The 132,800-nt window shown below is 38.3% G+C and overlaps 8 protein-coding genes across 10 annotated transcripts; 3 read left to right on the top strand and 5 right to left on the bottom strand.

Moving 5' to 3' along the window:
* Nucleotides 1–10,344: 10,344 nt before the first annotated feature.
* On the bottom strand, nucleotides 10,345–10,815 carry LOC120289105 (cytosolic sulfotransferase 6-like). Its single transcript, XM_039303633.1, has one exon. The coding sequence runs from the start codon at nucleotides 10,813–10,815 to the stop codon at nucleotides 10,345–10,347; it is 471 nt and encodes a 156-aa protein (XP_039159567.1).
* A 5-nt stretch (nucleotides 10,816–10,820) lies between these two features.
* On the bottom strand, nucleotides 10,821–11,333 carry LOC104420945 (cytosolic sulfotransferase 15). Its single transcript, XM_010032722.3, has one exon. The coding sequence runs from the start codon at nucleotides 11,331–11,333 to the stop codon at nucleotides 10,821–10,823; it is 513 nt and encodes a 170-aa protein (XP_010031024.2).
* Nucleotides 11,334–26,406: 15,073 nt separating this feature from the next.
* On the bottom strand, nucleotides 26,407–27,440 carry LOC104420946 (cytosolic sulfotransferase 15). The gene has a single exon (XM_039303632.1). The coding sequence runs from the start codon at nucleotides 27,438–27,440 to the stop codon at nucleotides 26,451–26,453; it is 990 nt and encodes a 329-aa protein (XP_039159566.1). The 3' UTR covers nucleotides 26,407–26,450.
* A 7,284-nt stretch (nucleotides 27,441–34,724) lies between these two features.
* On the bottom strand, nucleotides 34,725–36,149 carry LOC104420943 (cytosolic sulfotransferase 15). The gene has a single exon (XM_010032720.3). It carries the CDS (start codon nucleotides 36,046–36,048, stop codon nucleotides 35,023–35,025), a length of 1,026 nt encoding a protein of 341 aa, XP_010031022.1. The 5' UTR covers nucleotides 36,049–36,149; the 3' UTR covers nucleotides 34,725–35,022.
* Nucleotides 36,150–38,971: 2,822 nt separating this feature from the next.
* On the bottom strand, nucleotides 38,972–42,461 carry LOC104420941 (protein LNK3). 3 transcript variants are annotated; one of them, XM_039303147.1, is made up of 6 exons: nucleotides 42,283–42,461; nucleotides 41,201–41,568; nucleotides 40,521–40,755; nucleotides 40,288–40,413; nucleotides 40,055–40,203; nucleotides 38,972–39,613 (listed from the first exon to the last, which is right to left on the bottom strand). In XM_039303147.1, the coding sequence occupies exons 2-6, from the start codon at nucleotides 41,557–41,559 to the stop codon at nucleotides 39,409–39,411; spliced, it is 1,074 nt and encodes a 357-aa protein (XP_039159081.1). In that variant the 5' UTR covers nucleotides 41,560–41,568; nucleotides 42,283–42,461; the 3' UTR covers nucleotides 38,972–39,408. The 3 variants fall into 3 exon arrangements, with proteins under 3 accessions (XP_039159081.1, XP_010031020.1, XP_010031021.1); XM_010032718.3 differs by having other exon boundaries at nucleotides 41,207–41,568; nucleotides 42,283–42,460; XM_010032719.3 differs by lacking the exon at nucleotides 42,283–42,461 and having other exon boundaries at nucleotides 41,163–41,554.
* A 5,732-nt stretch (nucleotides 42,462–48,193) lies between these two features.
* On the top strand, nucleotides 48,194–63,059 carry LOC104420940 (protein unc-13 homolog). The gene is made up of 27 exons (XM_010032717.3): nucleotides 48,194–48,486; nucleotides 49,093–49,150; nucleotides 49,274–49,449; nucleotides 49,527–49,591; nucleotides 49,976–50,336; nucleotides 51,020–51,086; nucleotides 51,225–51,378; nucleotides 51,523–51,690; nucleotides 51,848–51,958; nucleotides 52,475–52,684; nucleotides 53,174–53,275; nucleotides 53,968–54,198; nucleotides 55,156–55,230; nucleotides 55,897–55,977; nucleotides 57,107–57,289; nucleotides 57,379–57,534; nucleotides 57,741–57,833; nucleotides 58,189–58,260; nucleotides 59,286–59,403; nucleotides 59,694–59,875; nucleotides 60,495–60,573; nucleotides 61,145–61,234; nucleotides 61,307–61,413; nucleotides 61,649–61,726; nucleotides 61,808–61,903; nucleotides 62,021–62,116; nucleotides 62,529–63,059. The coding sequence occupies exons 2-27, from the start codon at nucleotides 49,143–49,145 to the stop codon at nucleotides 62,619–62,621; spliced, it is 3,252 nt and encodes a 1,083-aa protein (XP_010031019.2). The 5' UTR covers nucleotides 48,194–48,486; nucleotides 49,093–49,142; the 3' UTR covers nucleotides 62,622–63,059.
* Nucleotides 63,060–77,407: 14,348 nt separating this feature from the next.
* On the top strand, nucleotides 77,408–85,741 carry LOC104420939 (protein-tyrosine-phosphatase MKP1). Its single transcript, XM_010032716.3, has 3 exons — nucleotides 77,408–80,445; nucleotides 83,480–83,664; nucleotides 85,220–85,741. The coding sequence occupies exons 1-2, from the start codon at nucleotides 77,950–77,952 to the stop codon at nucleotides 83,576–83,578; spliced, it is 2,595 nt and encodes an 864-aa protein (XP_010031018.2). The 5' UTR covers nucleotides 77,408–77,949; the 3' UTR covers nucleotides 83,579–83,664; nucleotides 85,220–85,741.
* A 4,823-nt stretch (nucleotides 85,742–90,564) lies between these two features.
* On the top strand, nucleotides 90,565–91,598 carry LOC104423315. The gene is made up of 3 exons (XM_010035823.2): nucleotides 90,565–90,904; nucleotides 91,052–91,233; nucleotides 91,527–91,598. Exons 1-3 carry the CDS (start codon nucleotides 90,565–90,567, stop codon nucleotides 91,596–91,598), a joined length of 594 nt encoding a protein of 197 aa, XP_010034125.1.
* Nucleotides 91,599–132,800: the final 41,202 nt, after the last annotated feature.

Below are 132,800 nucleotides of genomic sequence, written 5' to 3'. Positions count from 1 at the left end.
ATATTGATATTCGGGCCCTTTTGGGTATGTTGGATTGGGTTGGGCAGGCTCGCTGTCGTGCCCATGAATTGCTTGGCATCTGTCCACCTCCGTCCGCTCCCCTCGATGGCAACTCTCCATCTCTGTAGCGCCAGCGCGCGCTCCAAGCTATAAGTGCACCGTAGCTTCGAATTTCAACAAAAACAAAGGAATAGCTCGCGCATGGCTTAGATAGAATCAAGTCGATGCCTCTCTTCCCCAGACCGCTCGTGATATTCGCCGTATCACGTGTGCTCAGGTAATCTAGAAGTACGAGTACTTCTCGCCTTTCTTCAACCTCGCCTTATGAAAATGTCGGTGTCCCGAGCACTGAGCATTTGTGCTTGTTCCGTTCCGGGCAAGAGGGCATAGTGCTCTAGGGTGTCTTTCATGAGCTTGCAAGATTTTGGTCTGAATCAGAGTCGTTCATGTCTGTAACAAGTAACAAGTAAATAGCGACGAGATAGTTATGCATTTCATGGCGATTCGTGGAGGAAAGCTTTGAGATGTGGTACATATAGCTTTAGAGTAGACATTTGTGCAAGAAGACAAAGGGAAGTTATGGCAGGGAAGAAATCGACATGAGGGATTACAACCTTATTGTCTAGTATGGTGCTTGATGTGACCCGGTCGAACCGGATGGTTTGCCTTAATTAGCAGATGAGTAAGCCGGATAGGACCCCTGCGATATTGCTTCTTCTCATAGGAGCACTCAAAGAGGGTCACAACCGTTCACCAATCCAACCAAATGGTTAAGCGAAGCACGGCATCGGCAGCAATAGGCATTATTACTAACAAACAACAAACGATTATCCATACAAACAAAAACCACATCGAACGCTCGACACCTCGCGCAAAACCCCGCCGGCACGCCGCAATGTTGAACCCACGGCAAACAAATCAAGAAGGGCAGAGACGGGAAAACCTGCCGAACAAGATTCAATGCCCACCACCGAATCAATATCCGGGTCACAGGCAAAACGGGTAATCTCGAAAAAAAGAATTCACAGTAACTCCCCAGAAAGACGAGAACGACACGCAACCAACGAGAGACCTCCGAGGACGAGCTATACGGCACAGGAACGCGCGCGAGCAAGAAAACGAGAGCCGTCTTGTTGGTGAAAGACTAGATCTCGCGCCCAAGCAAGGAAACGGGAAAGAAGGGAATGAAGACGGGCAGGGCGGCGAGAGAGAAAGCAAAGCAGCTCGTTGGTGATCCGAGTGAGCTCGAGAGAGAGCCCGAGAGAGAGAGGGAAGGAGGGAGATGTAAAGGGGGTGGTTGCTTAAAGAGCAGAGAAAGAAGGAAAGGAGCTGCTGGTGTCGGAAGAAAAACCACAGGACACTACAAAAGATGCTCGGAGGAAGAAACGGGAAGGAGGAGGCCTTTTTTTTTTTTTTTTTTTTTTTACTTTCTCCTTTTTGCGTATTTCGGGTTTTGATTTGATAGGATGATTTCGAGAGCTCTCTTTTTCTTTTCCCCCCATGTGTTTATTTATTTTTCTTTTAAGTGATTATTATTTTTTTGTTAACCGAGGAACCACCAGAGACTCTATTTCGCTTACGCTAACCAGGGTCACACCGCCCTTCGATGCCCAACGTCGTCACAAGTCATTATTTAGACGTAAAACCTCGAGGGCTGGCCTGTAATCCACCCTAAGATCCCCACTTAAGTCACGGAATGCAAGGAGAGAGTTCAAACTCTCGACTTTGGCAATGAAGGAGAGTACTCACAACATCTACACTGCCCATGGGTGGGTTCTTTTGAGTTATTGATTGCTGTTGTTATGCACATGTGTCTCGTTTTACGAATTCTATAGTTGTGATTATTGCCTGGGTTTATGGCTTCATTTGTTTAGTAGAAATTTAATAATTTAAAAATATTTTCTAAAGGAAATCGATTATAGTTGATGAAAAGCATCTTTCGTCATCAATAATAATTCATGCCTTAAGTATTTTCGTAGATAGTAAGGATATTTTTCTTTCGTTTATTTTTGCAAAATGAACAAGTGAATAATCTATTTTCCACAAAATAAAAAGAGTCAAGTGATTTACATTTTTTTCTCCATTGATTATAAGTAGGAGTAATCGATTCTAAAGTAAATTGATTCCCACTTTGAAAGGGGAACAAGCAATGGGACTAGAAGGGCCGACCCACCTGGATCGATTATCAAGTGTGTCTTAGAACCGACGGTATCTCTCTTTTTTTTTTCTTTTTCTTTTTCCTATTCCCTACACAAGTTTTGTCAATAAAACAAGCTCATGATAAGCTAAAAGTGAGTGACTAGTGTAATTGAGTTGCAAGAAAAGAATGGGAATTAGGCTTTTAGAATAATGATATTTAGAATATATATCGGTATAGTTCGAGTGGATGGATCCATGTGAATTGGACTAATAATTACCAGTTCTGGATTTTAGGAATTGGGAACGGCTCAATATTGACCGTTTCAAATCGGTTCAGCTCAATTCAATTCTCTTCTTGGTTCAATTTGATTCTACAATTCACACTTAGTTATAAAAGAAGACTTGGGAATAGGTGATTGCATCTATATAAATATTGGGCTTCTATTCGAGCCTTAATCACTTCACATTCAAGTAAATTATAACCCCACTAAACGAGAGTTGATTTGGAGCCAGAATGATCTTACACTCGCCTCCAGCGCATCAAGATTCTTCAACGTGAATGGGCAATTGAGACCTAAACTTGTGTCTAAGTAGACTACTAACCGCACGAGAGTAAATATTCAACTAACTCGTCTATTTACTTTTGTGGTAAAAAGTCGGGGGATTTAGAATGAGAGTAAGTTTGTTTTGGGGGATTCTAACACGTGACAAGATTCACGATCAAAATGGTCAATTTGGAGAAGTGATGTTTGAGATGAATGAAGATCCTAGATTATAATTTATATGTAACATATAGGTAATTAATTTGAGAAAAAAATCATAAAAAAATCTCAAATTATACTCATTATAACACATATACTCTAATTTTTTTTATGACATCAAAAACCTTAAATTCGTTTATCTCAACCTTTTTTTTTTTTTCTACGAGATCAAAAACCTCAAAATTGTATCAATATAATATATTTATCCTACATCAAAAATCCAAAATATGTACTTGCGTGATGCATTTACCGTAATTTTTTAAAGAATTATCAAAAAAATTCTTAAGCTTATTTCAAATGTGTCAATTCAATCCTAAATCATTCTTTATATTTTGTTGCTAATTGAGTCATAAACCTTTTGCATTTGTTAAGTTAATCCATTTGCCCAATTTTGACTAATCGATGTTAATGTAGCACAATCAATGCCCGCATGGACAATTCTTATTATATATTCCTTCTTCTAGCTAGTTGTTCTTGTTGATCAGTGACTAGCCAAAGGCAAAGGCAGGTGAGACTGCTCTAAAGGCTGACCTAGCCATCTTTAGGTGAGGTTGAGCCCATCAAGCCCTCACCATCAATGGGCAATGCTTGACCTTGTCATGACTGATTTGTGACAGATGTATCGGTGTAGAGTTTTAGTGGTTAAAAAATTAGTTAGGAGTGAATTTGCCATAAATATACTAGTTTTAACTAAATTTATCATAGGTAGAAAGAAATATGTATATTTTTAGTGTAGAAAATTCGCCCATTAATCCATCCAATTTAGTGAGAGCAAAATTGTCAAAATTTTGGATGGTTTTACGGATTTGATCGAACCATGGAGAGTTCGACCACGATGATACACATTACACGTTGGATTACAGATTAGGAACTTATAGTAAAAAAAAAAAAAAAGATTGCACCAAAACGACGACGCCTCTCCACTCTCACGCATCGACCTCCACCTCCACCACATCTCCCGCAGTCTCTGCAATGGCGAAAGTCTTGCAAACCCTAAACCGCTACTTCAAGAAGCCGTGGGACGTAACCGGCCTGTGCGCTTCGCCGGAGTACAAACTGGCCATCCCCATGGCAATGGAGTGCCGCGTCCCAAGCCCCGCCACATTCCCAATAGTACTTCGTCCAGGACCAGCACTGCAACCGGCCCCCGATCCGGAAGACCGTGCTGAGGGAGCCGGACGTGGAGAAGATGATGAAGGAGAGGCCGGGCTTCTCCCCCGAGGAGTTCCCCCCGGTCTACCTGACCGCCAAGGTCGAGGAGGATATGGACACGATCGGCGGTGGTTACCAGAAATAGGCACGTCATTCGAGCTTGGAAATTCGAATCTTGCGAGGTTTTAGTGGATTTGGGTGTTGCGAAATGAAGATGGGATCGGAATATGACGAAGGAATGTTGGATTGAATGGGCGAATTGCTTCTCTCCGATGTGCGCTAATTTGGACCTAACAATGAGATAATGTTGGGGATCGGAAACTGATATGGAGGGGCGTTGGAATCGCATTCGTGCGTGAGCGGGCTTTGTGGTTCATGATGACGATCAGCAAGGTCAGGCTCTTATTTGAAAAAATCAAGATTATTTCAAGCCCTTATTTGAAATAACTAATGCCATTTTGGGTTTTTAATTAAAATAAAATTCATTTCAGGTCTTTATTTGAGAAAATGAGGAGACTTCGTATCCTTTATTGAAATTTTTTCTTTTTCTTTTAGTAAGTAGAAATATCTTAGTTGATTACAAGCAATTGTTGTATTTCACAATTAGAAGTATCGTTAAGCGATGTTAGGACTAGATCGTTTGCCTTAATTAGCAAATCAGTAGGTCGGATGGGACCTCTCTGATGTTAGTTGAATGGGACCTCGCGTAGTTGCGCGCTGCGAAGGTGGTTGGCATGCACCGCCACGCGCAGGCACGAGTCGCTGCCTTTGTGCATGCGTGACTTGTCTCACGCCTTTGTGCATACATGACACGTGTCCTTGTGGAGGAGCATATACCAGATGCAAAATCTGACCATTGATCATTGTTCTCATGGAATTTCATTTTTGCCGAACATATCCACGGTTACCAAACATGTCTTAAAACTCATACATGCCTCTACATGTCCATGGAAAACTTAGCACATCCTTTACCTTCAGCTCTCCATATATGTGAGCTAAAATCCCTCATTCACATGGCATTTGCAGACGTCGTTGGCTTCTCATAAGATCCATGTGATCTAATAATTGATAAAAGGTGGGCACAAATGTACCAAGTTCATGCAAATCATGTTCATTGTGTTGGCTCCCAAGACCACCTAACATTAGTATCTAAATCATATTAACAATATGTCTGGACTTGGCCTCAATCTAAGCCTGATGTATGAGAGGGAGATTATTTGAGTTTATCCAACATTGGTTATAAAATGGACTGATGGTTGATTTATAAGTGTGATGGAAAGTCTCATCGTAAAAGCTAGCTCAAAGGATGTCCCTCACATTCGGGGCATGTTTGGTAACTGACCAAAATGCATCTAATTATGTTCTTTTATTCCCCGAAGCAAAGAAAAAAATAGAAATCTGTTTGGTAAAATTTTTGCTCTTAAGAATAAATTTGTTCATGGAAATAGGTTTGGAATAAATTCAAGAAGTAGAAAAAAAAAATTACTTCTTTATTCTTGAGAACAACTCAAGAATCAAACCCAAAATGTTTTTTTTTTATTATTTCTCTCTTTTCTCTTCTTTCTTTTTTTCTTCCTCTTCTTCTTCCTCTAGTTGGTCATCAGTTACAACGATGGTTGGCGATCAGCTAGACGAGGTCCAACAACCTGGTCGGAGCCTTGTGAGCTCGCAGCGAAACTCAACCTCACGTACCTAGCCACAATGATCACTAGTGACTAACCTCGCCTGGCCATTGCGAGGTTGACCTCACACGGATTGGGCAAGGCCAACCCTTATTAGTGGCTGGGCGTGCTCGGCCTCACCAGATATAAGCGAGGTCGAGCCTCACCCAACCAACGAGGCTCCCCCGAGGCTAGCAACTAACCAGAGATAAAAGATGAAGAAGAAAAAAGAGAAACATGTAATAAAATTATTAAGGCTCGACCTTGCCTAGTCAGCGAGGCTCCTCTGAGCTTGGCGATCGACTAGAGGGAAAAAAAGAAGAAGAAAAGAAAATAAAGGATAAAAGAATTAAATTATCAAAAAATTAAAAGAATCTTAAGTCATAAAAAATTTGAGGGTCATATCAAAAGTATTCTATTCCAGAAATAAAAATTTTGTACAATTACCAAATGTTTTGAAATGCTTAGAAACTCGTCTGGAATAGATTAGGAAAAATTATTTTTGAGTAGAAATTGTTCTAAAAAATAAAATGGTTACCAAATCCTTGAAACCAACCACAAACCCCTTCTATAATCGATGTAGGATAAACCACAAAATATCTCCTATGTACCGGCCATAATATCCAAGGAATTGTGTACCTGATTGGATTTTTTTTTTAGTTGGCATTCAACATTCCACGTCTTAGTAACAACACCACACAGTTGGCGCATTGGTGACCTTCTCGCTAATTCCAAGCAAATCTCAAACGTGCATAAACCTAGGCACGTAATGGTGTTTCTCTCATTTCTCGATTCTCATAATGAGAAGCCACCATTCATTGGAGCTAGCCACCTACAAAAATCTGGGTCATTTATGGCCTATTTGTTAAAAACAATTTATGTTCCCCCATACAAAAATTTATATTCTTTTATTCCAGGGAACGAAAAGAGAATAGAAACGTGTTTGGTAAAACTTTTGTTCCTGGGAATAGATTTGGAACAAAAAATGAGAAGTAGAAAAAGTAGCTTTTTTCTTCCAGGGAACAATTTTCAGAATCAATTTTCTATCTCTTCTTTTTTTCTTCTCTTTTCTTCTTCCTTTTGCCGATCGCCAGCCTTGGCCATGGCCGGCGTCGGCGATCGACTAGATGAGGGCCAACAACCAGCCAAAGAGAAAAAGAAAAAGGAAAAAGAAAAAAGAAAAAAAGGAAAAAATAATAAAAAAATTAAAAAATTAAAAGAAATAAAAATTTTAAAGAATTTTACCAAACGTATTTTATATCCCAAAAATAGAAATTTTGGTAAGTTACCAAACGCGTTTTTTTCTCAGAAATTGTTCCCGAGAATAGAAACAGAAAAAATCATTTCTCAGAAAAAATTGTTTCCTGAAATAGAATGGTTACTAAACGCGCCCTTATTAAAATTGGAGGATCGAATTACCAACTAATTTTGTATTACTACTTCTTATTTAAATTACTTACGAGCGTGTACTTTTATTTTATTTATCACATTTTATTTGCCGGGTCAACAATCCATTAAATTTGTTATTGGTTTTTAGAAATGATCAATTTATTTGATGTATTTGTTTTTTTTTTTAATTTGACAACTTTTCTATTGGGAAAACTTAACAAAAAAATAAAGGTTTAACTAACTCGTATAAATAAGAAATGTGCAACAGGTTGTGACAGATAATCTGGTAGTCGAATTGCTTGACAATCTCCGACATTGATAAGTAAGGAATGTGCGCCACAAAGAGTCTGGCGACTTCATTGCTTTCTAGGCATTGCATACCCTCGAAACACATGTGAAAAATGATGAACCCCTAATACATTCCTTATAAGTTATTTCTATTAATTTCTTGTGTGCGCATCTTCATCAATTTTAATATAGTGCTAGGTAAAACTCTTATTGCAGATAGCACCAAACACATAATTCGCACATTGTATTAATTTGGAAGGCCTTTTTTAGGGGACTTGCGGTGCTTCATGAGAAAGGTTTAGTCGAAATTGGCATATCCATAATTTAGATTTTTTGGTCGTAAAGAAACTTTTTTTGTTTTTGTTTTTTGTGGGGGGGGGTCGACGGTGTTTGTCTTCTTCAGGCATAAACTCCCGTCGCTCTCAATTTCTGGTTTTACATAATAAGAGGTGACCACATGTCGAGCTACCAAGATTTGAGTTTCTATTAAGAGATAATATATTTTCATGGTATATTTCTAATTTTTCCCCTGCTTCTGCACCCACTTTATATCCTTCAAGACTCACATTTTGGTTTCTCATGATTAATAAAATTTATGATATATAATGGAATTTGATTGAAACCCCTGAATTTCCGATCATATTGTTGATTGATGGAGCGGTACAAATCATGAGCTACCTTTCTTGCATCGAAGTTAGTCCACGTCTGACATATGATCAAAGCATGCCATCCTCATTAGGTTAGGAAATTCGCAAGAAATCAATTAATTATTAAATAACTTTCCTTCCATGATTTTGCAACATTTGGTTCAGATTGTAATCATTTTATGTCGAGAAAATTATCCAAAAAGTCATAATAAACCTAGTATATAGTGGTTACTTCAGTTATAAACTTTTCATTTGATAACTATTCTGTTCTCAGGAATAATTTCTAATTAAAAATGATTTTTTTATTCTGTTCCCAAAAGCAAATTCTAAAGCATTTTAAGGCATTTGGTAACTGTCCAAAATTTTTACTCTCAAGCTAGAATTGCGTTTGGTACCATTCTCAAAATTTCTAATCCAAATCATTTTCTTTTAATTTTTAAATAATTTTATTAATTTTTTCTCTTTCTCTTCTTCTTCAAGCTTTAGCCGATCGGCAGCTAGGGGATGGCTGGTTGTTTGCCCCCAACAAGGCCACGCCTCATCGGCTAAGCCTCGCCGATAACTAGGCAAGGCTCGACCTCACTAGATCTAGGCTAGGTTGCTTGCCCAACCAAGGCTTAGTTGAGCCTCGCCCAACTACCGGCGGGGCTCGACCTTGCTGGGCTACCGCGAGGTCGGCTTGGCCTTAGCCGAGCGAAGCCAACCTCGTAGTGGTTCGTCAAGGTCGAGCCCCGTCGGTGGCTAGGCGAGCTCGACCTAGCTAGATATGGACCTTGCCTCGCCCAACCATGGTTTAGGCGAGCCTCGCCGGTGGGCAGGCGAGCCTCACCTCGGCCGGTGGCCGGGTGAGCCTCCGGCGAGCTCGCCAAATCTCGCCCAATGGTCACCGGCAATCAGCGGTGGTGGCGGCAGCTAATGGTGGGGGCAGTGGAAGAAGAAGAGAGAGGGAAGAAGAACAGAAGAAAGAAGAGGAGAAAAAAATAGGTCGGCTTTGCTTTTGGAATTGTCCCCGAGAACAAAGAATTAATTTTTCTACTCTTTGATTCTATTCCAAATCTATTCGAGGAAAAAAATTTATTCTTGGGAACAAAAATTTTACCAAACGGATTTATGTTCTAAATCTATTTTTAGAAACAAAAGAATAGAAATTTTCTTGTTTGGCTAATTGTCAAACGTGTCCTTAGTCATAAACTTTTTGATAACTTGTCAATTTAGTCTTATAATTTTTAATTGTGTTAATTTAGTCATAAACTTTTGAAAGATTTGCCAATTTTATCATTCCGATTAATTTTAGTTAAAAATCGCCGATGTCAACAATTTTTGCGATTTTTTTTGAATTTTTTTCTTTTTATCATTTTCTTTCCTTTTTCTTTTTAAGCAATTAACTACAATAAAAATTAATATTCTCATATAATAGTTGCACGTGCTGGTGAAAATGGTAAATAGAAATTTATAAATGATAAGAGATTTTTTTTGTAAAAAATAAAGAAAAAAAATGATAATTTGAACAAACCAAACAAGTGTTGGTAAATAACATGAATAAGACCTAATAATGCAAAACTTATCAGTCACTTAATCGGAATAAAAGTTGGTAATAACTCTTTCAAATATCAACAATTCTAAAGAGAGTTGCTAAATTTAATGATTTGGAAAGTCAGACAAATAAAAGTCGATATCTCTAGTAAGGTGAAAAAACCCTAATAAAAGTACAAACAGTTGAATTCTATCAAAGAACCATCTTTTTGCATGCATAAGATAGAGAAAGAGAGTATGCAATGATCATGGAAGCACATGTTGTGGAGTCATGTAAAATGTGAGGTGTGAATGTAAAACATTACGATGAAATTGCAAAGCAATAGCGCACAATCATTAATTTTGTCATTGAAGTGTCGTCTCCTTTGTTGAAAGAAGGGATCAATATAATTCAAACTTGAGATCTCAAGTGAAATGAGGGGGAGTTGTCCGATCCTTTGCTTGTGAATTATGAGAAAATGAATTAATCCAAGATTAAGCAGAAACAGAAAGATGCATTCATAGGTACACATGAGAAATCATACGAATAATTTAGGATTACTTTTTGAAAATTTGATGAATTAACAGTAAATTTATGAATACATGATCTCTAATTGACTAAACACGTAGACAACACATGTGACTAGCATAAGATAGTAGTAGTTTACAGTATCAGAGAAGTCAAGGATTCTTGAGTTCTCTGCACTGCACCAATAAGGAGGACTGCGGATCCTTCCATTATTAATTTAACTTATTTCTAATGACACACGTGGAGAAAGTGAATGGATTTAATGCTCAACACATTTTGAATTCCAACCCAAAGGGCCTCATCTTTTCTTGCATGATGCTATTGAGGCGATCCACCATGGAAGGAGTGAGATGGTTGACCCAATCACCCACCTCCCCTTTCCTAAAAAAGCTTCTCTTCTCAGCGGTTGTGTCCCCTACTTTGCCGGATTTATTGACCTCCAGGTCCTTCAGGGTCTTCAAGCTACACAAGTTAGCTATCTCTTCTATCACACCTCCCTCTTCTTCCTCCTTAGTGAAGGGAAGCCCCACAAACTCGGCCACCTTCTTCAGCTGTCCTCCAATGTCTTCCTTCAAGTCCTCATACTTGAGGAACAACACCTTGCGTGGCCTCTCCAAGCTCTCTTTCCAGTACCCCGTGATGTGATCCCAAAAGGGCCCGAACATGATTTGCCCTTGGCAAAAGGTCTCAAAATGCTCTTCCAAGGACCAATTTGGCTGGTCCTCCGACTGTGCCATCTTGACTAAGAAGTGCCAAGAGGAAACCACGATGTCCAATGGGTTTCGACAGATGTAAATGATTCGGCAATCCGACCGCTTGACACTCTCCGGCAAGGATGGGTAAGGGATGTGCGTCGCAAGAGCCTTGGCTCCGCCAGGCCATCAAGGTTGGGCCACAGCTTATGCTCAATGAAAGGAACGACTTCATGGGGGTTAGAAGTGAGCAAGGGCGTGTTGGAGATGTCGAAGTGGGAGCGATTAATGACGGAGAACGCTAAGGCCTTTAGCCAGGTGGTTCCCGCTTTGGGCTGGGAGACCAGAACAATGTCCTTGTCTTTGGCTTTGAAGTGCCGCTGGAATGCGATCACGTTGGGAAGCATAAATGGCGGGCACCAAAAGTTTTGGTAAAGGCGATGGACAGGACGAACTAAGCCATTCCCTGTGGGAAGCGAAGCAATTAGTTCATCAATGGCCTCCTGGTCATGTTCATCGCTACCTACGATGGCGGGCTGCAAAGAAAGTTGCTGGTGCGCCATCATGGTGGTATCGCAGGGCTTGGTGTCTGTGTAAGAATAGAAGCAAGCACGCGGAAGTGAAGCACTAATATTTTTGCTGCTAGCAAGGGTCGGCTTTTCATTGTTTTTATAGCGACTTGATCTGCACGGGCTCATTATTTGACTCCAATCAATGTTCTGCCCCTTACAGGTATGATAAATGCCAAGTCTTTGTCAATTCCTTGAAAGGTTGCATATATCCATGTGGCTAGGGTAGGACGGTTGGACAGCTGGTTGGCATTTAATGGCCGGCGCGATGATTCCCTTCTCATGGCCTCCTGGTCATGTTCATCGCTACCTACGATGGCGGGCTGCAAAGAAAGTTGCTGGTGCGCCATCATGGTGGTACCGCAGGGCTTGGTGTCTGTGTAAGAATAGAAGCAAGCATGCGGAAGTGAAGCACTAATATTTTTGCTGCTAGCGAGGGTTGGCTTTTCATTGTTTTTATAGCGACTTAATCTGCACGGGCTCATTATTTGACTCCAATCAATGTTCTGCCCCTTACAGGTATGATAAATGCCAAGTCTTTGTCAATTCCTTGAAAGGTTGCATATATCCATGTGGCTAGGGTAGGACGGTTGGACAGCTGGTTGGCATTTAATGGCCGGCGCGATGATTCCCTTCTCATGGACTCCAGGTACATCTTAATCTGATATACTCGAGCAGGTTCCATGATTGCATGCACCTTCTGATTCGGATTAAGTACGGCTGGATCAGGCATATTCGTGCTCGGCCTGGCTTTCGAGTAAATTTCATATCTCTGACCCGCCCATATTGATATTGGGGCTCTTTTGGGTCTGTTGGATTGGGTTGGGCAGGCTCGCTGTCGTGCCCATGAATTGCTTGGCATCTGTCCACCTCGGTCCGCTCCCCTCGATGGCAACTCTCCATCTCTCTAGCGCTAGCGCGCGCGCTCCAAGCTATAAGTGCACCGTAGCTTCGAATTCCAGCAAAAACAAAGGAATAGCCCGCGCGTGGCTTAGATAGAATCAAGTCAATGCCTCTCTTCCCCAGACCAGGACAATGTCATTGTACTTGGCTTGGAAGTGCCGCTGAAACGCGATCACGTTGGGAAGCACGTTGTCCGGGCACCAAAAATTTTGGTAGAGGGACTGGAAACGACTAACCACGCCTTTGCTTTGGGGAAGTGAAGCAATTAGTTCATCAATGTCCTCCTGCTCATGTTTTTCGCTACCTAAGATGGCGGACTGCGAAGGAAGTTGCTGGCGTGCCATCGATGTCTGAGCAAGAATCGATACAAGCAGATGAACGTGAAGCGCTAATCTTTTTGTAGCTAGTTGAGTGGTAGTTTTTCAATTTTTGTTTTGGTCACTGCTTTTTACATGCGAAGGATGATCACGAACGCCCAATTAATCCCAATTCATTTATTACACGCTGATAAGTAAAACACTTGTCGGCTTAGTTGACGTCAAAGAGCGCACCAAACTCATGATTGACATTGTAGTGCACATTTCTAACGTCGGGTTTGCCACAAAACAGAAATTTGTTCCATGCAAGGTAAATTTGAATAACCGATAGTGAATTTGACATATCGTTAATAAGGGAAAAAAAACGATTGATAACTTATTAGTCCAGTCAATCATATGTAAGTTAATAAAGAAAATTAATTTTAACTCACATAATTCCATTATTAATATTGCAGATGTAAGTGATCAAACAGTAAAATAGAAAAAAACAAGAAGAAAAATCAAATATTAGATTTATATGGTTCAATCAGTATGATCTATATTTATGGGGATAGTAACAAATTATTCCACTATAGATCAAGTGATATAATGAATCACACTCGATTGAGCACATTTTTATTACAAGCAATCGTTATTTTCACAAGTAGAAGTATTATTAATCTGGAATTTTCTTTCTTGAGCTTTGCCACATCTTGTTTTTTGCTTCAATTGTATCTTGAGAGATTTTACTTCAGCCTTCAGGGAATAATTTTTTCTTTGACATTACTCCATAGAAGATTTTTTAACGCAATCTTTAGTGACTGAGTGATTTTTGCATCAATCCAACTAATAAAATCCGCATTATGCTCCAAATTTATATTTTCGACGTTCATGATATCTTCTATCCCGATTCTGTAGTAATATTAGGCCACAATATCAAAACACAGATTTATCATTGTCAATTGGAGGGACCGTGAGCGAGATTGCCACAACTTAGCTGATCTTTGCATGGGTCTCGATGGCCAAGACTGGAATTGGGATCCATCACCTGTCAATAAGCTAACCAGTGGGTAGGACTGGACGATTAAAAGCCAGCTGATATTGCGCTTTCATGTCTTCGCAAGGGGACTACACAGTTGGCGCATTAAAGCCTTGTCGCAGATCCAAGTAGAAGTGCATTAAACGTGGGCACGTTCCATGGGTGGGTCCATATCAAAATGCGACCATAGCCATTCACCACATCCAACAGTAGAAGTATTGTTAATCTATGGTAGGACCGGATTGTTTGCCTTAATTAGCACATCAGTAAGCCAGATGGGACCACTCAGATGTTACCTGTTCTTTTGGGAGCGCTTGAAGAAGATTCTAGACCCATTTGATGGTCACATTTGCTTAAACTTTTAAGTTCAATTTTAGTTCCTATTGAAGGTTAGGAGAATGTGCAAGTTTGTACTTATTAAATTGAACTTTCACTTGTTTGTTGGTTCTTTAGTTATTCATACCAATCCTTCTGTACACTTAGAGGCCACAACAATTTCCTTGTCTCTAGCCTCAAAATGCCTCTAGAATGCGACCACGTAAGGAAGCACAACAATCTGGCACCAAAAGTTTTGGTAAAGGCAATGAGGAGGAAGATTCAGAACTTTCCCTTGGGCAAGTGAAGCAATCAGCTCATCAATGGCCTCTTGCTCACCTTCCCTCGTTCACATGGCATTTGCAGACGTCGCTGGCTTCTCATGAGATCCATGTGATCTAATAACTGATGTAGGGTGGGCACAAATGTACCAAGTTCGTGCAAATCATTCATTGTGTTGGCTCCCAAGACCACCTAACACTAGTATCAAAATCATATTACCAATATGTCTGGACTTGGCCTCAATCTAAGCCCGATGTATGAGAGGGAGATTATTTGAGTTTATCCTACATTGGTTATAAAATGGACTGATGGTTGATTTATAAGTGTAAGGGAAGTCTCATCATAAAAGCTAGCTCGAAGGATGTTCCTCACATTTAGGGCATGTTTGGTAACTGACCAAACTGCATCTAATTATGTTCTTTTATTCCCCCCCAAAAAAAATAGAAATCCATTTGGTAAAATTTTTGTTCTTAAGAATAATTTTGTTCATGGAAATAGGTTTGGAATAAATTCAAGAAGTAGAAAAAAAGTTACTTTTTTATTCTTGAGAACAACTCAAAAATCAAACTCAAAATATTTTTTTTTCTCTCTTTTCTTTTCTTTCTTTTTTTCTTCCTCTTCTTCCTCTAGTTGGTCGTTAGCTGCAACAATGGTTGGTGATCAACTAGACGAGGTCCGGTGACCTTGCCAGAGCCTTGTGAGCTTGCGGTGAGACTCGACCTCACGTACCTAGCCACAATGATGATTGGTTACAGACCTCGCCTAGCCATTGCGAGGTTGACCTCGTGTGAATTGGGCGAGGCCAACCCTTATTGGTGGCTAGGCAACGCTCGGCCTCACTAGATCTAGGCGAGGTCGAGCCTCACCCAACCAACAAGGCTCCCCTAAGGCTGGCAACTAACTAGAGGTAAAAGATGAAGAAGAAAAGGAAAAAAGAAGAAAAAAAGTGAAACGTCTAATAAAATTATTAAGGCTCGACCTTGCCTAGTCGGCGAGGCTCCTCTGAGCCTGGCGATCGGCTAGAGGGAAAAAAAGAAGAATAAAAGAATAAAAAGAATAAAATAATAAAAGAATAAAATTATCAAAAAATTAAAAGAATCTTAAATCATAAAAAATTTGAGGATCATATCAAAACATTCTATTTCAGAAATAGAAATTTGGTGCAATTACCAAATACTTTCGAATACTCGGAAACTCGTTTGGGAATAGATCAGGAAAAACTATTTTTGAGTAAAAATTGTTTTAAAAAATAAAATGGTTACCAAATCCTTGGAAGCCAACCACCAACCCCTTCTATAATTGATGTGGGATAAATCGCAACATATTAATCTCTTGTGTACCGGGCATAATATCCAAGGAATTGAGTACTTGATTGGATTTTTTTTGAGTTGGCATTCAACATTCCACGTCTTAGTAACAACACCACACAGTTGGTGCATCGGTGACCTTCTCGCTAATTCCAAGCAAATCTCAAACGTGCATAAACCTAGGCACGTAATGGTGTTTCTCTCATTTCTTGATTCTCATAATGAGAAGCCACCATTCATTGGAGCTAGCCAGCTACAAAAATCTGGGTCATTTATAAAAATTGGAGGATCGAATTACCAACTAATTTTGTATTACTACTTCTTATTTAAATTACTTACGAGAGTGTACTTTTATTTTATTTAACAACTTTTTTTCTATTGATTTATCACATTTTATTTGCTGGGTTAGCAATCCATTAAATTTGTTATTGGTTTTTAGAAATGATCAATTTATTTGATGTATTTGTTTTTTTTCTTTTTAATTTGACAACTTTTCTATTGGGAAAACTTAACAAGAAAATAAAGGTGTAACTAACTCGTATAAATAAGGAATGTGCAATAGGTTGTGACAGATAATCTGGTAGTGCAATTGCTTGACACTCTCCGACATTGATAAGTAAGGAATGTGCGCCACAAAGAGTCTGGCGACTTCATTGCTTTCTAGGCATTGCATACCCTCGAAACACATGTGAAAAATGACGAACCCCTAATACATTCCTTATAAGTTATTTCTATTAATTTCTTGTGTTCGCATCTTCATCAATTTTAATATAGTGCTAGGTAAAACTCTTTATTGCAGATAGCACCAAACACATAATTCGCACATTGTATTAATTTGGAAGACCTTTTTGTAGGGGACTCGCGGTGCTTCATGAGAAAGATTTAGTCGAAATTGGCATATCCATAATTTAGATTTTTTTGGTCGTAAAGAAACTTTGGGGGGGGTGGGGGGCGGTGTTTGTCTTCTTTAGGCATAAACTCCCGTCGCTCTCAATTTCTGGTTTTACATAATAAGAGGTGACCACATGTCGAGCTACCAAGATTTGAGTTTCCATCCAGAACTAGAGGTGGGAAGGATTCTAAATCAGTTTTGTAGGCCTACTTTTAAGAGATAATATATTTTCATGGTATATTTCTAATTTTTCCCCTGTTTCTGCACCCACTTTATATCCTACAAGACTTGCATTTTGGTTTCTCTTGATTAATAAAATTTATGATATATAATGGAATTTGATTGAAACCCCTGAATTTCCGATCATATTGTATATTGATGGAGGGGTACAAATCATGAGCTACCTTTCTTGCATCGAAGTTAGTCCACGTCTGACATATGATCAAAGCATGTGATCCTCATTAGGTTAGGGAATTCGCAAGAAATCAATTAATTATTAAATAACTTTCCTTCCAAGATTTTGCAACATTTGGTTGGGATTGTAATCATTTTATGTTGAGAAAATTATCTAAAAAGTCATAAACCTATTATATAGTGGCTAATTCAATCCTAAACTTTTTAGTTGTGCCAATTTAGGGTACGTTTGGTAACTATTCTTTCCCAGAACAATTTCGATTAGAAATGATTTTTTTTTATTATGTTATCAAGAACAATTTCTAAAACATTTTAAGGCATTTGGTAACTGTCCAAAATTTTTACTCTCGGGCTAGAATAGTGTTTGGTACCACACTCAAAATTTCTAATCCAAATCATTTTATTTTAATTTTTAAATAATTTTATTACTTTTTATTCTTTTCTTTTTCTTCTTCTTCAAGCTTTGGCCGGTCGCCGGCCATGAGATGGCTGGTCGCCGACCCCGGCAAGGCCACGCCTCATCGGCTAAGCCTCGCCAGCAGTTGGGTGAGGCTCGATCTCGCTAGATCTAGGCTAGGCCACTCACCCAACCAAGGCTCGGTCAAGCCTCGCCCAACCATGGCTCGGCCGAGCCTCACTAGGCCAAGCAAGGCTCGCCGGTGGTTGAGCAAGGCTCGCCCGGCCAAGCGATTAGGTAATTATCTTTTTGCAGAATTAGGTAATTATCTTATCTAAATTTGATTTGGATATTTTATTGCCTAATATATGCTTTTCAATATCTTACGTGCATATCCGAATGATAAGCGTATTTCCAGTTAGGATTTACCGTCTAATTTGCAACTGCACACCGATTTTTTACTCTATCTATAAGGCTTTAGATGGAATAATTCATCACGCGGGAATAAAATTGATATTTTGATCTTTAAGGTCTAAGATCAATTTATTGATTTTATTAGCGAAATAATCAAGTTTGATTTAGATATTATTCTTTGATTTGAAAGATATATGGTATCTTTGATGATTCTGAATGGCTTGGTGCTTGTCTCGTCTCGACTGCTTTATTTATCGTGAATTATGGTTGGGTTAGAATATTGCATGCTTTATGGTTATTTGTATATTTAGATTAAGCATTTTATTTATCATGAATTTTCGAAATTAAAATAAATAAAAAAACATAAATTTAGGATGTTAGATTTTGTTTCATTAGCTTAAATTGCTTGTTTAATTATTTGACATTTTTTTTTTCGAAATTAATTAAAAAAATAAAAATCATCATGCATATGTTATGTAGAATTAAGGCATCCTTTGTACGTCATTACATTAGGATAAAATTGCATATTTCATTTTAAGTTTAGATTGATTTAGATAGACTGTATCTTAGATTAGAGATTGCTAAGTTAAGATAATATCTTGGTTTAAATTAAGGTTTAGCCTGACCTAATCCCTAAAACAAGTTGGATAGAATCTTAATTTAGCTAGATAATTTTCACATTTTTCTAATTTCGAATTTCATAAAAAATACAAAAATGTATTAGGATAAATTAATTCCATTCTCTAGGATAGATTGTGCATTTATTAAGAAAACACAAAAAATATTATGTGCATGTCATCTAGAATTAGATTCATGAAATGCATGCTATTTAGTGATTGTTGCTAGGTCCATTTAATTATAAATTGCATGTCATTAGAATTAGGTCATTTAGTTATATTACATTGCATAAAGCATGATTCTCATTAATTAAATAAAAATAAAAAGAAATTGCGTGTTAATTAGAAATTATATCTAGGATTGTTGATGTAACTTCTGATCTATGGTAAGTCCTATAATTTATTCATTGCTTTCTTGGATGTTAAATTGGTGGTTTGTGCACCCGTATGATCACCTCACATGTTAATGAAATAGATTTAAAATCAATCAAAGCTGCCTACAAAAACATTTTTGAAAATAAAAAGAAATTGTACCAAAAGGGCATTAGAGAAGTCTAGTGTAACTAAGTCTCCGTACCCAAAGTCTCTAGTTCGTAAGAGTAAAGTAATTCTCCTATTATTTTACTTAGGTGTCCAATCGACCCACCATAAACTAATTAATGGCGACTCATAGATAAAATCCATTTAAAAAAAATACTTGAATCTAAATCGCGAATTGGTATGGGCTTGAGAGAGCCCGAGCTAAATCTATGCTTAACAATCCATTAGCCAAATCTAGGTGGTTCACACCCGAAATTTTGGTCGCGACAATCGACCTCACCGGATCTAGGCAAGGTCGAGCCTCACCCAACCAAGGCGAAGTCAAACCTTGCCCAGCCGGCGAGGCTCCTCTAAGGCTAGCGACTAACTAGAAGAAAAAGATAAAGAAGAAAAGTAAAAAAGAAAAGAAAAAGAAGAAAAAAAGAGAAATATGTAATAAAATTATTAACGCTCAACCTTGCCTAGTTGGCGAGGCTCCTCTAGCTCCGGCGGTCGGCTAGAGGAAAAAAAAAGAAAAAAAGAAAAGAAAAGTAAAAGAAGAAAAAATTAAAAATGTAATAAAATTATCAAAAAATTAAAGGAATCTTAAGTTATAAAAAAAATTGAGGGTCATATCAAATGCATTCTATTTCAGAAATAGAAATTTTGTACAGTTATCAAATACCTTCGAATGCTCAAAAACTCGCTTGGGAATAGATCATATAAACTATTTTTGAGTATAAATTATTCTCAAGAGTAAAATGGTTACTAGATCCTTGGAAACCGCCCACCAAACCCTTCTATAACGGATGTGGGATAAACCGCAACATTTTTATCTCGTGTGTAATATCCAAGGAATTGAGTGTTTGGATTTTTTTGAGTTGGCATTCAACATTCCACGTCTTAGTAACAACACCACACAGCTGGCGCATCGATGACCTTCTCGCAAATTCCAAGCAAATCTCAAACGTGCATAAACCTAGGCACGTAATGGTGTTTCTCTCATTTCTTGATTCTCATAATGAGAAGTTACCATTTATTGGAGCTAGCTAGCTACAAAAATCTGGGTCGTTTATTAAAATTGGAGGATCGAATTACCAACTAATTTTGTATTACTAATTCTTATTTAAATTACTTACGAGCGTGTACTTTTATTTTATTTAACAACTTTTTTTCTATTGATTTATCACATTTTATTTGCTGGGTTAGCAATCCATTAAATTTGTTATTGGTTTTTAGAAATGATCAATTATTTGATGTATTTCTTTTGCTTTTTTTCTTCTTCTTTTTTTTCAATTTGACAACTTTTCTATTGGGAAAACTTAACAGAAAAATAAAGGTGTAACTAACTCGTATAAATAAGCAATGCGCAACGGGTTGTGACAGATAATCTGATAGTCCAATTGCTTGACACTCTCCGACATTGATAAGTAAGGATGTGCTCCACAAAGAGTCTGGCGACTTCATTGCTTTCTAGGCATTGCATACCCTCGAAAAACATGTGAAAAATGACGAACCCCCTAAAAGATTCCTTACAAGTTATTTCTATTAATTTCTTGTGTGTGCACCTTCATCAATTTTAATTTAGTGCTAGGTAAAACTCTTATTGCAGATAGCACCAAACACATAATTCGCACATTGTATTAATTTGGAAGGCCTTTCTTTGGGGGACTCGCGGTGCTTCATGAGAAAGGTTTAGTCAAAATTGGCATATCCATAATTCAGATTTTTTTGGTCGTAAAGAAACTTTTTTTTGTTGGGGGGTGTTTGTCTTCTTCAGGCATAAAGTCCCGTCGCTCTCAATTTCTGGTTTTATATAATAAGAGGTGACCACATATGTCGAGCTACCAAGATTTGAGTTTCTATCCAGAAATAGAGGTGGGAAGGATTCTAAATCAGTTTTCTAGGTCTACTTTTAAGAGATAATACATTTTCATGGTATATTTCTAATTTTTCCTCCACTTCTGCCCACTTTATGTCCTACAAGACTCGCATTTTGGTTTCTCATGATTAATAAAACTCATGATGTATAATGAAATTTCATTGAAACCCCAGAATTTCCAATCATATTGTATATTGATGGAGCGTTACAAATCATGAGCTACCTTTCTTGCATCGAAGTTAGTCCACGTCTGACATATGATCAGAGCATGCCATCCTCATTAGGTAAGGGAATTCGCAAGAAATCAATTAATTATTAAATAACTTTCCTTCCATGATTTTGCAACATTTGGTTGGGATTGTAATCGTTTTACGTCGAGAAAATTATCTAAAAAGTCATAAACCTATTATATAATGGCTAATTCAATTCCAAACTTTTAGTTGTGCCAATTTAGGGTACATTTGGTAACTATTTTGTTCTCGGAAACAATCTTTGATTAGAAATGATTTTTTATTTATTTTGTTCTCAAGAACAATTTTTAAAACATTTTAAGGCATTTCGTAACTGTCCAAAATTTTTACTCCCGAGCTAGAATTGCGTTTGGTACCAAAACTGAAAATTTCTAATCAAACTATTTTCTTTTATTTTAAAATAATTTTATTACTTTTTTATTCTTTTCTTTTTCTTCTTCTTCAAGCTTTGGCCGGTCGCCGACCCCCAAGAAGGCCACACCTTATCAGCTAATGTCGCGACCAAAATTTCGAGTGTGAACCATCTAACGTTTGGCTAATGGATTACTAAACCTAGACTTAGCTCGGGCTTTCCTAAGCCCATACCAATTCATGACTTAAGATTCAAATATTTAACATGCAAATGATTATTATCTAGGAGTTGCTACTAATCAGTTTACGGTAGGTCGATTAGACACCTAAGTAAAATAATGGGAGGATTATTTTGCTCCTACAAACCAGAGATTATGAGTTTGGGGACTTGGTTACACTAGATTTCTCTAACGCCCTTTCGGTACCTTTCTTTTTTATTTTGAAAAAATGTTTTGTAGGCAGTTTGAATTGATTTTAATTCCCCAACATGTGAAGTGATCATGCGGGTGCGCAAACCATCAATTTAACACCCAACAAAGCAAATAAAAAAAATGCAGGGCTTACCTTGTAACAACGAAAGCATATGTATTATTAGATCAAAATTTACATCGACGGTCCTAGATATGATTTCTAATTAACACGCAATTTCTTTTTATTTTTACTTAATTAATGAGAATCATGCTTTATGCAATGTAATATAACTAAATGACCTAATTCTAATGACAGGCAAATTCTAATTAAATGGACCTAGCAATAATGACTAACATGAATCTAATTCTATATGACATGCACATGATATTTTTGCATTTCTTATAAAAAAATTAATTAAAAATTACTAACAATAAAAATCTAACTAAAGTGAGATATTATCTATTTTAAGTTAGGAAATAGACTAATCTGAATCCTATCTTAACTTAGAAATTTATCTCGACATGTAATTTAATTCCAAGATATTATCTAACTTAGATATCATCTAAACATGCATTCTAATATAATTAAAAAGGTATCTAACTATTCTATCATGCAATTCTACATAGGAAATCAAATATAATCTACATCATATGCAAATGCAATCTTTTTGTATTTTTGGGATAAATAAAGCAATTAAAAGATAAGCACAAAATCATTCATAATCATCAAAGATATCACACATCGTCCGAATCAGAAAACAATATCTAAATCAAACTTGATTATTTTGCTAATAAAATCGATAAATTGATCTTAAGCCTTAAAGATCGAGATATCAGTTTTATTCTCGCGTAATTAATTATTACATCTAAAGCCTTATAGATGGAATAAAAAATCGGTATGCGGTTGCGAACTAGAAAATAAATCATAATTGAAAGTTATGTCTATCACTCATGGATATGAAACTAAATATAAATAGACATATATTAGGCAATACAATATCCAAACATACTAGAGATGTGCATCTTACCTAATTTGATGATATTTTTCCCAAATTTGGACGAAGTGCAATCGGACCGGCATCGAGACCAGCTTCTCGACGGCGAACGGCGGCAAGCATTACGTGCATGGCGATAAATAAGTTCTTTCTTTTTCTGTTTTAGCAAAAACTCTCCCGCGGACACAATGCTCGGGATTCCGCGGCGTGGCTACATGCGACTGGAGTTGTCCAGAGATGGGTTTGCCGAAGTCAAGCACACAGTAAAGGTTGACCCTCAATGAGTTGCTCACGGTGGGATTATGTGTGCACGTTTTCCTTGGACAACGTTCAGAACTTTCCTGTGAATGCTTCTTCGTGGAGTGCTCCTTTATTCAATATTCGTGGCCTTTATTTTCCTTTCAAGTGATGGTAGCCCAGAACTCTCCAAGTAATCCAAGTGATGACAGAAAAAGTGAGGCCGGTTCAGACGTAAAAGAAACTTCGAACTGAGGACCCTCCACTTTGACAGGCCAAGCGTTGCAGATTGACTGCACCAACCTATTTGCCGATGGATGGGATTCGTCGTCGTCGTCGTCGACTGCCTCTTCGTTCAGAGCTTTGCATCTCCCGTAGGCATGGCCGGGCTTGTGAATTTCTGGGGCTCCTGAAGTCACGACGGCCGAAGCAGCAACTTCTCGGTGTGATTGTCACAAGGCTATTGGTTGGTACGGGTGCCGCTCGTAGTTGGGGGATCAGCGGCCTGGACTCACGGTGGATCAACAATGGATCGGCAGCCGCTTTGAGGACTTGAGGAGTCCCAAGAACTTGTTCCTTCTTGTGTCTTTTCGTAAAGTGCACTACGAGATGGACTGAGCGGGGCTAGACCGAGAATGGTCTTCTTCTTTGCGTGCGTCTATGGCAAGTGCCAAGTTTGTGCTGTCCAATGTGCCGAATGTTGATCCCAGAGAAGTCCTCCAAGTGCTGCCGCTCAAGACCTTGAAGACCCCCCTTTCCCTCTCTCTCTCCCTCTCTCTCGGCTCTCACTCACAATTTTTATATTGTGGCTGACCTAGATTTTGTCGCAGTATGTTTTCAATTGTATGGCCTCCCCAAAACGCTATGCGAATAAATCTATATATAGGCCACCGATTAAGGTTTCAATTTTTCCAAATCGATATCCCAGAAAATTTCAAATTCCTATTTTCACAAGATGATCTTTGATATATATATATATATATAAAGGGGGGGGTGGGGGGCTTCGACCAATTTGTTCGCTTGTGGGCTTAGTCCAACCAGTCAAGTTAAAACTCGAACCACTAATTTAAACCCATCTATCACCGGTCCAATGCAAATGTAAAAAATGCAAAATTAAAAAATAAATGCACCTAAACTTATATGCTATGCAATTAATATTTTTTCAGGGATAAAATTAACCCATAATTTTCTATGCAATAAATAAATGAACAGATCGCCAAAATTTAGGTGTCAACGGCTAAGCCTCGCCGGCGGTTGGGTGAGGCTCGACCTCGCTAGATCTAGGCTAGGCTGCTCACCCAACCAAGGCTTTGTCAAGCCTTGCCTAACCATGGCTCGACTAAGCCTCATTAGGCTGGCAAGGGTCGCCGGTGGTCGGGAGCGAGCCTCACCGGTGGTGGGGGGAGGCTCGGGGAGCCTTGTCTCGCTGGTAGCTAGGCGAGCCTCCACGAGCTCGCCGAAGCTTAGGTACCAGAAGACGCAAGCCAGGCACTCGTTAGGGAGATTAGAGATGGAGATGGAGATGGAGAGATCGGGCGGTGCACTCGTCAACGGCTAATTCAATCCTAAACTTTTTAGTTGTGCCAATTTAGGATACGTTTGGTAACCATTACATTTCAGGAATAATTTTTTATTAGAAATGATTTTTATTTAATTTGTTCTCAAGAACAATTTCTAAAACATTTTAAGGTATTTTGGTAAGCTGTTCAAAATTTTTACTCCCGAGCTAAAACTGCGTTTGGTACCAAACTCAAAATTTCTAATCCAAACCATTTTCTTTTAATTTTTAAATAATTTTATTACTTTTTATTCTTTTCTTTTTTTCTTCTTCAAGCTTTGGCCGATTGCCAGCCATGAGATGGCCGGTCGCCGACCCCCAACAAGGCAACACCTCATCGGCTAAGCCTCACCAGCAGTTGGGTGAGGCTCGACCTCGCTAGATCTAGGCTAGGCCGCTCACCCAACCAAGGCTTTATCAAGCCTTGCCCAACCATGGCTTGGGCGAGCCTCGCTAGGCCGAGGCAAGGGTCGCCGGTGGCGAGCAAGGCTCACCCGGCCAAGCGAGCCTCACTAGTGGTGGGGGAGGCTCGGGGAGCCTTGCCTCGTGATGGCTAGGCGAGCCTCCAACAAGCTCGCCAAATCTCACCTAACTAGTGGTTGGCAGGCGGCGGCGGTGACGGCGGCGGTAGTGGAAGAAGAAGAGAGAGGGAAGAAGAACAAGAAGAAAGAAGATAAGAAAAAATGAATTGGCTTTGATTCTAGAATTGTCCTAAAAAATAAAGAATTAAATTTTTATACTCCTTAATTCTGTTCCAAATCTATTTGAGGATATGTTTAGAACAAAAATTTACCAAATGGATTTTGTTCCAAATTTATTCCTAGGAAAGTTTTTTCTTTGTTTAGGCTGATTGCCAAGCGCATCCTTAGTCATAAAATTTTTGATAACTTGTTAATTTAGTATTATACTTTTCAATTATGTTAATTTAGTATAAACATTTGAAAAATTGGCAATTTTATCATTCCGATTAATTTTAGTTAGAAATCGCTGATGTTGACAATTTTTGTGATTTTTAAATTTTTTGAATTTTTTTCTTTTTATCATTCTCTTTTTCTTTTTCTTTTTGTTAAGTTTTCTATCATTCTCTTTTCTTTTTCCTTTTAAGGAATTAACTACAATACAAATTAATATTCTCATATAATAGTTGCATGTGCCGGTGAAAATGGTAAATATAAATTTATAAATGATAAGAGATTTTTTTTGACAAAAATAAGAAAAAAATGATAATTCGAACAAACCAAACAAATGTTGGTAAATAACATGAATAAGAACTAATAATGCAAAACTTATCGGTCACTTAATCGGAATAAAAGTTGGCAATAGCTCTATCAAATATCAACAATTCTAAAGAACGTTGCTAAATTTAATGATTTGGAAAGTCAGACAAATAAAAGTTGATATCCCTAGTAAGGTGAAAAACCCTAATAAAAGTACGAACAGTTGAATTCTATTAGAGAACCATCTTTTTGCGCGCATGAGATAGAGAAAGAGAGTACACAATGATCATGGAAGCACATGTTGTGGAGTCAAGTAAAATGTGAGGTGTGAATGTAAGACATTATGATGAAATTGCAAAGCAATAGCGCACAATTATTAATTGTCATTGAAGTGTCGTCTCCTTTGTTGAAAGAAGGGACTCAATATAATTCAAACTTTTGATCTCAAGTGAAATGAGGGGGAGTTGTCTGATCCTTTGCTTGTGAATTAGGAGAAAATGAATTGATCCAAGATTAAGGAGAAATAGAAAGACGCATTCATAGGTACACATATGAGAAATCATATGAATAATTTAGGATTACTTTTTGAAAATTTGATGAATTAACAATAAATTTATGAATACATGATCTCTAATTGACTGAACACGTAGACAACACATGTGACTAGTATTGGATAGTAGTAGTTTACAGTATCAGAGAAGTCAAGGATTCCTGAGCTCTCTGCACTGCACCGATAAGGAGAACTGTAGATCTTTCCGCTACTAATTTCACTTATTTCTAATGACACACGTAGAGAAAGTGAATGAATTTAACACTCAACACATTTTGAATTCCAACCCAAAGGGCCTCATCTTTTCTTGGATGATGCTATTGAGGCGATCCACCATGGAAGGAGTGAGATGGTTGACCCAATCACCCACCTCCCCTTTCCTAAAAAAGCTTCTCTTCTCAACTATTTTGCCCAATAATTTGCCGGATTTATTGACCTCCAGGTCCTTCAGGGTCTTCAAGCTACACAAGTTAGCTATCTCTTCTATCACACCTCCCTCTTCTTCCTCCTCAGTGAAGGGAAGCCCCACAAACTCGGCCACCTTCTTCAGCTGTCCTCCAATATCTTCCTTCAAGTCCTCATACTTGAGGAACAACACCTTGCGTGGCCTCTCCAAGCTCTCTTTCCAATACCTCGTGATGTGATCCCAAAAGGGCCCGAACAAGATTTGCCCTTGGCAAAAGGTCTCGAAATGCTCTTCCAAGGACCAATCTAGCTGGTCCTCTAACCGCGCCGTCTTGACCAAGAAGTGCCAAGAGGAAACCACGGTGTCCAGTGGGTTTCGACAGATGTAAATGATCCGGCAATCCGACTGCTTGACGCTCTCCGGCAAGGATGGGTAAGGGATGTGTGTCGCGAAGACCCTCGGGTCTGCCAGGCCATCAAGGTCGGGCCACAACTTATGCTCGATGAAAGGAACGACTTCATGGGGGTTAGAAGTGAGCAAGGGCGTGTTGGAGATGTTGAAGCGGGAGCGATTAATGACGGAGAACGCTAAGGCCTTTAGCCAGGTGGTTCCCGATTTGGGCTGAGAGACCAGGACAGTGTCCTTGTCTTTGGCTTTGAAGTGCCGCCGGAAGGCGATCACGTTGGGAAGCACGGTGATCGGGCACCAAAAGTTTTGGTAAAGGCGATGGGCTGGACGAACCAAGCCTTTGGTTATGGGAAGTGAAGCAATTAGTTCATCAATGGCCTCCTGGTCATGTTCATCAGTGCCTACGATGGCGGGCTGCGAAGAAAGTTGCTGGTGCGCCATGGTGGTGTATCGCAGGGCTTGGTGTCGAGTACGAATCGAAGCAAGCACAAGTGGAGCACTAATATTTTTGTCGCTAGCGATGGTCGATTTTTCATTGTCGCGACTTGATCTCCCTGGGCTCATTATCTGACTCCAATCAATGTTCTGCCCCTTAAAGGTATGACAAATGCCAAATCTTTGTCAATTCCTTGAAAAGTTGCATATATCCACGTGGCTAGGGTAGGACGATTGGGCAGCTGGTTGTCATTTAATGGCTGTCGCGGTGATTCCCTTCTCATGGACTCCAGGTACCTCTCAAGTCTGATATCCCCGAGCAGGTTCCATGGTTGCACGCACCTTCTGACTCGGATTAAGTAAGGCTGGATCAGGCATATTCGTGCTTGGCCAGGCTTTCAAGTAAATTTCAGATCTCAGACCCGGCCATATTGATTTTCGGGCCCTTTTGGGTCAGTTGGATTGGGTTGGGCAGGCTCGCTGTCGTGCCCATGAATTGCTTGGCATCTGTCCACCTCCGTCCGCTCGCCTCGATGGCAACTCTCCATCTCTCTAGCGCTAGCGCGCGCGCGCGCTCCAAGCTATAAGTGCACCGTAGCTTCGAACTCCAGCAAAAACAAAAGAACAGCTCGCGCGTGGCTTAGATAGAATCAAGTCGATGCCTCTCTTCCCCACACCGCTCGTGAAATTCGCCGTATCACGTGTGTTCAGGTAATCCAGAAGTACGAGTAAGTGCTTCTCGCCTTTCTTCAACCTCGCCTTATGAAAATCTCGGTGTCCCGAGCACTGAGCATTTGTGCTTGTTCTGTTCCGGGCAAGAGAGCATAGTGCTCTAGGGTGTCTTTATGAGCTTGCAAGATGACTGTATCAGAGCCGTTCATGTCTGTACCAAGTAAATAACGACAAGATTGTTATGCATTTCATGGCGATTTGTGGAGGAAAGCTTCGGGATGTGGTACATATAGGTTTGGAGTAGACAGTTGTGCAAGTAGACAAATGGAAGTTATGGCCGGGAAGAAATCGACATGAGGGATTACAACCTTATTGTCCAATATGGTGCTTGATGTGACCCGGTCGAACCGGATGGTTTGCCTTAATTAGCAAATGAGTAAGCCGGATAGGACCCCTACGATATTGCTTCTTCTCATAGGAGCGCTCAAACGAATTCTAGATTGGCATGATGAACATATTTGCTTAAACGTTAAGGTTCATTTGACTTCCTATAGGAGGCGAGCAAGGGCTTTTGATTGGAAGGATGGTTGATTGGGAACCAAAAGTTGTAGTGAAGGCAAAGAAGAGGAGCCAGGAACCCTCTCGCTTTGCGAGGTGAAGCAATTACTTCATCTACTTCCTCAGATAGTGTTCCATGGCGGTAGAACATAGAAAAGTGGAACGTCAACTGTTGTTCATAAGCGCCGGTTATCACTTTCTACTATTTTGAGTAGCTGGTGCTTTATCTCCACGATTGACAATTCCTGGAAAGACATCAAAAAAAGAAAAAAAAAGGTGTTCATCTTTTCATCTGTTTCCAGTTTACAAAAATAAATACTCTCCTTTTGAACTCGTATCAAGTCCATCCCAAGGCTGGATCCCTTCAAAAACTATAATCTGTCTACCCTTTTTGCAATTTTCGATATCGTGAATTCGAAAAAGCTTCTAATATTTAATCTTGCTTGGTATGATGTGAAGCCAATTAAATATAATCGGATTTGTAATCTAAATAAAGGAGGGAGAGAAGATCCCACAAACAAACAAAAAGTAGAAGTAGAAGCGAATTTGAAATTTGGAAAGAAATCTAGTGGAACGTTCCCTCTCCCACATGGTGTCAAAGGATCTGGGATAGATGGAATATAAAATTGTAAGGTTGGTGTTCTTTTTTTATAGGATTAAAAGGTTGATGTGGTATTGAAAATTCTTGGAAAGTTGGGACTTGCTCTGCCATTTGGACATCCATTAAATTCTGCATATATCTTCTACATATTCTTATACATTTGGAGTATATGATGCTGGGTAACAACTCCTTCGTGGGCTCAATTGATTTGCCAACTACACGAATCACATGATTCACGTTGTATGAAAAGCAGGTTTAGTCAGAATTATCATCCGATTCCTTTCCATTTTCTGACACATCCATAATTTAGTAGTCAAGTAGCAATAGTTTATCTTAATCAAACTTAAGTTATGTCTCCCTAATTTTTCATTTCGTTTACTTAACAGGAGTTGGTTGCCGAATCTCTTTCAAGTATTTATAGGTATAGCTACTACGTTTTGAGTGTTCATCAAGAAATAGCGGCAGAGGATCAGAGTAAGTCCTGAAATTGCTTCAAGGTATTCTCCCGTCAGCTCTTATGCCTTAAGACTCATGGCTGGTTAATAATAATTAAGAGAGTTATGTTACGATGGGACTTGTCATGATACTTGAAGGCATAATGCAGCAAACAGAAACTTTAGACATAGAAGCTGTACTAATCATTATCGGCTAACAATTCATCAACTAAGTAGAAGATTTAGCGCTCAAATGCCAATGCGATGCAGGCATCGTGTGATTGGATTTCGATGCCAATGAGTCATCAGTTGGTTTGCTTATAAAGACGCACGCATGTGTGAGAGATAGATAGAGAGAGGAGGAGGGAGGAGTAAGGGTGAGCAGCATGGACAGAGTAAACTAGAAATCATCCGAATTGGACCGAATCAGCCGATTTTAGATGTTTCTAGGGGCACCGATCTAGTTCCCAATTCCATAAAATTGGAACTGGTGATCTTTAATCTGGTTCCTGGTTCCAAGAGGGAACTAGACGGCGTGGACCGAATCGAATATTTTTCTTATTTCTTAAATGTAACCTTAATAATCTCTTTTACTCAAGCTTCACGCCCCCTCTTCCCTATTCGCCCCTCATGCATCACGCACGCCTCCTCTTTCCCTCTTCTCGCTTGAATTAGCAGCTCATCGGATGTAAACCCTAATTGCCTCTCGCCTCTCAAGGCTCGTTTGACTGTGAGTGCCTTTTTCCCTCTCTTGCCTCAGACAGCGAGTTACATCCCTCTCATTTGACTCTTAGTTGTTGGTAAATTTTTTTTTTTTTTTTTTTTTTTTGGGAAAACAAATGAAGCCTCCCTGCATGCGGGGATTCGAACCTTGGCCTCTCCGGGAGGTCAAGGCCTTTGTCGGTGGTACTTGTTGGTAAATTGTTTATAAAACAAATGTCCCACATCAAAAAGATGTGAGTGCATACATGGATAAGATTTGGTACTAAGCGACGATCATTATTTTTATTTATTGAAAATTCGGATTTATTTCTATAAAAATTAACTATAAATCTTGTTGAAACAGTGTGATTATTCACTAAAAATTACGATTATTTTTTATTTTTTATTTATTTAATTCCGAATTTTTCATGTATTTTCAACGTAATTTTTGAGACGTACTTGTTCATTTTACAACATTTACCAAAAAGTTGCATTTGTTCTTTTTTGCAACCTTTTGAAGAGTTGTCTCTATTTGAAAGATAAAGATAAATACGTTTGTTTTGAAATCAAATTAACTTCTTCTTTCATTTTTTTTTCTGTTTTCTTTCAAAAGAAACTACAACCATTGTTTATAATTATTTCCCATAAGAGACCCTAGAGAAATATTAGAATTGCTATCTAGTATTCTCATTTGAGATTTTGTTGCATCTTGGAAGAAATTTGCCGGTGATCATTAGCAACATTGTGAGGCAAATAAATCATTAAAGAAAGTGATATCACGCCTCAAAGTCCGACTTGATTAAGTATCCGAATTCATTGTTTTACTCAATTCGAAGTCACATTTTCCTAACAATTTTAAGGATTTATTTTGCAACAATGGAGTCAAGTGGATGAAAGTTATGAATCAAGCGCCGGTTGTCAACGCAAGCCTTCATCGTCTGATCCGCGCGTTCTTTGTCCATTCACAAAATCAATTGGATCTTCTGGTGGAGTTACTAAGGATCAAGAAAATCCGGAGGATCCGTGAGTCTTTTCTTTTCTTTCCTTCACTTTTTGTTATTTGTGCACATGGTGATTGGGGGACTCGATGACAAGAGAGATTTCGGCAAGAGCGATCTGCAACGAATTTGGCGCACCGTGTGGGGTTCGATTTTATCGAATCCTGACATGGATCGTGGGTTGCCATGAGGAATGTGCCAAAATGCTAATATGAGAGTTCCTTCTTCTTCTACTTCTTCGTTCTCTCTTGTATGTTTCGATGTTTCGTTGTTTTGTTATTGCAATTGGGTGTTTGCGATTCGATTGCTCTTCGTCTGGTAGACAGTGCTTCCCTTTAACTATGAATGCTTGGCTCGCTTTTGGAGATTCTTAGTCGGGGATCCTTCAATTTGAGAGAATCATTTCGGGATGGGACCGGGGTTGGTTAAATCCGATCCCCGTGCATTTGACTTAATTTTGCTTACGTTTCTTTGTTGTTAAGACCGAAAATCTGAGCACATATTTTTATTTTTCTTTAGATTTGGTCTCTGATCTGGGTTCATCAATGCGAAGTTTTATCCATCGGTTGACGTACACAAATTATATGCTGAAGTTATTATTCTGCTCCGACTTTTACATTGGATTATCATCTCTTTAAGAAGGGTGGTTATTCCCCTGGGGTTGCGTTGCTTTCTAAAGTGCATGCATGTCGAGAAGTTGCAAATATTTAAAGAATGTCTTCTTATGGTCTCGTGAAATCATAAATCTATTGGAGAGTGGTAATGGTGATTGTAGTGGTATCGAATTTTACGGCACTAGAACTTGGCAATTTCCGCATGAACATTTGTTGAAATTTGGTGTAGCAGATTTGACATAATTCTGTGATCAGTGAAGAACATCAAAACTAATGTAGTCAACCCGGGACACTTTAGGATGTCTACATTGACTCCATGCTATGGCGAAATGATGCAGTCTTGCATGCCAAATTCTTTAGGTATTAAATGTGTCGTCATCAATGGTTAATAGCTTGCTGGAAATTAACCATCTGAACATCTTGTTTATAAGTTTGCACTCATTTTGAATGGGTTAAATCTTTTGCTGTGAATTTTCATTGAAGATCGACTTGTCTCCATTCTTCTTCGCGTCTTGGGGTGCATCATGGGGTGCTTCATCCCCAATGGGAAAGATAGAGTCGATATAGGTCTCTTGGATGCCTCTTAAAATAATCTTGAAGTCGGGGTATTTGAAGGGGACTTTGGAGCCAATGTGATTGGAGTCATTGAGACAAAAAAAAAAAAAGTATTTAACTTTCATTTTGAAAATCTAGACAATGAAGATGACTCTAGCTTCTCTATCTCTTCTATCTCTCTAGTCTTAAGATCTGGCGATCTAGTCCCTGATTTTAGAAATTGGGAACTGGTCCTTTTGGTCCGGTTCCTGATTCTTGGATGGGATCGAATCGGACTAGGAAGTAGGAAGGAGGAAGAAGAGGAGGAGGTGGAGGAGTAATTGGTCCTCTATTAGGGTCAAAGCAAGAGGTATCTATCATGGTGGCATAAGACAAGAGACCACATTAAAGGATCTTAAAAGGAATTGATTGATCTTCGCTTACCTGTCTTTGTACATCCTAACAAAGAAAGCCCGCACACAAGAAAAAGCAACCATTTAAAGCGGAGCTACCTTCCGTCTTAGGATATTAAAAGGTCTCATCCTAGATTTTGTACCGATCCCAACGATGTAAGGTGAAAAGAGAGTATTTTCGGTTGCAGAGTGAAAAAAAAAAAATGGTATCAATTGGGGACACGGGACTTGCAAACAGCGTCATGTTAAAATGAAAAACGTATCCTTGAAACACACTTTCACTATATTTCAAACAGACAAGTCACAGAGGCCCCAGTAGGAGTTTTGACTCCATTGGAGTATATACAATAGCCACCTTTCTTGCAACGGTAAGAGTGACGGGTCAGTCAGTTTCATTTGATAAATTAGTGGTCAGATTCATGTACGCCGGGATCGGCCAATACCTCAGAAGAAGGCAAATATAATAACGAGGGGTGCAGACACAGGCAAGAATGAGCTTTCCAGCCGCAACCTGTAACCAATGCTACTTCTTATGTTCTCACCTAATTCCCATCTGCCTTTCCACAATAGTTATTGCGGTCCCAATTTGCGCATATTGGAATTAATCCACCTCCTCGGTTTATAGCAAATCATGGGCAATATAAGATGGGAGATTTGATGAAAGGATCATCCATTTTTTTTTGGTCAGATGCTGAGAACCACATATTACCCCACTTAAAGATATAACGAGTCCTCACATTATTGGCGAAGTGATTGTTTTACTTGCCGCGTCAACTGTAGAGAATATTCGTACAAGTCGGCATTCTTTCGCCATCTGTGCATCAAGCGTGTGTTTCGCATTTTATGTACAGAATTCCTTATGCAAACCCCCGACTTCCCAGGAACGAGGGAAATTTGCTGAAAGGATCATCCATTCTTCTGTATACAGTATCTTGCAATTTACCCTGAAGGACAACCCTCGATTCTTACCCTTCTCATTCTATGGTCATCCTCCGTACATCTACCACTGGATGTCATAGATTGAGAATGATGGGTGTCTCGGAACCGCCTTTCCTTGGAGGTGATACATCTCTCTTCATATTGATGATGACAGAAGAAGGGACTAACTAGCTAGGTTTTTTTTCAGTCCACGCGACGAACATCAACTCACGTTTTATCTTTGGTTGCAGACAGGCAATTTGAAGTGATCGCCAATGCTATGGGTCGGCTTAATTTGTGTGGGACAATTGCAAATTCTAATCGCATGGAGCCAACGTAGTACGTGCTATACAGTAAGTGCGACAGAACCACCCCTTTATCTCATATTATCAATGCTTTGAAGGACTTTTTTTTACAAGTAGAAGATAGTGTGAAGAGCAGTTCTGTTTCCATTTCAGGAAGCTGCAAGAGATCATTTCGTTTTGTAAGATCAATGAGGACATGCAGATATATGGTGGAGAAGGCTAGCTATTAATTATTTCACCGCCGGTAATCCTATCAAAATGACAAAGGCTGATCAATGTGATTCATGATTTTAGTATTTTACTCTTGAAATAGTGGCCTAGACATCCACGTTAGGTTAGTAGAGTATTTATTTAGTAGACATATCATTGAGCAGGTATACTAACTCTCTTATCTAATGATTCACGGGAGCCATGCAATATCAGTCTGTGCATGAGAGAGAGAGAGAGAGAGAGAGAGAGAGAGATTGAAACAAAATCTAAATATATAAAATCATTGATGTAAAACCAGGCTAATGATCACTGGTTTCTTTTTCCAAGAAAATTAAAACAATGAACCTATAGATGCTGCTCATTTTATTATATAACCCAAGAGCCAGATTATCATAATATGATGCCCTTAACAGTGATGCCTGGACGACTCAAGTGGAAAACCCAGCAGATGGCCGAGGAAAAGAAACTAGAAAACCTAGCATATCAGATTCACGCTTCCGGTGCCATCGGCTGAACGGATGCGTCATCTTGATATATCTTCTTCTCTTGCCATGACAAAAGGCAATCCACCTTGACAAAATAAAAAGAAAATACAAGCACAAAGTGAACTGTTGGATGACCAGTTTGATTCATGGCCTTTTTGCCGCCTTGAAAGTTAAGCCAGAAGCACTCAGCTTCTCCTCCAAAACCTTTGACAGCTGCTCCTCCATTGGTGGGGACAAGTAATTGACCCAGTCTCCTATCTCAGCCTTCCTGAACAAGTTCTTGTTCTCAAAGTTCATGATCGATTTCCCAGATCTGTTCACTTCAAGATCCTTCATCTTCTCAAAGCTACACAGCTCAGATAAATCTTCAACCACACCATCCCTCTCTTCCTGGACTGAAAACGGGTACCCAAGAAAGATGGCCAACTTCTTCACGTGTGACACGATGTCTTCCTTCATCTCTTCATACTTCAAGAACAGGACCTTGTCGGGCCTCTTTAAACTCTCATTCCAGTACCCCAACATGTGGTTCCAGAACGGACCGTAGCCCATGGTGCCGTTGCAGTACATCTCGAAAGCTTCCTCCAGCTGGACCATGGGCATTGAGTCCGGCTTCACTTTGTTTAGGTACATCCAGGAAGAAACAAAAGTGTCAAATGGGTTCCTGCAAATATAAACAATCTTGCATTGGGAGTTTTTTATGGGCTCAGCCAGTGCCGGAAATGGGATGTGGGTACCGAAGATTCTAGGTTCAGGGAATTTTGAGAGATCAGGGAGGTCACTACTTGCATAGACCTTATACTCAAAGAAAGGCACAAGATCATGTGGATTTGAAGTGAGCAAAGGATGGCTCTTCTTCTTTGAGATCGGGTATTTCTCGCGGTTTGCGATGGCAAACGCGAGCGCCTTCAACCATGTGGTGCCCGATTTTGGGATGGTGGAGAGGACTATGTCACTGTCCTGTGCTTGGAAATGTCTCTGGAATGATAATATAGATTGGATTTCCTTGGGTTGGCACCAAAACCCTTGGAAGAGATAGATATGTTTTGTTCTCCATCCCTTTTCTTTGGGGAGAGAAAGAAGCAAGTCCTTGCACTCATTGCTCAGACCTTGATCGTCTTCAACTCCTTCAGCTGTGGATTGCTTCTGTGGGGACTGCGTGATGGCCATTTTTGTCGGTGTTGGTGGTGGTGGTGAATGGCATGCAGAAATGGTCGAATTGATATGTATTTATATGGAAACGATTCCTCTGTTGTGTTACTGTTGAACTTGACTCCAAACAGTACCATGATCTCTCTCTCGGTCGTCTCCACGTGGATCATGCGCTGCACTCATTTATCAAGGTTTCATCTTGAGATACTGCACACATTTCAAATTTCCACGACGTGCTTATGAACGTGAAACATAACAAATGCCTTGATAGCACTGTCAACTTTCACTATTTTATTAGCATACTCAATGACGTGTCAATTGCAATGAACCTTAATCTAGAAATAGGTTTTTAATCATCCGCAGGCATTGTTGACCACATAACGCGCATAGAACTTCGATAACTAGATTATTTTAACCTCTCCCGCATTCGAGAATCCTTGTTACAAATCTCGCCCCTAGATCATTCAGAGAGAGTTCGTAATTTGTCCGCACTTGGAAATAAAGATGCGCAAAGCCTTTTTAGTCATTAGTCGATGTCCCGTTGCCCTAAGTTGACTTTTCTTCCCCGTCTTACGATACAAACACGACTTGGAAAGAAGATGCTCCGCGACCTGAATGGATCTGTACTAAGGCAGATTTCTTTTCCGTACTCGTTTCTGTAAATGTCTTTTGTCTATCAACCTTAACACGTAACAAGCAAATGATGACGTATCTTCTTTTTTTCACCCACTTTTTTCCTGGGTAAAAGCATAGTTACCAAAAAAAAGAAAAAAAGAAGGAGATGTCAAACTCAAAGATGTTACAACACACGCATAGCAAATGAATCTTATGTCCGCTAAAAGAAGTTGATCCAGTGAAGAGACAGCAAGAGGTCGCCAAAAGGAAATAGTATTATTTTGTTGCTATTTCATGCCAAAATCTACAATGGATATCACAATATAAACGATACGTGAAGACCATAACAGTGAAATAGAATATTGCATTGGATATGTACCCCGAATCTGAGATGTTACTAATGCATCGGAGTCGGCCGATGCATCACATGCATTATACTCACTCTTACCGAAGCAAACAGAGATCATCATGCTTCCCGTTTGGCCGAAAAATCGGGGATCATCGCCCGAGCCTCATTTTCCCATTTGTTTTTACAAATACTATATTGAGGGTCTTCCGACTCTTGTTGATCAAACATTTCATAGACAACTACTAGACAACTACGACTCTCCTAAAATCATTCTTATCTTATTAACAATAATAAAGTTTGTATGATCATTGATAGTGTTACTCAGTGATGGTCGATTTTTCTATAGCGTTCAGTACAAATTTGTTGTATCAATAATTATAGGTGGGTGCAACTAATTAATGACCCACACACGTCACAAGAATAATCAATATGGGTTCTCTCTTTTATTTTTTATTTTTTTCTTTTTTAAATTTGAGTGAAGTGGAGTATTTTTCTATTTACTTTTTATCGTTTTGGCGAAGATCATGAGTAAGTTGAATAGCAGTTGGGTTGCAAATTCGCGCAGATTCTGCTTACCAAACAAATGAGTTGACGTTTAGAAGAAGGGCAGATATCACTGGTCCCATTGGGACTGAAATCTGCCGTTATGAACATGTACAGACAACCCCACTACGATATTGAATGCCTCATAAAATCTCGTTGTCAGATAGTGTCTACTACAACACAGAAAAAAACAGGTTCGACAGGATTCTTTTTCCATCAAGAAAGCAGAGAAATCGAGAATGCACTTTTGTTTTGTAGTCCACAAAACTGAGGATGTAACACCAGCGGAGAACACTACAATCGCAAGCTCGTTCCCATGACTCAAGATGATCAACAAGAACATACCGCACAAGTTGCCAAACCATTGCCAAACCAGTAACTATGCGCCATTGTCAAAAAGTTGATTGCGTGAAAGTATGCTTTTGATATCCATGATAGTTTGTGATTTGAATATGTGTAGGTGTGTGCATGGTGTAGTTTGTAGAGTATGCATGGGGGAACAAGATAGCCGATAGCATGTGTGTGGTGGCTAGCACGTGTCGCCCCTAGTGGTTTATCTCTGGCTGCCGGCCGTGCGGGGTTTCCTGGGTCACCAAAAAAAAAAAGATAGGATAATCTAATTTCAAAGGTATAGGTTATGGGATAAAGGGAGATATAATTTCACTAGCTGAACAACATAGTTTTTCAAATATAGTTGATGGAGGAGTAATGGAGGAGGAGCTAAGGATGTGGATTTATGAGCTTGGTCCCCACGCCCCAGACATGAATATTGCAAGCCTTTTTATACGTAATTATGACCGAGTCTAGTGACATTATTCACCGCCTTCGACCAAATTATCTGACTTGTTTAGAGATTTTTTTTTTTTCTTTTGGCTTCTTACATGCTGGACTTTTTCGAGCCACAATCTCTAAGTACCCAACATTTCCTCCGGTGGATTCTAGATTGTAGTTTAGTTAATCCAGGAAATTCTAGAAAAATGGATCACAAATTTCCAACGTCCCTTCTTGTGGAGCACATCATCATTTGCATAGCAAGATCTAAGGAAGTTTCACTCACCCAATCAACGAATTTACTGTTTCTTGTCATTTCTGAGGTTATCATCTTATGAGCCGAGAAAAAACTCGAGTACTAATAAGACTCAACATAAGCAGATAGCCAAAAGGTCAAGCAGAAACCATACTTACAGACACTAATGATAAATAAAATAATAGCAGGCGATGGGCAAATCCGTCGTTAAAAGATGAAAAGACCGTCCCCATTCATCCTAGACTGTTATGAACAATGACTGATGCGATTTGAAGTTGGGCTTTCACTTGACTTGTTTCTGTTAGATGGGTAACCCAATAAGGACGGGCCAGTAAACTTTCAAACATGTCCACTCAATTTAATAACTAGCTAGTGTCCGGCTGACTAGAGAAGGGTGCTCCTTGTGCTGCTGAAAAATGACTTTTAGGGATCGCATTGGCTGACCATCCCTAAAAAGTTCGTCTTTATTGATCCAATTTCTAGTAGCGAGAGGAGCACCGGATACCAAAAGGAATTATGATACCCCTTCAGCCTGAGATCTACTGTACAATCAAACATAAAAGACATGCTGAAAAATCTGCAGGAACTCGTCTCATCCGGGAACATACTTGCTAGTCCCAGTAAAGCCTGTAGCAAGACTCGGTAGTTTATTGTACCTCGACATATACAGTTCCAAAAAAGCAAAAAGCAACTTGCTGTCCCGCTGTTAGCTATTACCAGTCCCTAACTATCTGCCATCATTGAAACTATGAATAAACCAATTTCATATCTGGCATACACGATTTCACCAGGTTATTTGCAGCATCCGAGAAGAGCTCAGGCCAGTCTACTGTTGGTTGAACGGTTACTCCTTTCCAAAGACTGGAACCTCAAAGTCATCCGACCATTTTGTGGTGTAAGGATCACAAGCTCCAATGATGTCATGCTTGAATCTGTCTGCTGCCATGGTGGTAGAATCTTGTAGATCGAAGTCCATCTTGTTAAACATTATATTTGCAATAGCTCGGTCGATGACATTCGTCTCTGATTCCTTTGCAACGTTCCTTGAACTGCAATTATCGGAGTCCTAGTTAGAAATTACTGCCACATGGAATATCAACATAACAGTGCCATCATTTTTCTTGACAAAAGTTTCCACATAACAGGGGACATTGAAAGTCAAGATATTGAATATCATCCTACTGGCTAATTACAATGGAAATCAGCACTTCAAGAAGTATTGCTCCTATTAAAGTCATATGAACTAAGCCAGGTACTATGTCACAATGGCAAAAAGACCAGAGCTCAAAACTCCGCAGAAATCATGCCTTTGACAACCTTACTCAGTTTGTGAGAATGGGTTATTGACATATCCTTAGAGGCTTCTCTGGTCAAAGATATGTGCTGAACAGATTTCATCTACTCACCTCGGGTAACAAGAAAAAGAAACAGTTTCCTTCTAAAAGAAAGACAACAACTCATGTAAGAGCATTCGAGAGGAAAAAGAATACCTTCTACTTTTAGCACTGAGTGTCCACGGTGGGGACCTTTCTGCACTGGAGTTTCCACCATGACTTTCTGCTTCAACAGGGTGCTGCTTGGAATTATCAGCAAGGCGATACAGGGCATCTCGAAAGCATATCCGCATTTTCTCACTTAACTGTCCATATTTTTGTCATAAAATCAATAGACTATTATACAGACAGAGATCACAATTAAAAAATTTTAGCTTCGGAGTATGCACCTGTGCCATCACCGTTTCAAGCTCCCACAAAACATACTCTTCGGTTGACATTGTGTCCTCCACCGTAGGTTGATACACTCCACATTGTTCAGAAGGGCATGGAATTTTCACCAGCTGAGCCAGAGCCTTCCAGAGAAAAGTTGTAATTTATTAAACTTAGAAATTCAGAAGCAAGAAATGCAAGTCTTGGACTTTGCCATAGCTTCCAAGTGATAAAATGAGGACAATCTCACCTTTGTTGATTGAAAATTGTCGTCATCCATGTTGCACCAGTCAAACTGTGGCGTGGTAACTCCTTGATCAATTTCGAAAGATATTGAAGGGGAACTGTTCCTTGAGATACTCTGAGAATCCATCACCTTTAAGTGTGAATCATCAGCAGGAAACATGCCATGATTGTATGAAGGACACCAGCTATATGCTCTGTCAAGAGTTTCATTCCCTGGGGAGTCTACCAGTAAGGAGTTTCTGCATAAAAGAATTAACAACATTAGGAGATGCTATTCAAGGCCCGCATAAGTAAAAATCACCTATAAAGAGATTTAAGTAGTTTTAAATGCCTTATGCTCTGTACAGGTCAACAGTAAATTACACGAGAAGGTTCCAATTTTTATTTCATGATTGTGTATTAGCTTGTTCTCTGTCTATAGAAGTACAATCTAGTCAACAGTAAATTACACGAGAAGGTTCCAATTTTTATTTCGTGATTGTGTATTGGCTTGTTCTCTGTCTGTAGAAGTACAATCTAGTGTCAACCAAAGTACAACTACTGTCCAATGTTTCTACATGGCCACATCTCTAACTTCTAAAGATTGATAAAATCAACAGCAATTGACTCGACCAGGCAGAATTTGAAGAGCTACATGGTTTCCTACATGCATCGAATCAAGTATCTTAATCCCATAAGTAGTGCCTGTACAAGAAAATGTCTTCTGTCTGATCTGCTTTGGCTAAGTCAAGCTGGCACTCTGGCATGCCGACTGAAAGAACGTTCCGATGAAAAGCCCCGCTAGACAAGCCCTCACTTGTGCTGGATGCGCTAGAATGGCGCCGATTGCAAGGCGAAAGCTGCATCTCCGCTTCGCTGCAACTCATCATATTCAATTTGATTTCTTCCTCATCAGTGATGGGGAATTTGTTTGGGGACCCAAAAGTCGGGTGGCTATATAATCCCCAATGATGCCAACTGTTCGGTGATGGGAGCCGATCTGAGAATTCCTGATCCTTAGGGACCACAAGAACGTTGGTGCCGTTCCCATAATGCCAGTCCATCAGTTTTGTCTGGACGAAATTGCAGAGTGAAGTTCATAATTGAAAAGGTCTCTAAATTTGAGACACATGTTAACTACCGCACAGAAGAAAACAGGATGCAAGCAACTTTTCATTCTCTTACCAATACAATTTTTAGTTGATGGAAGCCATCATAGCTCATTTGACGAAAATGTAATAATAAAAACGAGCTATTTCAAACTCGTTGTGTGCCTAAAGTTTTCACATTTTCACCATGTCAAAATTGAAGCGTTGCGTATCAATTATGCGCAACCGCAACCGCAACTGCAACTTTTACTTTTCTCCCTCGACCATCCATTATCACCACCATGGTTCTGACTATATGCAGCCATCAAGCTAAAGATGTTTCTTGAAAGATTGAATGACATGAACAGTCGAACCTCGCTGAAGAACAAAAACTTTGCACAGATACATGACAGGTTACGCAAAGCAATAAGCATGAGAAATGGTGGGTACTCCTAGGATCAGAATTCAGTTGCTTTTGCAGGATCTCCATAAAACTGGTTGGCCAAAACCCTCATAACTAATCTAAACAACCCTCAAAAGCTCAGGTCAATGTTCTCCATTAAAATTCCTCCTCCTTTAAAACAACCACGAGGTCAAAGGCACGCACAAACAATTGGCACAACCACAAACAACACGACCTTAGCCGTTCCTTCAACAACGGAAAAAAAGGAACGAGAAACAAAGAAAACCAAAGCTTACCTTGTAGAGGAGAAACACAGAGAGCAGCAAGACGCTCGGTTCCTGAACTAGAGAAGCTTAATCGAGCCAGACGGAAAGCGGAAGGCGATGGAAGATGGAGATCCACGAATGAAGCTCTGCTCTTCTCTCTCTGTTTAAGCTGAGGAGAAGCAGAGGGGGCGGCTACTTGTAGTACTCAGCTTCCGCACTTTATAATTTCCCCTCTTTTCTTTCTTTTTCTCTTAATATTATTTTTCTCATTTGTGAATATTTCCAATAACTAAATTTGCCAATCGTTTTGCATTCTTTATGCTATTCGACCACCCCGCGACATCTAATTCACGGACACACGGGACTCTGCATGAACTTGTGGCTAAGTATCTCTCTTACCGTAAAGTAAATAAATAAATTAGTTTATGCGATGAGGAATATTTAAATGAATAATCCTAGTTTCCATAGCATCTTATGAGGAGGTAAGTGGGGAAGGGAAGCCTTTAGATTTTCCAGCTTTATGTGACTGAGATAAACACGGAAAAGTCCAGTCAAAATTAATAAGAATATCTTGGATTTGCGCGGCGGAGAAGAGGTGGTGGAGACTCGTGGCTGAGAGGACTCCATCTAAAACTGCCATCTGATTGGCTGACGGCGGCCCCACCCCTCATGTGGGCAGATTTGGGGCCCACCTGTGGGAAAGAGGGGGGAGAGGTTCTGCGGTTCCAGTGGACGGAGGTGAAGCGCACGGAAAGCCCCCCCCCACCCCCACGCGAGTCACTAGACGACAACGCCTGCTCGGACTGAACACGTGGCGCTCAACCCGATCGTTCTAGGTTTCCAGAGGGCGGCACGTGGCAGCGGCCGAGCCGCCCTTGTTTTGCTACGTGGCGCGCGCGCAGGGGTCGGCGGTATTTTCTCGTCCCGGGGAAAAGGTCAAAATCGGTTGGGCTTTGACTTGGGAGGCCCGAGGTTCAGTCGTTCGAAGCCCGGATACGGAGTGTGAGACCTTGCTTTTGGTGAACGCATGAATTAGGCTGGGCTGGCGACCCGCTACAGAGAATGGGAAAGAAGAAATTAGATGATTTAGATTTGGCTTTGTTCCTCAGTTGGCAAAGCAAATTGATAGATGATTTACTGTTGGATTCAAACTCTGAAATGAATCCTTTTGTAATTTCCGTTGCTTGGTATAGGAGTTCAGGTAAGACCACTTTGGCTCAACTCGCATACAAGGAAAAAAATATTCACAAAACTATTTTGAATGACGGTAGATGGTGTGTGGAATGAGAATGGTTAGAACTCGAGACCACCATCACGAAACGTGAAAATGTTGTTAAAACTATGAATTCAACACCATACACTTTGCGAGGCCTCCTGAAGATTGAGGCACCGTTGCTATTAATGTGACAGCATGTAAACAGGAGCAAGAGCAGAAAAAAGAGAAATTGTGAAGAAACGTGCCTAAGTTCCCCTCACCATGGAAACACTATGGTAGCTCTTGTTTTCTTCGAGCAACATGGAGTGAGATCGGTTGCATTTCCAAGATGAAGAGCTGTCGAAAATAAGCTGGCAACAAATCGATATCATGCTGACATTACGGGTGAGCTGCACTTGCTGCATCTCAGCCTTTCTGGGGGCTATAGACCCGAGGCTCTTGCTGATTCGATAAGCAGAGCTATGCATTCTGCAGGGTCTCGGTGAAACAGACTAAAATCCTCTCCCTGCTTCAATTCAGAGAGAGGCTGAATTTAAAGGGGTTGCCAAGATAATTTGGACTTCCTTTCCCAATCGACATCTTCTACGTTTCATATTCGTTGGTTCCCCGCATTATCAGCAATCACGCTTTATTTACTTGCTGCGAGGGATGAAATTGGACCTCACCAAGCTCATTTTTCTACTTTCCAGACAACTTGGCTTGTGGAGCTTGGCTGTATTGAACCGATGAAAGCGAAGTTCTTTCATCCACAGAAATCCCTAATTTCAATGAGTACAAAAACATCGATGATTTGCTTTCGCATTCCGTGTTCAGTCTAACTTCTTTTACTGATGCTGTCAACGGGTTTGTCTCCACCATTCAAATACACTCTGCTGCAGTTTCATCCCTCTGCTGCAGCACGTCCATCTGGAAAAATAGTAAAGTTCGTGGTGCCCGTGATTTCCAAGCAATTCGTGTTTCGCATCCGGCTTCGCCTGCAAATTTAGGATGTTGGTTGCTCGGCGGCACTCCTGTTTGATGAAATTGACGAGACTTGTTGCACAACTTTCTTGTTATATCCCAACACTAAGATTATAGAATTGCAAAAGGTGGAGGAGAAGACAACGCAAGCAGAATACTTCACTCCTCTGTATCATCTGCGGAGCTCCCACAGAAGTGCGAAGTCTCACCTGAATGTCAACCCACTCGATATTCAATTTTTATGAACATTTACTGGCTAGTATTTCAGGTGAATGCACTCGCTAAATTTTCTGGGCAATAAATTTGACTGCAATACAATTTAACAAATCCAGAAAAAAAGATTGCCTGTGTAAACTCACTCAAAATATTTCAATATCTCATCAAAAAAACCAAGAAAAGAAAACGGGCAATCAAGATGACTATTTTTATTTATTTAATATCATATATGCAATATATCGAGTTAATTACACTTGATACAAAGGATTCATCATTATGCAAATAATGTAATTGTTAATTATTTGATGAATTATAACAGTGAAATCAATATCCTTTGTAAATTCCTGGTGCATGAGTGAATAACCCTACCAGAGAGAAAGAAAATAAGACCCCATCATGAACATTAGTGAGAATTCAATGTGACGTGGATGTACTAATTTTGGAGTTTTTGTCAATAAAATTTAGTTTAAAGTAAATATGACACGTGTGTATCAATTTAGAATTTCTTTTACGGTATTAGCCCATTTGATGGTCCGTTTTCCTCATTTACGTGAATGGTCCTGCAGTAAACGGGAAGCATTACATGAAATGGAAAAAAAAAAAAAAATTTGCTTGTTAGATTAGCTTTAAAAAGTGTAACCGATCACTTGTAATACCGGCTTTGGGTAGTACCGTACAAAATTTAAGGAAAGTTACTGACTATAATATTATCAACTTTACGATGATCAGGGATCACGATTGCACCCATTTACGGAGTACAAAGAAAAGTTATAATTAATACAGTAGTTCACCAAAAATAGGTGAAAAGAAATTTACTATTAATTGAGCATTATGTTACGAGTAAGTACAAATCTTGAGGACAGCTAAGAACGAGCTCGGGGATGGAAGGGGGACGGATATAATAATAGGTTATTTGACCCGTCCAAACCTAATGGAACATAAACGGGCAGCCGGTTCATATCAAAACATGAAATCCAAATGGTAATTATGTATTTAACAAATGATAATTAGTACGTAACAATTAATTATATTAATGAGAAATAAAAGTCACTTAACAAATTACTTAAAGTACATAGCTTGAATTAAACTAAACCTCTTACGGACAAAACACCATTTAACGTGATTGTCATTGCTTCAATACTGTATTTAAGCCTGTTGACTAATAGTTCAAGAATGCTTGAATCTCAGAGCCAAGTAGTGATAACCCTGTGCGAATTGAACACCCTGTAAATCCATGCGGAATCAGATTCAATCATCAGCTTGATGGTATGGATATAGACCTCTTGAGTTTATCTGTGTAGTAGCCTGCTGTAAAGTTAGATTGATTGTTGATTACATATTCATTATCTGGAGAAAGTCCAAAGAGAATCAAAGCGGCGGAGTTGTTCTTACGGACGTCAAAGAGGATGGTGGGGAAACGTTGGGTAATGCCATTTGCACGATGTGATGCACGACCTTGCATATGCTGTAGCACAGTGAGGAGCAGATGCTCGAAGTACTGATGAAAGCAACCCTCGTGTGTCAACAGATCATAACATGGACGAAGAAGGACCAAGGAAAACTCTTTGCATTGCAGATGGCATAAAGGGGCTCATGCCTCGACTGAACTCGAGTCATTTTGTTCATGAAGATGCAGTACGCTTGATCGGGGAACGACTAAAGTTACCAGTGCTCATGCTCACATTCTGCCTTGTGGCCAGATTTATGCTGTTTTGCTGGGCAACTCTGCTACTACAGGACGAAATTGCTGACGCTTTTGTCACTTATATCGTTGAAATGAAAAGGCTCAGTGAGTAGCTTCAGGCTCATTGCCGATGTATATCTCATCTCTAGTTATTTTTTTCCTTAACTATCATTCTGCTAAAAATCCCGATATCATTTCTCAGAACATTTACATATGATAATATACAAAATCAAGATGAATATCCTAAGTCTTTGCATTGGTTGACTGCATACATCCCAATGGTCAACCATAAATAATATTAGACTAACCTAGTTAGTTCTATTCATAATAAGTTTTGCATCGAAAAACTTGCCTCAGAAAATGAAATCACAATACCACAATTTGTTTTATAATCCAAATTAGGGGTGTGAGGCCCCCGACAACCTAAAAGTCTTATGACCCAATTATGTCTAGATTTTTGTTTTATATAGGTGACTCTAACTTAAAGTAGTTTGCACGCAATTGATGAGATTTAAAAGAGTGATCACTAAATTCCGAGCTAGAAATCCTTAACACTCTAAACAACCGTGTCAACAACCCCAGAGTTTTTCAAAGCTAGATCAACATGTAGGTAGCTCTAACTTAGAGTAGTTTACATGTGATTGATAGGATTCAAAATGGTGATCACTAGACTCAACACTTAACCAATTGTGTCAACCCCAGAGTTTATGATTTACATGACTTTTCACTAAATCAACATATAGGTGGCTCCGACTTAAAATAGTTTGCATGCGGTTGATGGGATTCAAAAAAATGATCACCAGATTTTGAGCTAGAAATCCTGACACTCTTACCAACAGTGTCAACCCTAGAGTTTATGACTTGTTTGACTTTTCACTAAATCAACATGTAAGTGGCTCTGGCTTAGAGTAGTTTACATACCGTTAATAAGATTTAAAAGGATGATCACTAAATTCTAAACTAGAAATCCTTAACACTTTAACTAACAGTGCCAAACCTAGAGTTTATGATTCACATTCACTAAATTAACCAAATCATATAATTTTGTGGCAATATTTCTAAATTCGAGCAGCAAATTGTATTTTTTATTTTTTAAGAAGTTGTTGCAAACTTCTCCAATAAAATAGTAATGTGTTCATGAATCATCTCTGATTTTCTTGTAATGTAATATTTATAAGCTATTGATGACGTGTGAGTCATGGCCCATAGGTCACCTGATATCTATAAAACTTGTAATCTAGAGTCAATATACTAAAGAGAAACATTAAAAGTTTTTGATTGGATTTTGCCCTTTGGCAAACTATTGAAGATGCAATAATGCATCAGTAATTGAGAAAAGGGAAAAAAATAGGGTATTCAATGTAAAAAAGAAGAGGAAAGAGAAGACAAAAAAATCCATTACATCCAAGAGCAAAAGACAAAATAACAATTCCAAATTTAAGATAAAAACTTTATTTTTATGTAGTCCTCCCTATATAATTCAAATTCATTGTGCTAAATTGATATCATAACGAATATCAATTTGAAATGGGTATTGTCACAAGCTATTAAAATACATAACAGTAACGTGTATAAAATATCCTGTTCAATAGATAAACTAAATGGATATAATGCCGTGTAATACTTTTGAGTTGCATATACTTTTAAAACTTGTCATTGGGTGACTTAATTGAGATACAATCATTAAGGTGATATTATCAACAAATCCAATTATTTTCATTAATGATTGCACAAGCATCAATGCATCATACGGATACCATGCACGGGAATTGCAAGGCAATATTTTGGTAAAACATAAAAATTATATATAAGAAGAAAACTTCATCCCCCAAAAATAAAAGAAAGAGAAGAAAGAAAAGAAAAGAAAAGAGAAGAAAACCAGCAATGTGAGATCTGCAGTCTCTTCTCGGATTTGACTTCCCTCATCAACCTCCATGAAATTTCCTCCTCAGAGAAGCAACCCGATTCAGCGCTCTCCGATGTGAAGTGAAGCGCAGCTTCTTCTTCTTCTTCCTACGTTCGCATGCCCATCTCTCTCTGTAGCACAGAGTTCTCAGCTTCTTCACCGCAGAAAAAGTTCGCCTCGCTCTGAAGCCTCTCCCCCCGCCCACTCTCGTCTTCGCTTGGATCTTCTCTCGCGGATTCAGCCTCCGCAACGGTACGTGAACCGATCCCTTTTGCTTTCGCATCGTCCGGTCTTCAGTCCAGTGTTGGTTAGCTGCTCAATGCGAGTGGGGATGTGCCAGATTCGTGATGGGCTTTACTTGATTTCTCGCGTGGCTGCGTCGATTTCACTGCTTCTTTGCGGAACTCGGTTTCTGGGACCGGCTTTAGACTCGAGGGAGCGGGAGCTCTGTTGGGTTCTTAGCGAAGTTAGGTAGAGGAGAGTAAATGGAGTTCCTTTAGCAGTTCGGTTGCTGAGACGGCACCCGTTTGTGATGAGTTTGGGATGTTTTGTGGATCGCTAGTGCATTGAAGGGACAGGAGTGGGCTGGTTGGTCGTATCGTTCGGCAAGCACCGACTGGGCAGAATCTTTCGGGCAAAAAGGGGTTTGTTTGTTGCGTCTGGGCCGATGCCATGTTCGTCGTGATTGTTTCCTTCCTTGCTCATGTGATTACGACGTGCTTCGTTGTGGTTCTTGACAAGTCTGCCGGCATACCGTCTTTATCATTCTTGCAGAGGGATAATGATATTTAATTGGGTGTAGATGGATGTAAGATGTTAGCAGCATATTCTTGATCTGATCGTGCATTTATTTTACAGCGACGGTCAAATTCGGCGGAATTCGAATTTAAATTACTGTTGCAACTGCCATGGAAGAGTATGTATCCCTATATCTTCGCCATGTCTTTTTTTATCTGGTTCCTTTTAAGTGGATGCCAAATTTATCATTTTACCCAAAATTTGGACTTCTAAGACATTGTCGCTCGTTTGGTTGATCTAGGGAAAATGCACTGGAGCTTCTTCAACGGTATCGACGAGACAGGCGTATTCTTCTCAGCTTCATACTTTCTGGAAGCTTAATCAAGAAAGTTACAATGCCTCCTGGTGCTGTTTCATTAGATGATGTGGATCTTGACCAAGTCAGTGTCGATTATGTTCTCAATTGTGCTAAAAGAGGTGCTCAACTTTCTAGGTCATTGCAGTTCATTGTTCCCTGATAGTGTTCTTATCTGCATTGCGCTTTGTTGATGCAGGCGAAATGCTTGAACTATCCGAAGCTATCAGAGACTATCACGATCATACTGCTTTACCACATATGGTAAGCTATGGCCTGCGGTTCATTTGTCATTATGTTGCTCAACTTATTAGAAATTGCTTTTGCTGCAGTTAGTTGGGTAATTGGCAACTGCATACTGTCAAACATGTGATTTATCAATGGCATCCTGCTTTGACGTACTTTGCCATTCAATTCATGAAGCTTTATTTTGTATCCACTTCTATTCAATAATTATTTTTTGTTACAATGTACCTTTCCAAAGAGATGCCTGCTTGAGGGTGATTCTAACCCATATTCATCTTCACACCTCTCTCTCTCTCTCTCTCTCTCTCTCTCAGTATGTTTATGTGAAGCTTTATCTTGTCATCATGATTTCGTTATGCTGATCTGGTTTTGAAGCTTTATCCTTTTTTTCCCCTTTTGTAGAATAACACAGGTTCCAGTGATGAGTTCTTTCTGGTTACAAATCCTGAGTCTTCAGGTTCACCTCCGAGAAAGGTGCCTCCACCCGTTCCTGCTTTTACAGCACCGGCTATCTCTCCCTTCATGCCATCACCCATTCCTTCTGCACCATCTCCCATTCCTGATTTTGCTCCGTCACCGGTTGTATCAAGTGTATCAAGAGCAGAGTCTTTCAACTCTCCACGAGTACGAGAACTCACTGTAGATGACATTGATGACTTTGAGGACGATGAAGAGATTGAGGAAGTTGACAGTCGTAGAATGTCGCGACGGGGTATCAATGATGCAGCAGATCTTGTACCAGTGTTGCCTCCATTTGCAACGGGTAACTCAAATAGCATATGTCTCTAGTTTACTTGCCTTGAAATTTCATAATTTGTGTGGGTTTAGATAACTCTGATGAGCAAGATGCATAATTTCCATAGGAGTATCTGATAGGCTCTCAAGGCACATTTTATTGAGATTTTCTGGATGAAAGATGGGTCATGTTAGATAGAAGCATGACTGAGTTTGTTTGTCTCTTCTTCTTCTTGTCCTTGCGGATCTGCACTTTCGCGGTGTGGTTTCCTCACTGTTGGGTTGTGAGAAAGGGTTAATAGCTTGGCGGAGCTTCTTTTCAAGTGCAGAGGTATCATGTTTACAAAGTGAAAAGCTTCTTAGGAGTTTCAATTTCTGTCTATGCTCTCAAGGCTTTACATTTTTCACTATGCACATAGATGAAAATATTCCGGTTCCCTTGCAATGTTAAGTTGCATGCCCATTTTAGTTGTAAATTATGCTTCTTTGCATAGTTTGTTACCATTCTGGTGCTCTTGGAGTGATGCTTCTTTTGACTTATCCAAAATGGAAATTATTTAATGTTGCATGCATAATGGTATGCTATAATCTATTGCTTAAAATCTTAGACATTGACTGATATTATCAGGACTGGAAGGCATTATTGTACTAAATTTGCCAGAAACCAAATGCATTGAATGATATAGCTGAACTTTAATTTCTCATTGTTAGGTATCACTGATGATGATCTCCGTGAAAGTGCTTATGAAATCCTTCTGGCTTGTGCTGGGGCAGCAGGGTATATTTTAATAATCTTGTTTCTTTTGCAATAACTTTTCCTCTCATGGTAATATAGCTCAATTTCAATTGGCACATTGATTGAAGCCCACCTAAAATCATGCCTTTTTTGCCCACGTCTATAATGTTACCAAAACAGAGGCCTTATTGTTCCATCTAAAGAGAAAAAGAAGGATAAGAGGTCCAAGTTGATGAGGAAGCTTGGACGCAGTAGAAGTGAAAATTTGGTGTCCCAATCTCAAAGAGCGCCAGGATTGGTTGGTTTGTTGGAGTCCATGCGTGTACAGATGGAGGTACTTTGACAGATTCATAACTTCTCTCTCTTTTGACACATTTGTTTTTTTATTTTTTATTTTACCATCTACCTTTTTGTTGCTTTGTCATTACTTAAGAGTGAAACAAAATATCTGTTGTTAAACTCTTTACTGTGAGGGCAGATCTCTGAGGCAATGGACATCAGAACAAGACAAGGGCTGTTAAATGCACTTGCGGGAAAGGTTGGAAAGAGAATGGACACCCTGCTAATTCCACTGGAATTGCTATGCTGTATTTCCCGTACAGAATTTTCTGACAAGAAGGCATATATAAAATGGCAAAAAAGGCAGGTAAGCTCTGTCCCTTTCCCATGCCTTGCTGAAGTTCTTGCTTGGAATATATCTATGTTGGTACCATTGTTTATCCATGTGTCTGGGTATAAGTTAATCTGATGCAATAGCATTATTGTATTCAACATTTCAACATATAAGTTTTGTATCAGTGCAGTTAAACATGTTGGAAGAGGGGCTTCTTAATCATGCCGCTGTTGGATTTAGTGAATCTGGACGCAAAGCGAGTGAGCTTAGGATGCTTCTGGCGAAGATTGAAGAATCTGAGGTTCACTTTTTGTCGGTTCCACATTCACTTGCTGATACCATTGCATTCTGCCATCATCATTCATTTTCCAAAGCATATAATGGTCTTTACCTTATTTCCTTATGGAATCTCTTATGTTAACTTTCTCACTTTGCTAGTTCTAGTATTGACTTTTCAGTTCAGGGAGATTTTGTTCATGCATGTTGTGTTGCTTTCACCAACGTGCAATGGGAATTTACTTCTGAACTATTGTCATTCTCAATTGGGTCTGAATGTACTAGAGCCTCATGGGCCTAACAGCAATAGCTAATAGATTCTGATAATTCTAACTTTGATAGTTGCAATCTTCTTTTACTGCATGCTGCTAACACTCTTCCTTTTAAGAGTGTAGATGACTGTTTTGACATTATGATATTGATGAGAAGTAGTTTTCCCTAACAGCTTCTTGAGTTGCACTTTAGCAAACTAGGCTTCTTGATCCTCATTTGCAGCTTTCATGTCTCTGATATTGCCTATGTCCATTTTAATTTGTTTCAGTCTCTCGCGACTTCAGCGGGTGAAATACAGCGGACGGAATGTTTGAGGTCCCTTAAGGAGATTGCTATTCCACTTGCTGAAAGGCCTGCGCGTGGTGACTTGACTGGTGAAATTTCCCACTGGGCAGATGGGTATCATCTAAATGTCAGGCTATATGAGAAACTGCTTCTCAGTGTCTTTGACATTTTGGATGAGGGAAAGCTGACAGAAGTTAGTGCTTATTGTCCTTTTCTAAGAGATTTATATGTCCTAATGTGTGTTGTAGTGAGGTCAAACTGTTCAAAAGTTTAAGTGTTTCGGGGGCTTTGCCTTCCTTATGTTGGCTTCGAATAAAAGCCAAAAGGCAAACGTCATATGATTGTTGGGATCTCCAAATAAAATATGTATGACTCCTTCAAATATAAATATGTGACTTTAGAGATTTGTGGTGTTGAATTATACTATAACTCATAGCAAGCTAGAACTAAAAGTCAAAGCTAATGTTGCAGATATCCTAAACACACGTCATCTGATTTTAGGTTATCCGGTGAGGATTACTTCATGCTTTGGTTTCCGTTTCATAGTAGATATTAAAAAATGAATTGAACTTTTCATATTCTGAACTGAAATTTTGATTCCTCCCTTGGGAGAAGTAGCATAAGTTATAGCCTATTATCTTGTTTACTCCGCTTGTAGTTATGCACACTTACTCTTTTGCAGGAAGTTGAAGAAATACTTGAACTTTTGAAGTCCACATGGCGTGTTTTAGGAATCACAGAGACCATGCACTACACGTGCTATGCATGGATACTATTCCGTCAGGTAATGTTATGGTAGTTGGTGATGGTTATTAGGTATCTAGAATGCACTTTTGAGGATTTCTCAAATTGATGTTTTTAAAAGTGTTAACACTTTTTAGCCCTCATATAGCAGAAAATGCTGGTAAGTGCTGCCCTATATATTCTTGCCTGTTACTTTGCAGGCTTTCAGTTCCTTCCCTTTGTCATCACTGTTTTTCTTCCTTTCCTGTGCCTTTTTTTAAATAAAAAAACCTTACTTAACATGCTCCTAGAGGCCATCCTGGCAAAAGGGGCCATGAGCTGATGGATTTGAGCCAAGTCTCGCAAAAGAATTGCGACCTTCTCTGAATTGCCCATTTGCAGCCTTTTCGATAGCGCAAATATTAAGACTTTCTTGTAGATAACTTCTGCTTTCACTGCGCCTGCCATTGTTCTACTGGTAAACTGGAACTGGCATTGGTTGAGTTTGAAACCTTGCTTTTGCTGGATGCATTGGCATTGTTCCGGGAGGCTTGGGTCAATATGATCTCTGTCATAGTTTTGTGTACGTGTAAAATCATCATTTGTGAATTTATATCTGGCCTAAGTATGAATTGTCTGGTGTAGCTTGCTTTCTGGCAGCATATACTGGGCCTCATAGCATTACAATCTTGGTCAAGATATCCCACTACTCATGTAATGAAGTCTTTATTAATTTGCTGCATCTATTCACAGTATGTTATGACCAATGAACAAGGAATGCTTCAACATGCCATTCATCAGCTCAAGAAAATTCCTTTAAAGGAGCAGAGAGGTCCACAAGAGAGGTCACACTTAAGAAGCTTGCATTCCAAAGTCGATGTTGGTGATGGATTTCATGAGATGTCCTTATTACAGTCCTTCCTACTGCCTGTTCAGAGATGGGCTGATAAACGGCTAGAAGACTACCATATGCACTTTGCAGAGGTCTGATATATGTGTTGGGATCACTGTCCAATCTTGTTAGTGCTATTTTTGTTTTTTGGCTTACAAGGGAATGGTAGCTTTTTCCAATAAAAAAGCTGGTACAATGGGTATAAATGTGTTTATGACATGCATGCTGGGCCTGTGACATCATTCACCTATGTCGTTAAAGTGTAATGAATGTAATGCTAAATGAAACATTACTTTGAGCATCCTTATTCTGAAGAGTCAAACATATGTCTATCACTAAGACTGTTGAGCACATCTTGGAAGTGGAATTAGTCATGTAATGGATGTTTAGTTTCATGTGCATTGTATCCACATTGTCATAATTCACACTTAGTCACACTTCAGGAGTGTCATACCTAAATATTTTCACATAGAAGGTCTAATTGATGTGCTAGAACTGAGTACGTAGATGCAGGTTCACAGTTATAATAGTGTTGAACTGGGGCTACACTATCATGTATGAGACAGAGCAGCATCATATTTGGTTTCACTTGGGATATGGTAATAGGCCTTTGGTTTCTTGGCTGCAGTCTGAGAAACTACATGCATGTTATTGTTACCGTCAAACTTTTTTTGATACCATTATAAAGTTCACCTTTAGGAGATCTTGATGTCCAGCATGTCCACTGGTAAGTCTTTAGGGTATTTGATGAATGATCATGCCATATGATATCTTATGTTTGCTTATCCAGTCATGATGCGCATGGTGGATTTACTTGCAATTATCCTTTAATTGATCAAATTTTGCATCTGCTGTTACCAGTGAAAGATCAAAATTTTAAGCTTCTATAGGTACTGTTGTGTTATTTATGGACATCTTGGTGGTCCATCAAACTAATATACTTTGTTCTCCTCCTTGAGGCCCTAAGACTAAATTATTTCTGAGGGTCATTCTTCTCTATCTTACCTTGAAATGATATATATTTAGTGAAAATCTCATGTACCTGCCAGGGATCAGTCTTGATGGAGAATGTGGTGAAAGTTGCAATGGTTTCTCGGAGGCTTCTTTTGGAAGAACCTGAACATGTATGGATGCTGGTATTCCACACTTGATTTAGCAATAAAGTGTGTTGCATGGTGATAACAGATAAAAGCTGGGCTAATGATGTAGCTGTAAAAATGGTGTGATAAACAAACTGGGTCCTGTCATCTAAATACATGCAGTTAAGAGGATCAGTTATTTTCTGGCACTTCATCTCCTTTCAGATTCTCACAGATCCATATATATGTGGCATATCATTATATACAAGAAAAATTATTATTTCATGTATTCAGCATGATCCAGTCTTACAAGCTCCTCTATGATTTTTAGCCAATTAAGCCTCTCTCATGGCTTTGTACTTGAACTCACCATAAAGGTGCATTTACCTGATTGACAATCTTCACTTTGTGTTTCTCATGTCTGGGCCAACCTATTTAGTTATTTATTCAATCCTCCGCTGAGACAGGGCTCTCAGTTTATCCAGAATGCAGCAATGAAGTGTATTTCCATTAATGCAAACATCCATAAAAAACTGCATCTTATTGACACACCGCATTTGTGAATGTTAATTTAATCACCCAAGTCTCAATTTCATAACACATGCATGTGTTAATCTTGAACAAAGTCAATTCATACCTATATATTGTTAGCAATAAATGCGTGGCTTCATTGGGATGTAAAGTTTTGCCACAATTTTCGTGTCAACACAGGCAATCCAATCTGGGTCTGTCAGTGATAGAGATCAGATAGAGTCATACGTATCATCCTCCATCAAGAATGCCTTTGCAAGAGTAAGTTGCTCATTATTTTCTTCTTGCAATTTTCATATTTACAAAGATTTTGAATTTGCTTACAGTGGCAGCTTTCAATTCCAATTCTCTATTAATTTTGTTTGGCCACCAGCTAACCCTGATGTCTAGAGAATTATGAATTCTATATTGTTTCTGAAATTGTTTTGGAGAATTCATGTTATGATAGTGATGGGCATGAGTTTTTCCAGACTGCTTATTCTTCATCTGGACACAGATGCGGTCCGTCATTTAAAATATTATTTTGATGCTGTCTTCTTTTCATGTTTTCTTCTCAATAGCAATATAAAATAGAAGGATCTAAGCAGCTTTATAGTTATTTATCTATAATCTATAGCTTGATGATTGAGCTTGCATATGCTGGTGCGTCTAGATCATTTGGATTTAGATAGATCATCTTATAATAATTTTCTTATAGGCCATACACTTATCTATGTCCTTAGATCTGCACTTTGAGAGCGACTACATTGATGAAACCCATCTCAACATTCTTGTTCAAACTCATTAAGGCAACTAAGTCCAGAGGTCAACTGAAACTTCTACAAAGATGAACTATAGGAGTTTTTGATCCATGTAGATGTCCTTGCTTTCTCCTGAGTTCACTACTTTGAAAGTGGGATGGAATAGAAGTTTTTGAGCATAGGGAATCTATATGAAGACTATTAAGTGGGATGCTCTTCTTTTACTAGTAATGCCATTGTTATTGAACGGTTCTTGTTTTAAAAAGGTCCATGCATTACAGGGTAAGAAGAGTGTAGTAAAGGAAATTGAGTTTTTATAAATATGAGTAGCTTGTTTCTTGAATGGCTAAAAGTTATTACTTTTGTTTTTTTTGTATCACTAGGATGAAACATGATATATTAATTATGAATATTGTTTTTCTTTGTTAATATGTGACATAATAATCTGCCTTTTGTAAATATCTGGCTTAGACAACCTATGATGTTACTGATGTGGCATCTTACATGGACCTGAGTTCTGGGGATTCCACTTCTTGAATAGCTGAGCTTTCTTTTGAGGGTCCTGGAAGTGGAGACAGAAAACTCTTAAAGGGCAAATCTTCCTTTTAGTTCATGTAGGGCTATTATTTCACACTTCTTTCTCCATGCAGATATTGCTAGCGGTTGACAAATTAGAGGCAACTCATGAGCATCCTTTGGCATTGCTTGCCAATGAGTCCAAGAAACTTCTGAAAACAGATTCAAGCACCTTCATGCCCATTTTACGTCAATGGCATCCACAGGCTACTATTGTTTCGGCTTCACTTACACACAAGTTTTATGGTCAGAAGTTGGTAAGCTTATGTCCTGGTGGTTGGTTGCTCAGTTTATCGTTCAAAATTATGGTCTTCTCAGTTGATTTTAATCTTTTCAAAATCTCCAGAAACCTTTCCTTGATCATGCTGAGCATTTGACTGAGGATGTTGCATCTGTTTTTCCGGCGGCGGATAGCCTTGAGCAGTATATAAAGTCTCTTATATCATCTACATGTGGGGATGAGAATGCCGATTTCTACAACAAGAAACTCATTCCATACCAGGTGAAATAATTGACATAATGCTTCTAGGTTTCGATTGTCGTTGGGCTCTGCTTTCAGTCCTCGATGAGTATGTGTGTGAGAACTACTAGTGGGAAAAGGATATGTTCTTCTTTAGCATTGACATGTATATCTGCATGTGCATGTGTATTTGCTTGTTTTTTTCTGCTGTCTATCTGTTCTTCAATTGTGCCATTTCCTTTTTTCAGATTGAATCAATATCTGGAACATTGGTTTTGCGTTGGGTCAATTCACAGCTTGCCAGAATTCTCAGCTGGGTTGAGCGTGCTATTCAGCAAGAGGTATATGCGGCATTTCTTTTTCTAGGCTTTGTAAGTGGACTCTGATGGAGTCCTTTGATGAAGTTTTCTTGTCAAAATTATATGTAGACTGTGACACCATATGCTGGTCATATTGTACTGCGTGCTCATGAAAAGCCTGTGTTTTGGCTGCTGTCCCATTAAAAAAAATTATCAACTCAAGGTTTGCATGTGGAATTGAACTCATGAGTGTTTTTAGTACTTTCAGTCTAGCTTAATCTTTCTTTCCTTCACAACATCTATGTGGAAAGTGGAGCATAAATTGTTTGTCCCTGTGAACGATAGAATAATGCTCTGTATATTACTTATCTTCTTATTGTTTTGAACACTTTTGTAGCGGTGGGATCCAATATCACCTCAGCAGCGACATGGGAGTTCCATTGTTGAAGTATATAGGATCATTGAGGAGGTTGTTATCCACTTCTTTTCATTTGTCATAAAACTTCCTAAGTGGTGGATTGCTTAGGGTGGATATGGTTCTTGAAGTTAAGGGGACTGGTTGCTTTTAGCAAATGCATTCCATTTTGAAGAAAATGAAAACAACAAGACAAATTTATATATTCAATTTTTTTGAAAACATGTTTGGTTCACAGAGAAGAGAGAGAGAGAGTGTGAACAGAGGATCATAGTTGTAAAAGGTTCTTTGGCATTGTGGGCGTCCATGTTTCCAATTGGAAGAAGACATATAGAACATTACAAAATTATTTTCAAGAGTTAGGCCACAAAATCTAAAACCGGGATAAGTGTATTGGAAGTGCTATTGTCATGAAAGTGTAATTGAGTATTAAAACTTTCAAAAAGTGCAATTAAGTTTTAAAACTTGTCAAGAAAGTGCTGTTGAGTCCTAAAATAAAATACAATCAAATTCTAAAACTTGTCAAATTGGTCCAATTAGGTCCATTTGTTGATTACACCTTTTTCAAAGTTTTAGGACCCAATTAGAATTCCAGGACAAGTTTTAAAGTTTGATTGCACTTTTAAAAGTTTTACGACTTGATTTTACTTTCTTGACAAATTTTAGGACTTGATTACACTTCCTAAAAGTTTTAGGAGTCAATTGTATTTTTTGATAAGTTTTAGGATTCCCAGTGCACTTATCCCATCTAAAAACTATTCTTCATGGTTTCTTGGGAAAAAAGTTTTGACAACCCTTGAAAACTCACACAGAGCAAGTTTTTATCTAGATTTATAAAAGTTGAAAACAAAAACTTGGGAAATTCCTCAAGAAAACTTACTTAAGTGTTCGATATGAGAGTTGGCTAATGGATTTTTGTTTGCACTCTGAACTTTATCAGAATTCACGTTTTTATATTTTTGACTACTTTAATGAATGAGACAGATGCTTGACTGTTCTATCCTTTCAGGTCTTGCAGAAAATGCATGCGTATACTATGTTAACTGACTTATTCCATCTGTGCATATTGCTTATTGCAGACTGTTGATCAATTCTTCACTTTTACCATTCCAATGAGGTCTACGGAATTAAATAGCATGCTCCGTGGTATTGACAATGCGTTTCAAGTATATGCTAATCGAGTCACTGATAACTTGGGTATGTTTTTCCTGAATGTCCTCTGTTTCAAATGGTTTTCTCTTATTAAGAAAAAAAGCAACGTGCCTCTTATGGGTTTGCATGCTTGATTCTCTCTCTCTCTCTCTCTCTCTCTCTCTCTCTCTCATAAAAAATTAAGACTTCAAGCCTCTACGTTCTTTCTTAGATGTCAAACCAGTTTGGTTGTTTGAAATTTGTTCTCGTGCATAGTTGTTGTTTCCTTTATGTTCTGTTAGGAAAATAACATTCTTCTTGTGAAGTACTCAATGCGTTATGTTTGATATGTGCAGCTGGCAAAGAGGAGCTAATTCCACCAGAGCCAGTCCTTACACGATTCAAAAAGGAAGCTGGGATAAAGGCCTTTGTGAAGAAGGAGCTTTTCGATACTCCTAGGATTCCTGATGAGCGAAGATCAGTTGAAATTAACATTCGAACAACACCAACACTGTGTGTGCAGTTAAATACTCTATATGTGAGTGTTGCTTTCCTCTTTGCATGTGTATGGGAAGATATCCACTTTCATATTGTCCCTGGAAATTGCGAACACACTAGATGTCAACCCTCTGTTTAGTGAAAATGCATCACAGAATAATGGTGCCTGACGTTGCTTTAGAAGGAAAAAATGGTTAAGAGTTGTATAAAAAGCTAGAATGCTGAGAAAAAGAGCAGCTTTGAGTTTCTAAATCATTGAAGCACACACAGATATTAATGACGTATTTTGCTAGATCTTCCCTGCTTGTTTAATTCTTGTAGGCAGGGACACAAATAATCACTAGGAATTCAGTCTTGCATGCTCGGTGAAATGACATGGCTTGCAAACATATATTCCAGCAGAAGAAGTGAGAAGTGCTAGTGAAAAGAAATAAATAAAATCCATATCAGATATAATCGATGGCGGTTGGTCTTCATGAACTGTTGAAATTAACTTAGCAAAGTTTCTGAGCTGTGGAGAGGGAGGGAGGGAGGAAGGGAGGGAGGAAGACAGCAACAGAGCTTACACTGTGCAGGCCTTGACAGTAGTTTGGTGCCACTGCCAATTCTGGTTAAGTCATTGTTGACTAACCAATATGTATGTTTTTATTTCCTGACAGTATGCAATTAGTCAACTTAATAAGTTGGAAGATAGCATATATGAGCGATGGAGCAGGCGGCAACGTGACAACTTGAGTAGTAAGTTCTTTTTTCCCCCCTTAAAATTTTATCGAAGCAGGAAGTTCTCTTTTTTTAACAGTGACAAGACTTCGGCTATCACTTCATAAGCTTCAAATGAACCACCCTCGTCTCCCATAGAAACTATCTTGCCACTATGTCCATGAAAGTTTAAACTCAAGCTTACATGAATTGCTTTAGATTATTTTTATATCTTTGTCCATTGAAGAATGCTTATTGAGACATACCTTTAACATCCTGAACTCATCGAGAAAATTTTCACTCAACGTAGACCCTGGCTTCATCATTGGAATTGGTTCTTCATGCTTTCTTCAATGTCTCTCTTTCCTGAAGTACATTAATCTTCTCATCTCTGTGATTTCATTTATTTCAGCTGATTCTTTGGGCTTGAAAGATGTTAAGCTTCTTCTCGAACTAATGCTCTGCATACTTCCAATGTTGTGGGTTTTGCGTTCTGAGATTTAATATAGGATTGTTCCTTATGAAAATAAGTTTATTTATACAAGCATTTTGAATGGAGGTTTTACCTTAATCTTATTGTTATCTTTATTAAACCGACCATATTCTTTAGATGGAAAGTCAAAAAGCTTGATGCAAAAAGCATTTGATGGGAGCAGAAAAGATTTGAATGCATCCATTGATCGCATATGCGAGTTTACTGGTAAGAGTTGCTCATTTTCTTGCTCTTTTCCTTCTGACACCTTGCCGAAGTGTTTAATTACCTCAACTTCAGGAACCAAGATTGTCTTCTGGGATTTAAGGGAGTCATTCATCGAGAATCTGTATAAACCAAGCGTTTCTCAGTCAAGATTAGAGTCATTGGTTGAACCACTTGATGTGGTAGGTTTTTCCTGTAAACCTTTCATTTAAGTCTGTTTCATCTTCTCACAGCTGCTTAAAAAGAGAGATAATTTCCTGCACTGGAATAGGTTCTAAGATTTTGAGGCATTTGCATAGTTGACTAATGTTGATCTGAATAATATTAATCTTGTCTGATTATGTGCTCATATATGTGTGATGGTATAATTAGCCCCAGAAATGTAACAGTGAGTCTTTTTAATTTGGAATGTTGCAGGAACTGAATCAGTTGTGTCACATTATTGTTGAACCCCTCAGGGATCGTGTTGTGACCAGTCTTCTTCAAGCATCACTGGTATCACTTTACTTACATAGGGGGATAAAAACCTAAAGCTATTGTCACTCTTTTATGGTACTTATACTATTCTTCTTGCAGGATGGTTTACTTCGAGTTATTCTGAATGGAGGCCCGTTGCGAGTTTTCTACCCTGGAGATGCAAAACTATTGGAGGAGGATTTGGAAATACTGAAGGTAAGTGGATGTGGATACAAGTTAGACCTGATATATCTGCAAGAGACTTTTGATCATTGATGTTTATTGTACTTTTGGACAATGACAACTCATCATATGTGTGTGTTTACATTACAGGAGTTCTTCATCTCTGGAGGAGATGGGCTTCCACGGGGTGTAGTCGAAAATCAAGTGGCCCGAATCCGTCATGTTGTAAAGTTGCATGGTTATGAGGTTAGCTGTTTTGCTGTATAGTTTACTTCTTCTTCCATTGAAGAAAGGATCACAATCTCAAGTAATTTTGTAACTTAAGCTTTATATGTGTCCTAGCTTGGTTATCTTTTTCGGCTATGGATAATAGACAAGAAAAAGGCTTTTTGAATAAGTGGTGTCGCAACAAAACTAGATGGCCCAAGTCATCACTTTATATCAACACGAGTCCCTGAATTAAGATATTGAGCTATCACATGGATGTCTTTTTTACCTCTATGGATTCTGTTAGGAGTATAGGTTATAAATCAAGTATAGATGAAAGTTCTATCTATTGGCAACATCCATAAATTTCCCATCTTTGTATCTAGATATGCAATTTGTCCTTGGTTATTTGATTACTATAAATAGTTATTTGCTAAATCATCTCTTGCAGACGCGAGAACTGATCGAGGACTTAAAATCTGCGAGTAGCATGGAAATGCAAGGTGGCAGAAGCAAGCTTGGGGCTGATTCAACACGCTTTTGAGAATATTATGCCACAGGAGTGACTCAGAGGCATCGCAATTCCTTAAAAAGCAGTATAAATTGCCCAAATCTTCCGCCTAGGTTGGCATTTACGTAACCTAGGGATGGTCACCATCAAGCCATTTAAATAGTGTGATGGTTCTGCCCAACTGAAACTGGTATCTCCATAACATTCATTGTGCTCTACCTTTTTTCATTGCTTCTCCCTTGTAATTATGAAAATTCTTGAACAGATGCCGTTGTAATTTTTGTATTTACCTGAAATAATTTTTCTTTCGTTTTAGACAGCTCTGAATGTCATATTATTTAATCATAGTTGTGCAAATCCATGACTAATAGCTTGAAGCCAAGCGTAGGAATTTGAACAATTTGTATTTGCCCTTGTTTGCGGTGAAAAAGGGAAGCTGATGCTTGTGCATGAGATTAATCAAGGTCTGCACTTTGGCTTTTCTGGCTTTTGTGGATTCTCTCGAGCTCCCTTTGTTTTGCGAAAAGTGATTGATTTCAAAAATGTTTTCTTTGTTTTCTCTTGAAATATAGTAGTTAATGATTTTTTTAATTATTGCATAAATACTTTCATACACGATGAAAATATTTTTGTTAATTCATTTTTGTAAGTAATATATGCAATGAAAATTTTTCAAATCATTTATGTGATTGATTTCAAAAATGTTTTTCTTAAATGATCGTTTGCATCTCTTGAAATATAGTAGTTAATGATTTTTTTGCATTAAAACCTGCCACATTATTGCATAAATAAAACTTTCATATTCAACTAGATGAAAATGGGAACTTTTTGGTGTTAATTCATTTTTGTAAGTAATATATGCAATGAAATATTTTTCAAATCATTTATGCATCCTTAATTTTCTTGAGGAGTTACCTCTTAATGAACCCTTTTAGGAATCCGGCAACAATAAGAAAATCAATTACTTCGTTTAGATTGTGCGAGTCCGCATAGTATTGACCTTACCATTAGAATTAAACTTCCTAGTAATAGCATGGCCCTGCAGTAAGTATTGCTACAAGCCTTGGATGACCAACACCCCATCAGTGCTAGGTCATTGGTCATCTCTTGAATATGCCTTTTAAATAAACCATGCCCTTCTCACGAGCTGAAACTCCTTCCTCATCTGCTCAACTTGGCTGATCAATCCCACCGAACAATGATCTTTGATAGCGTCTAGTCTTCCGCCACTATCATCTTTACCTTAATTAGCTCCTTCCTCATTGCTCGCCTCCATATCAAGGGTTTAGCATATTCACACATGACTTCCGCTCTTCCAAGATGAGGAACACTAGAACTCGAACTCTTCAATGGAAAACAATCTTCAATTACGCTAAGGGCCTCAATGCAGTGATCCAAAACCAGTTTTTACGAATGTCTAGAACAGTTATTGTAGGAACCAGGCCAACGCTAGCAAGGTCAATGCAAGAGCAAAATGTCAGCAATGCTGCTTGCCCTTGGCTTAGAGTCATGATCCCTTCAAACCTTTAAACAAGAACATGAAGCACATCATGCGTGGTTTGCTTTCATTTGCGGTAACAATGGTGGCAAAAACTCATAAGCGGACACGCTCCCCCCTCTCGGCAGCCCCCGAAGAGCATTTTGTACCAAACCCATCACCACCAAAGAGAAAAGAAAAAATACCAATGTTCATGAATCAAAGCAAGTAAGGTATAGTAAATTGGTCGATGCAGATAAGGAAAAACAAATGAAGGATGATAACGTCAAATTCCAACGTAAATATTCTCTTATCATAGGTTGCTTGGCCTCATAATCTGTTGATCACATTTTCTCCCCTTTTTAGTTTGCTGCATAGCTTTCATTACCGCATGGCAACATCCATATTACGAAGTTACTCAATGTCTAAGGAAGTTATTTAACCTGGACACAAGATGTAAGGTGATCATTCTACCCATTTTCTATCCCTCCCAGAAAAAACAGACAAACACTCTCATTTCAAATTTTACATACTAGGTGATGTCATAAACTATAAGTGCTCCAGCAACTCCTCTATACTAAGATCTAATGATGGATCTGAAAGAATTCCTGTCCTACTTGTAATGGAAAAAAAAAAAACATTCAAACGAGTCATGAGCAATGCTTGTGTAAACATACGCACATTTATATAGTGCATTATCTCAAATTCAAGCGTTTCTGAATTCTTTCACAAACTCCGTACGTATAAAAGTAAATAACTGGAAATGTGGAGAAATGGGTTCCATCTCAAGCACTCTCTGCTAGCCAAAATGGAGAGGGAGTAGGTGTCACTGGCTTCTCTCTGCATCTCTCTGTCTTTGACATGCTTAATGGCACATGTTATATCAATCATGTTCAAAGTTTTCCTATTGACTTGAAGTAAAAGGTACATCATGTCCCTAAACTAGGATTGAGTTTCCCACAATGACATATGTCCTACCATGATAAATCTAAACATAGGCCACATATAACGGGTTTGAATTGCTAAAAAATACAGGCTCAACTTTGCAGGTTCATCCCACTTAAATTTGCTCAGATACTTGATATTCCAGAGATCATAATAAAATGAGGATCCAACCTCATTGGGATTGAACCTAATCACAAGCAGAGGGAAATGGGTGGCTCCATACCTATCGATGGCCTTAACCACCTTGTTGGGATCGAACCTCCTCATCACAACCACAGCATACACCCTAACGACAACAGTCCCAAGACAAAGAGACGGGCCATATATGTGAAAAATTGGCAGGACAACCAAATACACATTCTTGGAGTTCGGGTAATCGTACTAAGAAACTTCGAACCTTGCAAAGAGCTCGCACATGGCGATGGAAATTACCATGTGTGAGCACAACCCATTTGCTCACGGCCATAGTGTTGGATGAGTACACTATAGACCCAGCATAGAAGCACCAACGGTGAATGCGGGGCGGGATGAGGAAGCACCAGAAGCACCAGTGATGTGCTGGAGGCGGTGGATCTGAGCTCGGGCACCAACGCGGGCTCTTGGGAGGGAGAGATTTTCGAAAGAGGGCTTCATGCGGCTTGAGGGACTGGCGATAGCGGAGGCGGAGCGATGTGCCAAGGCGGCGGATCTAAGCTCGGGTGCAACAAGCGGGCTTTTAGGAGGGAGAGATTTTTTAAAGAGGGCTTCGTGCGGCTTGAGGGAGTGGCAATGGCGGAGCTCGAGATAAGACGGGTGGGCTCCTGAGAGATATTTGAAAGAGGGCCTCGTGCAGCTTGAGGGAATGTCTCCAGGACAGCAGGGGCGTCGTGCCGGATGCAATCGGCGCGGACTTCGTGCGGCTTGATGGAGAAGACAGAGAAGAGAGAGGGCACTTCAAATTCGAAGGGCGGGAGAAGACAGAAAAGGACGCAGCGATTAATGAAGAGAGAGAAGGAGAGAGAAGGAGAAGGCAAAAATTTGGCTACAAAAAAGCGGGACCCAGGCTCGACGTGGAGCCACGTGGCGACACGTTTTGCATCCTGATTGGGTGGGCGCACGGTGATGTGGAGCGTCCGGCCCACCCAATATTTTCTCACGTGCCATGAGATAGAGAAAGAGAGTATGCAATGATCATGGAAGCACATGTTGTGGAGTCGTGTAAAATGTGAGGTGTGAATGTAAAACATTATGATGAAATTGCAAAGTAATAGCGCACAATTATTAATTTTGTCATTGAAGTGTCCTCTCCTTTGTTGAAAGAAGGGACTCGATATAATTCAAACTTTAGATCTCAAGTGAAATGAGGGGGAGTTGTCCGATCCTTTGCTCGTGAATTATGAGAAAATGAATTAATCCAAAATTAAGGAGAAATGGAAAGATGCATTCATAGGTACACATATGAGAAATCATACGAATAATTTAGGATTACTTTTTGAAAATTTGATGAATTAACAGTAAATTTATGAATACATGATCTCTATTTTCTACCATGCAACTGTAGATTCTTCCATTATTAATTTCACTTATTTCTAATGAACACGTTCCAGACAACACATGTCACTAGTATAGGATAGTAGTAGTTTACAATATCGGAAAAGTCAACCTTCTTCAGCTGTCCTCATTCTTGAATTTTCTACTCTCTTTCACTGTGATGTGATCCCAAAACCAATTGCCCTTGTAAGGAGGACTGTAGATTCTTCCATTATTAATTTCACTTATTTCTAATGACACATGTAGAGAAAGTGAATGGATTTAACACTCAACACATTCTGAATTCCAACCCAAAGGGTCTCATCTTTTCTTGGATGATGCTATTGACGGGCTGCGAAGAAAGTCCACCATGGAAGGAAGCAAGCACAAGTGAGATGGTTGACCGTTTTCAATCACCCACCTCCATGTGGCTAGGGTAGGACGATTTCCTAAAAAGCTTCTCTTTTACTCAATGATTTTGTTCCAGTAATTTGTAGGGCGGATTTATTGACCTCAGACCCGCCCATATTGATATTCGTCCTTCTGTTGGACTGGGTTGTCTTGCCCAAGCTACACAAGTTAGCTATCTCATCTAGATAGAATCACACCTCCCTCTTTCTTCCTCCTACGAGTAAGTGCTTCTCGCCTTTCTTCAACCTCGCCTTATGAAAATCTCGCCCCAGCAAAGCATTTGTGCTTGTTCTTTCCGGGCAAGAGGCATAGTGCTCTAGGGTGTCTTTATGAGCTTGCAAGATGACTGTATCAGAGCCGTTCATGTCTGTACCAAGTAAATAACGACAAGATTGTTATGCATTTCATGGCGATTTGTGGAGGAAAAAGCTTCGTGATGTGATCCATATAGGTTTGGAGTAGACAGTTGTGCAAGTAGACAAATGGAAGTTATGGCCGGGAAAAATCGACATGAGGGACCAACCTTATTGTCCAGTATGGTGCTTGATGTGACCCGGTCGAACCGGATGGTTTGCCTTAATTAGCAAATGAAAGCCGGATGGACCCTACGATATTGCTTCTTCTCATAGGAGCGCTCAAACGAATTCTAGATTGGCATGATGAAGATATTTGTTTAAACGTTAAGGTTCATTTGACTTCCTATAGGAGGCGAGCAAGGGCTTTTGATTGGAAGGATGGTTGATTGGGAACCAAAGTTGTAGTGAAGGCAAAGAAGAGGAGCCAGGAACCCTCTCGCTTTGCGAGGAAGGAATTACTTCATCTGCTTCCTCAGGATAGTGTTCCATGGCGGTAGAACATAGAAAAGTGGAACGTCAACTGTTGTTCATAAGCGCCGGTTATCACTTTCTACTATTTTGAGTAGCTGGTGCATCTCCACGATTGACAATTCCTGGAAAGACATCAAAAAATGAAAAAAAAAAAAAAAAAAAAGGTGTTCATCTTTTCATCTGTTTCAGGTTACAAAAATAAATACTCTCCTTTTGAACTCGTATCAAGTCCATCCCAAGGCTGGATCCCTTCAAAAACTATAATCTGTCTACCCTTTTTGCAATTTTCGATATCGTGAATTCGAAAAAGCTTCTAATATTTAATCTTGCTTGGTATGATGTGAAGCCAATTAAATATAATCGGATTTGTAATCTAAATAAAGGAGGAGAGAAGATCCACAAACAAACAAAAAGTAGAAGTATTTGAAATGGAAAGAAATCTAGTGGAAGCACATGGTGTCAAAGGATCTGGGATAGATGGAATATAAAATTGTAATTGGTGTTCTTTTTTTAAATTAAAGGTTGATATGGTATTGAAAATTCTTGGAAAGTTGGGACTTGCTCTGCCATTTGGACATCCATTAAATTCTGCATATATCTTCTACAAGTTATGCATTTGGAGTATATGATACTGGAATTTTCGTGGGCTTTGGAAGAATCACATGATTCACGTTGTATGAAAAGCAGGTTTAGTCAGAATTATCATCCGATTCCTTTCCATTTTCTGACACATCAATGGTTTATCTTAATCAAACTTAAGTTATGTCTCCTAATTTTCATTTTCGTTTACTTACCAGATTGGTTGCTGGGTATAGATTTTGAGTGTTCATCAAGAAATAGCGGCAGGATCAGAGTAAGTCCTGAAATTGCTTCAAGGTTGTCAGCTCTTATACCTTAAGACCTGGTTTAAAAATTACTTATGTTACGATTTGTCATAATACTTGGTGTTCCCTATTCGCCCCTCATGCATCACGCACGCCTCCTCTTTCCCTCTTCTCGCTTGAATTAGCAGCTCATCGGAGGTAAACCTAATTGCCTCTCGCCTCTGAAGGCTCGTTTGACTGTGAGTGCCTTTTTCCCTCTCTTGCCTCAGACAGCGAGTTACGTCCCTCTCATTTGACTCTTAGTTGTTGGTAAATTGTTTATAAAACAAATGTCCCATATCGAAAAGATGTGAGTGCGCGAACAAGATTTAGTACTAGCCGACGATCATTATTTTATTTATTGAAAATTCAGATTTATTTTTATAAAAATTAATTATAAATCTTGTTGAAAGCAGTGTAACTGTTCATGAAAATGCGGTTATTTTTATTTATTATTTATTTAATTCCGAATTTTTTTATGTATTTTCAACGTAATTTTGAGACATACTTGTTCGTTGCATTTGTTCTTTTTTTGCAACCTTTTTGAAGAGTTGTCTCTATTTAAAAGACAAAGATAAGTATGTTTGTTTTGAGATCAAACTAACTTTTTCTTTCATTTTTTTTTCTGTTTTCTTTCAAAAGAAACTATAACCATTGTTTATAATTATTTCCCATAAGAGACCCTAGAAAAATATTAGAATTGCTATCTAGTATTCTCATTTGAGATTTTGTTGCATCTTGGAAGAAATTTGCCGGTGATAATTAGCAACATTGTGAGGCAAATAAATTCTTAAATAAAGTGATATCACCTAAAGTATTTAAGTCTAAATTCAATACATTTATAAATAAACAACTCAATAGGATGTAAAATTCGGAGCACAACCCAAAGCAAGGCTCTGCGTACGCCAAAAAAATGGTGATTGTAGTGGTATCGAATTTTACAAAAATATTTGGTGTAGAAACTCCTCTTCTTGCTTCATCCCCAATGGGAAAGACGGAGTCGATATAGGTCTCTTGGATCGTTCTTTCTTTTGATTTTAGAAATTGGGAACGGGTCCTTTTGGTCGTACGAATCGGACTAGGAAGTAGGAAGGAGGAAGAAGAGGAGGAGGTGGAGAAATAATTGGTCCTCTATTAGGTCAAAGCAAGAGGTATCTATCATGGGTGCCTCCTTCGTGCTCACTGCATTTCCACAATAGTTATTGCGGTCCCAATTTGCGCATATTGGAATTTTATTTCTTCGTATGGTTAAAATTTCTTCATGGAAACTGGCTCTTCTTTTATTGGATGTAAAATTCTGACGCTTGTCAGTCGAGAAGTTGCAAATTGTGTCTTCTTATGGTCTGCGGCTCTTCTTTTATTGTGACGCTTGTCAGCTTGTGCGGCTCTCGCTCCCTGTTAAAGAAGACCCCCCCTGTTCGGCTCTAGTAAGTAGAAAAAAGAAACCTTTGCTCTTTTTCCCTCATAGACAAATAGATATAATAAAAGAAAGCGTACCCCTTATTTCGTCTTTTAGCGGCGGGGCTCTTCACCATCAAATTGTGGAGACTTATCAAAACCGGATTGGGTCCTGAAGCTAGAGACATAATTTAATGATAAAGCAATTTCATTTCATGAGAAGTCTTAATTCCTTCATCCTAAGAAAAAGCACCAAATTTTTGAGGAATTGGATTGTTTGATAAGTATTTTAAGTAGATACTCATTGATGCCTTAAAAGATATGGAATAGTCTTATCATCGGCGAAGATGGAACATTAGGATTCCGAAAGTGATTTTACGGTGATGTCAAAAGCTTAGCAAGAAATGAAATTAATGTAGCTAAGTAAAAATGTTTCATGAATTATAAAATTCCTTCCTTCGTCTAGGAGTTATTGCCTTCCCTTGTCCCACTTCCCACTCTCAAGTCATTCCCTCTTTTTCCCTTTGTTGGTTCATTTTCTATGGTAAAGAGGGGAAAGCTGTTACCTTTTGACACAATCAGGAGTCTTTAATTTGAACCCAAACAAAGCAATGGCCAAGTCCCCCTGCAAGGTACCGATGACAATCTGTTTCACTATAAAGAGTCTGGAGCTCTGTGTTTTCATTTTTCATGGACGATCACATGTTTTTTCCCCTATATTTCTTTTCTGCTTATGGCCTTCAATGTCGGTGATCATCAAATGCCAAATTCTCTTCGCCAATCCTGGTGTTCTTCTCTTTATGGAGAAAGTATAAAATGGTCATATATCATGGTGGTTAGACATCACCATGTTATAAACTCATAAGATATATATTTTGTACTGAAAGTCAATAAAAAAAAAAAAATCAAAACTTAAGTTCTGTGTTTTCTCCCTCATCTTCCTCCTCTGTCTACTGCCATCTCCTTTATTTGGTCATCGATGAGTCACCACCGGTGCTGCGTCACCGGCGCATCACCGTCTACCGCCAACTCCTTCATTCGAACACCACCGCTTATCACCGGCGTCATCGCTCGAGGCCTTCCATCTGCACAGCACCGTCTTTGCTCACGGCCTTCCATCGATGAGCCAGGGCCTCAGATTTAAAGCTCGTCCTGGAGATGGAACATCAACGAGTCCCTCCAGATCTCCACCATCTTATCTCAGATTCACCCTCCTCTCTCGATGCAAACTCAACCCAACATCGATCCACTCTCTCGCTCACTCAAAGTTTATATTTTTATCCCCAATCCGATGCGTAAATGAAGGCTCCGACCACGTGTCGGTGACCCGATCGAGACCCAGATGGGGAAAAACTTCCGACCTGGTATTGCTTGTTGCTTGGGCTGATTATATTGGCCATGGGTCTCACTCTCCAGCTCAATGACTTGTTCTCTCTCTTCCCCCACTGAGGAAGCTTCATTCTGAACAGAGAAAGGAAAACGGAGGATGTTTCGTCCTATGGACGGAACGGTGCTTTATGGATGGAAGGCCTGAGCGACGGTTCGTTCGACGAGCAGTAGTTGCCTCGGACGCAGCCGTTGACCCCGCCGATGACCGAATGAATTAGATGGCGGTAGACGGAGGAGGCAGATGAGGGAGAAAACACAGAAGTTTTTTTTTTTTTTTTTTTTTTTTTTGGTCAAAAAAGAGATTATAGCATTTTCATTCAAGTAAAAGTTTGGATAGTAGAAGGAGGAGTTGAGAACCAAAAGACAAAGGACAAGAAGGGGATAACAAACCCAATTAGCTGGAAGGGCATTTCTCCCGGTGGGCCTTAACAAATCTAATTTGCCACTTTGTTGCATTCTCTTCAGCAAGGGGTTATTTTTAGATTTGGAAAAGTTTAAGTTTTAACACGTGCCTGCACTTCACATATCAACGCATCTATTTCCCGATTAACTTGCGGTGTACTTTCCACCAAAGCCTTCGCCCATTCCAAGTTGTGTGACTCCAACTCTAACTCCATCTCCTGTTCTTCTTTCCCTTCAAAGTACTAAAGAACCCGCGAGCCCACCAAGCTCGATTCAGTTCGTCGTACGATCGCGCTAAAAATTGCACGGGTCCGAGGAATGTTGGGGCGTACCCGGTCGGTCGATCGATCAGTCGAGTCACGCCACTCTAGACAAGCCGACTGCATTGGTGGGTGCGTTAAACAAAGGATCCACAATGGAGAAAAATTCTATATAAATACTTAGGAATATCATTTTTTTCAAATAAAGACTTGAAGTCCTCGACAGTTGACAAGATATTCCAATCAATCATGAGCATTTTCACTCAAATACAATTTGAACTTAAATTTCAATTAAATTAGATTAAAATTTTAGAAGGATTAGAAAAAGCAAAAATACAAGCGGAGGCATGTGTGTTTCTTTTTTTTTTAAAAAGTTTTTTAAGGAAAAAAAAAAGAAAAAAGGAAAAAATTAAAAATTAAAAAAGTGAAAATGCCCTTAAGGTTAGATGCTTCTTTAACACTAATGTAATCACTTCAAATCTTTTTATTTGAGATGATACCCACTTCGATTTTTTATTTGATAATAATAGGGCACTTCAGGCCTTAATTTTAAATTATGTCAACCTTAGATCTTTATTTGAGAAAATGATAGTACTTTGAACCTTTATTTAAAATTATTCTAATCAACTATGAGTCCTCAAGCCATTTGCTGCTCTTGTAACCGACACTAGAGATTTCGATCGAACAGTTTTGATTTCCAATACATTGTACCTAATAAGGGTGAGCGGTCCTAATAGTGTGGTTCATTGGACCCCGATTCTATTGTAAAATTATGTTTAACCCTAGATCTACGTTATAAAAAAGAAAGCGCAAAAAATAGAAGAACCTAAAAAGTATGTGAAAGTAAAAATCAAATATGATTACATGACAAGACAAATAAATTTAATAAGTGATCAAATACTCTTATTATAGATTTTGCGATGTCTATAAGCTCTTAAAATGGATGCTTCCGGTCAGACATAGACAAGAAGTGACAATTACAATGTTCGAAGGAGAACAACTGCCTAAAAATAAAGATCCTATTTACTCTTGTCAACGAACTTCATAAAAGATGTATATTTCACTTATGTTGACTAGTAAAATCATTGGTCAACTTTCGAGTTTAAAAGTCATTACCAAGCTCTCATCGGATGCCACTGGATGCTATTTTTACATAATTCACATTTTTATCGATCAACTAAACCCTTATGTTTTAACACTTTTTGTGAGAAAAGTGTTAAAAAAGTCGTAAACCTTTTACATCTGTGCCAATTTAGTCATAAACTTTTTTTTTTCGTGTCAATTAAATCATTAACCTTTTTATGTTGTGCGAATTTAGTCATTTCCGGTTAATTTTGACCGAATTTTGCTAACTAGATGTCGGCCAGCTGATATAGCCTGATTGACGCTGACGTAGAGAAATTTTAAAATTTTAATAATAACTAGATGACAGCCGTCGAGGTCGACCTCGACCTCACCGGCCACCTCGCCAGTGGTCGCGAGGATGAGCTTGAGCTGGCCTCGCATTGGGCTGGCGAGGCTCGCCCTTGCTTCCCAGGCCTCGAGGGCAACCTCGCGCCAAGTGGGCGGGGCTTGACCCTTGCCGCCTAGTACGAGGCCACCCTCACGGCCACTGGCAAGGTGGCTGGCGAGGTTGACCTTGATCTCGTCGGCCGTCACCTCTGGCCGGTCACCAAGGTCCGACAATCGACTGGAGGAAGAAGAATGAGGAAAATGAAAATAGAAAAAATAATATTATTAAAAGTTGTCTACATTAACGCTGATCAGATCACGTCAGTCAGCTGGCGTCCAATCAGCAAAATCTGGCCAAAATTGGCCGAAAATAACCGAATTAGCACAATGTAAAAATGTTTAGGACTTAATTGGTATCAAAAAAAGGTTTAAGACTAAATTAGTACAAATATAAAAGGTTTAGGATTTTTTTAACACTTTTCCCACTTTTTCGTAATTCACAATTTTTTCCAACGGTCACTCGTCCATAATTTATTCATATGTTAGCAATAATAAATTCCGATTTGTTCATTTTTTTTTTAACGTTGAAATATCTTTTTGTCTTTGGCAAGATGCAAACGAAATTGGCAAGTAGACCGGGAAATATCAAATTAAAGTTGTTTTAGAAAGCCATAGAGAAATAACCCTAAATAGAGATGATTGGAACCATTGATGTTCCTATTTGGTCATTGACTAGGATTTCTTTCCTTATATTGTCATCGGCTAGGATTTCTTTCCTTATATTGTCATCGGCTAGGATTTCTTTTCCGAATTCTTCGTGCCATATCTTAATATTAACCTGCACTTGATGCTTTGAATTAGACATCTATTTCAATCAGAGTCCTGCTAGACGTGCCATCTTGTTTGAACTACGATTTCACAAGTAGGAGAGATGTCGGGCATGTCATGTTAATCGTCGCTCGTCTTTCACGAATTGAAAACTTCGGCGCAATAGGGGCCAATGTTTGTTAGACGGACGACCGACGATTTCATGGGGGGAAGTACGTGGTGCTTTTATCCGAGTCCTAAAAACGGGCCCTAAACTCGACCAGAGTACAGGCAGGGTCGGATACCAAGCCTAGAAGTCCTTAGGCTGCGTTTGGTTCAGCATTTGTAATGGGTTTTGAGTCCAATGCAAATGCTGAAAGCCCAAAGCTACTTGGAGAAAATGCAGTTGTGTTTGGTAAAAAGAATTTTGCAAATGAACTTTGAGTTGAATGTGTGTTTAGTTAAAAAAAACTTTCACAAGGGGCTTTGATGGGTATTATTTTTTCTTTTTTTCTTTTTTTTTTTTTTTTTAGAAAATTCAGCTAAACCCTTCGGAGGTCGGACCGGGGGGCAGCTCGACCTCGAGGAGGTCACCCGGGCGCTCGACCCCGGGGTTGCGACCCGGGCGACCATCGCCGGGTCTCGGTCGCCGACCCTCGCGGGTCTCGGCGAGGTCCTCGGCCGCAGACCCAGGCGGCGGTCGCCGCGGCCCCAGGTCGGCGACCACCGGTCACCGATCGGGCGACCTCGTGACCCTCGCTACGACCCTCGCCCAGGGTTGCCCGAGTCGGGCGACCTCCGGCCTCTCGTCGCGCGACCCTCGCCGGAGGTCGCCCGACCTCGAGCGGCTGCGCCGCCGGCGCCGGATCTAACTTGCTTGGCGGCGTCGCCCCCGCGGTCCAAGGAGGCTCTCCTTTTTTGTTTAAAAATAAATAAATAAATAAATAAATATATATAAGGGTAATAACGGAAATATGAAAAATTAATGAGGGTAGTTTAGGAAGAAATAAATTATTTTCAGCATTTCCAAGGGGAGACTTTCATTTGAAAGCTCCTTCAAGGAGGTTGCCAAACACCCTATTTTTGGGTGAAAGGGCTTTAGGGCGTGGATGGGCTTTCTAAATGCCCATCCAAACGCACCCTTAGTCAAGCTCGCTCGTGATTTAAAATATATATTAAAGTTTCTTCGCAGAATTACTGGGCTTGAGCAGGCTCACAAAGGAAAATGCTTACCTAAGCCCACGAAAAATGTGCTCCAAAGCCTTATTTGCTCCTGTGGGCCTGGGTAAGCCCAAGTGGCGATTGCGTTCACAAAGAGTTTAAAGTTGTTTTGGGTTTACTTTGTAGAGTCGAGAGATAGAGTTATACTAATTTACACAAATTAACACTCGAAAATTTTGGACAAAACATTCATTAAAAGCCCATACCTTTTGTTTAGATGTATATCATGGTATAAAAAGACAGGAAAATAGTTATCTAAATAATCATGGTAATTGTATACAAATGTTTTCACATTTTGAGATTGAATTAAGTTCTCCTAAATTTACAATTATTAAATTATTTTATAGCTAATTCACATCTTTAAACAAATTCTTCTCTGCACATTAACACTTTTTTCTTCTCTCTTTCTTTTCATACTCATAAGGATATAAGTTTCGGTAACATGAAAAATATATAACTTACATTCAAGTCTACTAGAGATCCATGGACAACACAACACACATGTTGGGGTGTTTAAATTATTATTTTGTCGACAGAAAGAATATTATTCTTTTTGACATTTTTAATATCGTAGCGTTGACATTATTGAATTTCTTTTGGCAAGAATTAGCACGCTTGGAGTTTGTTTTAGCAAATGAAGAGATTATTTTTTATTATTGTGTTAATTAGCACACTAATTTACATATTACCTTCCCACTTTACTACAAAAAAAAAAAGACTAATTAGAGAAAAAAATGCAGAATTGCATCAACAATTTCACATTAAATTTTTAAAATCGATCCAATTGAAATTCAAAATTCTTGTAGTACTTGTTAGACTATTATTATTATTATTATTTTTTTGATGCCAAGGATTCGCCAGGCCTGCCGGGTTTACGCTAGGTAGCCCACTGTCCGTAAAGTGCACGGTACACATTGGACCAAGTGTCAATACCGATGGGAAACTAGCACAGAACCCTACGCCACCTACTTAAGATGTGTTGACAACGCAGAGATTTGAACTTATTCCCTCAGTCGGTAAGATAGTAGAGCTCAACCAACTACGCTACCGGTGGGTAAAAGCAAAAAAAGATGAATAAAATGTCTCAAAAGAGCAATTTTCTCCGCATCACATGGTAATTTCCTAGAAACTTTCTTATTAATGTAGTAAAATCAACTGGCATTGAGATTGATAAGTTTTGCATAATCTTCTTTGCAAATTAAATTCTTGCTATATTTTAAACTTTGAAGGGTTAATGTCGTAAAAAAAAAAAACTTAAAATTGGTATACTAATGTAACATCTACTTCAAATTAATTTTTGAGTCACGAAAATCCTAAACTAGCATATCCATAGTATATTTACCCCAAACTAATCTTTGTACTATAGGAAATTTCAAATTGATACACTTACCTTCTATTAGCTTCAATCCAATATTCTATTAAATCGCTGGTGCATGAACATGAATGTGAAACTAACTCAGATGATCAGCTCGTGATGTGGATCCGATGTGCAAAGTCAATATAAATGGATCTCCTGAACAATGTCACAAATATCCTTTTGGGAAAGCTAGTTTCGGAGAAAATAAATCGAGATTGGAAATTGGTAATTTTGTCCCGGTTGGGAAGTTTGCTAAAATCTCTAACTTTACCCCCACAAAGATCAGTTTTAAGATAGAAATGATACGCATGCATCTGTTCGAGATTTTTGACGGTATTAACTCAACTTCTTGTTTATATTGTGGGGGTTAGAAATTGCACAAGAGAAAAGAATCCCCGAACCAAAGCAAAGAGAAATATAAATTTTCAGCATAAAAAAAAAAAAAAAAAAACCCAAGTAGGGAAAATACTGTTACTACTCTCCCTTTCCCCCCCGCTCTCTCTCTCTCTCTCTCTGCATCTTCTTTTTCCCTCTCTTTCCCAGTCCCCTCTCTCTCTCTCTCTCTCTCTACCAAATCTCACTCCCAGCGCCTCTGTTGAGGAACCGACGAAACCCTAAATCTCCGGATCTCTCTCCTCGCCTTGTCCTCTCGCCCCGCTCTCCCTCGGCGGCTCGCCGTGAAGCTCCAGGCTTCCCGGAATTCGCAGTCCCGTCCCCCGAATCCGGGGCTCCAGATTCGCCTCCCCGCCCCTGCCTGCAGAAATTGGGGGTACGCGCATCGCTTGTCGTGCATCTAATCTCCCGCTTCCGTACTTGGTTTTTTTTTTTTTTTTTTTTTTAGGATTTTCCGCCATGTTCGATTCGGTATTACCCTTGTCGCTGATCTGACATGGGGTTCCGAGTCGTTGGATTCGCCGCCGCCGCCGCCGCCGCCGCCATGTTCGCTTGACTGCAGCGTAGGGGCGGGGGGACGGATTAGGGGGGTTCCGATTGTTTTTCGGGGGTTTTGCGCGAGCCCTAGGTTAGGAGTCTTGAGTTTGAGCATGGTGGGTAAGGAGGAGTCCACCGTCAATCCCCTAGCTCCTTGCCACATATCCGCTGCTCGCAAGACCTTCTGGCGTTCGGCGTCCTGGTCGTCCTCCCGGACCGCGCAGCAGAGCCCCGGCGAAGAAGGTAATAACTGCCCAGATTCGAATGGGAATGGGTCGGATGGGTTTGGGCAGAACCGGCGATTCCCTGCCCCTTTGACCCCGCGATCGCATAATAGCAAGGCGAGGTCGTGTTTGCCGCCGTTGCAGCCTCTGTCGATCACCCGGCGGAGCTTAGATGAGTGGCCAAAAGCAGGGTCTGATGATGTTGGTGAGTGGCCACAGCCTCCCACTCCCAGCGGGAACAGAGGTGGGGAGAGGTTGAAGCTTGATATGTCTGCGATTCAGCGGAACCCTGATAAGAATGGCGGGTTAGTGAAGAGGGAAAAGATAGCGTTCTTTGATAAAGAGTGTTCTAAGGTAGCTGAACATATATATCTTGGTGGGGATGCGGTGGCTAAAGATAGGGATATACTAAAGAGGAATGGGATCACGCATGTTCTGAACTGCGTGGGCTTTGTTTGCCCCGAGTATTTTAAAGCGGATTTTGTGTATAGGACCTTGTGGTTGCAGGATAGTCCGTCAGAAGATATTACTAGTATTCTCTACGATGTCTTTGACTATTTTGAAGATGTTAGGGAAGGACATGGGAGGGTTTTTGTGCACTGCTGTCAAGGGGTCTCCAGGTCAACGTCTCTGGTGATAGCATATCTTATGTGGAGAGAGGGGCAGAGTTTTGATGATGCATTTCAGTTTGTGAAGGCTGCAAGAGGGATAGCTGATCCTAACATGGGTTTTGCTTGTCAGTTGTTGCAGTGTCAAAAAAGAGTCCATGCTTTTCCTTTGAGTCCAAGCTCATTGCTCAGGATGTACAGAATTGCGCCACATTCGTCATATGATCCCTTGCATCTGGTTCCTAAAATGCTGACCGATCCTTCTCCTGCGGCACTCGATTCCAGAGGAGCTTTCATTGTACAGGTACCTTCGTCAATTTACATGTGGATTGGAAGGGAATGTGAAAGCATAATGGAAAGGGATGCTAGGGGGGCTGTTTGTCAGATTATGAGGTATGAGAGAGTACAATGTCCAGTGGTTATGATCCGGGAAGGAGAAGAACCATCATACTTCTGGGATGTTTTCTCTAACCTCTTACCCTTGATGGATAAATCTGGCAATGGAGTGTCTGCTAAGGAACTAATTGCCAGGAAAACTTCCTTAGGACTGAGAAAGGTGGATTTGTATGATGTAGATTTTGAAATTTTCAAGAAAGCAACAAAGGGGGGAGTTGTGCCTCCCTTTGCATCATCTGAAAATGAGCATGAAACCCATCTTCCAGCTAGAGAAAGCAGTTGGAGTGTGTTGAGACGCAAATTTGCCCCAAGTAATATGAAGGATTTCGTGTCAGCTCCTAAGATTACCCTGTCCAGGGTTTTCTCTGACTCCATGATGGTTGTACATTCTCCTGTGAACTGTTCACCTGCATCATCGACTTCATCATCGTCGTCATCGTCATCTCCACCTTATCTTTCCCCAGATTCCCTCTCTTCTGATTCAAGCACCAACTCGACGTACTTCTCCGAATCATCTCAAGATTCACCTTCAACAGCTTCCTATTCACTTCCTGTATCATCAACTTTGTCTAACTTCTCTAATTTGTCTCTCCATCGTTCAATGGCTATTTCTCAGCCTATGTCACAGAATCAGGATTATATTGACATCAACTTTCCTTCAAGGCCTCACCCTTTGTCAGTCTCTTCACCACTTAAGAAAGTCTCGCCCTCGCTTGCTGAACGCAGAGGTAGTGCATCTAGGACTCTAAAGCTACCAGTTGGGAAAGATAAAGCAACACAGGTTCCATCTATTGCTGTTCCCCCACAAGAAAATGGGGTCTGGGAAAATGGCAATACTTGTACATCACTTGAGCCGGGTCCTGACAGAGAAAATATCGTAGAAACAGGGGATGGTATGAAAACCAGGGAGAGGCATCTGGCTCTGGTAAGCAAGTTTCAGAAGCCTTGTCCTGTCGCTAGTGATCTATCTTCCTACAAAGTTGCTGGCATGCGAGCACAGAGTTGTCTAGGAAGAAGTGGAGAATTAGAAGAAGTTGGCGTTCCTTCTGTTTCAAGGGAAATTGATCAAAGTGTCGTAGAATGTAATGGGAAAGTGCGACCCCTCATATGTTGTTGGCCTAGTTTAGAAGAAATTGCGGCTTTTGGTAGGAGTGATCTGAATTCAGGAGCTGTTTTTGCTATCTATTGTCCAGCTACATGTTTAAAACAATCAAAGGAGGGGATTCTGTACTTTTGGCTAGGAAGTTCTTTTAATTGCAATGAAAGCAAAATTACAGTAAAAAGAAGGAGAGATTTAGGTGATGTAGAGAAGATTGACTGGAACCAAGTTGCACAGGATTTTCTTTTAGAGAAAGGCCTTCCGAAGGAAACCAAAATTGAGGTATGCACTATGACAAAGCTCTTGATCATTTCAAATGTCATCTATTGAAAGCCTTTTGTGGATTGGGGGTTCTATTTTGTTGCTTTATTGTTAAAGATTCCTCAAAGTAAAGTGCCATTGAAGGAAACAGAATGATGGAATCAACTGTTCTAAAACTCTATTCTTTCTTCTATTTTCTTGGGTTTGAGATGTTTTTGATGATTTAGTTCTTGGGGGGGCATTTATCCTGTTGTCTTTAGTTTCTTTAAGTAATTTCTACTTAGAAAATGCTTATGACCAAATTGGACATGATCAATGAGCATAGAAGCTACTTGAAGATAGCATGTGTTTGACGCTTTAGCTGACAATTAACTTGGCACATAGGTCTTTAGTCGAATTCACAATGTTATATAATGGATTTGTTGGACCAAAGGTGTGCTTATCGGGTGTTGTGGAGTTTTTTCTTGTATATAGCATGTTTTTGATGAATTACTTCTTGGGCTAGCATTTATCCCGCCGTCTTCAATTTCTTAGAAGTTTCTATTAAGATGTTCTTGACCCTGTTCGATATGTTAATCAATATAGAAGTTAAGAGCGCGTTTGGTAATGATTCTGTTTTGGAGAACAATTTTGATGAGAAATGATTTTTTTTTAATTTTGTTATCGGGAACAATTTCTAAGCAAAAGAATGCGGTTGATAACTTCTCAAAATTTCTATTTTCGGGATAGAAATACATTTGGCAGGATTTTTAGATTTTTTTTTTTATTTCTTTTATTATATTTTCTTAATTTTCTCTTATTCTTTTTCTCTTTGGCCCGTCGTTGGCCACGGTGGTGGCGGCCTCGCACCGGTTGGGGAGGCCAAGTCTCGGCCTCGCCTAGTTGTGGTGAGGCTTGGCATCTTCAGGGGCTAACGACGCTTCGGCGAGGCCGTTGGACCTTGTTTGGCCGTCGGCCATGGCCAAGGCTGATGACCAGCCAAAAGGAAGAAGATGAAGAAGAAGAAGAAGAAGAAAAGAAAAGAAAGAGAAGAAGAAAAGAGAAGAAGAGAGAAAAATAAAGTCTACAAATTGTTCCCGAGAATAAGAAATTTTTTTTTTTTTGCTTTTATTTCTGTTCCAAATCTATTCTTGGGAACAAAATAATATATATTTTTGTTCTGGAACAAAATTTTTATCAAATAGGTTTTTATTCTTTTTCATTCCCCCCAAACAAAAGAACGAAATAGTTATTCCGCAAAACAAAACAAATTTTACCAAACGAGCCTAATTGAAGATAGCTCTAATTTAATAATTTAGCTAATTATCTACTTGAAACATAGGCTTCCTAATTGAATGTACAAAGTTGTATAATGAATTTGGTAGACCAAATATGTTTGGTAGGATTGTTAGATTTTTTTGTCTTATAATTTTTTAATTATATTATTATATTTTCTTATATTTTATTTTTTTTTTTTTCATTTTCCTTTTTCTTTTTCTCTTTGGCTAGTTGTTGGCCACAAAGCGATCGGCTAGGTGAGGCTCGGCGAGCTTGCCGAGGCCGGCTCGGCCATGGCAAGCCTCGGCCTCACCCGGGTGGCACGAGGCTCGGCCTCGCCTCGCCTAGCCATAGCGAGGCTTGGGCCGACGAGCCTCACCATGGCTTAGCGTCTACGGGGGCCGGCGACGCTCTGGCGAGGTCGCTATCCCTCGTCTGGCCGATTGCCGGCACCCGGCCAAAAGGAAGAAAGAGAAGTAGAAAAGAGAAGAAGAGAGGAGAGAAAAACAATAGATTCTAGAAATTATTTCGGAGAGGAGAGAAAAAAATAGATTCTAGAAATTATTTCCAGAAATAGGAAATTACTTTTTTTGACTTATTGTTTTTGTTTCAAATCTATTTCCGGGAAAAAAAAGATAGATTTTTTGTTCACGAGAATGATAATTTTACCAAATGGGTTTCTATTCTTTTTTCATTTTCCGGAACAAAAGAACAATTTTACCAAATGGAGCCTAATTGAAGATAGCCTTTGACTTAATGGTTCAGCTTATTATCTACTTGAAACATAGGCTTTCTAATTGAATGTACAAAGTCATACAATGAATTTGGCAAACCAAATGTGTGGTTGTTGGGGTTTTATAGAGGATCAAATGATTCAGTCTTACCCTTGACTCCTAGCGGTTTTAGATGAAAATATGTGCTGCTAGGAGCTGGAGAAAATATTAACAGTGCGTAGAAGTGAAAATCGATAAACCATAAGCTATATGCCTCCTCACATTGCAGGGACTGTATTTTGCACATTCTTGGATCAAGAATGGGACCTTTCAAGTTTCTGCCTTTTTTTTTCATGCATGACCAGCACTTAAAGCTTTTGAAATTGATTTTCCTGCTGTTGTAATAATTTGACATCACTTTTTTTTCATATTGTTTGCTTGCTACGTTAATTGTACTTATTGTTCCTTGTGATTTGGTTACTCCAGTGTCTTGCATGCCCAACTTTTATGTTTTTTTGGCTCTTCTGCACTTTACTATTGAAGTAGTTGCAAGCATGATAGTGATTATAGGCTGGTCTTAACTTTTTCGAGGTTCTTCATTGTGGCTGTTTTTTTTTTTTTTATCTTTGTGGCTGTTGATGCCTTATATATAAACTATTGTTTGGAATATAAAGTAAAATAAACTGTTGCATACTGTATAGGGGTCTTCTTATTTATCTTTTTGATAATATATCAAATGACCAGGTAAGATGGATAAATAAATGGGTTACTTAGATGGTGAATCTATGTTGCGCGATTTTGGGTATTAAGAAATATTCATCATTGCCAAGGTAGCACGAGTTTACCTTTTTAATGATAAGCCATGTTCATTGTGTAATCATCTCATGTGGAGTTAAGCCTATCTTTGCACAATGATGGATATGTTTAATTTGCACATTTACTGTTGTTCTAGGTTTTGTCTCCTTTTCCATGAGTTCTTCCCCCTTTAGCATTGTAGACTGTTTGTTTTATTATAACAGTCAAAACATTTGCTAAAATTGATTTGGTTCCTAAATGTTTTTTTTATGCCAAATGCTCCTCAACAGATTCTTATAGAAGATCAGGAACCTGAAGAATTTCTTGCAATTATGAGATTGATCAGGAACACTGAACTTCAGAAGGGACTGAGTAATCAAGTAGCTTAGCAACCAAAGCAGCATCTTCGATCAACTGGCTTTATTTTGTATGTCAACAACCTGCACAGGAGCCTGCTCTTACAGTAGTCTTAGAGGTGATGATTTTATTTTTTAAGTAATTCTCCTATCTCATCATATGAATTAGAGAGCATTCAGGGTTGGTGACCCAACTTTATGTAATTTTGTAGTAATCATGATTTAGAGTATAATTTGACTAAGAGATTGTTGCTCATTCTATCATATAACCTCATGGTTTCCTCCAACTCTTAAGAAGATAAACTCTTGAACATGTCCTGGAACTGTTGAATCTCATTTGCATGGAGTTAGAAGAGCGCGAGTTTACATAGTATATTTGCATTCGTAAAGGCTTGCTGTCATATCTTTTGCCATTTGTTTTGATAACCAAGAAATTTATGGAAATACAACCAAATTCCTACTGAGTACACAGGAAGTCCACATCTAAAAGAAACAGCTAACTAGAAAACAAGAAGACATTGTGAAAAAACTGAAGGAATAGAAAAAAGGTAGCCAGTCAGTGCCTGGTTTAGAACAAGGCTCTTTAACTTTTGACAGTTCAGTTCCTATAAAATTTAGTCACTATTTTTAAAGAAATAAGTTCCACGTCAGAAAAAATGAGATCTTTCCGTGTTTTCTTTGTAAATGCGAATCTTCTACGCTATTTTCAGATAGCATTAAGTTCTTTGTGAATATGAATATTCTTTTTAATTTTTAATTATATGCACGCAAGACCAGTCAACCATAATCAAGCCCTACTGACTATTCTGCAATGCCTCAGATTATCATCAATAAAATGCTTACCATGTGTAGCAAGCAAAGCAAAGAATGCAACTTAATCTTTACAGGTTGTTTAAACAGAATGTTGAGAATTGAATTACAAAACAAGGCATTATAGAAGGATCTGCCATATATAGCAAGATAATAGTTAATGTGGAAACTTTGTGCACTCTGTGGAATTATTGCATGGATGCATTTTCTGTCATGATCTGCGGGAACAAGTGAGAAGGAGGCTTCTTTTGATCTTAGATTGATAAATCATCTTTTGGGCATCTTTGGATGATTTTCATGGTTTAAGTGTACGACCTGTATGGTAGTGACTGGTTCTGAGAGTACTGTTTAAAACTGACTGATTTGTCAGACGAGACCATGGGCTTTTTCCCCTTTCCTTTACAAAGTTTGAGATACTTGCTAGTGTGTTGGGTTGGCACTAGGTTTTTCAAATGAGCATACTTTCCTTGTCTTTAGCATTACTTAAAGTTCCATTTTTCCATGCTATGATCAGATCTTAAAATTGAGAGTGGACACACAAGAGCTTGATCATGTCAGGTGTTCTATTATGTTATATCAACATTAGGTACTTTAAAAGCAAACCTAGTGCACTAGCTTGCTTAGAGTCTTCCATTTTGTCTATTATGTGTACTTATGCTGTTGAGAAATGTTGTGGCAATAGGAAATTTAAATTTTTGGCTTGCTAAATCTGAAGGTTTAAGTGAAGTATTCACAAATTGAAGCAGATATTTAGCAAACAGGTTTTGAAATTTTTGTTTGTTTGAGCAGGGTAGCTCTCCCTGCATAGTTGCCGAGCATTGTTGCAATGTTTTTGACTCTCTTCTTCCTCTGGTACTTTTGCAGGAGCGTTGGTCTTTGTTCTTCAAGGCATTTTCCTTGTTGTACATTGCGGTGACAGTGTTGGCTATTGAAACTTCTCGCTGGAGAAGGAACTGACCTGGATCTTGTATATTCATTAATTTCAGGAAAAGATACAGATGTTTCTGTGCAAAGATGCACTCTCTTCTGCAAATATGTCCATCTCATTTCCTTTTGCTGGAAGCAGCCCGAGTAGTATCACCTCTGCATTCTCCTAGTTGTAACTCATGGCATGCAAGTAAACATGAATACTGCATTGGCAACAGTCTAGAGGGTGGTCAATTGTTATTAACCGAGCCATCAGACACACGTGTTCACAACCAGATCTAAGCTCTAGAGATCACCCTGTTGATCATAGGAGGTCCGTTCTCTGCAGTGTACAAAGCAGGTCATTTTCGTTTCATTTAGATTTTCAGAGGGAAAATATCAGGACAGATGATAAGAAAGGCTGAATTAGTTTCTTCTTCTGGGCATGGAAAGTCACAACAGTTGGCATGGTTTATTATACTTAATCTTCACAGTATTATCGTCGGTGCCCATTTTCATATTTTGAAAGAAAGATAAAAGAACTTTGACGAAAGACGTTCTAAAAGAAATACGAAACAGGGACTGGTCAATACTCGATGATTCAGTTTCTTGGTTGAAATAACACAGATGAAGCGCAGGGAAGACGGCATTTAGCAGATGAGAGAACAATTTTCTTCTTGTCGATGGAGATGGAACCGTTTACCTTCATCTCAAAATTGAAATGAAAATAAATGCTTATGTAGTTGGGATGATTGCGTAGGTGGTTATTAATTCAAGGGAAATGAGCTACTCCTCGATGAAGTCGGCTTGGATGTTTTCCCATAAACCGGACTCTTTACTATTTCGCCATACCCAAGGTTCTACCTTTTGCGCTATATATACTCGCATTTCAACTCACCAAAGTGCCAACGTGAGTTTGAATCTTTTTCCATAGCCTGAGTTCTTCCTCCCCTAAGCACAATCCAATCCACCCAGAACGATAATGGCGACAGGCAAACTGAGCTTGAAGCGTCTGGTCGACAAGTGCGACTGAACGGTGCTCTTAGCTGAGGCGGACAAAGATTTTGCCGACTTCCTCCTCCACATCCTCGCATTGCCGGTCGGGCAGGTGATCCAGTTCCTCACGAAAACAGGCATGGTGGCCAGTTTAGGCAATCTCTATGGTAGCCTCGAGAAGCTGCACGATGTGTACATCGAATCTTCCAAGAAAGATTTTCTCTTGAATCCCAAAGCACCCGCTCCGAAATCCCATTTCTGTTGCCTGAGACTTCGTCCTTAGATTTACCACCCGAAAACTACTACAGGTGCCTTTCCCGTTCGAACACTGACTGTTGGACCTACGTGGCTGAGGACCCTTCTGCAATATGTCCTAGTTGTGGAAATTCCATGAACCACAAATTCACTCTTGTCGAATCACCGGCTGGTACCTTACGGCTACTGCGGCTTCACCAGCTGAGTCGGACGGCAAGGGAGGTTTCGTGCAAGGGGTGGTGACGTACATGGTAATGGACTGTCTGGAGGTGAAGCCGATGTCGACTATTTCGAGCATTACTTTGCTCAGCGATTTCTACGTGAAGAAGATCGGGTATCTTGAGGAGAGGGTAGTCAGCTTGGGAGTGGACGAGATAAGCCCATGCCATACCTTGCTATTATGTTATGTTTAGATTCTAAGAGTCCAAACTTTATGACGCAACAGTTCATGTGGAAAATCCATTTTGGGAGACGAAATAAATTACAAACGAATATCGATCGATGTGAGTTATTCACAGGAAAAAAAATTATTGCCTCTGTAGTCTGTACCACAATATTGATTAATCGAACTTTTAGATTTTGTACAATCATTTAAATATTAACAAATCTATTAAATTACTTGCTTTGTAACTTTGAAGGGTATAAAGCTGCCGAGGGCTTCATTGCACTCCAAGAAAGTTCTCACTGATGTTTTCTTCGGTGAGAAAAAATGAGAGAGATCGTGGTGAGAAGAAGTGAGAGAGATCGTGATCAAGTGGATGCCATTGAATTCATTTAGAGAGAGAGAGAGAGAGAGAGAGAGAGAGAGAGAGAGAGAGAGAGAGAGTTTATGAAGGGATAGATTCTAATTTTGTGACTGGGGTTTATGCAAGACTTTTTAGTGCGGATTGACTTTTTAAGTCTGAAGTATTCTGGGCGTTATGCAAGACTTTTAGTGCGGATTGATTTTTTAAGTCCGAAGGATTTTGGAGATATTGACATGTTTATTGTCTCTATTTATGATATGATAGTATCTGTTTGGTCAAAAAAATGACATGAATATTGTTAGATTAATCTCATCAACTTATCATCATTCATCGTCAAATTTCGGATCTTGGAACGGAACATTTTCATGAGAGCATCACAGAAAATAAAAATGTACCTGAACGGAAGGGTGTGAATATTACCCGATTGGAACGGAACATTTTTTTATGAAATCCAATACTTTTTAAAAGCATCGTCCTATATTTCTTCATTTTTGTTTATCTTTTATTAGTTTGAACTTTATTATTTAAAATAATGAGAAAAAACCACCAAAATTTCCAAACTATGCCCATTGTAATACATGTTCCCTAAACTTTTTTCTGTGATACCAAAAATCTCAAAATTGTATTTGTGTGATGTATTTACTCTTTATCAAAGTTCCGTTAATGAAAACTATTAAAAATCTACCTACATTGATGTTGGGAAGCAAATGTTATTGACATGGTGCTCACATGATTTAAGTGAAATAAAAATGATGTTTTTTTGCCTGAAAAATCATTTAATGGAACATAGAGTAAATTTGTCACATATATACTAGTTTGAGATTTTTTATATTACAAGAAATTTTTTTAGGATAAATGTGTTACAATTGATATAGTTTGGGGTTTTTGATGTCATAAAAAAGTTTAGGGTAAATGAGTTATAGTTGATATAGTTTGAAGTCTTTTTGTGGCTTTTTTCCTAAAATAATTTGTTTTCTCCTTCAATAGTGTCAACGCTTTAATTTAAAACTTTCAAAAGGAAATGTTAAAAAGGAACCGATTTTAGAAAGAGAGCTACTCTTCCAAAATATTTTAGGACACCATATGTATTTTTACATTCATATGCTGCATTTAAACGTTTTTAAGACCATGCAAGAGAGAATAGAGGCAAATAATTTCAATCTACATCAGGAAATCTTTTGTTTCTTCCCTTACGTTGCTCGACAAGTTAATTAATTTTTAAATATATGCTAGCTCAATTCCATAGGCAGTTTCACATGAAATTGGATTGTATAAATTTCAAATTTCCATTACCTTTATTATGAAATTGCCTTCTCATCATGTTCGAACCTTATAAGTTGATTTGCAGCCAATATGCAATAGCAACAACGCGCTGATGAATTAATTTGATTCTATCGTGTCTTGAATGTATGTACGTGCATATATAAAAACTTGCATGTGTATAGATAAACGTAAACACTTGGAAGACATGTAATTACTATATATCCAATTTGCAAAAGTAAGTAACGATGCTCGTCGGGAAATTAGAAAATATATAACGAAATCTAACATGAAGAAAACATGAACAGAATTAAGTGATCCATGGTGAATTTTGATTTTTGTTCTCTTTCTTTTTGTGATAAATCATTTTGATTGGTACTTCTAATGGGAAATTAGTTGTCCCGCAAAAGCAAGTCAAGGAAAGGACCCGCGCGTAGCACAGGCTTCTGGGCTGTTAAGAGTTTGTACTTCCGAAGCGTTAATAAATTTGCCAATGAAGTTGGTAATACAGTAAAAAACTTGGTAATTGACATACAATTAAAGAAGTCATTAATTTCATAAAAGTATTAGCAAGTTATCAACAAATTACCTAGAAATTTTTTTTTATTGACGTGAAGGAAAAATCCGTATTGTTTTTTTGGCAATTAACAATATAATTCTGTGACTTTTACGCAATTAATTTTTGTGGACAACCTAGTTAAACGTATAATTTATGCAAACTGAGCACAGGGGAGCTAAACCCAGTCACAGTCTTCAAAAGAGTACAAAAAATGTCATGCTTATATTTTCAAACACCTGCAAATCAATCTGTCATTGCCACCTTAATCTTCCTTTCAAACTCGTCGAAAGAACTCAACTTAATTATGAAGTTAGAGACAACAGAACGAACGACAGAATCAATATCTAAGTACGAGAAATAGACAAGTGCAAATTTTGATTCCTACTTTCCAAAATATGACTTGGAAAACCACGCCAAGAAAGTTTAAAATAGTAGAGTTGGCAAAACGATTTCCTTTAAACTTCTTTCTCCAAATGAACTCCGTCCGCCATGAAGCAGCACTTCCTGTTATTCCATGTAGCGAAAGTAATCTAAAGACCAAATTCAAGCATAAAATGGACAACCAAAGAAGAGACAACGATGATATTTGGCGCGGCACTAGTGCTATAGAGCAAGCAAAAGAACTAGCGGTCTTTTGTCATATTTTGAAGAAAAGCTATGGATATCTTTCCTGCGAGACTGGAACAGAGAAAATTAGATAACGGGGATTGCTGCCCGGTTTGCTGGGCTGTTGGCCAACCAAGAACTGAAGAAAAAATAAGAGGAGACGAGAACGAGATGGAAGCAAATCCTCATTGTCAATCTGCCGAGGGGTAGTTAACAAAATTGGTAATTTATTGTATATACTTCGAGAAATAGTGAGCAGCAGTATAAAATTCTATTACCGGATATCAATCTATTTTGTGAAATCATTTATTTTGCAAGATAATAATTCAGTTAAAATTTTTATTATTCACATATGAATATGACTTACCTATCTAGGTTGCTTTTATATGATTTGCACCCTTGAGATTTTGTTCTTGTTCCGTCCGGATGACGAGGTGCATCTAGTAGTTCCCGTGTACAAATTCACTGGCGGGAATACAATAACCTCTCTTGTTCGTCTTCCTCCTCCTACAGTAGAGCAATTTCTTTTAACTCGGGGATAATTGCAGGCCCCAATGACTCCTCATTAGTTACTAGAAGACAGAAAGCCATAAGATCTGAACGTGCATGAACATATATTGGATTCATTCATGTATTTGACCGGTTTTCGTAGCGACCATCCACATCTGATCTCTCCGAGATGATAACAATGGATAAAGCAGCCCTTGACTCTTCATTTGCTCCTGCCCTTTTCACTTCCTTACGTTTCTTAACCATTTGGCCCTTCATATGTATAAATACGGCCGCTGCACACATGATGATCGACCAAATCTCCACTGGAGCTACTCGCAAGGAGCATTGCACGAGCCTAAGCTTCCTCTCTGCATACAGTGACCTGAAGAATGGCGACAGGAAGAGTGAAGTTGAAGCTTCTCGTGGACAGGAGCAGCCAGAGGGTGCTGTTTGCCGAAGGTGGTAAGGACTTTGTCGACTTCCTCTTTCACATCCTCGTGTTGCCGGTCGGAACGGTGATCAGGCTTCTTGAGAAAACCGGGATGGAGGGCAGTCTAGGCAATCTCTACAGCAGCGTTGAGAAGCTGAACGATGAGTACATCGCATATTCCAAGAAAGACATTCTCTTGAAACCCAAAGCACCCGCCTTTCTCTCCGCAATCCAATTCAAATTGCCAGAGACTTCGACCATAGATTCAACACCCAAAACCTCCAACAGGTTCTCTTCAGGTTTGTACTTTTTAACTGTTCTGCCTATGTGGCTGAGGACCGTTCTGCAGTTTGTCCTCAATGCAGAAACAGAAATTCCATGAACCATTTTCTACAATACAATCACTCTTGTCGAATCACCGGCTGGTAACCTGTCGGCTTCTGCAGAATCAGCAGCTGGCTCGGACTATAAAGGCGGTTTTGTGCAAGGAGTGGTGACGTACATGGTGATGGACGATCTGACCGTCATGCCGATGTCGAATATTTCGAGCATTACTTTACTCAACCGGTTCAACGTGAAGGAGATTGGGCATCTTGAGGAGAAGGTGATCAGCTTGGGAATGGACGAGGTAAGCCCATGCCATTCCTTGCGATTAGGATATATTTATATATCAGTCGTTCAAACTTTATAACTCTTAACAATTTATGTGGAAATTCTACTTGTAAGTGATTTATAAATTAAAAATTAATATGGATCGACGTGACTTGTGTAAAAAAAAAAAAAAAAAAGATACTGGCTTTATACTACAAAGATATTCTCAACTAATAATATGTGTATATGGATTAAATCCAAGTTTCATATTTTGTACAATCATTTAGATATTAACGGTCCTTTTTTATTATTTGGTTTGTGACTTTGAAGGGTGTAAAGCTGCTGAGGGCTTCATTGAACTCCAAGAAGGTTCTCACTGATGCCTTCCTCCGTGAGAAGTGATGGGGATCATGACCTTAGTGGATACAGTAGAATAAAATTCTCTCTCGATCTATGTCCTGGGAATTTAGTAAGTATATTAAGGGATATGTTCTGGTTTTGTGTTATCCAAGACTTTTTAGTGCTGATTGACCTTTTAAAGTATTTTCTTCGGAAATATTGACGTGTTTATCGTCTTTGGTTGAAGAAATGATGTAAACATGCTGAAGCAAGAATATGTCTCTCATGGCCAATAACGAATGGTCAAGCATATGTTGGAACTGTGGAACCGATGTAGACACAACGTACGTAGAAAAACAAGGGGTAATTAATGTTCCGTTATTCTACTAAAAAAATAAATTTATAACATTTTCCTAAAAATAATTATTTATATCACTTAAAATAATTGGTCAATGAAAATGAGTTCATTATTTTATGTCTAGATATCTTTGTGGATAATGAAAGTATTTTTTGTTCATTAATTTTTATATGTAATATAAACTTTCATTTAAAAAAAAATATTTCCAAATTATCCATTTTCGTTAACTAGACGCAGCCTAAGTTTAAAGTGGTTAAACAATGCCCCTAACAAGTTCACCATGAGAAGTTCTCCTTGAAGCTCTATTGCCAAAGCTTGGATTTAAAGGGGAAAAAGACGATGGCTTGACTGAGTCTACGCAAGAGCTATGTAGCACCGACACAGATACGCGACACGACACGACACACCGACACGTCATTTTTTAAAAATAGAGAATTTTGACAAGACCCGACACATTATATATTAAATATATTTTTATATATAAATACATAAATAAATAATAATAAAATAGCATACAATTAATTTACACGAAAAATATTAAATAATATCATTCATTATTTTAATTTGTTACAATAATACATAAAACTTAGAGGAAAAAAACATTGTTTAAAGAAAAATGCTGAAATGATATTTTTAAATTTATTTATTTATCATATATAACATTTTTTATTACTTCTTTCATAGTAAAAGACTTTTTAAAAAACTAAAACAATTCTAAAAAAACAAAACTGAAAAAAAAAATTGACCCGTTCGTGTATATTTATAACATTTTTGTTACTTCTTTTATTACTTCTTTTGTGTATATTTATATTTTGACCCCATAAGTATTAGAAATTTTTAAAATTGACCCCGTGCTTGTTGGAATTGCGTGTCGGAATTTCGGACTCACGTGTCGAAGCGTGTCGGAGAGAGTTGACCACGTGTCGGATTTTTCGACACTCGTTGACCGTGTGTCGAAGCATGTCAAGATGTGTCGGAGCGTGTCGGAGTGTTGAACACGACAATAAGGCTTTCGGAGAGTGTCCGTGTTACATAGTGCAAGAGTCTATGCAGAAATTGGCTCAACCTTTTTTAAGAGCTTGAGTCAAGTATGAGTGACTCGAATAGCTTGTCAAGCTGAGTTTGAGCCTAAAGCTACCGACTTGATCGGGTTGTGAGCCTAATCAAGTATTTTAATTTTTGTACTTTTTTTTCCTCCCTGATATGTTAAATGTACTTATAACTATACTTTTTACTTATAATTAAGCATGACAGAGTCGAGTTTGTTGAGTTCTTATATACTGCAAAACGAGTCCAGCTGAGTCAAGCTTGAATATGTTGAGTTTTGTATTGAGTCGAGTTTGACCAGGGCAAAAAAGTATTCGATTCGAGTCAGAGTTTTGAACTTCGAATTGAGTCCAGTAAAGCTTAACCCTGTCATTGTGAGGGCTGGACTTGACTTCATTATAGATTCACTTATTCCGACTTTGCAGTTAGTTTCATTTTCTCAAATATTCTATTAAATTGAAGTCTCTACATCTAATCTTCATAATAAGTTAAAGTAAGGTTCTAAGAAACTAACAAAAAGATAACGCGTGATGTTATTATTTCAAAATCTCCTGTCAACTCACATAGGATGCACACCTTCACAGTTGTGTCCACGATCCATTATTTTTATTGGCACGTATCTTTCGTATTTAAGGTGTGCTCTTGATTAACGAGATATTTTAATTAAGTAAAACCCTAAGCCATGTTGAAGTGATTGAACAATTGTCACATGAGTTTGCATTAGTTAAGTTGTGCCAAAATTGTTATATAACTTAGAGTCAAATTCTAAGGTGCTTTCGAAACACCACATAGAATTTATCCAGTCAAACAATTCTACCATAATATCTCTCTTTAAAGAAAAACAAATAAAGTTGGGACAAACTACACAAAAATCCCATAAACTTTTGGGGGAAGTTACGTTCGCCCCTGAACTTTCATTGTTCATGACACAAGCTCTTATGAACTTTCATTTTATTTCAACCATCAATGCCCAATCTATTTTTCTGTTTGCGCATGCTTATGATGTGACTTTTCAATTGTACAATTCTAATTCTTCTTCATTTTTCAGTCAAATCACTCTTCTGCCATAAAATGCATTAAAAAAAAGAAAAGATGAAAAAAATTATGATGATCTTCAAGAAAAAACATTTGTTCAAACAACAACAACAATGACAATCACAACATCGTACAACAACAATAGTGATGCCATTTTTTTTTTTGTTTTCCTTTTATTTTTCTTTGACTGTAATTAGCTTTTTTAATCATAAATTATTTACCTTTTATGTTTATTCTAAATAGGAAACCTCCATCGTCCCCAGCAAAATTAGTGTTTGTCACCATGGTCAACATTGTAGTTCCATTCATATACATGGCGTAGAGTATTTCTCTCTAAATGAAAGATAAATGTGATGATTAAGCTACCAAGTTGACATATTTCAATGATAATATTAATTGCCGGATCAAATTTGAAATAATTTATGTTATGGAGCTAAACATATTATTATTATTATTATTATTATTATTATTATTATTATTATTATTATTATTATTATTATTATTATTATTATTATTATTATTATTATTATTATTATTATTATTATGTCATTACATATTTTGCTTATTATTATTATTACTATTTAATGTATGAATTACATTTTGTTTTAACGTATTTGGAGGCAAAATAGGGATTTGACTAAAAACAGTCTAGAAGAATGTCAATTTTTCTTGAAATATCACACATGTTACGCACGTGCAAATAGAAAAAATTGAATGTAGAGTTGACAGATGTAATCAGATGAAAGTTCCCCCATGCGGGCGCGGCGGCGGGGCTGGTGTTGTGTAAACGATTGGAAGTTCGAAAACGAACGTGCACCATGCTAAAATTCAAGCGGCGTTTGTGTAATTTCACCTAAAAAGTTCTTTGCCCTTGGTGTTGAATATTTGACGGGTGGTCGATCACATTGAACTTCGGAGACATACAAAATTTTCTCACAAAAACAAACCATTTCATGTGGTCTTTTGTTTATTGATTTATTTTATAAGTTGGTTAATATCACTTAAAAAATAACATATTTACTTTTGGAATATTGATATATGTCACTTTAATTAAAGTCTGATAATCTTCTTAGCCATTTCTTTTCCATGATTCCGGATGAAAATATAAATAAAAAAAGAGGAAAGCAATAAATAGTCAACAATGTTCAATCACTGTCAATTATTTTAGAAGCTTAAGTTGTAAGACAAAAGCCATTTGATATCTAAATTTTGATAACCCACTTAATTATTTAAAATTAAGGGGTTTGGACATAATAGAGAGGCTTCTATACACCACCATGGGGACAAAGACACTGGAGTGCCAAAAGTTAGCGCGACAAGGACACTGTTTAAGTGCCAAAAGTTACGAAAGGTACACTTAAGTGCCAAAATCGGAGCAAATGGATCACTTGTGCCAATCCGCCAAAATCCGCCAAAATGCGACGTGGCATTTTTCCGTGACAGTTAAAAACGACGCCGTTTTGCATGCCGACATGGCCAAATAATGCAAAAACGGCGTCGTTTTGACTCATGGGATAAAAAAATAATAAATAAATTAAATAAATTAAATTTAAAATTAGATTTAGTTAAAATATTAAAAAATGATAATTTTAAAATTAGATTTAGTCAAAAATATTTATAAAATAATAATTTTAAAATTAAATTTAGTTAAAATACTTAAAAATTAAAAATTTTAAAATTAAAAATTTTAAAAATAATTCAAAAATAATTAATTTAAAATTATATTTAGTTAAAATATTGAAAAATAATAATTTTAAAATTAAATTTAGTTAAAATATTAAAAAATAATAATTTTAAAATTAAAAATTTAAAAAATTTAAAAAAATTAAAATTAGATTTAGTTAAAAATTTTAAAAATAATTTAAAATTTAATTTAGTTAAAATATTAAAAATTAAAAATTTTAAAATAAATTTTTTAAAAATAAAAATAATAATTTTAAATTAGATTTAGTTAAAATATTAAAAAATAATAATTTTAAATTAAATTTAGCAAAATATTAAAAAATTATAATTTTAAAATTAAAAATTATAATTTTAAAATTAAAAATTTAAAAAAAATTTTAAAAAAAAAAATTAATAAAATTAATAAAATTAATAAAAAGGGGGCCGGTGGTTGAGGAGCCTTAGCCATCGCCCCCTTTTTTAATTTTTTTTTTTTTAATTTTAAAATTATTATTTTTTAATATTTTAGCTAAATTTAATTTTAAAATTATTTTTTAAAAATATTTTAACTAAAAATAATTTTAAAATAATTTTTTTATTTTTATAAATTTTATTTTTTAAAAATTTTATTTTTTTAATTTTTAACTAAATCTCATTCGAAAATTATTTTTTTAATTATTTAAATTTTTTAATTTTAAAATTATTATTTTTTAATATTTAACTAAATTTAATTTTAAAATTATTATTTTTCAATATTTTAACTAAATGTAATTTTAAATTAATTATTATTTGAATTATTTTTATATTTTTTAAATTTTAAAATTATTATTTTTTAATATTTTAACTAAATTTAATTTTAAATTTATTATTTTTTAAATATTTTAACTAAATCTAATTTTAAAATTTTTATTTTTTAATATTTTAACTAAATCTAATTTTAAATCTAATTTATTTAATTTTTTATTATTTTTTTATTACCACGTCGGCCCAAAACGACGCCGTTTTTGTATTATTTGCCACGTCAGCGTGCAAAACGGCGTCGTTTTGGGTTCATTTGGTCGGAAATTCGTCGGAAAAATGCCACGTCAGCCTTTTGGCCGGATTTTGGCCGGAGTGGCACTTAAGTGATCCGTTTTTTTCGAGTGTGGCACTTAAGTGTACCTTTCGTAACTTTTGGCACTTAAGTGTCCCTTTGTCCAACTTTTGGCACTTGAAGCGTTCTTATCCCCACCACCATGAGAAGCGTCAAAGCAAGGCCTCTCCGCCCACCGCCGCACCGTAGTAGCACAGAGGAATCTGGTGGCGAGTAGAAATGCGAAAATGGGCGGCTACGTACGGGCTTATAGATAGTGTGATAGTGTAGCCGGTGTCGACCATTCGTGGCATTACTGTGCTTTACAGATTCAAGGTGAAGGACACTGGAGTTCTACAAGGAAAAAAAGGTCAAGTTTTGAATGGATGAGGTATTATATAATAATTGCAAGGGTCTTGCAATGAGCATATTTTGTTGTAAGGATTTGGCGCGCAAACGCAAAGAATGGACAGTAAAAACTGAAAAAAGAGAAATTGAAACGCGAGATTTATCCTAATTCCTCATCTAAAGCTACATTTAGCAGATGATTCCATTATAATTAACACATTTCAACTTCTATATTACAATTCTCAATTAAAAGAGAAAAAGATTATACATACCTACTAATTATTCATAAATTAAAACTCAAACTACCGATACAATATAGGCTCAAATTATAAAACCTTTTCGCTGGCTTGGGACGTCCTCAGACCCTGCCCACTCATTGGAAAGCAGGATCCTGTGTCTTCTTGTTGATGGAAAGTATGAACTACATCTCAACATTTCTAAGATATTTTTCAATTTTTTTAAACACTGATTGCACGTCTTATATTAAGAGCTAACTCTTATATTTCCTTAATTAAACGCTTGACAAATGCCCCGAGAAAACTCAGTTGACGGATTGCTTATTGTAATGTAGTCAGTGCTTTTTCTTCTCTTGTCGTTAGACGTCGTTAGAAGTGTAATTCGACATATATTTTGTTTGGGGCTAAAACTAACAAATCCTTTTGCATACCTTTCTGAATGGTGTTTTTTTTTTCGGGTATAAAATCGTTGGAGGCTTCATTGCGCTTCAAGAAGGCTTTCGTAGATGTCTTATGCGCTGATAATAGGATTCCGGAGATGGAAATATTCTGTGAGTGCTGATCTTGACATTGTTAATCTATTGTGATTTGGCTTTGTTCACCACATCATTTAGGAAAATGAGTCCTGTCGCTATTTATAGAACTTTCGGTAGATGCATGTTGTTTGCGATTGGAAAGGCGTTCGTCTCATTTTGAGGGGAGAATAGGAAATACAACCTCAAGATTCTTAATATCATTGCAGAAACTGTCGCGTCGAAATACATGAGATTGGCCTACTATCTACGGAAGCACTCAGATAAATCAACTCAAAGACAACTCAAATCTTCTATCTCCTCCACGCTCTTTATTACACATCTCAATGCCAATGCCGTTGGGCGAAGCTAGCTTCCTTCAGGTGCAAATGCACCCACGGGTTGAAGATGGTAAGAACGATCATCCAAAACCACACTGATGACCGCTTTCAATCCTGAAAAAAATCAATCCTTTTTCAATGAGCCGTCGTTGCATTTGATTGAAAATAAGAGACCTTTTAATCTCCCATCATAGAAAACAGTAAAACAACCAGATTCTTTTAGCCACCCTAAGAGAAATAATAACCGAATCGAAATACTTACGGCTCAAATTTTGCGCTTCACTTTTGGACAATTTCGCCACGAAGCCATTGATTATATGAAAGGTGCGGATCAATGAATCCGCTGGCTTGCTACTCGAACATTAGCAAGACATCAAAATTGCAAGCACGTATCAAAGTTAGGATTGGATGGCTGGATAAATAATTTGAAAAGTGAAAAAAAGAAAAACCAATGTATACCAATATAGCTATGTATTCTTATTTAACCATAAAGAGGACTCTGGATCATATCATATGCAACTCTAGATAAACAGGTTCAAGTAAATCCCTAGATCTATTTTAACGAGTTCGATATATCATATGAACTAGACTTAAATAAAATCCTTTTTGAAACAGAAATTACGTACCCTCCTTGGAGAACCTTCCCAAGAAGCTGGAGAGCAAGAGCCTCTGAATTCCTAACGGAAGGATCCAGAAAGACAATGTGAACCTGAGAACATTAAATATTTCGTTAGTACGGAGAAGCACCAAATAATAATTGTAGCCGATATTTCTTGTCAACTAGCATGAAACATTACATTAGCATAGAACTAATTGCTGTAGTCAATATTTGGGTGATGCAAATTTTAGGGTCTTTTTGTTTGGCCTAAAGCTTTCCTTGCCAAAACTTATAATTATCTGAATTTCTAGAAATTATGAAAAAAGTATCTACTGCTATACGTGTAAAAATTTATGTGAGCCGCAATATCTTGATTAAACTAAAGGTAAAAAGCAATAGTCAATCTGAAAAGAAGGGTGTTCTTGCCTTTCTATCTCCAACATTTTGCGCGTGGCAACAACTATTGAACAGCAAGCTGAGCAACGACCAGAATAAGAGTACCCTCACGAAGATGGACATCATTGAGGGGGTAGGAGTTGTCGCCATCGAAGGTTTCTTTCTATTTTTTCGAAAAGAACGAGAGCCAAATGCAGATGATTTTTCTTTGACCACGAACTAGAGAATGTAATGTGGGAGACCAAGCTGAAAATTCTTCTTGGACGAGGCATGAGAGACTTGAGTTTATATAAGGGCTTGCGAATTTAAGTGGCCCGCCATTGATTGTAGAAGAATAACTCCAACTTCACCGATTCATTGATTAGTTGTTAAAACATGTATTATTTATGTCAAATTAAGAAGATTGCAGTTGCAGGACTCGATACTGTAGAGAAGTCCCGCACTAAATTACTAGCTGGCGTTATCCATGGGATTTTTCGTCCTTAAATGCTGCTGTTCATTGGAAGTTTGTTTCGAGTTTGAGCCTAGTGGAAAAAATCCAACCAGCATTGGAATGTCTAGAAGCCCGGCCAAGAGAAGTGCCAAAAGTCGGATGCACGTGGCGTCGTTTCTATGTCCAATTCAGACTCATCATGTGCGATTTTCGATGGTTTTCTATTCACGCACTTTAATCTTTTGCCACGACCTTTGAAAACCGTCGCTAAAGGTTGCCCGAAGGAGCTAAAAACCCTTAATTCGGGATTTCTGGTCGTCGACTCTCACTAAGCTGTCTCTCTGTCTCTGCCTGTCCCTCTCTCTCTCTCTCTCTCTCTCTCTCTCTCCGTGATAATTAAAGGTTAATTAAGGAATTTAAGTTATTTTTGGGAAAAGTGGGTAGTTAACTTTCTCGTTTTACCTTTTTGTCATTCTTCTTTGGCCATTTTTTTTTTTGGGGTCGAAGCTAAAATGTATTACGATATTATAGTAGTATATAAATGGGGCTAGATGGAAATTTAAAGAACGAGACAAAACTCTTTTTTGCTTTAAATGATAAAATAGAACATCTTAAATATGTTCACAGAGTTGGACTGGCTAGGCCTAGGAGTTTAGTACCCTTACACGATTCCCTAGTGTCTTGGCTTGGGGTTCTATAGAGGTAGTGCTCGAGATCCCAATGCTTGTGCCCTGATCCCTAGTGCCAGCACCTAGGTCTTTTGAGATTAGGCTTAGGCACCTAGGCTTGAGATCTCGCGCTGGAGACTAGGTTCATCGAGGTCGAGCCTAGGACACTATTGCAAATGCTTAAGTTATGAGTTTGTGTCCATTGAGATTGCACCCGTGTCTATCAAGGCTAAGCTCAAGACCTTGGTGCTTGGGCCTTAGTCCATTGAGGCCAAGTCCAAGTCTCTTACACTTGTGCCAAGGTCCCCACTTTTGGGATTGAATGCACTAAGGCCAAGCCTAAGACCTCGGTGTGAGTGCCCAAGTTCCTGGCACTCGAGCTCATGTTGATTGAGGCTATGTCCTAAATCCCAATGCTTGCACCTCAGCACCTGTACCCAAGTCTATCGAGGTCGGGCTCTGGTCCATTGATGTCGAGCTTAGGACCCTAATGCCTATGCCTAGGTCCACTTGAGCCCAAGTCCATTGAGGCCACATCTAGGACCCTGAAGCCCCTGCCCCCATTTCTGACGCTTGGATCCATTAAGGCCAGCCATGAGTCCGTTAAGGTTGGACTTGAGATCCTAGTGTCTGTGCCTAAATCCTAGACACTTGTGCTTGGTCCACTGAGGCCAACCCTAAGACCTTGGTGCTAGTGCCCTAGTCCATGATGCTTGGGCTAGGGTCCATTGAGACCGGGCTCGAACCCCTACTATTGGGCCTAGTCGTTGAGGAGTAGGGTATGGGTGTCGGTGTCCTAAGCGCAAACACTAGTATTTGGCTAAAATCTTTCCTAGGATCCTGGTGCTTGTATCTAGTTCTCCAACTGCCCATGTGTAAGTCATTAATGCTTGAATAATATATTTTTATTTAGGAAAAATCTTGATTTTTCTTATCAAATATCAAAAAATATTTTCTAATTTATTTGCAGATGTCAGTTAAGTGTTAAAAAAATTGTCAAAGATGACTTCTTGAAAAATATTTTTTGAAAATATCATATTTTTTGTGAAACAAATGGAAGTGATAATCCAATTCCTTCCGCCATTTACGTCCATCATACTAAATTCATACTCTCTACTTTTTTGGGTGGTTGAAATCAGTAGGGCAGTGAGCTGTTGAGGGTTTCCATGCGGTCGAAGTCGTCAATTCTAACCCATGTGCTCCTTGGCAAGAAAGAACCAATGCGTGACGACAGTTGTTTTAGTTATTAAGGAATAAAGACACCATAAAAGTTAATAACTATTATACAATGCTCACTTGAGTACTATAATCTTTTCTTTTTCACTCATTTGAGTATCATAACTTCTTAAAATGTTTATTTAAGTGCCTTAACTTTCAATCAATTATGTTCACTCAAGCTTGGGAATTCTGATGTGACATTTTTTAAAACTTTTGATACTCAAGTGATCGATTGAAATATTATATGATACTCAAGTAATCTGAAAAAAAATTATGGCATTTGAGTGATCGCTTTGTGTAAGTTGTGACACTTAAATAATCAAAACAAGAACTATGGCACTTAAGTGAGTGTCGTGCGAAAATTATGACATTTATGGTGTTCTCATCCTCAATTGTTAATGGTAGACAATGAATGGAAAACACCGGGATACATGGTGATTTATGAACGATGTTTGATATTTTTTGATAAAGCATTTTTGGTTTATTCATAGCCAGAAAGCAAAGGACCAGCTTCTGAGCAACTTTTGCTATATGCTCGATAATGGCGAGAAGGCCACTCAAAAACTCCCTAATCACAGCAAAAAGCTTCCTGCCTATCAGAAGAAACTTTCTTCCTTACATCAACACAACTAGCGATTGTACCGGATGCAACCCGTGTAGTACTTAAAATAACAGCATCAACATCTACCAAAAAAGAGAAATTATGCGACTTATGATTTCTGATGCTCCAAATACAATACAAAAATGCATCCAAAAAAATTTAGTTATTTATGAAATGCAATTCCTTTTTGGAGCAGATATAGCCCAACTTACTTCCACGATGCCAATCTCCAAGTATATGTGAGACTACATGCAGTCGCAAAATGCCAAAACAAATTATAGAAAATAAAAATAAATTTAATAAAGAAACATGTGAGGTAAGAAATATAAATTAGAAATTACAAATCATGTTTTCTCAGCAATACTATCACTTAGGTTTACACGAAAAAAGAAGAGTAATTCACATGATATTGTGACGAACCCTCATATGATTTATTAAAAAAGTGCTACTTCAATTTTCCAAGGCCATCTTTTGAGATCGGTGGCAGCCACAACGCTTGTCTCGCCCACAACATATAGGAAATGCCTTAGCGCCTCCGATTGTTGAAACCACAAAGGCCAAGAAGGCCGCCAGAACGAGCTTCAACGCCACCGTGCTAGTCTCCATTTTGCTCAAATAGAAAGAATAGAATGAGACTTTTCTTATTGATCTGTTTGAGATGCTTGTTGAAGATGTATGTTGTTCTTGAAATCTGGTTTTTATATAGGTGAAGAAAAAACCCGAAACAAAGTCGGGTTGGATCTTAAGACACAGGTACAGTCATGATTGCACTGGAGAGAGGGGATTGGAGAAGGAACTTGCTACCTCATTGATGAGACAGTTAGATGGCCCGGTACACTGGTAAAGCTATTATTTTCTTTGTAGCTTTGCCTGCGCATAACCAAACCATCTGTCACATGTATATATCTTCACCAGGGAACTGTAGAATTTCACAAGAGCCTCTTTATGGTAACTAAGTTGTTATTAGCCCTAACTATGGACTTGTATACATATAAATTTCCGTGCTATAAGCACGCGTAATAGTCACAATGAACAAAGGCAGTCACGATGCTAACTGATTTATCTTTCACCTTTTATTTTGCATCTATTTTCATGTTAGTGTTCTTTTCCTATTCAAATTGATAGGCAAGCTTTCAGCTCCCCAGCCTTTCATGGCGGTGTGGGCGGATGTTTAGGATTTGTTAAGGGGGGGATTCTAGGTTTTTAATGAAGCATTTAAGGGCAATGTTGAGGGATGTTAAGGATTTGTTGAAGAGGATGATCCGCAGGGACGTTAACTAGGGTTCCTTTGCAGAGTTGGCTTCGAGTGAGTTCCGATCTGTTCTTCTTTGTGTCCTTTTTTTTTTCTCTCTCTGTTCTATTTTAATTTTTGCCATGTGAGGTTTATTTAGATCGCTAGACGGTGATTTGAGAATGAATATGTACTTTTTGTGGATGAAATCTCATTTCCTTATAATTTACAAAAGGTTTTGAAAGCGACATCCTTAAATATGTTCATATAAGTGAAGTTCCTGACTTATTAACTAAATCTTGCCTTGCTAAAACATAAACTCATTAAAAATGCTTTCTTATACTCATACTCCTAACTTTTATGAGTAGATACAACAGCTTGTTTTAAACATTGAGTTGACAAATATGCGAGAAATTGGCAAGTTGGGTTTTACTATGCTTGATTATTATCAATTGGTCTATAATATATTCCTTTGGTAGTATTACTAGCTAAACTTCTCGAGAGCCCTTTAGTGAATGGATTGGCCAAGTTATTATCTGTCCAAACATAAATTAATGAAATAATTCAATCAGTAACTAATTGTCAAACATATTCATGTCACAAACTAATATGTCTAGATTGTCCATTGCATATTTATTGTAACTCTTAGACATAATTGCCTTGCTACTACAACTGTAAAAATATGGATGTCATAAGTTGTGGCCACAACTCTTTATCCAATAGCAAATTGAGTAGCTATTCATCCTCTTTACCAGACACTATTAGTGCTATGAGTTCAGATTCCGTCGTTGAATGAGCTATATATGTTTGCTTATTTGATTCCTAGAAAAGGCACCATTTGCAAGCTTGAACATCCATTCAAATGTTAACTTGTTATCAATTGTGTTAGTTATCTAACTGGAATTTGAATATCCTTCTTGTATTGCCGGTTGTCTTCCATAATGTGTTGTTTTCTTTAAGTAACCAATATTCTACTTATGGCCTTCTAATGCACAATACTAGAATTACTAGTAAATCTGGACAATTGACACACTAAAAAGATTATATTCAGTCTCGCGTAGTAGACTTCCAATTGTACTAGCATATTCTAATTATACTAGCATATTTTAATTATACTAGAGGTCGCTTAGTATTTTCCATCAATTTAATTGACACACAATATGGTACGTTTGACTCTTTAATGCCCAAATGTTGATATTTTGAATAATTTTCTCTACATAGTGGCCTTGGCTTAAAATATACCTCACTATGTTTGATCACTTTAATACATTAAATTATGTCCACTTTTTCCAAATTTTTCATTTTAAATCGAGAAGATGGATACTTTTTAGTTTAATCTATGTTGTGCATATTTTGTACCAACAATGACTATATCATCTATATATAGTAGGTCAAGCTCCATACTCTTTGGCAAAATTTGAATAATATAATTATCAATACTATTATGCTTAAATCCATATGATAATACCACCAAATCAAAATTTTCATGCCATTGCTTTAGTGTTTGCTTCAAACCTTATTATTTTCTTTGTCATTGCTCACATTGCCATTTTCAACAAACTACATCTTGCTTGCAACTTCTTTCGCATAATTAACCTCACAATCAAGAACATTTCTCAATTAGAATGTGTTTTTATCAAATTATCCACAATCACGTTTTTGATTGTGTGGGGAAGTTGCTTTCAATAATCATCTCAAGTTGAAACAATTTAAATTATTTGTTACAACTTGAAAAGGTTTAGAAACTTTAATTTTAAGGTATTTGAATTTGGCAACATATATTTGAAATTCCTTCTCTTGCTTAGAGGTAGATTTTCTATGAATCGTGATAAATTCAAAATATTTTAAAGTAGTCAATTTATCTACACCTTGTTTGTCAATATTGTATTTGGTTTCCAAGGCATTTCAAATGTCTTTGGAATTTATGTAAGATTGAAAAATTTCAGAGCATTAAGAATTCTTTCTTAGTATCTCCTTTCATTATTAATCGCTTCTTTCCAAAATGATGCATCTTAAGATGCCATTGCCTCATCAAACGTTCTTCAATCGTCATTTAAGTGAAATAACATGAGTAATTTATTCACAATATTTACCAAGGCATGCTGTTATTTTTATTGATCTTCTGAAGATGATTGCGGAAAAATATATTTTGTTCTTGAAATCTGGTATTTATATAGGTGAAGAAAAAACTTGAAACAAATTTGGCATTGGATCTCGAGACATACATAAATGATTGCATTGAAGAGAGGAGATTGGTGAAGCACCTTGCTAACTGTTGTAGATGAAGCCAAATATATTTTAGGTTTTTTTTTTTTTTCCTTTTCTATTATTATTATTTTTAGGTTAAAAGCTACACTTTCATATAAGCGAAACAAGATGCCGAAAAGAAAATAAAGGGGCAAAAAAAATAGAGAAGAGAAAAGTGAGTTTTTTGTTTTGCTTTTTTTTGTTAGGGTTCTCAATCTCTTTGTGCCATGATAGTGAGAGAATATCATAGTTATATTTCAATTTTCTTCGAAATCTAGTGGATTTGTAGAGTATTTATACACTAAGATGTAGGTCAAGTTTAGGTGAACTTCGATAACAAATTTTTTGGCTCGTTATTCTGATTTTGTTATTTTATTGTTGTATTCTATCTGATGGATTGTTTACTTGTAGTATTTTTCTGGAATCAGCGTGCGATTTTGTAACACTAACCTCATTGATGACACATCTAGATGGCCTGGTTCACATGTAACGCTTTCTATTTTTCTTTGTTGCTTTGCCTGCACATCGTCAAACCATCTGTCGCATGTCTCTATCTTGGCTAGGAACTTTAAAGTTCCTCAAAACATATGATGTCCGATATTTCAGATTTCCATTTTCCTCCTACTTTTATTCTCTCTCGGAAACTGTAGTGAAAGTTTCGGACTGGGATCACTCAGGATTGTTTGTTCTTTGTAAATAGAGGTCATCCATGGATTCTGAGAGAAGGAAAGGAGATAAACTGCAGTGTCTGATCAGACCTTATTAGTTTCTATATTCTTTCAAATGGACGGTTTCTTCACCGTAACAATTTAAGTAGTAGAATGTCTTTTGTACATTTGATGTTGTATTTGATATAAATGTGACTCAGAAGATTGGTTGGGGGAAGGAATGAAGAAAAATATGATCCAATTATTATAGGTTGATCAAAGGTGACAAGACTATCTAATCTCATCGCCCTTGACAGACCTGCAACGACAAGTAATTTATACTTTTGTCGCCATATGTTGCATTCGAAATATATATAAAAGATGTGATAATATCAGATTTTATTGTTGCGATTTATCAAATAATGGATATGATATAGCAAAATTTATGGATTCTATCTTATTAAATTTTATCATGACTAGAAATTCAGATGATCAACCGTAAACTAAAGATTTCTAGCGAGATAAAATCAAATGTTGGCAGCACTCAATTGAAATTTAGAAATCTAGATCGATGCAATGATAATGTCTTGGATAATTAGGATTCTCCCCCAAATTTTTTTTGCACAAATATTTTTCCTGTGTGCATAAAGTTAGTTTCTTTTATCTTCCTCTGCTTAATGATGAGAACCTGAGTGTCATGATGCAATTGAATAACATCCTGGGGAGAAATTTGAAGCTCTGTTGATACTGGAGATATATGAAAGAGAGGACTACATGATTGTTGGGGAGAATTGGATAATAATTCACCGAGAACTAACCTTATATGGGATCAATCTTTCCCAAAACTACATCAACTAAAATTAACTTAACCCTAGTAATAACCAGCGATATATTCCAGCAATACAACTTCAAAATAAGTAAATATAATGCCGAAATGGTAAGGAGACAATTGCAACAACAATACCAAAATTTTATGTGGAAAACTCAATGTGAGAAAAACCACGAATGATTTAAAAACTTCCACTAATCACGAAGAGTAGGAGGATACATAAAAATTCTTCTCTAGTCATTATAGGCTTAATATTAACAATTCAACAGTATTTCATTATCACGAAAGTGGATTAACACATTTGGAGCAAGAACCCTAACCGATATCAGAAAAAATAAGAGACAACTTGGAGAAGAATGAACTGAACCAATCAACTCGTAACCTCGATCTCATAAACAACATTCTCAAATTTGAGTCAATTTTGACAACTTTGAATTAGGGCCACAAATCCCCATCACTTTTTATTTTTCTTCTCTACGCGAGCATTGTCTCTCTCTTTTCTTTCTCTGCTCTCTTGTGCTCCACGAAGCAGCCCCACTTTAGCTTCTTTTTGACTTTTCTCCTTTCTTTTACACGTGAGCTGGGCCCTCATAAAAGAGGCGGACCCAGCTAACAACTATGAAGCATTGACACATTGCTCGAGTTTTTGTGTCATGTCGGACACATTTGAACACATTGTCGCGACCTAAATTTTGGGTACATCACCTAAAATTAGGTTAATGGACTACTAAGGTTTTTTAAACTTAGCTCGGGCTCTCCAAAATCCATATCAATTCGCGACTTAAGGTTCAAACATTTAACATGCAAAAGGTTATTAACTAGGAGTCGCCACTAATCGGTTTATGGTAGGTCGATTAGACACCTAAGTAAAATAATGGGGGGATTATTTTACTCCTACGAATTAGAGACTAAGGGTACGTGAACTTGGTTACATTAGATTTCTTTAATACCCTTTCGGTACCATTTCTTTTTAATTTTTTAAAAATATTTTTTCAGAACAGTTTGGATTTATTTTAACCTAAATTTTTATCATGCAAAAATGTGATCACACGGATGCTCATCCACTATTCAAATAAATAAATAAATAAATAAATTGCATCACACAACGCAAATCACACAAAACAAATGATTTTTTTTTTTTTTTTTTTTTGGGTTTTCTTTGAAAGGTAGAATTCTTTTTATGAAAATGCATTTCTTAACTAAATGACTTAATCCTATTAATATGCAAATTCTAATTAAATGGACTACCTAGGGTGGCCGGCGCGTGGGCGTTTGGGCGGTGATGATGCTGGTGCTCGGAGGTGCGGCAGGTGCCACGGGCGGGCGGAGGCGCGGCTTGCTGAACGGCGAGGGTGCAGGATCACGGCGGCGCTGGACCGATGCAGGCGCAGGTGAGGAGCGGACGCACGGTGATGAGCGGCGCGGAGGCAACGCGGGCTGCTAGCGCGACAGCGTCGGGCTCCAAGGTTAGGTGCGGGGGCGATATTGCGGTTGCCCGAGCAGAAGACTGATCACAGCAAGGTAGGCGTCGGATGCTGGTGTAGGCGCGGCAGCAGGGCTTCTGTGCGACGATGGGCAGTGGCGTTGGCTGGGGCGCGGGTTGTTGCAGGTGCTCGGGCAGGTGACGAGCGTCGCTCGGAGAGGGCGCGTCAGCAACAGGCGAAAGGCGCATGACGCTCAGGCGGGGCAGCAGCGACGGGGGCGTCGGGATCTGGCGGACGAGCAACAAGTCGCGGGTCACAAGCGCCAATGACCGACACGGCGGAACAGGGCTGCTGCGGGTGTGATGTTCGCGAGTCGCCAAGGCGCGGCGTCGGGTGGAGGCGAGCTCAGACCTGCAGGTGTTGGCACTCAGGCGGCGAGATCGGGTTCAGCAACAGCCGAGCGGTGAGGGAGCAACTGCGGCGTTGGCGACGATGCTTTGCAGTGGAGGTGCAGGCACGGGCGTCGGGTCGAGCAGCGAGGGGGGGCTCGCGGGGCTGGCTGCTGTTGGCGTCGCAGGGGAGGTCGAGCGGCGGTGACGGAGGCGCGGTGGCCGGCGCGAGGCGGTGTGGGCGCAGTCAGCGGCAACGGAGCGGCATGCGGCTTCACGGAAAAGGAACCCACGAAGAAGAAGCACAGTGCACGTCTTTTTCTTTTTCTTTTTTGGTTTTTCGCTCTGTCACCTCACGTCTACTCCCGGTACGAATTCTTTCTTCCCCTCCTGTTTCTTTTTCTGCTTTTTCCACATAAGGAAGAAGCTGACTTTTTTTTTTTTTTTCTCAAAGCTTTTTTGTACGAATTTCTTGCTGGAACATTTTACTCTCAATTTCTTCTAATTCCCCCTTTTCCATCCGTACGGATCGACTTATTTTATAGTGATTTTTAGACGTCCGCTCTCCATAGCAACTTTCGAGTTCCATCTTCCGTCGGATTAAATCACAGTTGTAAATCAGAGCATGATTTCGCAATTAGCTCGATCTTGCACCGATTCCTTCCATTTTATCAAAATCTTTACCCTTTGTTAACCTGATTTTTAATTGCTTCTGCATTTATCAAAATCTGAATATCCATAATAATTTCAAATTTCCATACATAATTAATTAAATCAATTTCCCCCATTTTTCATTTTTTTTCTTTTTATTTGTTCAAAATGTAATTTTATTTTTCTAAAATTAGGTGTCAACAGCTGCCCCTCTTTGAAGGTGAGCTCGTAGAGGTTACCTTCAAAAACAAATTGAGACCTAATTTTAATTATGCACATGCATTAAATGACTTTTTGTTGGAAAATGAATTCATTTTTTGAATGCAATTTATATGACACATGGAAATGCAAATGATAAATGAACTTACCTGGAATTACTTACCTTCGAGGATGGTAGAGCAACTTAAGATAAATTGGTGTTACATGTTCAGGATCGTACCATTCTACGGTTGTCTAGAATAGTAACATGACTTCGCAAAATGATTGCTTTCCCATGACTCATACCATTCTACGGTTGCCAAGTATGTCATTGTTTGGTTGTGTCTAGGACCCGTATCATTTTACGGTCGCCAAAACGAAAAAAAAAAATGATTTTCTAGGACTCATACCATTTTATGGTCGCCTAAATGTTGTTTAGGATCTGTACCATTTTATAGTTACCTTGACGAAAAAATGATTTTCCAGGACTTGTACTATTCTACGGTCGCTTGAACTGAGGTTGTCTAGAACTCGTACCATTCTACGGTCGCTTAAATGATGATCTGTTTTCCAGGACTTGTACCATTTTATGGTTGCCTGAACTGAAATTATTTATGACCCGTACCATTCTACGGTCGCCTGAACTGAGGTTGTCTAGGATTCGTACCATTCTACGGTCACCTGAGGTATCTAGGAATGTCTTTCGAGGAAAACTTCGTGCTAAGGAAAAATGCTTCACTGGAAATCACTTTGTAGGGATTTTTTTCCCTTTCTTAGGTTAGGAAATTTATTTTTCTAACTTCTAGCATTTTTTTTTTTCGATCGTAAATAATTTTCCATGGCTTGATCATTTTCAGCAAATTGAACACTTGAAAGTCTAGAAAATTAATCCGTGGAAAATGCTTTCACTAAAACAAACACAACCTTAGTTCGTTTACTTTTTCATATGCAATTCTTTTTATTGATTTTCCAATTTTTGTTGGTGCTAACGTGACTTCGATTATGTTAATCTGTGGTTGCTCTTCGCGGAGGATAGACTACCTTTATGTGCTCTTATGATCATTTTTTTTTTTTGATCATTGAGGAGGATGGACCACCTTTATTACATATATATATATATATATTGTCACGCCCCGAACCCCGAGTACGCAAATATCCCTATGCGGTCGATTAAAAATGTAACGTCTCAGGACGCGTCGCCGACCCCTTCTTTTTATCTTTCAATTAAACGCATGTGGAAGCAAATTAAATAAACCCCAGTCAATAATCAAACAATATGGATAGTGAAGCACAATAAAAGTTGCTGAAAACAATTTATTTATTTATTCACTGTTATCCCTAAGAATTTTAATAATTACAAGCCTTTTTATGGCCACTTCCCATTGACCCTCTTAAAAACCTTCAGGGATTAGGATTAACCTAAACTTCACTAACGGCAGGGCCAGCCAAAAAGGTGACGTATCTCGCACCCACCATATCCGCACTCGGCAGATCTCCATGCTACGGCCTTGAAAAGATAAAATCTCAGCGAGTTAAAACCCTTAAGCCTTGATTAAGACGCGAATTCGCCTCGAAAGCAGCCTAAACATGCACCACAAACAATTTACCTCGCATTGGCACACCCCTACATATTAGCACATCACATATGCCATTATCAATACCATAAACATAAATAATAATCCGAACACATAATTCTCGTGCACCAAGCATCCACACGGGTCCCAATTATAAGGTAAATCCATTTTGGCACATCCCATACCATGCCTAACAATTTTACCTCATAATCAAGCACAATGCATCACAATCATTTACACGTGTTTTGATTATTATGACCTCTCGGCCACGGCCAACACAAGAGTCGATGGTCTTCTGGCATAACCGGGCATCGTCTTGTCCCATCGGGCACGGCATTATCCTGTGTATGCATACGTCTCAGGACAACATTCCAATAAGGAGCATCGGTTCGGCCTCAACCGCGACTCGGCTTCCAGACCCCCACTGGGCATCCGATAAAATCGGGCATCATCTCCAAACTCTCGTTGGGTGATGGGTTCAATTATGTGACCACTCAAGCACATAATCAATCAAGTCCACTTTTATTGCCGCAATTAGCCAAGAATGCAACACTTCCTTTTCAAATGGTAAATTTGGGCAATCCCTTTTTTTTTTCTTTAAAACTTTCCGAAATAAATTCATTTATGCTCCCGTATTCAAAATTAACCCGTCAAACTTTTCACACACATAGTTTAAAATCTTGTTGTTTTGTTGGGCACATAAAAATTGGTGTCCAAACTCGACACCTTATTTGTTTTTCTATTTTTTTGCCCAACCACCCTTTTTGGAACTAAACTTGGGTAACCCACTTTTTTTTTTCTTTTGAAACTTTTGAAAAGAAATTCGTATGGGGTTACATATTTGAAATCAATCCGTCAAACTTTGCACACATCTATTTTAAAACCCCATGATTTTATTGAGCACATAAAAATTGGTGTCCAAACCCAATATCTTATTTTTTTTTTTCTATTTAATTGCCCATAAAACCGAGTTTTGTATTAAAAATCGGAACCTACCAAAGAGCAATCAAACTCATAATATTGGATGTGCAAACAATCAAAATCACGCATAATTTCATATAAGAAAACGAGTGTAAAATTCTACATAACAATTAATCCATCACTAATTACGCTAATTGCTATTAATTAAACTAATCCAAATTAATTAACTTAACCATGATTAATTAACCTAATTGTAATTACTTAAACTAATCGCAATTAACATTAATCTAAACCATTCTTAATCTAAATTGAACTAAACCAAGCTTAATTAACACTAAGCACTATTAGTGCTAATCTAATCACCCCTAGTAATTAACGGCCTAATCAATGATTAGGGAGTTAACTCACGGTTTTTGACGGCGGCGGGCTCCCGGCGATAGCGACGAAAACACAAGACAACCACGGCTTGAACGGAGGCTTGACAGTGGCGGTGTCGGCCCCTCAAGCTCTCGGCCAAGGGAGCTCAGGTTGGGCTGGTCTCAGTGGAGGTGCTGCTGGGCGGGTGGTGGCTTTACGCTGGGGGTGCTGGTGGCTGGTTGCAGGCGTGTTGGGGTGGTGCGGCAGCAAGGACTGAGCTGGTGGGTGCTGGCGTGAAGTGAAGCCGCTGGACGTGTTGGGGTGCTGGTGGTCGGTGAAGATGAGATGAAGTTGGCGTGAGGAATAGTGGCTGCGGATGATACGCAGCAACAAAGAAGATGATGCTGAAGGTGGAGTCGCTGGCGGTGGGAAGGAGAATGGAGATGGTGATGGTGGATGGATGATGATGATGGGGTGACAGCATGGCAACAAAAGAAGGGAAAGCTGGGGATGGAGCTGGGCGTGGAATGGTGGATGATATGCGGCAGCAAGATGAAGAGAAATGCAGAACCAGAACCAAGGGGGAGGGGAATGCGTGAGGAAGGGGTGAACGTGGGGAAAAAGAAAGAGAGAATGAAAAGAAGGAAGGAGCAGGAGGAGGGGTTTCATGCGTGAGGGAGGGGGAAAGAGAGAGAAGAAAATAAGAGAAAGCAACCAATCACAACCTTAGCAAAAATATCTAATTCAATCATCACTCTTGCCACAAAAATCCTATGTCCATCCAAGGTCACCCAATAAAAAATTACCTCTAATATCCCACAATTAAACCCACTTTGGGGTAAAAAACCTAATTTCTCTACCCATCCGAATTTCATTTCCATTTTCTTTTTGTCCGAAATTCATTTTCCGCAAAATTTCGGACTCGTCAAAAATTCGTTGAAAGATGAGACGATGTCCAATAAATAAATCGAGACATGCTCAACATTTGATTCCTGAAACCGAATTAAATTTTGTGGTTAAAATCGATCAAACGCGACTTTAGCACGACCTAATCTACCAGGTAACTTTTAGGGGTTTTAGCGCGTTTAGCCCGTGGTCGATAATTTTTGATCAACTTTTGTGCATCTTCGTATCATAGATGACCCTCGGTTGTCATAAAATCGCGATGAGTTAATTACGTGCCTCGAATATAATATTGATAGAAAATCGGTTTCTTACCGTCCGACGTGAATTTTGTAATCATGTGAAACCACCCGCAATTCAACTACGTAATTCCATCGAATCGACTTATCTCCATTCGCTAATCGATTTATAACGGTGTTGTATCGACCCTTGTCAATTATTATGGTTGAGCGGTTGATTTTTGATTGAATTCTCTAGTCTGTCGCGTTTATATCCCTTAACGGTCTCACCTAATAGATTAGTTAACTCGTGAGTGATCAGTTCTTAATAAAATAACCATAGGCGTGTCGATGAAGTAACAATTTCATATAGTCGAAACATGGGTCAAATTTCGGGATGTCACATATACGTAATTTGCATATGTGATGTATATATGGATACTTGTGACTTCTGCTTTTTCATCAACTGCATAGGTTAATCATAGATTATGAATGCTTGTCATATCTATTTTCATATATTCGCTCATTGCTTCGTTTATTATGTGTGATTAGAATTAGAAATACCTAGATTTGGAAATGGAACCTAAAATGTGAGAATCAAAATTTGCAAGGGAATTGCAAAATTTCGTAGCAGATTCGAAATAGGCAGCGACACACTTTTAGCAAACAAACAAGCTTGCGGCGAAAATGTACCATCAGCTACCAAATTTTCGTGTCCAAAGCTTCAAGTACATTGGCCTGGGCTTTTTAGCCACAAACAAATTCATGGCCTATTAACGATAAACAATTTCCGTGCAAAAACCACATGGACCTTTTAGCCGATCAGCTTTGTCGTTAAAATTACAAAAAAAATTGCTACGACTATTCAGCCACGAAACATATCGTCCCCGAAATTAAATACTACTCTTTTGCTACGAAAATTTCGTGGCCAAAAGACCAACCTTTTCCTACGAAAATTTTGTCAAAGATTCAGCGACGTATCATTTCATGGCTAATACTAAGATGACGAGGCAAAAGAGTCGCGGAGAAAACCCGAAGTTGGTACCTTCGTTGCTCGTTGCCCGATTCTATCAATCCCAATGAAGATAATGACCATGAACTTACTATCGCATTATTTAAGGAAATAGCTATAACAAGAGAAAAGTATGAGTTAACAAATATGAATTTAATATAATCAATCCATTATTATTGTTATTATTTTTTTTTTTGTTGTCAATAGTGTCACTTAAATTGACAGGAATACATATGATAATTCACCGCATGTTGCAATGAAACCTTACATAAGATTATACAGAAAGTCTCATTCATTTATCCAAGGCCACCTTCTGAGCCCGGTGGCAGCAGAACTCGTCCCATCCGCAACAGATGGGAATCGCCTTAGCGCCTCCGATCGTGGAAGCCACACAGGCCAGGAAAGCGACCACGACGAACTTCAATATAGATTTCACTGAAGCAGTCTCCATTATGCTCAAATAGAGTGTCTACTATGGTTCTTATTGGGGTCCTTTTTGGTGCTTGTTGAAGATGTGTTGGTTTCTTGAAGATGATCTTTATATAGATGAAGGAAACCATGAAGCCAGGTTGGCGTCGGATCTTGAGGTACGCATTTATGATCATATTAAAAGGGGATCCCGAGAGAAGTTATTAACGTCATTATGGCCTTAGATGCACGTAATCTAACTTCTTTTTTTAATTTTGTGCATTTATGTTGTTTGCCTGCACATTAGCAAACCGCCTGTCACATGCGTCTCTTTTCGCTTGGTGATTTCGAAATTCTTCACAAACCTGTTGACATTGAGTTGTTATTACTGTTAGTCTTAGCTACAACGTTGTTAAATAATAACTAATAAGTTGAGGGAGAATATTACAATCTCTCTAAACTCAAATATTACATTTGGTTGTTAATATCTTGAATATATTAACTATTTATTTATTTTTTCAATTGCCTAGAGGGGACAAAAGAAACATATTATTCTTTCTTCTAAGATTTCTAATCACTAGGCTAAAATGACTTTTAGAGGGGAAATGAGGGGTCCAATTACCTTTTCAAGCTTCCCAAAAAATAAGGATTGTGATTTCAATCAAATTATTTCTGTAGTTTATACAAATAGTTCATAAACTTTCAATTTGTTTAATGTAGTCATTAAACTTTTGCACATGTTCAATTTAGTCTATGAACTATATGATTATATTTAATGTTGTCTTTCTATTATTTCAAGTTTAGAGACGACATTTAACATTTTCATCTAACTTAAGAACTAAATTGAATGCGTACAAAAGTTCAAGGACCACATTAAATAATTTAGAATTTCAAGAACGACATTATATATTGGGCTAAAGTTCAAGGACCAAATTTAATAAATTAAAATTTCAAGGGCCACATTGCACATGGTCTAAAGTTCAGGGACCATTGGTATCATTTCTTTTTTTTTTCTTTTGCATAAATATTTTTCCGGTGTTGCTTAAAGTTAGTTTCTTTTCTCTTCCACTGCTTAATGATGAGAAACTAAGGGCGCGCATGACAAAATTTATATTTCTCGATTTCTCTGTTTCTCTGTTCCCCGAAACAGGTTTGGAACAGAAATCTGTTTGGTAACGCAATTTGATTTCTCCATTTCTGAAATAGATTTCTATTCCAGAAATAGAGAAATTGAAGAAATCAAAAGCTAAATTTTTTAACTTCTCAGTATCTGAAATAGAAATTAGAAGCTGAAATCAAACCATATAAAAGAACATTACGCTTTCTTGCTAACTTAATTCACTAATAACCACAACTTCACAAATTATTGCTAATTTTCTTATTCTTATTTTGCTCATGTTTTTTTTTTTCATTTTTTTTATAACTTCCTCTTTAGGATGAAAGGCAATCGAATGGGTCCCCAACTTTCAAAAACAACCAAAGTTCTTAAATGCTTACTTAAAAACAATGGGGCTCTTTCCTCCTAGAAAAGGTGCGCGCATGACCAGTTGAAGAAAAAGTTCTTACGTAATAGATGAATAAAAAACGTGCCTAGAAATTTAACCTTATTTCTTTACGGATTCAAAATTCTTGCAAAATCAAAATAATTAGATTGTTACACAATCTTGAATTTTAATTCGAAGGCAAGAGATTCAAGAGAATCTCTCTCTTTGCTATGCAAGGGCCATTAAAGGTTTCATTGAGCAAAAATAAAGAAATTAGGGATGAGCAACTGGATTGATTCAATTCGAGAATCAAAATAAACCGACCTTCCCCCGATTAGTTCCTAACCATAAACATTACTTCAATGTAGAATTCTCATATATTCCTTTACACCATGAATTTTATTTTGTCGATAATCTTATATAATACTAGTCTTTGATAAAATGATAGGGTTGAATAGGCGCCATTGATGGCACCCATATTCATGCTTCCGCAATACTTGTCTGAACCTGCGCAAGATAAACTTGCAAATGATACATTGACCGATGAGGAAAACTAAATAAATACACTTAGGAAAACCATTGCCAATAAAATGGTAAGGGATAATAATATGCCGGAAATTCCATGAAATTGTATTTTCAACTTTTGTAATGTATTAGTATTATTTTGACTATTATTTTGTATTTGAGGATTTCCTATGTTGTTTTAGTATTATTTCGACTATTATTTTGTATTAGAGGATTTTCTATGTTGATATCTAATCAATTTCTATTCATAGAAATAGAAATTTTATTCTGTTATCAAATGAATTTCTATTTCAGAAATAGAAATTTTGAATCGTTATCAAACGGGTTTCTTTGCTCAGAAATTTGTCCGGGGAATAGAAATTGAGAAATTAATTTCTGGCCAGAAATCAATTTCTGTTTCAGAAATTTTGTCATGCGCAGCCTAAAGTGTCGTGACACAGTTGAATAACATCCTAGGAAGAAATAAGACGCCATGTTGATACTAGAGATATATAAAAGAGAGAACTACATAGGGATGAGTATGGTTCCATGGTATAACTTGAAACTAGAACAATGGGAACTTGTCCAATTCCAAGTTTTAGGTTCTAAGATATATAGGGTAGGTTTCATGTTCCAAAAATTGGGGAACATATTTATGTGGGTAGATTCTAGGACTAGACCTAGAACAAGTTTTTGTATTTTTCTTGGTATATATCTTCGTGATATCATGTGATATTCCATGATGTCCGATGATGGGTATATAATTATGAACCACTAGTTTGAGTTTTCATTTTATGATTAAGATTTTTATTTTATTAATGTTTCATATTCTTCATGTGTCTAAATATTAGTTGTGGGTAGTGGGTTGTAGTAGGAATCACAACAATTGTTCAATTAATAATACAAATAGAACTTGATAGATCTTGAATCCTATGACAAGATAGGCTCTAAGATCCAGGAAATGCGAGATAAGTTTTAGGCTCCAAAACTTAGAAATCTAGAACTGCTCACTCCCAGAACTACTTGATAATTAGCAATGCTACAAGCAAACTGGCTTTTTGCCTTCGACAATCTTTTCGTGGGCAAAAACACTGTAGCAATAAATTACCTAGGTTTTCTATTCGGAAATGCGGGTGGTACGTTGAAATCGCATCTCAACCGAATCTGTTCAGCCCTTGCAAAGGTCAGGTCATGCGGCGTAAGGTAAATTCTCGACCTTTAAAATCGAGTTCTTATGATTTTAGTTAGGCCTCTAGTGATTGATCTCTTCCATAAATTGATTAAATCGAATTAATTGGAACAATTTACTCTTTGTACTTTATTAGATATGACTAGAGAGTTTCATTATTGCTTAGGTACATCTCTCGGGATCAAACGTTTCGATGAGTTAACCCTACCATCGGAGTTGGTGAATTTTAAGACATGGGATTTAAATCTTGATTAGAGCTTAATAAATTTATGATTTCGTCTTAAAAATTTAATTTTGTGTTAGATCAAGAACATTTCACTATTTAAGTTTGGCAGTGGCGTAGCTTTTCCACTTGTATTTGTTTTGATTCTTTTTTTTTTTTTTGGATATAAATATGTAAATGTCATTAATCAAGCTTAGGAGCATCCCCTACAATTTACAAACACAGCTGATTATGCAAGAATATAGAGGTAAGAATCCTCCACAAAGTTGACAACAAAATATTTGTTTGGGAGGTCTACAGTTCTAGAAAAATAAAGCCTTACCTCTTACAATTTTACATATTCTAGCCAGAAGAAGATGCATCTCAAGCGAACATTTAAATACAATAAATGGTCGCTAAGAAGGATACCTTGAGGAGATGTACTTCCAAATTCTTGCCCTTTGTAGCTTTTATCATCCAGTGAAGTTCAAAATCCCATCCTCCTAAAGAATGCTGAATACCATTTTGTGCGAGGATACTTTGCCATATATTCCCGACTCAGTCACACTCGAAATATAAATGAGTTATATCTTCTATACCGAACATACAAAATTACACTAGATATCAATTGAAGGCTCCCGTCGCATGTTTCGCTGCATGTTTTACCCCTTGGGGGTGTGGATGTTTGTTTCGGCAGAGAACATTTCAGGTTGATGATTTATAAAGAAGATGATTGCGAATCCTAAAATGGTGTCCTTGTCTTTTGTATTGAAAGTGAAACCAAAGTTGAAACAGTAGGCTTAGTTAAAATAGATTTGAGTCGTATGTGGATTTGTCTTTGGTGGTTGCTTCAATCATGTTTTACATGTTTGATACTACCCAGGATTTCTTTAAATAAAATTGTTAGGGAATTTTTCGGTTGGCATATGATCTCTATAAACAAGTTTTATTTCATCCCTCATTTTTGTCCTCCCCTGTATTTCTAAAGATATTCCGTCATGTATGAAAAAACAAAATTTAGCTCCTTTCTGCTAAAGAAAAAAAATGGTCTTTACGAAATAATTGCATCTGAATATAAGTTAGTCACAATATATGAAGACAATTACCAAAAAAGTCCTATATCTATTATAATTGTATCAATTCAATAATATATATATATATATATATATATATATATATATATATATATTGCAATTGAGTCATAAACCTTTTGACAATTTGCACATCTAGTCTATTTGATCAATTTTGATCGGAAATCAATGCGTGGATGTTGGCTGTCTTATATGAAGAATTTTATAATTTTTATGAATTTTTTATTTTTCTCTTTTTGTTGTTTTTATTTTTCTCTGTTTTTTCATTATGTTGGTAAGGCCCAACTTTGCTAGAAAAAATACAAAAAAGTCATAAACCTATTGCATTTGGTACTAATTCACTTATAAACATTTCAATTGGACTAATTTAGTCTTAAACTATTTCACATTGGTAACAATTCAATTCATATAGCCAATTTAGGATGGAAATTGCTAATGTAGATGCTGGCTAGCCAATGTGGTGTGGTTGACGCTAATGTGGACATTTTTATTAATATTTTTATTTTTAATTTATTGAAAATTTTAAATAATTTTAATTTTTTTTTCATTCCCTTTTTCTCTTCCTTTAATTTTTCTAGTACCCAACGTCAACTAGGCCATAATCATGGTTGGTGAGGGTGAGTGCCGGCTATCCAGGTGAGGCCCCTTTGCTAGATTTGGTGAGGTTGACCCTCGCCCAAGCTAGGGCGGCCTCAAGGGTTGGCCTTGCCAGGCCTTGCCTGGGTGAGGGTGAGGTTTGGCAAGCCCTGCCTAGGCAATGGTCAAACCCAGTGAGCCTTGCCTTAGTTGGGCAAGGGTCGGCCTCCTTAACGTTAGATTGACCTCGCCATGGCTAAGGCAAGACTTGCTAAGCCTTGTTGCCACCCAAGTAGGGCTTTTTGGACCTCGTCCTCACCCAAGCAAGGCTTGGCGAGGCCAACCCTTGCTTAGGCAAGGTGCGATGACATCGTTTTGGCTTGGGCGAGAGTCGGCCTTGCCAGATCTAGTGAGGAGGGCCTCACCTAGCCGCACTTGGATGGCCGGCGCTTGCCCTTGGCTTAGTAAGGTTGACCTTCGCCTATGGTCGGTGATGGCCATTGGAAAAAGAAAAGGAAGAGAAAGGGGAAGAAAAAAAAAAAAAATTATTAAAAAATTCAATAAATTTAAAAATATTAAAAATGTCTATGTTAGCACCAATTGTGCCACGTCGGCCTAATGGCATTCACGCTAGCAATTTCTAACCTAAATTGGTACCAATATAAAAATATTTAGGATTATTTTAGTTCAATTGAAATATTTGAAATTAAATTGATACCAATGCAATAAGTTTATGACTTTTTTTGATACTTTCCACCAACCTCACTAGATCGATGAGGTCGAGCTAGAGCTTGAGTCTCGCCGGCCTTGGCCTTTGGCTGGTGGCTGAGGTTTGATGACCGATTGGAGGAAGAAGGAAGGGAAGAAAAGAAAAAAATGAAAATGAAAAAAAAAGAAGAAGATATAATTCGAAAAAATTTAAAAATATTATTAAAAATTATGCATGTCGGGGTCATCTGTACCTAGTAGGACGGCCGGCATCTGTGTTAGTGATTTCCGATCAAACTTTGTCGGGTGAACTGATATTAAAACAAATGTAAAATATTTAAGATTCAATTGATAAAAAAAATTATGATTAAATTGAAATAATTGCAATAGGTTTAAATTTTTTTTTAGTAATTTGCCCCCGCATATGTTAGAGAAAGAGCTTAATAGTATGATGAAGCATCTGACCAAAAAAAAAAAAAAAAAAAAAAGTATGAAGAAGCAGATTAATGAAGGAAGGTTGAGGGTAAATCGGATGGAGGTCAGGATGTCTTTTCCGCTTGGTCCCATGAAAGAATATCGAGGTACGGATCCTCCTATTTCAAGATTCGCTGGGCATGCTTTTCCCGCACATCAATTTTAGGGTGTGTTTATGTTGGAAACAAATTTTTTGTGCTAAAGAAAAATGCTCATGGGAAATCACTTTCCAAGAAAATGAATTTTCTAAAAAATGATTTTCCATTCTTAGGTTAGAAAATTCATTTTCCTAACTTCAAGTGTTGATATTTTCTATGACCATAATTAAATTTCCGTTGGCTAATCATTTTTAACAAACTAAATGTATAAAAGTCCAGAAAAATAATTTACGAAAAATATTTTTGCTTAAAAAAACACAGCCTTAGTTCACTTGCTTTTTCATATGCATTTTTTTTTTTTTTTTATTGATTGTCCAATTTTTGTAGGTGCTAATATGATTTCGATTATGCTTTGGTTGCTCTTTGCAGGTTAGACTACCTTTATGTGGCCGCTATGATAATTTTCTTTGTTGATCATTGAGTTACATATACATATAATATGCATGTGTTATGGGTTGATAGTTCCTTGGCCGTAGATTAACCCGTGCAGCACCTAGCGAGTGAAATTCGTTAGATCAGCCTTCCTTTTATAGTTGTTCTAGTGAACAATATGGTGAATAGCTCTTTTATTCGAGATCGTATCACATCTAGCTTTGCTTGGGCGTCTAGTTTATTGAGCGAGACAGCAGCTCTCTTTAGGCTTAACAACTGGTTTCGACTTGCTATGACCTCATCATGAGAGCAATGATAAAGCTAAATATTTTTTAGAGGCTTTTTTGTCTTTTCTATCAGATTTGCTTTTACGTTAAAAGTGATACCTTTATATTAGCAATGACAAGACGCTAGCCGTCAAGATGCTGAAAAAGAGAAATAGAGAGGCAAGAAAAAGAGAGAAGAAAAAAATAAGTTTTTTCTTTATGGGGGTTCTTAATCTCTTTGTGCCTTGATTATAAGAGAAGATCATTGTTGTATTCCAACTTTTTTTTTTTTTTTGAAGTGTAGTGGATTTGCAAAGTGCCTTTGCATGGAGACATAGCCTAGGTTTGGGTGAACTTCGTTAACAAATTTTCTGGTGTGTTCTTTTGATTATGTTCTTTTATTATTATATTCCGTTTGGTGAATTGTTTGCAAGTGTTATTTTTTTTAGAATTGACGTGCGATTTTGTAACTATTGGTATCAGAACTTGGGTTGGCTAATTAAGAACATCGATGGTTTTTTGGTAATGTTTGATTGAAAGCAAACAGGATGGCAAAAGATAAAATAGAATTGATAAGTTCGATGAGCAGGATTTCGGATGGTGGAAACTATAAATCGAGGATTATCTTTATCAAAAAGATCTTTGTGCACAACTTGAGGGTTGGAAACCCGAGATGGCGGAAGTTGATCCAACAGCAGAAGCTGCATGGAAAATTCTTCATTGGAAGGCATTAGGTGCGATTAGTCTAGGGTTGATGAAAAAGATAGGGTACCATATTGTGAAAGCAAAAATGCAAAAGAAACCATGGATATTCTAACGAATATTTATAAGAAGCCATCCACATCAAATTAGGTATTTTTGTTGAAGAAACTGGTTAATATGAAGTTATTTGATAGATGTTCTGTGGCAGAGCATATTAATAGTTTCACGCAGGTCACAGGTCAATTGGAATCCGCAAGCATAAATGATAAGAAGCTTCAAGCTTTATTATTTTTATATTCTCTTCCAAAAAGTTACAATATCGCAGTGTAGGGAATTTTGAGCACCGTGAAGGATGATTTAACTCTTGATGATGCTGTGAGTAATATCATGGATGAAGAGACGCGAAGGAAAGTCTCAGGTGGAGATAATTTTTCTGCATCTACATCTTCAATGGCATTCGCAGTGGAGAATCGTGGAAGCAGTAAAAGTAGAGGAAAATTTAGCGGGCGTGGTAGATCACAATCAAGGGGTAAGAGACAGGTTGCAAAAGATGAGTGTTGGTTTTGTCACCAAACCAGACACCAGAGGTTTCAATGTGAAGCCTATAAAAAGAATCAACGAGATGAGAATCAAGGAGTTAATGTGGTTAGCGATGAATCTTCGCTGGATAATTTTTGTTTGTCTGCAGGGTTTGACTTGACGACAAATAAATGGTTTATTGATTCTGGTGCTTCTTTTCATTGCACCTCGCAAAGAGACATATTTGATGATTATGTCCGTGGAGATTTCAAACAAGTGGTTGTGGAAAATGGCCACATGTGTCCCATTGTTGGGAAAGGAACCGTGACCGTGAACATCTTAAGTGGAGGACGTCTAGTTTTGCGTGAAACTAGGCATATTCCGGAATTAAAGAAAAATCTGATTTCAACTAGTAAATTTGACCAAGAAGATTTGGTAATAACCTTTGGATGCGAAGAGTGGAAGATAACTTCTAGGGCAAGAGTAGTAGCAAAGGGAAAGCATATGGGTACACTTTACCTTCTCCAAGGGGGCAATATTAGTGATATGGTTGCAACTACAATGGCTATAGGTAATTTGTCTACTATTTAGTATTATCGTTTGAGACATCTTGGTGAAAAATGTGTAAAACAGTTACACTCAAGGAAATTACTTCCAGGTTTGCAAAAAGTTGAGTTAGATTTTTGTGAGAGTTGCATTTATGGAAAACAGAAAGTTGTTAGTTTTCAATTGAATGGGCGACAAAATAAAGGCTAGAAGCTAGAGTTGGTTCATATTGATGTATGGGGACTTGCTCAAAAACTTTCTTATGGCAGTAAGAGATATTTTGTCACATTCATTGATGATTCGACAAAGAAGACTTAGGTCTATGCTCTTAGAGAAAAATCAGAAGTATTTGGGATGTTTAGAATGTGGAAGACCATGGTAGAAAAAGAGACAGGTTATCAAATTAAAGCTCTAAAATTTGATAATGGTGGTGAATACATGAGTAAGGAATTTGCAGGATATTTGAGTCGAGAAGGCATACACGGGTTAAAGACTGTTCCTAGAACTCTTCAAGATAATGGTGTAGCTGAAATGGTGAACATGACTATTCTAGAATGTGCGAGATGCATGAGGCTACATGCGGGTCTCCTGCTACACTTATGAGCTGCCATAGTTGATGCAATTGTTTATCTTATCAACAGAAGTCCATCTAGTGCGTTGGATGGAGAAATACCACAAGAATGGTGGTAAGGTAAAAAGATTAATTATTCATATATAAAAGTGTTTGGTTGTATTGCATATGCTTTGATTGACAGGGAGGATAGGAAAAAGCTTGATGCTAAGTCCTAGAATATGTCTTTATCGGATACGATGGCGATAAGTATGGCTATAAGCTTTGGGATTATGAGAATAACAAAGTCATCCGCAGTCAGAATGTGGTATTACATGAAGAAAATATGTACAAGGATCGTCAAATAGAGTATGAGAAGGTAGTAGAACCAGAATATGTTCAATTAGACACAAGACCCATGAAGATGTTTTCAGTAGATCAAAGTGCACTTGAAAGAGAGGTTCAATATAAGCTTATTACCAATGAGGAGCTAGTTCAAGAGGAACGTAGTGATTCGGAGCAAACTAATGACCCTGAAGTACCTATCTTGAGAAGGTCTACACGTGTGAAAAAGCCAAAGGTAATTTTTGATCTATTAGCTAATACTGTTCTGAGCCATGTCTTATATATAGATTTAGGGGAATCGAAGACTTATGATGAGGCAAAGGTAGACACGTCTCACTTGCAGTTGGAGTGTGCTATAAAAGACGAGATGAGCTCGTTACTTCAGAACAAAACTTGGTAGTTGATCAAGTTGCCTACAAGTAAAAAAACTTTATTAAACAAATGGGTGTACAGGATTAAGAATGAAGCATATGGTAGTATTAGATATAAGGCGAGACTTGTAGTCAAGGGATTTTCTCAAAAAGAAAGGATCGACTCCTCCGAGATATTTTCACTTGTAGTGAAAATGATATCAATTAGAGTTCTACTGAGTATAGTTGCAGTGGAGGATCTTCATCTTGAGTAGTTAGACGTAAAAACAGCGTTTTTACGTGGTGACTTAGATGAAGAACTATACATGGCACAACCTAAGGGTTTTGAAGTCAAAGGTAAGGAGCACATGGTATGTCGCTTGAAGAAAAACTTGTATGACTTGAAAAAAGCTTTGCGGCAATGATACCTAAAATTTGATGGTTTCATGAAAAAAGAAAAGAGGATTTGCACACTGTGAATCTAGTCATTGTGTTTATTTTCGCAAGTATGATGATGGTGACATTATGCATCTCTCTTTATATGTGGATGACATGCTGGTGGCTAGTTCCAATATGAAGAGAATCGTAGAAGTGAAGAAGATGATATTATCACAGTTTGCTATGAAAGACTTGGGAGAGGCCAAGAATATTTTAGGCATGAAAATCATCAGGGAAAGAAAAAAAAAGAAATTATGGTTGTCGCAGGAAGACTATGTGAACAAGGTGTTAAAGAGATTTAACATGAACAAGGTAAAACCAGTTGCAACTCCTCTAGCGAGTCACTTCAAACTTTCCAAGGATATGTGTTCGAGTACTCAGGCTTTGAAAGATAAGATGACGATAGTTCCATATGCATCAGCAGTGGGGAGTTTGATATATGCCATGGTGAGCACGAGACTAGACATTGCATAGGCAATGGGAGTTGTGAGTCGATATATGCAGAATCTAGGCAGAGAGCATTGGAATGCAGTGAAATGGATATTGAGATATCTAGCAGGTACTTCCAATGACTTACTTTGTTATGGTGGTACATCTCTAGAGTTGTAGGGTTATGTAGATGCAGATCATTTGGGTGATTGAGATAGTGATAAGAGTACCACTGGATATGTATTTACAGTTGCAGGTACAATAGTGAATTAGGTATCTCAACTACAAAAAGTAGTGGCTTTATCGATGACAGACATAATACGTGGTGATCATAGAAGCCTCCAAAGAAATCATGTGGTTACAAGATTATATGGAGGAGTTACATCGAAAATAGTCAGTCGGTACATTGTGGAGTGAAAGTCAAAGTGCAGTACACTTAGCAAAGAATGCAACTTATCACTCAAGGACTAAACATATCAAAAAGCGTTATCAGTTTATTAGGTTAGTATTGAAAGATAATGAGTTAAAGTTACAGAAGATTGATGGCTCGAAGAATCCAGTTAACATGTTGACCAAGGTAGTAGACAGAGAGAAGCATATTTTCTGTACTACCACCATTGGTATTACTCTATGTTGATTGATGAGGAGTATCGTAGATGCACAAGTTTTTCAACTACTATTTTTTGAAGAATATGGATGCAAAGTTGCTTGGTATTTGGGTATATTTGTCTTCAAATGGGAGATTGTTATAGATGAAGTCAAATATTTTTTAGGTTTTTTTTTTTTTTTTTTTTTTTTTTGTCTTTTCTATCAAATTTGCTTTTAGGTTAAAAGTGATACATTTATATTAGCAATAGTAAGACGCTAGCCGTCAAGACCCTGAAAAAGAAAAATAGAGAGGCAAGAAAAAGAGAAGAAAAAAATGAGATTTTTTTTTTTTTCTGTATGGGGGTTCTCAATTTTTTTGTAACTTGATCTTGAGAGAAGATCATCATTGTATTTCAACTTTTTTTTTTCGAAGTCTAGTGGATTCGTAGAGTGCCTCTGCGCGGAGATGTAGCTCTGCGCGAAGATGTAGCCTAAGTTTGGGTGTACTTCGTTAACAAATTTTCTAGCGTGTTCTTCTAATTCTGTTATTTTATTATTATATTCTACTTGGTGAATTGTTTGCGAGCGTTATTTTTCTGGAATCGACGTGAGATTTCGTAACAGTATCAACTCTCGACCAGTTTGTGCACGGGAGGTCAACCCCACCTTCAGAGCTCCTAAGTAATATAATCCTTTTATCCTAAAACCTCTAGTACTAACCTTCCTGATGCCACTCTCACGAACCAGTTGTGTTCATCCTCTCTGTGTCCTCACTCTTTACTTGATAACCCCAAGCTTGCCACTCTCACGAACCAGTTGTGTTCATCCTCTCTATGTCCTCACTCTTTACTCGATAACCCTAAGCTTCATTCCCAAGGGTTCAAGGGTACTGGAAAATCACGGAATGTGACAAACTCCCTCACTCAATTCTGCAATACCCTCGTTGCGGGTTGTTCTGTCGCTTTTGTGCGTTTCCCCAACCATCAATGCCACTCCCTGGGACTTACATAGATGTCAACGCTCGCCCAACAGAACAAGTCACTCCACTCCATTGTTTGCTTCCCCTGATCAAAGCTGTTCATGAATCTCTAGTCACTTGTGCTCCTCGACAAGGGTGGCACCCTTAGCCAACTGCACTCTTGTAGCAGCATCTTCTTTCCCCTACCAAGCTCTTCCTGATCTCAGCAAGCCAACAGAGGGTCCCCTTGGTGGTAACATGATTGTAGACCTCTTCTTAAGATTTGCCCATTGATCCATGAACTTTATCCCCATTCAACGAGCAATTTGGTTCATTCCTATGCCCCCATTGCCATCCTAGAAGCTAGACGAGAGCCACATGTTGTTTGAGCCCCCTTTGGCCTCGACAATCACTTTTTGCCCTCATAGGATAGACCACAGGCTTTTTCCCAAATCACCCACCTACTGGAAGGATCCCTACTTTGATACCATTTGTTACGGGTTGATAGTTCCTTGGCCGCGGATTAACCAGTGCAACGTCTGGCAAGCAGAATTTGTTAGGCCAACCTTCCTTTTATAGTTGTTCTAGTGAACAATATGGCGGATAGCTCTTTTATACGAGATCGTACCACGCCTAGCTTTACTTGGGCATCTAGTCCATCGTGCGAGACAGCAGCCCCTTTTTAAGCTCAACAACTGGTTTCGGCCTACCATGGCCTCATTAGGATAGTAGCATCAACTTCCAACTAGTTTGTGCACGAGAGGCCAACCCTGCCTTCAGAGCTCTTAAATAATATAATCATTATATCTTAGAACTCCTAGTACCAACCGTCCTGACGTCACTCCCATAGACTAGTTGTGTTCATCCTTTCTGCGTCCTCACTCTTCACTTGATAACCCCAAACTTCACTCCCAAGGGTTCACGGGTATAAGAGAATCACGGACCATGACACGTGTGATGTATAGATGGATGGTATAGGAGAATCACGGACCGTGATGAGTGTGATGTATAGATGGATACTTGAACTTCTGCTTTTCCGTCAACTGCATAGGTTGTTCTATGATTAAATCACATTATGAATGTTTGTCATATTTAATTTTATATATACGTTCATTTGCTTCGTTTATTATGTGTAATTAGAATTAGAAATACCTAGATTTGGAAATGGAACCTAAAATGTAAAAATCACAATCTGGGACTTGCGAAATTTCGTAAGAAATTTGAAATAAGCAGCGACACACTTATTGCAAACAAACAAGCTCACGGCGAAAATATAAATTTTCGGGGCTACAGCTTCATGTACATTCACATGGGGCTTTTAACCACAAACCAATTCGTGGCCAGATGATTCTATTAGCGACAAACTATTTCCGTGCAAAAACCACGTGAAACTTTTAGCCACGATTTTACCCAAAAAAAAAAAAAAATTGCTACGACTATTCAGCCACAAAACAAATCATCCCCGAAAGTAAATACTTTTTTTTTTCTACGACTCTTTTGCCACGAAAATTCCCTGGCTAAACGACCAACTTTTCCTTTGAAAATTTCGTCTAATATTGTAGCTTCAGCGACGTATCATTTTATGGCTAATAAGATGAGGCTATGAAAATCTCGTGGTAGAAAGTTCGTGGAGAAAACCCGATGCTGGTATCGTCCGGTGCTCGTTGCTCGATTCTATCAATCACTACAAAGATAATGGCCATGAGCTTACTATCGCATTATTTGGGGAAATAGCTATAACAAGAGAACTGTATGAGCTAACAAATGCAAATCACAAATGAACGATCCATAATTTTTTTTTTGTCAGCCATAGTGCCACTTAAATCGACATGAATATATATGGTATGGTAATACACCGTATGTTGCGATGAAACCTTGCATAGATTATCCATAAAGTCTCATTCATTTTTCCAGGCCACCTTCTGAGCCCGGTGGCAGATCTCTCGTCCCATCCGCAACAGATAGGAATCGCCTCAGTGGATGGGAGCACACGAATTTCCTAGCAAAAAGGGCTTCAATTGCACATCAATTCTCTCTTAATTCATTCTCAATCAGCCCTCATAAATCTAACCCACCTACCATTAGTCACCTTAGTATTTTTCCTCACTAATACATCCATCATGCTTTCCAATTTTGCCATAAAAAACGACCCTTAGCTTTTTCTACACAAAAACAATCCGGCGACGACTTTTTCCCAAAAAGTGTCGGGTGTCAGAAAAATCTTTTGAGACAGAGTCGATGCTCCTAGAATTTATTGTGACATGACAGTATCTTCAATTTTTGAAATCGGACTTGAATTCGTGGTTAATTTCCATTCGGCGCGTTTTTAGCATGACCTAGGCTACCGGGTAGTTTTTAGAACTTTTTAGGGCAAATGACCCGTGGTTGATTTTCTTCGAGCCACAATGAACCCACTCGACACATTGGCGACTCTTGATTGTCGTGAAAATCTTGAGGATTCAATTACGGACACATGGTACCAAAATGATAGAGAAATCAGTCTAGTATTGGTTGATGAGAATTTTTCAATTTATTGGTGTTACCCTTGATTAGCCACACATCTTTGTTGAATCGACCTGTCTTTGATCTCTAATCAATTTATGTTTGTGCCATAATGATCTCAGCAGATGAACACGGTCGAGCAGCTAATTCTTGATCAAATTCTCAAGTCTATTTGCCTTAAAATCCTTAATGGCTTCCCCAAATAGTCTAGTTATCTCGAGAGTGATCAGCTTTGAAAATAGCCCTATAGACACGTTAATGAAAAGCCTGATTTATTCAGTAGAAAACAGAGTTGAAAATCTGGGATGTCACAGCTCCGGACAGCGAATGGGGCGGTGATGACGCGCATGGACGTGCAAACAGGCACGCGAGCAAGATGAGCGCGCGGGAGGCTTGCGACGGTAACGACGGCGCTCGGCAGCTCCAGGTGGGCGGTTGACAATTTAAGGGAGGGAGTTGGCTGTTCTCTGCTTTCTTGAGTTCTAAAATGGGACAACAATGGATAAAGTGGGGCTTAAGGTTGAAGAAGAAGCCCAAATGGCCTCTAAGGCTTCAACACTTGCCCAATTCACTCAAGTGGCTGCCCCACCTTGCTTAGCCATCCACAGCAGCCATTTCTCTCTCTCAAAACTTCCTTAGCAGGCCAAAATGGCTGTCCAAATGTTGCACCCCACAAGGCCTACGAATTTTGCAACATTTCCCTTCAATCTCATTCAATTCCTATTCAAATCAATCCAATTGAAGCCCAAACAATTCAGCCAAGGTGCCCACATCAAATTCCACATTTTCCTCATCAATTGAACCAACTGGACAGCCAAAAGTGTGCTTGAAAACGGGCCTACGAACTTCTCGGTGCAAAATAACCTTACTTCGAATTTTTCGCTGAAATCTCGGGTTTGCAGAAAAATCTTCGGAGGATGAGTCAACATTTCTAAAATGACTCATGACATGACAAAACTTTCAATTTTTGAAATTGGGTTTAAATTCGTGGTTAATTTCAACCGGACGCGATTTTAGCGTGACCTAACCTAGTGGGTAGCTTTTAGGAATTTTTAGTACAATTGACCTGTGGTCGATTATTTTCGAGCCACATTGTACATCTTCGATACATTGGGAACTCTTGGTTGTCGTGAAAATCTCAAGGTTTCAAATACGGGCACATGGTACGTAAATGACAAAAGAATTAGTTTAGTGTTGTTCGACGAGAATTTTGCAATTAGGTGGAATCACCCACACTTTAATCACATACCTCAGTCGAACCGACTTATCTCTGATCTCTGATCGATTTTGACGGTGCCGTATTGACCCTTGTAGATTAGCACGGTCGAGTAATCGATTTCTAGTCGAATTCTCAAGTCTATTGCGTTAAAATCCCTTAACGGCATCAGCTTAGAGAAAAAAGACTATAGGCGCGTTGATAAAAAGCCCGACTCATTCAATTAAAAACAAAACCTGAAATTCAGGATGTCACATGGTGGTCTTCTTCTTGAATGAATTCACAGTGCTTTTGGTTCATTGCGCACGTTTCATCATCATCAAGAACAAGAATTATCACAATTACTCGCATTCACACTGTTGCCTTTATTGCTCCTTTGTGTCCATGTTGTTGTGCATAATCCTTTGATTGGAGACTTTGATCGGATTGCAAAATCAGTTGAAATTTAGCATGAGTCTTCTCATCATCAAGACCAAAAATTATCACAATCACTCACATTTGCACCACCTTCTTTATCTCCCCTTCGAGTCCATCTTGTTGTGCACAATCCTTCGACTGGAGACTTGATTGGGTTACAAAATGAGCCGAAATTTGGCAAAATTGTTGATGAACTGTTGTTGAGCAGGCTAAGTCAGTCTTCTCATCATCAAGAACAAGAGTCATTGCAATCACTCACATTTACACCACCTTTGTTTTTGCCCCTTTGTGTCCATCTTATTGTGCACAATCCTTTGACAGAAGACCTGATCTGGCTGTAAAATGAGCCGAAATTTTTCACTTTTAGGGACCCATTCAATGTTCCTCTTATTGAACCGGCGGAATGCGATATCTCTTGGATTGATTTCCGGGGGTTTAGTCACACATACACTATCTTCTGATGCCCCCAGGCTATTGTTTGTCGACCCTAATCCCTATGCCCAAGTCACGTGGGACCTAAGGTTGGCCTTCACGTATTCCACTTTGTCTCCATTCCAGAATGCCAACATTTGATGTAATGTAAATGGAACACATTATGTACTTCATTTGTAAGGACTACGATAGATATGAATCTCCTGTTAGGTCTCAATGCAACGCTGCTCGCTCATAGCTGAGAAATCATTGGGCAGAGGCTTATGAAAGTGAATGCATGATACTGAAGAAGAAGTAGATGGGCTAGCTACTAATGTGTATTTTGCATGACAGATCTGTTTTGTTGGTTTTGTTTCCCATGAAAAATCTTTCACCAAACGATCCATTTTGGTTTTATTAGAGGGACTTAAGTTCTGTGTTGAATCCAGAAAAAGAATGTCAAATGCAAGGACAAATCTTATTCTCAACTTGTATATATAACCCTGACAATTGATACTCACATGACTCAAAGACCATTAGCTTACAAGCACAAATTACACCGGAATCTAATCAACGATGTAATCTAAACACAAGTAGTTAGATGGCCTGCACTTCGGGCTCAAACTATGCATAGCTTGCTTTAGACATATAGCTGGAATTTAATCAACAGTAATATCCCTGGATAGGAAACACAATGTTGGGATTTAATTAACGATGCTGAGCTTGTGGAACAATA

The sequence above is a fragment of the Eucalyptus grandis genome, chromosome 10 (genome assembly GCF_016545825.1).
Source record: "Eucalyptus grandis isolate ANBG69807.140 chromosome 10, ASM1654582v1, whole genome shotgun sequence".
Classification (NCBI taxonomy): Eukaryota; Viridiplantae; Streptophyta; class Magnoliopsida; order Myrtales; family Myrtaceae; genus Eucalyptus; species Eucalyptus grandis.
Note: the sequence above shows the minus strand (reverse complement) of the source record. Positions and strands in the feature narration are given on the sequence as shown.

What these genes read in the sequence shown, in the direction of transcription:
- LOC120289105 (XM_039303633.1), bottom strand. Translation starts at nt 10,815, where the DNA reads ATGGCACAGTCGGAGGACCAGCCAAATTGGTCCTTGGAAGAGCATTTT.
- LOC104420945 (XM_010032722.3), bottom strand. Translation starts at nt 11,333, where the DNA reads ATGGCGCACCAGCAACTTTCTTTGCAGCCCGCCATCGTAGGTAGCGAT.
- LOC104420946 (XM_039303632.1), bottom strand. Translation starts at nt 27,440, where the DNA reads ATGGCGCACCAGCAACTTTCTTCGCAGCCCGCCATCGTAGGCACTGAT.
- LOC104420943 (XM_010032720.3), bottom strand. Translation starts at nt 36,048, where the DNA reads ATGGCCATCACGCAGTCCCCACAGAAGCAATCCACAGCTGAAGGAGTT.
- LOC104420941 (XM_039303147.1), bottom strand. Translation starts at nt 41,559, where the DNA reads ATGGACTGGCATTATGGGAACGGCACCAACGTTCTTGTGGTCCCTAAG. An exon ending in ACAATTTTCAATCAACAAAG is followed by an intron (nt 40,414 to 40,520) that starts GTGAGATTGTCC and finishes TTTCTCTGGAAG; the next exon opens with GCTCTGGCTCAGCTGGTGAA. An exon ending in TTGAAACGGTGATGGCACAG is followed by an intron (nt 40,204 to 40,287) that starts GTGCATACTCCG and finishes AAATATGGACAG; the next exon opens with TTAAGTGAGAAAATGCGGAT.
- LOC104420940 (XM_010032717.3), top strand. An exon ending in ATACTGCTTTACCACATATG is followed by an intron (nt 49,592 to 49,975) that starts GTAAGCTATGGC and finishes CCCCTTTTGTAG; the next exon opens with AATAACACAGGTTCCAGTGA. An exon ending in TAAAGTTGCATGGTTATGAG is followed by an intron (nt 62,117 to 62,528) that starts GTTAGCTGTTTT and finishes CATCTCTTGCAG; the next exon opens with ACGCGAGAACTGATCGAGGA.
- LOC104420939 (XM_010032716.3), top strand. Translation starts at nt 77,950, where the DNA reads ATGGTGGGTAAGGAGGAGTCCACCGTCAATCCCCTAGCTCCTTGCCAC. An exon ending in CGAAGGAAACCAAAATTGAG is followed by an intron (nt 80,446 to 83,479) that starts GTATGCACTATG and finishes GCTCCTCAACAG; the next exon opens with ATTCTTATAGAAGATCAGGA.
- LOC104423315 (XM_010035823.2), top strand. Translation starts at nt 90,565, where the DNA reads ATGGCGACAGGAAGAGTGAAGTTGAAGCTTCTCGTGGACAGGAGCAGC. An exon ending in CTCCAACAGGTTCTCTTCAG is followed by an intron (nt 90,905 to 91,051) that starts GTTTGTACTTTT and finishes CGGCTTCTGCAG; the next exon opens with AATCAGCAGCTGGCTCGGAC. An exon ending in TCAGCTTGGGAATGGACGAG is followed by an intron (nt 91,234 to 91,526) that starts GTAAGCCCATGC and finishes GTGACTTTGAAG; the next exon opens with GGTGTAAAGCTGCTGAGGGC.